The sequence below is a fragment of the Phocoena sinus genome, chromosome 5 (assembly GCF_008692025.1).
Source record: "Phocoena sinus isolate mPhoSin1 chromosome 5, mPhoSin1.pri, whole genome shotgun sequence".
In the NCBI taxonomy this organism is placed as follows: domain Eukaryota; kingdom Metazoa; phylum Chordata; class Mammalia; order Artiodactyla; family Phocoenidae; genus Phocoena; species Phocoena sinus.
Genome location: NC_045767.1, coordinates 105,665,415 through 105,809,593, shown reverse-complemented (window position 1 = coordinate 105,809,593; position 144,179 = coordinate 105,665,415). Strand labels below are relative to the sequence as shown.

Below are 144,179 nucleotides of genomic sequence, written 5' to 3'. Positions count from 1 at the left end.
TCAATCATGATGAAATTGTGAAAGTTGCAATACATTTAAATTTAAGATTTTAATTTTTTGTATAAATAAAATTGGAGAAATACTGTATACTTCCCATGGGGCCATCTGGTAACTTCACTAAGAAGAAGTAAATTGTTTCTAGTTGCTTTGAGCAAACCCATATGGTGCCAATTATTACTAACACCGGTCAGTGAGAGAGCTGACTTTCACTGCTATGTTCTGAGATTCAGTCTAATCATGTTATTGCTATTCTAATTCTGTGCAGAGACATTTTCTTTCTTGTGTTTTTATTTAATACTTTCCAGAAAGTACCTATAATCAATTGATATATTCTATTTTTCCATATAACTCACCAGTAATAATTTAGCCAAAACTAACAGGAAATTGACCTGGAAGTCTGATTTCTAATGAATACTGAAACCAAGCTCAGCACATTAAAGGAAGTAACTACGAAGGCACCCCATTGTGTTTAGGTATGCTGGGTCAAGCCAAAGCAGAGGATTTTTCTATTTTTATGAGCTTTTGTCAAATTTAAAGTATGTTACATTTTAAGACAAAAATTTTAAAGAATTTGTTAGTAGCAACGCTACTCTATAAATATTTATTTTTAAAATTATCCTCATGTAACTTAAAGAGGATTTTTTGAAGCAAATGGCCTAGACATGCCAATAGAAGTACCTATTCAATTTGCAAAAAAAAAAGTAATAAGTACCACAGGTATTTCTAGCTAATTATATATACACACTATAGTAAGTGTGTGTGTACATGCTGTATAACATACCAGTCCTATAATGACCGTTAATTGTGAGAGACTGCAGAGGTCATCTGGTTCATCACCGTACTTCACAACAGGCTGCCCTCTATCCCCCCGGAACGCGGTTAGCTCATGTGGTTTCTTACCTCTTGCTCATCCACCTTGTTTCTCTTTGCCGCAGTCACAGACATGACTAGCCCTTGACAGTGTCCACCATTTCCCAAGCACCTGCGCTTCCACAGGCTGACTCCTGTCACCCTGGCAGCGACTCTCTCACAAATTCCCCACCTCCTTCTCCTTTTCCCCCTTATTGAAACCAACCCTGACTTGATGTAGAATCTCCTCTCTTGCTTCCTATGTTCTCATGTTCATACTTCTTTCTTTTTTTTTATAAATTTATTTATTTTATTTATCTATTTTTGGCCGCGTCGGGTCTTCGTTGCTGCGCGTGGGCTTTCTCTAGTTGCGGGGAGTGGGGGGCTCCTCTTTGTTGCGGTATGTGGGCTTCTCATTGCGATGGCTTCTCTTGTTGCGGAGCACGGGCTCTAGGTGCGCGGGCTCAGAAGTGGTGGCTCTTGGGCTCAGTAGCTGTGGCTCCCGGGCTCTAGAGCGCAGGCTCAGTAGTTGTGGCACATGGGCTTAGTTGCCCCGTGGCATGTGGGATCTTCCAGTTCCAGGGCTCGAACCCGTGTCTCCTGCATTGGCAGGCGGATTCTTAACCACTGCACCACCAGGGAAGCCCCATACTTATTTCTTATTCTGACATTTTTCTGAGCTATTTCTCTATTTCTCTATTTCTGCCATTTTTCCCTCCTATCACATTTTTTTCAGTACATTCGCTTTTCCCCAAACCCTTTCCTGGGCAGTGAGCTTTCAGGGTGAGTGCTGGGTGCTGGCGAGCTTGCTTGTGTCACGTTGGGGGGCTGGGGGGGTTGGGTCGGGAGAGGCAGAGAAGTCTGAAGGGCTTGGTGAGCAGCGCTCACAGTGACAGGCACAGCTCTGGGGTGGAGGTGTGGGACCCGAGAGACCCCTCAGTTGGTCAGATTGCTTTCAGGTTAGCAATCTCCGGGGGAATAAAAGCCCACCTTCTCTGAGTATTTAAAGTACACACCCTTCCTAGTGAAGACCTTAAGAGACTTGAGCTCACATCAGTGTCACAGAATCGTCTAGGGGCTTGTTAAAACAGATTGCTGGCCCTGCCCATGCCCCACCCCCATCCTGATTCTGTAGGTCTGGGGCAAGGATTGGAACATGCAATTCTAATAGCTTCCAGGCTATGCAGGGGCTGCCTGCCCACAGACCACTGCTTGAGTAGCACTACTTTGCAATGCTTTCCATTTTTCTGATCTCTAACTTAAATAATTCTGGATGCACTTTACAGCAAATCACCTGTATCCTTCTTTCTGTGGAAATGATCAGCAGACAAACCCTGCTGGCTGACACTAACTCATTAGATTATTTTCTCACGGCTAAATAACATGAATTTCCTTGCTTTTTATAAAATCTGTTCTATAAATCTTTCTTCACTCTATTGCTCTCTTCATTCTTTCTACCAGTTATCTATATCATCCTCCAGTTGTAGAAATACAAACTGAATTTAATAATCTATACACTATTGAAACCAGCAGGACCCTGTGGGGCTCCTGGGCATGGGAGCCTTTCCGTGTGCCCCCATTCTTGTTTGTAGGGAATAGACTCCTCCATGACCTTACCTGAGCTTCAAAGGGCAGGTTCAAACAGTTGCTAATCAGGGAAGGGTAGGGATGTAGAAACAATAGAGGATCAGTCAAGAAACAATAGGGCAGCCTTGGGACAGGATCCTGGTTCTGCCTCAAGGCATACACATAACAGTATCTTTGAGCTCTTCTGCAGAATAAAACCCCCAACTAGTGGAAGATGTTAACTACTTGATGAAGCATTCTTCATTCCAGAGAGGAGGTCACAGTTTGATAACCTTGAGTCTCACAGAAACTCATCAGGAGACCACCTGAGGCCAGATTAAAGGAATGCAGGCCCTGCACACACCCTGATCCTTATCAGCAACCCCGCCCTTGAACCACTGCTATAAAACTCCTCACCAACCCCCCCCCCCAGGTGGGGACACACAGTTTTGAGGGCATTAGCCCACTGTGTCCCCCTTTGCCTGGCAAAACAGTAAAGCTGTTCTTTTCTACTTCACCCAAAACTCTGTCTCCAAAATACAATTTGGCACTGGTACACAGAGACCAAGTTTTCAGCATCATTGTTTAAATTGAAAAGAGACTTGTCTAATTCACACTTTAGTGTGTGATTAGCCTTTTTTGGGTTTCCATATATATTTATTAAATTAAAAAATATATATATACATTTAGCACCCACATATAATGTACTGTACAAAATGAACTAGGGACACACAAAAAATTAACATATGGACCCAGCATTCAAGTTACTTTGAAACTCTTTATGAATTTAAAACAAAAAAAAATTAAAGAGAAATAGAACTTTTGGAACTGGAGTGGTCCATTTAAACATTAAGCCTTGAGTAGCAATATGAAATTGAAACAGCAATCCAAGAGAAAATAATTGAGTCAATCATGCTGAACTGAAAAAGAATGACCCTGATAATAACTGTTCATTTGTGTATTTTTACCCATACAAATGTATTTTCTATCACTTGATACATGCCACCTTTTTGTAATCATTTGCTGTGTAAGTCCTATCTACTCTACTACCACTTAAGACCCTCTAAGGTGGAGTTGACCTCACATCTCTTGGGTGTGACCCAAGAGATGTCGCTAACACCCACAAACTTGGGTGTTAGCAAACCCAAGTTTGTGTGCCTGATGCATGGTGAGGCCAAACAAATGGAAACATTGGCGTTTGGAGCAGAGAAAGGTTTACTGTAGGGCCGAGCAAGGAGAATGGGTTGCTTGTGCTCCAAAACACTGAACTCCAAGGTGGTTTTCGGGGAGAAGATTTTAATAGGCAAACTTCGGGGTGAGGGCTGCAGGGTGTGTGACTTTCTTCTGATTGGTTGGTGTGAACACAGGGCAGTGCTCCCGGAATCTTGTGCTCAGCCTGAAGTCACCATCCTCCACCTGGGTGAGGGCCTTAGCCTCTGCTGAAGAACTGGAATATATTGTTATGTATATTCTTTGTGGAGGAACCAGGACCCTGCCCCAGGGCTGCACTGTTGTTTCTCAGCTGCTCCTCCTTTGTCTTTGCATCCCCTCCCTTCCCTGATTAGCAACTGTTTGAACCTGCCCTTTAGGATTCATGGAAGGTCAAGGAGGCTGAATGAAACCTATTTCCTACAAATGGGAAATGGGAACGTGGAAAGGATTGGTACCCAGAGGCCCCAGAGGGTCCTCCTCCATTTCAATAGTAGCAGCACTTCATACAGCATCAGTATGTGTTCCCAACTTACTACTGATTAGATAAGTGGAAGTGAATACACAAGACATAAGCTGGTTGACAAATAAAATGGTCTCTGAATCACAGTTTTTTTAAAGCTTAACAGGTAATTTTATATTGACCGTATTAAAGATCCTTGCAGGAAGTAGCATGTAAACCCCAGCACAATGTCCTGCATGTAGAAGGACCTCACAAACACATATTGACAGGTATTAATTATTTAGTGAAAGTCTATCTGATCTACTCAGGATTTTTTCAGTGCTTAGTAATTCACGTATTCCTCCTCACAACCTTCTTATGATACTGGGCGGGAAGTACAGTGATGAAACAATTTACCAAAGATCACAGTAGTTGAGCCAGGATTCAAACCCAGGCAGTCTAGTTCCCCAGTCTGTGCTCCTGACCCCTGTGCTCCAACCCCTTACCTCACCAGAGGAGTGCCCCCATAGTCTCCCTCTCTGCAGCCAGGTGACAGACATTCTCCTCTGCAGTATTTCTTTTTGCAGAGTTGGACATTGATGCTTCCAAGGTAACAGGATGTGCAATACATGTGGGTTTGAGGCTTTGCCTTGATCTAGCACTGATATGTTTAAAGTGATCCAAAATTTAATAATGTGGGTGTCATGAGCTTAGTTTGGTGCTAGTTTGAACAAGATTCTGGAATTTATGTTTTTCAAGTCTCTGGTAAAATATTTTTACAGTTTTAAAGTATTAAGGTTAGTACCTTGATTCTTAGTTATCTGCAGTATGATTATCTGTTTTTGCAGATAAATTGTTGATCTCATTCACAGTTTCCCTGTCTGTAACTAGGTGCACCTCTCTTGCATTAGTTGGACATTGATGCTTATAAAGCATGATGGTTTGTGTGGCACATGTGGATTTGGGGCTTTGCCCTGATCTAGCACTGATGTGCTTAAAATGATTCAGCTTTGTATAATATGAATCAATTTTGGCCAACATTTCAACCTTCTTTGAGCTCGTAAAGGACCTTATGTTATTCTCTTGTCACACACTGCCCTGGATTGTTATGGAAGACTAGTATATATCCTGCATAGAAATATTTGTCCAGTAAATCAAGAAATGAACGAAAAAAGGCTGGGGAGAATTCTGTATCACCTGAAATTCACTAGCAGACTTTTTTGAGAATATAATTTTAGTAATTATAGAAGTATGATTAATAACAGTTCTCATATAATTTTCAATCTCCTCATTAAGCCCACATTCCACCTGGTGTGTGTACATATATATTTTCCCCATGCTGTAAGTGCAATGAACACCGGGCAGAAGATACAATGTTACTTTGTCTTGTGGTCATTAATAAATCTTCCCTGGAACACTCTCGTGAACTGTCTCTTGAGATCTTCTGACTTCAGCATATACTTCATGGTACCTGGTTTAGTCCATGATCAAAAATTTCAGAGGAAAAATATTTCAGAGGAAAAATTTCAGAGGAAAAATAATTCATCCTGATACCAGCCTCACGATTAACACAAGATATGCTTTATGTGTAGACTTCTTTTTTTCTACCACCCACTTTTTGTCCTGGTAAACAGTTTTCAATTCTAAGGCTGATAGCAGTATGCTAGTGCTGGTGTTGAAACTGTAGTAAAGAAACTGGAAGGAATTTTGTATATGTTAAAATGCAAGTTTTACCATGGGCTAAGCCTTCTTCAAACTAATTGTCAATGAAACAGTGGGAAAAAATCAATTTAGGATTGATGGAAGCCCGTTGCTGATATGAAGGCCACCATTACCATCGCTGAGACTTGGGAAGACTAACGAATAACTGTAGGGCAGTAGCTGGAAGAAACTATCACTTGACTCTCATCAGGGCTTTAGGCAGAGGGATTGCTAAACACAGCACTGGACATTCATGTCCATAAGGACCATAGCATCCTTATCCTGTAAATGCCTCCTTGATTACAGCTGCCATTGTTGAGGGCATGCTCTGTACTCTTATTCATGATGCTTGAGTGTACTTAAAATGCAGTCTGACTCTAGAAGGACCTCTGCAGGATTAGATTGGAGGTATCAGGATAAACTCATGGTTTTTAATATATAAAGAGAAAGGAAATCGATGTAGAGTACAACATATGTGTGCATGTACCTATGTACGTGTGTGTGTATACATATATTGTGTATACATGTATGTGTATGTATATACAGCTATTTCCTTTTTCTGTGGGCCAAGAGGGTCTAGAAGCAGTGACACTCCAGTAGCAATGAACATACCAAGTGTCCAAATTTTTATTTCTAAATATTATTCTACCCAGAAGTAGAACAAGGGCTGTGAGAAATGGTGATTGTAGGACTGGGATGGGGAAGAAAAAGACGAGCTTGGAACATCTTGTGGTGGCAGAAAGTAGAGAAATGCTCAAAGAATGACAGAGACAAAGCAAAAGAAGACCTGGGCCATTATGAAGGAGCTCTCACAAGACAAACTTGCAATAATTTGACCATCAAAATAAATCAAATGTTTATGGATTGTAATCCATTGAATAAAATAAAAATACAATGAAGGTGAAAACAACATTAATATGTAGGGGAGAATGGAAAGCTTTTCCTTATGATAGAAATCTAACTCCTTACTGTAGAAAGAATGATGAAAATAGTAATATTACTATTCGACAATATTTTGGGTTCCTGGACCCAATTTCAACTTGGGAGGGTGTTCCCACACCACCACCAATTCTCTGGACAACTGAGTGTCCTACAGTTTGACTTAGTTCTGACACTATCCCCCCCACCCCTTCAGACTCCAGTCACAAGCCCAGATTTTCACCTGTGCTTCTGACCAACTGGCTATAAATCAAAGGTTCCCACAACACCCACACTGAGTTCAATTAATTTGTTAGTGCAGCTCACAGAACTCAGGAAACCCATTTACTCACTAGATTAATGATTTATTATAAAAGGATACAACTTGGGAACAGCAAGATACATAGGGGAAGGGTCACAGAGCTTCCCTGCCCTTTCCAGGTGTCCATTCTCCCCACATCTCCATGTGTTCACCAACCTGGAAGCTCTCTTTTTTTTTTTTTTTTTTTTTTTTCCTGGAAGCTCTCTTGAACCCTGTCCTTTTGAGTTTTTAAGGAGGCTTCATTACATAGGCATGTTGATTAAATCATTGGCCATTTAGCAGTTGATTCCATGTCCAACCAACCCCTCTCCAGTCCCTGAAGGTCAGGGAGAAGAGACTGAAAGTTTCAACTCTCTAATCATGTGGTTATTTCCTTTAGTGAACAACCCCCATCCTTAGGTGATCTAGGAACATTCCAAAAGTCACCTTATTAACATAACAAAAGACACCTTTATCCCTCTCAGCACTTCTTAAGAAATTCCAAGTGTATTAGAAGCTTTGTGCCCGAAATGGGGAGGAAGACCAAATATATATTTCTTACTGAAACAGAGCAGGATCCTGTGGGGCTCTCCCAGGTACAAATCCTTTTTGTGTCTTCTGTTTCTTGTTTGTAGGAAATAGGCTTCATTCAACCTCCTTGACCTACCCTGAGTTCCAAAGGGCAGATTCAAACAGTTGCTTATCAGGGAAGGGAGGGGATGCAGAAACAAAGGAGGAGAGTCAGGAAACAACAGTGCAGCCTTGGGGAAGGGTCCTGGTTCCTCCTCAAGGAATATACATAACAAAATCTTTGAGTTCTTCTGTAAGAACTAAGGCCCCCATCCAGATGGAGGATGGTAACTTCAGGCTGGGCACAAGATTCCTGAAGCACTGCCCTGTTACCACCAACCAATCAAAGAAAGTCTGCACACAGTGGAAGATAACAACTCTGACCCCTTCCCCAAATGATTCTCCCTTTAAAAACTTTCACGTTCAAGTAGAATATTTGGAGGTGGTGGACATGCGTCCACCTTCTCCCCAGCTTGCTTGCTGAATAAAGTAACATTTCCTTCCCAACCGACATTCATCTCTCAAGTGGCAAGCAGCCAAGCCCGAGTTGGATAACATTATAAATCATGATATCACAGGCAAACACCTTAGTGATAATTGATTCAGGCAAGAATCATCAGTGGATGCAAAAACTATGAAAGAAAGTTGGATATTATTACCAGGATATATACATAGTCTCAAACTATCCCCCTATAAGATACATGTTAATTATAAAAGGAAAATAATAACTTACAATGGATAAACCAGGCAGACATCCTTTAACCATTTGATCAAAGTTATCATCACTAATGTCAGTGCCTTGCAGCCTAAGACTGCCAGGAACACTCCTGTAATTGAACAAGCAGTGAGGGCAAATGCACGAGTGGGAAACCCTGGGGCCTCTCAGTAAGAGGGTGTGAATAAGGACTCAGGATGTGGGCTTGTTAAGTCAACCCTTGGGAGAAGGGTTAAGGAAGTGCCTGGGGATTTGAAGCTGTCAGGAAGTGGGGGTAATTCTGTCTCGGATATCTCATTAAATCTTATACAGGAGGAAGGAAGACTAGACTGAAACTAGAGCTATAATTGATAAAGAAATCACAGGTGCACATATCAGCTAGGATAGAGGGATGTTTGGCCATTTGTATAATGATGACAATATTCATTATTTTGTCTGTGTTCAGGCATGATAATGGAAGGGTCTTGTCACAATGTCACAGAGTGGCCTTGACTAATATTGACATTCCGGGAAATAGTTTATGTGCGATAGAGCACCAAGGCCCAGCTATGAGTGCCAGCCCAGCTCCTAGCAACACCAAGGCCTAGCTGGTGGCATCCTCAGATCCCAGATGTCAGGCACTTCTTTTTTCATTCTCACTAATAATGGGACAGATCAACATCACATGCATACTGATATGAGAAGGGAAACCTCATCGCTCTTGTGCATTCCTGTCATAAATGCAGAACCTGAATCTAATCATGAGGAAACATCAACTACAATTTGGTGGATATAGCAGGCCTGTATTCCTTAAAAATGTCAGTGTCGAGAAGGAAAGAGACTGAGGAGTTGTTCTAGATTAAAGAAGACAACCAAACATGAGTTGACTGCAATGTATGATTTGGAACTTTATTTCACTGTAACAGACATTACTGGGGCAATTGGCAAATTCTGAATAAATCTGTAGTTTAGATAATTGTAGCAATGTGAATTTTCTGATTTTGATAATTATACTGTGATATATAAGAGAATGTCTTTACTTTTAGGAAACACATTGAAGGATTTAGGGGTAAAGGAGCATCATACTTACAGCTTATTCTCAAACAATTCAGAAAAAAATAGTACATATTTGTTTATGAATGTGTGTGTGTATGTGTGTGTGTGCACAGAAAGAAAGAAAAAGAAAGGATAAAGCAAGATTTGGAAAATCTGGGTGAAAAATATAGGGAATTCATATTTTTGCAACTGTTCTAGAAGTTTGTAATTAGGTAAAAGTTAAAAGAAAAAAATGCCTTTCTCTTCCCATTTACCAAGTGCTTTTCTTTTTTGAATGAAAATATCCTGGGTGAATAGCCTCATTGTATTCTTGAGTAAAATATCTGTTTACATTCATATTGACATTTAAGTCTCCAACCTTAATTTTTCACGACTATCCAAAGGCTGACTTGTAGGGTTTCCTTGGGAGGTGGATAATTCCTTCAGCAGTTCTTGTATTTGGTAAAATTTGTTATAATTCATCTTTTCTTTTTTTAACTCCATAGATATGAATTGCCAGGAACATATGCATTAAACTTTGTTCTGAAAAATTGCCTTGGTGGTGGAGGCACTGCCTCACTGAGAATTGACTCACAGGTAAGCATCTAAACAATGAGCACTTTCTCTTTTGTGTATTTTCCCATGTGTTGTTGACACCAGCCTGTATCAACAACATTCTATGAAACATATACACTAATACGACAGAGCTCTCAGTTCAGAATGAGGAATAAAACAGGAGTGAAGTTTTTTTAGATAACTTCTTAGTGAAACCTAATTGTTTTCATTTTAGTGAGTGTCACTTTAGGGGATTTGAAGACCATATAACAGAGAAAAAACTTAGCATATCTCGACGTTTAATAAAATAGTTAATATGTGGCTTAATCTTAAAACTGAAGAGTATTTAGTATTCTATAGGTTAAGAAGAGCCATTATTTGAGGTAAAGAAAATTGTTATCTTATAACCATGGCACAGAATCAGCTGATGCCAGATACTCTGGCACTGGGTTCAAATATGCCTGGGTCATCCCAGGAAGGAACAAAAGGCCGTAACTTTAACTCAGTCCAGTGTATCACTTAGCCTTAAATTTTGCCTATTATTTTGAAATTTTGCTATGGATAGATCTTCTTACTTATTGACAACTGGTGGTGGCTGTGTAATTTTTAATAAATGTATTGTTACAATACCTTTTTAGTGGGCGTATCTCTTAGGTTCTCACATATGTGTGTGGGAGTGCCTTACCATTTGGACTCCACTGTCAACCTCACCTGGCCCCATGACCTCTCAGCAATGATCCAAGGTTTGGAAGAATTGTAAGGAAGAAAAACAAGCTTCAGTGATTCCCAAGGTGTGAGGACTCTCTGCCTCAGAATTACCAGGTGTGCTTGTTAGAATGAAGATTCCTAGCTCCACCCCAGACCCACTCACTTGGAAGCTCTTGATGTGGGGCTCAGGAACCTGCTTTGTAAATAGCTCCTAAAGTGATTCTGAGGCATCGAATATAGGAAAAATATTCTCAGTAGAACTGGCCTGAAACGAAATTTTAAAAATTGAATGATCTTTATCCTCCTCTGTATCTCTTTCATATTTCTTTCCACATCATGTACTTAATAAATATCTCAAATTAAAATACATAAGTCATAAAAATAATTTTACTCAATCCAAACTTTAAAAGGCCAGAACTACATAAATTATCCTCAGTTCAGCTTCTCTGTAGTTCTACTGTCATACTTTTTTCATTAGTGCTTCACCTAGAATTCATCTACCAAGTAATATATTTTATTTGTAACTGTGTTCCCTTAGTATGTGTTTTTAAAATTTCTTAATTGTCATTATATCAAATAAAATCTTATTTATCCAAATCATTTAAATAGAGGTCACTTTTAAAAAATGTGTGACATGAAAATTAGTAACTATAATAGAATCCTCTAAACATTCAGTACATTTCCGTTTGTTTTGTTCAACAGGACAAAGCACTTGGACAAATGGTACTGGACTTTCAGATAAAATGTGTTCCAGATTTAAAGTCATTAGTAGATGGATAAAGAGTTTTGGCATTGGGAAACTTATTGTTTCTTAGTACAAATGAAAAATTGAATCCAAGGTAAAAGGATGTAGAAAATACGCATTATAAGTAAACACCCACTTGAGTGGATTGAATACCAGCATTAATAATGTGGTCACTGGAAAGTAGAAGAGAGTAGGTGATTTTTAACACAGAACTATAAACAATAAAGATTTAACATATGAGACAGACAAGAAGACTGATAGATATATTCTCTAGGCATTTGATAAAGGTGTTCTTTTATTCTGTAAAGCATACACTTTAAAACCTTAATAAACTGTGATTTGTTTAATAATATATTCACTTTTAGCATATCTCTCTCTGATACCCAAATCCAAGCTCTGCTAATCTTGTGATTTGTTTAAAGAGTATCTTCCTCTTCCTTGTTGTTTAAACATCTTATTACCTATTCTAAATACTCTTCATTCATAAGTGTACAGATTAAGTTCAGGTTCAAAGAAGCAGTCTATCAATTACTTATACAATTTTAACACATTCGTAGTATCCTCACACTGATTTTGAGAAAATAGAAAATATTTGAATATTTTATCCTTCTCAGTAGGAAAGAGTTTGAAAGTTAATAGTATAGTGACCTAATACTTTGAACTCAAATTAAGTTCAAGGTTGGCCATAAAATTATTTTTGCATTTTAGTCCAGGGGACAAACCACTTTTAACTTAACTATAAATATTTTCTGTTTTGTAGTAAATAGTTTGGTGATAATTTTGAAGCGATTTGACATAATAAAAATGTGTGTAAGAATTTTAATGAATTATCCTGATGATTCTGATTTTCCTTAGTGTCCATCATGACTAGGATTCCCTCATCAGCACCCCACCACACCTCTAATTTAATACTAGAGATTGACATCACTAAGGAAGAGCTTAGTGTTACTTGACAAATTGGGAGAAAAAAGATCAAGTTCCTGGGAACATGCGTGTAAAATTTACTGTAAACAAATGCTCTGAATAGGAATGGAACTCAGAACTCTCTCATTTTTCATTAAGATCTGTGCCATAAGCAAATGGCCTGCTGTCACTGTGTCAGCTTATTATACACCCATCAACTGGCATGAGTTCCCTTGTTGCATCAAATCTTGAGGCATCTATGCAGACTTTGCCAGCGGGTTGGGTTTGGCAGTTTTCTTCTTCAGAGTCTACAGCACAAACTAGAGTGAGTGGGTGAAGGCAATGTCGTCTTTTTGCTTCCACTTCCAGATGTTTCCAAATCTCCGTTTCTTATCTTCTTCCTGCTCTCCTGACTCAGGGGAATAGCAGTCCTTACTCATCACCAGCTCTAAGTCTCCTCCTACCTGGAGCTTTGGTCCCATCGAGTCCCACTTTCTCTGGGACTGACTTCCATCAGCTATACATTTTTCCTCTCCCCTGATTTCCCTTCCTTTTATGTACGGATATCCTCATGTGTTCCCCCTTAAAACAGAAAGAAACAAACAACAAGAAACCTTCCATTTGATCCTTTTTTCCTTTTCTTCACTGCAGAATTTTTGGAAATAATCATCTCCGTTTTTTGCCTGGCCCTCCCCCTTGCCTAACCCTACTGTCTCCACCCGCAGCTGTCTGGCCCCCTTCCCAGCACTAGGGCCTTCCTTATTGCCTCATCCAAGGGCCCCTTGACCCCCCTTGCTAACTTGTCTGCCCTGGACACTTCTGAGCCTGCCCTCCTCCGTGCCTTTCTTCAGCCTCTCCTCCTGCTTCAGGCACCTTGGCGATGCCTCAGTGCCCCTTCCCTTTCTGCAGAGCTCTGTCCTGGCCGCCCCTCCCCCACGCCGAGTGCCTCCCCTGGCAGCTCCCCCTCCTCCAAAGACTTCACCTGCCACCTGCATGCTTCCGACTCCCATAGCTCTTTCTCTTGGCTAGACTCTTCTCCATAGATCTTGCTTCACAATTTATCTGCCTATGAACGTCCCCACTTGAAAAGCTGTAGACTCTGGAAACAACAGACCCCAAGCTGAACTCATTTTCTTCCTCCCACAAACCTATTCCTGCTTCTCCCTTCTTCCTCTCCGTGAAGGGTTTCACGCTTGTCTACTTGCTCCAGCAAGAAACTTCAGAGTCCCCCCGGGTCCCCGTATTCCTCTGAGCACTCTGGCCACCAGCACTACCTCATGGTCACCAAACCTTGTCAGTCTATCTCCACAAATACCTTTCAGCTTTTCCCCTGCCCCTCCATCTCCTTCCCCTTATTCTAGCTCTCTTCCCTGGACTGCTAATGGCCTTCTGATTCCAGCTTCTCTCCCTTCTCCCTCCAACCCAGACCTTCTCTTTCCCCTTTTTGAAAGCTTCTCACAGCTCCCTACTGCCTGCAGAATAAAGTCTGAGCTCCTGGCGTGGTCTAGGGGGCCTCCACAGCCCCCTCAAACCTCCGGGGTGGGGCTCTAGCCTCTGCTCTTAGAGAAGCATACACCTTATATTCTGGTTGAGCTGCATTATTGCTCTTGGTAAAACCTACCAAACATTTTTAAAACATCTTGCCTTTATTCATATTTCCTTAGCCTGCCTGGCCGTTTGGCATTAACTTACCTCTACTGTGTGTGCCTAACAAACTCCTCACGGTACAACTTCGGTGTTATCCCAGCTCCCACTTTCCCTGCCCCAGTTAGAATGAATTGCGCCTTCATCCATTTCCCAGAACCTGTAGTACATGCTTCCGTTTCAGCACATCACACTGAATTATGTAAGTTTATTTAGGCCTGCTTCCTCCTGGCCAGGTTCTATGTTCCATTAGGGAAGAGACTGCACCTCATTCACTGTTGTATTTCTGAGCCCACATAGAACCTGAGATGAAATATTCAACAAATCCTTATGGAGGTAGCTTAGAGATTAGAATTCTCCCATCCCCATTCACAGAATTTCTTACTACTGTATGGATCTTTGCCGCCTCTTGCAAATTTACATGAGAGCTATGGCTAATCCGCAGATTGCTAAATGTGTTCCAGAATGAAAACTATTATGTAGCCATCATTTCTTGAATAAGAACTAGGTATTGTTCTTAAATTAATAATATATGCATGTTCATTCTTTAATCCTTACAACAACCTTGTGAGGTAGGCATCATATTTACCATCATACTCATTTTTTTTTTTTTTTTTTTCATCATACTCATTTTAAAGAGCAGGTAACTGAGACCAGAGCAGTTAAGTAAATTACCCAAGGTCACAGAGCTAAGTAAAAGAGTCAGGATTTGAACTCAGGCAACTTGGCTACAGAGACATTCTTAACAACTGCCCCGTACCGTTTCTACCTGTAGTGTGCTGACTCAGCCTACCCCTTGGTTTTTACTTATTGGGGAGGAACAAATGTATGTGACTTCAGGAAATATACAGATACTATGACTCAGCACATTTCATCTAATCTATTTGGGAATATTTTACTTATATAAATAATTTTTTGATATATAATCTGTAATTTTAAAATAGTTAAATAAAATGTAAATTATGCTACTATTTTATTATCATTATGACTTGCTTTATAAATTTGACATTTGGCTAGCGGGAAAATACTAGAATGTACTACTTTTATTTTTCTCAAAGAAGTGTGGAAGTTTAGAATCAAAGGGACTTTTAAGGTCACTCAAAAAGATGACCCTTTACCCAAGGCAATACAATTCTTAAACACAGGAATAATTTTGAAATACTAGCCAATGGATTTAAGATTCTTAACTAATCCAAATATGAGTAATTTATAATTAAAATTTTAAATACAATGGTTAAGATAAAATTGTAAGTAGGAGTTTTTATTGAATGCCCACCACGAACTTGGAAGATTTATGACTACTGTTTTAATCAAGGATGATACATTTCTAGATAATATTGCTGAAATGAATTTTATTTATTTATTTATTTATTTAATTTATTTTTGCCTGTGTTGGGTCTTTGTTGCTGCACGCGGGCTTTCTCTAGTTGCGGCGAGCGGGGACTACTCTTTGTTGCAGTGCGTGGGTTTCTCACTGCAGTGGCTTCTCTCGTTGTGGAGCACAGGCTCTAGGCGCATGGGCTCAGTAGTTGTGGCACATGGGCTTTGTTGCTCTGCGGCATGTGGGATCTTCCCGGACCAGGGAACGAGATCACGTGTCCTCTGCATTGGCAGGCGGATTCTCAACCACTGCGCCACCAGGGAAGCCCCTGAAATGAGTTTTAAAAAGTCACATTTTTGGTCAAGTACATTTATTAAAATAGCTCCTTGGCAATACATCTTTTTTACAATATCAATAATCACTCTTTCTGTAGTTATTCTTCCTTAATTTGTAATTCTGAAAAAAGAATAAACCTCTGCTAGATATTCTACATTGGAGGCCTCACTTTATTTTTTTTTTAAAGGACAAAAATCAGAAATTGTTATTTGAAAAGCAAATGGTATAGCCATTTGCTATAAAAATGGTATAGCCATTTGCTATTAAAATGGTATAGCCATAAAAGACATATAAGAAAATCTGCTCCCTTTCAACAAAAGGAAACACAAATGCAGGAGGAACCATAGTCTGAGGAAACGGAGTTTAGATTTGTCATCTTATACTTGACTTGGTGGCGAGGTGTGCAGGACTGTCTAGAGCTATTGCTACACTGAATTCCAGAAAGTTCGGGAGAGTCATCATCGCCAGTCACCACTTCTGTACATGAGCGGACCAGAGCATGAAAAGTTTAACCAATATACTTAGAATCACAAAGTAAGTTGTGACAATATTCTTGGTGATATAGGACTGAGTGTAGGAAATCTAATACTGATGCTGAGGGTGTCTAAGTCTGGCTAAACCTCTGGGCCCAGCGCCAGGGTCGCTCTCCAGTGGCTTCCCTGTTGCTGAGTCGGGCCTGGCACTGGAGGTTCTTGCCTGGCTGGTTTGGTTACTTACTGTTCTATGGGAGGCAAGTCCCTAGAGGATGAGGCCAGTGATCTAAGGGCCCTGAGCCCACTTTTGTGCTAGCTGCGAGCCTGCATTCCCAGGTTCCAGAACACACTTAGGACCCTGATTTTCTGGATGCCATCTGTCCTCCAGTGGGAATAGTGCCCTAAGAGGATACCACGAAAAAATATCAGAACCATCCCTTCAGGAATTAAATAAGAGAGGTAAAAGAATGAAGATGGGAAGAGAGAAAGTGTGAGACACGTGTTAAAATGTGAAATAATTATGACCAGAGGACGCATATCCTGGTTTATTCTTTTTGAAAGTTAAACCAGTTGAACATTAAAATTACAGTGATTTCTGATTTAAACTCCTATGTGGATGAAAACAATGTCAAAGATTTTTAATTCATCTTTAAGGAAAAAAGTTACTGAATTTATTTTCCATATTAATTCTGTGTGATCCAATTTACATTCTTTACAGGTGAGGTCTGGGTGTAAATAAAATGAAAGTAACTTTATGTAATCCAACATAAAGGCAAGTCGTTTTAGAGGGTAACCAGGGTAAAAATAAGTGAACTTAATTCAAACACAAAGTTTTGTGCCTACCCTGGAGAGCACAGGCAGCCTGGTTCTTCATGAGAGAGCTGCCCACTTGGAGTTCTGCCAGTTAAGAAGTATGAGACAATTTAAAATCCAGTTTCCCTTTTTTATAACCGCTTGAGCTGTTTAGGTATGAATCAGCTTTAGCTGAACTACATTGGATTTTCTTTTAGCATGGGGTGGGTAAGAGTAAATGTAATTACAAAAATACCAGAACGGTACACTCACTTCCCTTCAAATTAACTTTAGAAATTAAAGACATTCATTTCAACAATCAGTGGTATACACTGCTACAAAATATTGATGAAACGGTGTGTTTACATTATTTAAAATTTCTGTACGATTGAACAGATGTTATCAAAAGAGTCATTGATTTCCAGCATGAACTGCTGCCAAACCCCTGCTCAGTCTCTTTTCTCCTCCTTGTGTAATTACTGCTTCACTGGAGTATGAGTGATTTCTTTCTTAATTTTTTTTTTTTTAATTCAGTTGAGGCGTTGCACTTTTTAAAGCAGTTATTGTGAACACTATTTAGATTTTCTAATTAGTAGACAGTGATTTATCTTCTTTTTCTGTTAATTACTCACTGTGAAAATTCACCAAGGACAACAGCTAAGACTCTCTGAAGGGCCTGAGTAATTTGATTTTCATAGGTCCAGGGACCATTCACACTGTACGGGTTTAGAGAGCATCTCATTCCAATCCAGCTCAGCACACTTCACAGATGAGGCCTCACGAGTCTCAGTGATCTCACAAACCATCGGATATGAGTAGCAAAAGCTAAGACTGATGTTACGAAAGTTCTGTATTCAGTTACCTGCCATTTGACCCTTAGGGTGTCTATGTATTTAGAAAGGATTTTTGAAATATAAATAATAACATGGCATTCATCACCGTTCCTGGTACTTAGCATTACTGGTAATCGCCAGTGTTATCCTGTTTGAAGCGTAACAGTACCTGATTTCTCTGTACAGTTCCTATATGAATACAGTGGTGTGGTAATTGTCTTTTGAATATGTAGCCAAAGGTTATTAATTGTCACATTTGCTTTTGTCAACAAACCTGGGTCCCCCAATATTCATATTTACTATTGCCTCATAATGGTAAATTAGAATCAAAAGGAAAAAAAGATGGATTTATAAGATAGTTGCTATCTGCTCCAAGTCATTAGGAAGTAACATTGCTTGCCATTTATTATTTGTATTTCAAAGTGAAATGTGCCCTACGTGTCATGGACATCTCAGATATTTTAGTCATTCTTTGGTATTATGTCCATTTCTAAAATGGACCTTTGGGGGTTTTTTGTATCCTGTGAGATGCACTTTCGAACAAATGGCGGGTTTTTATCTTTGTTTTTATGAATTATAGAGGACTTCCTTGGCAGTGAGCAGTGGAGAGAGCAGAGCTCCAAACACTTATGTGCCTACTTTCCGCTCACCCTCGTGGCTCTGTGCTGAGACATCGGAAGGGGTCTGTGAGGAAAAGCACGTCCTTTGTCTACTCTGCATTCTTGGATGACTATGCTGTCCAGGCAGAAAGGGAAAAGTAAGGCCTCTGCCTTACTCTGCTTCACTGGTGAATAACACAGATGATATTAGAGATGGGGTTTCACGGTGTGAACCTTCATACAATGCTGCAATATGTGTGGTTCTGCTTAATCCTCAAAACTGCCCTCCTAAATATCACTGCCATTTTAGAGCGATGAAATTGAGGCCTGTGGGTGGCAAACGACTTGTCAGAGTTCACGCGGGTGGAAAGGGTGGCACAGGCCTTAGGCTCGGGGTTTCTGCCCCCTTCCCCACACATTGCAGCCTCCCCCACCTGTGATTACTTCATAGTAAGCTGTGTTCGTCTACAGGGGCGTGATTCTCTACAACATCAACTGTCACTTACTTGTGCTTAGTGTTCTTAGTTTATGGTTTCCAAAACAACAACAAGAAAACAGCGAAATCCTGTCTGGGTGGAGCTGCTGCCTTTAATCTTTCTAAAGACTCTAGGCAGGATTGAGGCCCTCATAATAAGGTGCTAGCTAGCCAGGAAGGAAGCTGGGGAATCTTCCTCCCAGGAGGTAATGGAATTCTGCCAGAAAACACTCCAGGCAGCCCTGGGTTCTGAGGCTCTGTGAAAAGGTGTCTGCCCTTTTTCCTCTGCCTCCAGAGGGAAGTTCACAAAAGCTTTTATTCTCCCTGTCTCCTTAGAGTTAGCTAGTTAAGGCCTGTTTGTGTCCATGGGGCCAGAGCTAAGCGTATGTAAAGGAACTGAAAGTAGATGGGCAGCTGATTCAGAAGAATAACGTGTTAAGACCATCATTATTTATGTGTCCAATGACGTAATAATCTAAAAAAATCTAAGAAAAACAACAAAATAATCCTGAAGGATGATAATTCAAAAACAGGAGGTTTAGAAAGCCAGATTTATCAGGTTTAGGAGAAAGAAGTTCTAAGAGGTAAGAAGTCTGGGACACTGCACTTAGGTTCTGCTCTGACTCTGTGTCCTTGGGCAAGATACCCAACACCTACCCCGCTCCTATTTCTGTTTCTAAGGAGGGCATAGGACTACTGGCCACTCCAGCGCTGGGGCCTGCCTGGTGAGGGTATACTATTAACCAGCAGCGTAACCAGATCTTTCTCTATGGCAATAAAATAACTGACGTTAAAAATTGGAATCTAGCAATTATACTCCAATAAAGATGTTAAAAAGGGCTTCCCTGGTGGCACAGTGGTTGAGAGACCGCCTGCCGATGCAGGGGACACGGGTTCGTGCCCCGGTCCGGGAAGATCCCACATGCCGCGGAGCGGGTGGGCCCGTGAGCCATGGCCACTGAGCCTGTGTGTCCGGAGCCTGTGCTCCGCGATGGGAGAGGCCACAGCGGTGAGAGGCCCATGTACCGAAAAAAAAAAAAAAAAAAAAAAAAAATTGGAATCCGTGGCACTAGAGAAGCAGGGAAATGAAGTCCAAATTAAAAAGAAAAGCTGTGGAATCTAAGTTTAGGGTTGGGTTTTTCACTGAGTTTCCAGGACTGGGCACAGTGCCAGGCATATGGCAGGCACTCAGTAAATGAATGGATGACAGGTGGATGAAGTGATGGGAGGTAAGACCTTCCCCAGTGGTGGTGGACCTGGGAGCAAAGAACCTGTGGTTCAGTCCTGATCCACACTAACACGGTGACAGAGACTGAGCTATAACCTCAATTTCTTCCTGTGTAAAATGGAGAGGACACCTCATAGGGCTATGAGGACTAAGTGAGAAAATGCTTGTTAGTTCAGTGCCTAGCACATAGGAAGCACATGGTACTGTGATCCTATTCTCCACTCCAAAGACTTCTGAGGAAGAGGGTCTCCAGAGGTAAAAAGTCTTTAGGTAGGAAATCCCTTAGCCTATCTGGCTTCTGCAGGACTCCGCCACCCCTTGTCCCCGAAAACAGGAGCTCTATTTCCTGGGACCTTCAATGGGATCCATGGCAGGAAGGTGAAGCCTGAAAATTAGGTGGGCACTGTGAGCCCTGTTTCCAGTCTCCTCTGTGCAGAAACCCAGTGGAATCTTGGCCTTCACCACTGGGAGACATGGACCTGGGCCTGAGCAGATGCTGTGGCTGTCTTGCAAGTTTCCGTGGGATGGCAGGAAGGGGTGGTCGAGGAGAGAGTCCACAGTGCATTGATGTCCACGTGTTGACCAGGACGGCCACGGCTCTTTCACAATCCCCCAGCCAGACCCAGCAACCCAGTTGAGTGCATTTAAGGCATTTGCACATCGAAACTTGTTGAATGTCGTACAACTGAGGAACTAGGGGTCTCTCTACCAAGCCAGATTCTCCCCTCTATGAATAAATGACCCCTTCTGATTTAGGAAGGAGAAAGTTATGATGTTAGATTTCTCTTGGGCTTTTCCTTCTAATAGCAATTGTCTTCCCTTAGTTTGGGTCAAATTGATTCAGGCAGCAAAGTATTAGTGGGAATGTGAGCCTATTAGTGTATATACATATTTTTATGAAGAGTGCCTCTAGGGAGCCATCAAAAAGTGACCGCTCACAGACATACTTATATGCAACTCTGAGAACGTTGAGTAGTTGCAAGGGAAGTTTTCAACGATTGCTGAATAGGAGAGGGCAATCAGTTCAGCCAACAAGAGCTCTTCTGACGCTGCATTTTCCCAGTTGAAAAGTAGCCTAATCCTCACTAACCCCTCCCAGCTTAATACATCTGAGGAGACTTCAGAAATGGACAAATGAAGACCTTCCACTGTCTCCTTCGGGCTCCTCAAAGCTGAATTTCCCGCAGGCAAGCAAAGAGGGCAGCTTTAGGACAGTTTCAATGAGAAAAATTAATTTATTTAACAGCATAACATTCAGGCAAAATATTCTTCAAGAAAGAAACTATGGGCACTCCCCACCACCATTCATTTCCCAAGACAGCAGAATGCCTACATCTTGAGCAAGGTACTCGGATGCATGCCTCATATTAATCTCATCTCCTTTTTTCTTTAAGTGACTCCCAAAAATTAACCCCACCGGGAAAGAAAGAAAAATGCAAATCAGCTTGGTGCTGCCTGCCTCTCACAAAACGCCGTGGAGATGCGGCCATTGAGGAGGGTCTATAGGTGATTTCTCCTTAATATTTTTTTTGCTCTAAAAGAGTTCTCTGTGGAGCCTTGAGGCAGTTCTCCATGCTTTTGCCTCCCGCAAATTCGCCGGGTGCAGACGGTCGTAGCGTTATAAGCCGGGTTAGTGACCACTAGGGACGGAAATCGCTAATTACCAAGTCCCCTTTGATCTCCCCGGGCCGTTTGGCTCTTGACCCTGGAGGTCCCTGTATCCGTGCTTTCCCAGAACTGGACCAGACCAGCGCGTGCAGCGCCTAAGAGTCGGACGTCTCTTGGTGGAAGGTGAAGCCTGAAACTTTCGTCTGCAGTCCGACGTAACTGCAGTTACGGTGTACAGCAAGGTCTGGATCAGACTTCTAAAAATATCTAGAGACTGCCCAGAGCTCCCGTCCAGCCGCAGAGCTGGTGTGCTGGCCGGACGCTAAAAAGCGCCTGTGTGCCGAGGAGTTTGATTAGTTTAAACTACCCACTAATTGCACTTTTCTTTAAATTTTGGGGTAAGACTGGGGAAATGGATGTCTTAAAATTTCTTCATCCACTGCCTCTCCCGCCTTCCTCTTTCGATTCTTTTGTGGGAAATGGAGTTTTCTTCTCTTTGCCAGGACTATAATGTGACTCGAAATCGTTTGTGAAATGAACAAAAGTCACCAGCAAGCGGGACGACTGGCAGATAGGGGGCGGGAGCGAAGGCCGGGCTTCGGAGGATAATGGGGAGCCGACCTCCTCCCCGTCTGGTCTCCATGGTCCCCTTCATCTTCCAGGTAAGATGAATGTCTCTTCATCCATCACCCGCCGGGAGGCCCTTCCCCCGGGCGAGCGGAGAATCTGCTCGCTGAGGAGACCTATTAGCCCCACACAGGGAGGCTTTGTGGAACAATTCGAGGCTCTCCATTGCGGCCTTTGTCCGAGGAATTCAAGCATTTACTTAATGCGTTAGCACGGAACTCTGCGCTGGGTCTGGACACCGCGTGCCAAGCCTGGCGCGGACTCCGAGACCGCTGCTCCCTAGCCTGAGTGCTCCCCAGTACCGCCTCGCCGGTGAGCCTGGGGCCCGCTGCGGGGCAGGACCTCTTCCTTCCTTGGTCACCTCCGGGGGGCTGCGCTTTAAGAGAGCGGCAAAGTTTCGGTGGGTGAACCGAAGCTGGATCCACGTGACCCTGAAGCAGAAGAAATAAACTTGACATGAATTTGGCTTTCCAGAAGGACGTTGGGCGCTTCACCGTTTTACGTGCTGAGCGTTGGGAGCCGTACGCTCAACGGTCACTGGTGCCTCTGAGCGCGGAGGCGCCGCGGGTTCCGATCATCCGCGGGGTCGCTTCCCACCCGCGCGGTCGCTTCCTACCCGCGCGCCAGCTGAAAGCTAGGGGCATTCCTGGCATTTAAAGGGAAGGAGGGTGCGCGGTGTGCGGGGCCACGCCTCTACGGAGTTTAGGAAGGAGTCTGCAGGCTTTCGAGGCGCGCACAGTTCCCAGAGTATATGCAAATATTTTAGTAAGCCGCGGTCTCCGAGAACCCTTTAGAGGGAGGTGGTTCTGCTCAGAAATCTCGCCTGAGGGCACTTTCCACCGAAAACGACCCCAAGTGCCCAGAACACGCCCCAGTCTAGACAGGGGCAAGATCTTTTGTGCGGTCACGCCTCGGCCACTACTCTCCAAAAACGGCCGCTTAAAGGCGGTAAGTGCTAAGGTATCCAGCGCAAGAGGAAGCCTGCATGTGGAAGGGGTCGCAGGGCGGAACTTAGAAGCCCAGAGACGACCCGCCCCTTCCAAAGAGCCTGCGGTCCCGCGCTACGCCGCAGAGAGCGGCATTTGCCGCCGGCGCCCAATCAGCTCTCTTCCTGGGTCTGTGACGGCGTTCGGCCCCGCCCCCTCGAGGGCGATAAAAGGCCACAGAAAAGGCGCAGCTGAGTGCACCGCGCGCGGCCCTGCTTCCCGGCATCGCCTCCGGGTGCGCTTCCCGGTCTGGGGTTCGCGGGGCGGGTCCCGCTGATTCCGTGGCTAGCCGCCGCCAGCTCCTCACTCCTCAGTCGCCAGTGCGGTGCGGCCAAGCCGATCTCCTGGCTTCTCCCCCTCCCATTTTTCTCTCACTGCCTCCTGCGCAGACGGCGTGCTCCGTGGCACTGGGCTGCTGGCCTGCGGGTGAGCAGCGGCGCAGCGCCCCTGTCCGGCCAGCTCACCTTGCCCGGCCCGGCCGTGCCTGAGTGGCGACGGTCCCCCCAAGACACACTTTTCCCTGCAGGATGAAGAACCCAATGCTGGAGGCGGTGTCACTAGTGCTGGAGAAGCTGCTCCTTATCTCCAACTTCAAGCTCTTCAGTTCAGGCGCCCCGGGCGAAGACAAGGCAAGGAACACTTTCTATGAGATCAACTCTTTTCTCCGCGGCGACGTGCTGGAGGTGCCTCGGACCCACCTGACACACTATGGCATCTACCTGGGCGACAACCGTGTCGCCCATATGATGCCCGACATCCTGTTGGCCCTGACTGACGACAAGGAGCTCACGCAGAAGGTGGTCTCCAACAAGCGTCTCATCCTGGGCGTCATTGGCAGGGTGGCCAGCATCCGCGTGGACACAGTGGAGGACTTCGCCTACGGAGCCGACATCCTGGTCAATAACCTGGATAGGTCCCTCAAGAAGAAGGCGCTGCTCAACGAAGAGGTGGCGCGGAGGGCGGAGAAGCTGCTGGGCATGACTCCCTACAGCCTCCTGTGGAACAACTGCGAGCACTTCGTCACCTACTGCAGGTTCGGTACCGCGATCAGCCCCCAGGCCGACAAGGTACCACGTGTGACTCCCCGGTGGGCTCGGTGGGGACGCCCCCTCCCATCCCTAACCTTTCCTATCCCCTGCGAGCAGGGATTGAGTTCTAGACTTAGTAACGAACCCTCTGGTGTCCGTCAGGGAAGCCAAATAAATACATAAACGGCGATGTGCCTTGCAGGATATCTCGAAATGCACGGTGAAAGAGTGTGGCAATGCAGTACCGCTGCCAGCGATGCCAGAGAGCTGCCCAGTTATTGCTGCAGACGTCATCAGGGTGTCCATCCAGCGTAGTTGAAGTGACAATGGGCAGGTGACTGGGAGGGTCACAGAAAATCTGTCGCCGTGTGCTTGCAACTTTACCCAAGAATTGCAGTTGGAAGGAAGGTGTCTAGAGTTCATATTTAATCCGTAACACTGTATAGTACAAATTGTTGTGCCTTTAAAACAAGGAAGCATGCTGTTTTCCCCATCTATAAGCTGCAGAGAGCGAATTCCCTTTGCTTAAGATAAACTGCCAAGTTTTCCGTTAAGAAGACTTCCCTGGTAGATCCCTTACTCCTGTGGCTGAGCTTCAGAGAAGTCTTCCTTGGTATTCTGCATTCCTTCTATGTTGGCTTTAATTCCCATCTAGACTTCCCCATTGTTAAGCATCCTTTACACACTAGCCCCACAGGTGGGTTACATTGTTTCTGGGTTCCCCAGAGATCAAAACAATTGGCTTTCAAGAAGAGCCATTAAATGTTGGAAGGTAATTTTATGGGTACTATAAAAAGGGGGGAAAAACTGTTAGAATTTAAGATGATTAAATTAGCTACGAACGCAAAGGAAAAGCAATGGATTTTTATTGCCTTTTGAAACCTCTTAACTTGTAAAAATCAAATTTTAAGCAGAGGTATTGTTAGTGCGTACCCTTCACAATGAAAACCTGGGCAATCACATAATGAGCTTCAGATTATACTCTTCATGTTTAGATATTTGGGTACCAAAAGAATCTATGTCCATATAACCAATTTTTTTATTGCTCCACATCTTAATTTTTTGACCCATATGTGAAAATCTTTCTCTCCTGTCGCAGATCATGAACGTATAGTGCTTGTATACATCTGTGTATAAAACTCCTTACAGATTGTTTATAAAGCCACAACAGTCTCGATCTAGTGATTATTTTCTAAGCAAACTAAAAAGACAGTTAGAGCACTCTGCAGTGATTCAAGAATCACAGCTTCAGTCCATGCCTGTTTAGAAATGAACTTCACCACATTTACAAACACTGGCTCCAAAACTGTTCAAAAGGAAACACGTCAGATTTACTTAGGACCCAAGCAAATCATTTCTCTAAGGAAAAACAGTATTTCCCTCCCATAATTAGGAGTTACCCTTTCATGGAACACATATAGCACTGTATTATATATTTCTCCAAAAAAACAAAAAAACACAGTACAAGTGCTTTTTAAAGGTAGTAAAATGTTTAATCAGCATAAATAACTAGTTGGAGTAGTTTTTCCTCTTTGGCAACTGTAAGATTTTATGGACGTAGAGTAGTGCTTTAATTGCTGTTGCTGCATAGCGCCTCTTGTGAAACTTGAGTTTTTGTCTTCACTTTGAGTGGTCTAACAAACAATTTTACCACAGAGTAGATTTCCCGGGGGAAAAAAAAATCCCCATCCCAAATTTTCCAATTTTTAAGGACTGTTTTTGAACATGCCCTGAGAGAAGTAGGTCATTAGTACTGAAGGAGGACTGGTTTCTATTTTTTGGAAACATAAGGAATGACAATTCTGGGACTGATGGTTGAGTTGTCCATATATATAACTATTATCAGTATAACATGAGAGTTGCAAAGTTGTCTCTCACTTAAATTTGTTTTTATAAAAGCTCTCAAGAGCACTTTCCCTCAGGAAAACACTGCAACTAATGTGAAAGTGAACTGGAAGAGAATCTTTTTTTTTCTTTGTAGTGATGCTCTTTACAAGTTTAGAAATCATAAAATTAAACTATTTTATATTACTGTTAACAGTTTCAGTGTTTCATAAACTATAAAGCCCTTTAATTAGTAACTGTTACTATTCCTTATGCTTTTTTTTCTTTGCTGATATTGCTTTGCATTGCCAAAATGAATACACATACCCCTTTTAATTTCCGGGGATTCAGTGCTCAAAAGTTCCCCTGTAGGCTTCTTAACAACTAGAACCTAGAGGACATTTCCTACTGTGGAGCAACATCAGGGGTACTTCCTGGACTGATGGCCAAATGAACATGAACAGGACATTAGAAACAAGATGCTCCTTGTGCAAGTCTTCTTTTGGGGGAAAGAGAGTCCACAATGATTCTATGTTGGCCTTAATTAAAAAGTATTGGAAAAAGATAAAAGAAGCACGACTGTATCAAGACAACATTCTTATTTACCTAAATGTATATCTCCCCATTATTTGCCAAGCAGCTTTTCTCATTGTCCTGAAAACGTCATTCAGTTTGATCCTCATCATTTTAAGATTGTATATTTGTTACTCAATGTCTTGTTAGTTTAGTAAAAAGAGACAAATCATATGTTTGACATATAAAAAGAATGACATCTGGATAACCAACAGGAAATTTCATATTTGTTGAGATACTGTATAAAAGTACAGACAGAGACAGGCTTGAGTGAAGATAGTGTGTTAAAATATATTGGACTTGTGCATTCATTCCATGAAGAACTTGGAAACCCAGTTCTCCAGTACTAAATACGCCACTGTAGGAGACCCTAAAAGCATATACAATGACACGTCTAGAAAAGGAGCTTAAAACCAGTATGAGTAGGAAACTCTTAGCAAAATGGAGCAATTAATTGCTGAATTCTGCCCCGACACTGATGAAGTAGAGATAATTGTCAACAGATCTAGCAGTGATAACAATCGTTGTAATACCTTATATTTATACAGCATGCAGACGAATACAAAGTACTCTTGCGAAAAAATCTCATCTGATCCTCACAACAACCTCAGTATTCCCATGGAGAAGAGGGTAGTCTGGACATGTTAAATGATTAAAAGGTGATCCAGGACTCAGACATAGGCCATTACTTCTAAGAAAAATTAGTTTTCTAGGGAAAAAAAATTATACATCTTAGAAAAATGCATTCCTCGGGGCGTAAGGATCCTGTTTAATTTATCTTTATTTCTAGCAGTCAATTTTGTGTCACATAATTGATTATGAATTTAATATATTTTGGCGGGGAATGGGATATGACAACAAAATTAGACTTTCTATGCCTTTAGATTTTGAGACTTATCAGAATGTTTTCGTCAAAAGTATCACCAAATTTTAGAACGGTGAGTTGTAGGAATTGAATTCCCAATAATGATAGGCTAAATTCTATTTGCTTGAGATTAGAGATCGTTTGCTCACTTTACTTTAGAATATGTTATTGTTATTGAGAGGCAGTTTAATGTTGTCTTTAACCTTTAATCCTGAATAACTTTTATGTGGTTACATTCTCTGTAGTTTTCTATAAATGTTGTGTATGTACAAAGGCAACTGCCAGTATTAACCTAGTTGCCTAAAGTATCATTTCAGCTACTATGGGATGTAGAATCAAGAAACTGAACTATTAACATCTTAAATTCTTTCCAAGATCATGAGAAAAATTCTAATTCTTCTGGTAGATAGAAAATAGCTGGGAAAGTTGAGCTCTACTATTCGGTATATGTGATTCTTCCTAGGTTTAGCCACCTTTTCTAATATTCTTAAATTTTATTTTCCAGTTTTGTGAGAATGTGAAGATAATTATTCGTGATCAGAGAAGTGTTCTTGCTTCGGCAGTCTTGGGATTGGCATCTATAGTCTGTCTGGGTTTGGCATCATATACTACCCTTCCTGCAATTTTTATTCCATTCTGCTTATGGATGGCTGGCTAACTTCATACCCTTGTTTCAGTGTGTGTATTCTGTGTGTAGATATGTTTATATTTATAGAGCACAAATCAGTATAAGCATCGTTGAGAAAAATGTGACCTGTAATACTGCGTTCTGGATAAAAATGTGATTAAGAATCACACAAAGTGCTTACCGTGTAAGCCCAAGAACAAAGCCTTTCTGAATCTTCCCAGGCAGTTCCATTTCAAAGCACTGTGAATCTTGGAAACATGACAGCTTGTGCTAGAATTCTCCATTACAAGAAAATCAGCCCCTAAGATGATGGCCGCAGGAGATTATTTGTGGTTTGTTTTTTTTTTTTCCCTCCTGTAATCATTGTTCTTCTCTGTTAAACCTGAATTAGAAGATTGGAAAATTTACTGAATGAGACCACAAACTTTATTGTAAATTTATATTGTTTCATTGAAAAATTATATTAAACTAAAAAAAATTTCCCTTATTCAAAACATGTTTGATGATTGGCCAAAAAATAAAAATCACAATTTTTTCACGTATTATATATAATTTCCAATAGGTCAAGAATAACTTCATTACTTGAAACAATATTGACAAAGGTAAGGTTTAATGCTAAAGTAACTGACCAGAACTATAGAAATCTGTGTTTTCCTGCAGAAATAGCTACTAATGCTATAGTTTGATTTGATTTGGCTTTACTCAGTAGGAAACCTGGCATTCATTTTTTTTTCCTTTTATTTTTCACTGTAGTTACTGTAAACCACTCTGAGAGGAAAATGAACATAGGATTGAAATAATTCGGGTACTTGGAGTGCATATGTGCCAGTTAAATACACAGATATCCACATACACTCAGACTGATGAGAGACAAGTTAGTTCTTGATTGCTTTATTACCATACCAGTGTAGTTAGTATAGAGCATTGGTGGAAGTGAACGTAAAAGCATGTTCAATCCATTTTCTTATGCCCTTGCGTCTGTGGTGTAACTTGCATGTATGTCGTCATTGGATAGTTTAATTTTAAAGCACTTACTAATGCACTGTAGAATTTGTAAAAGCCCTGAGATTTGTTTCAGTTGTTCCATTTCATTGCTAAGTCAGTATAGTTTACATCCTTAAAAGAATGATGCTTCGGCAATATATAAAACCCAAACAAGTAGGAGCAAAGGAAATAACTATTAGAAATCATTTTTAAGTGTCTTAGTACCACCAGGCATGTAAGTTGATTACACAGAGGCTGTTTTAATATCAGAGTTGAGATGTAGCAGTGTTAAAGCAAGCATGCAAGTACTTTTACAAAATTACCAAATCCTAAAAAGTAAGCTACAAGCTAGACTTGCATTTCAAGTATTAAAATTGCTTTATAAACTGTCAAGAATTACAAAATAATGAGTCACATAATGAGAGGTGTGAGGAGGGTGGGGTTAGTCACTCAAATCAAAACAAATTTAAGAGCAGATTTTAGTATATCACCACTAATTTACCTAAAACAAATTCAGTTGGAGTTTAATAATAATTAAACTTTAATTATTTAAATGTTTTGAATAATTGAAGCATGAAATGACAAACACCACAGAATAAAGTGTTCTATGGGCCTATTCCAACCACTTAAAGTTATCTTAAGTGTGTATACATAAAAACAACCACTATGAGAACTCCATTGTATTAGTGGTTTTTTCACTTACTGTATATTACTCATGTAGCGATTGTTTAAATAAATTCATTTAAAAAATATGGTGTCCTCATAAATAATTAACATCTTCTGCAGACTTTGGTATTGCAGGTAGCAAAAACCACTGTGTGATGTTAAATCTCTGTTCAAAGATCATGATCCCTCATTAAAAGCCAAGGGAAGTACTTAAGGTTGGAATTAACATATTTAGTCTTGACTCATATCCTTAAAGCAAGATTCAGTTCATCATTCGTGCGCTCATTATGTGCCAGACACTGACCTATTACAATTTCATGGTCTAGAATTATTATTATTTGTTAACTACCTGTATTAGAGTATACACAGTGCTATGAGGGGTAGAAGAAATGAAATCTTCCTGAAGGGTCAGAGAAATCTGTGTGAAGGAGGAAGTGCCAGCATCAGGCAGAGAAATAGTAAGAGGGGGGTCTCCTCATACTGACGTGTTCCAGTACTTGTGGGAAGAGGGAACCACAAGTTCCCTCTTTTCTAACCATTTTAGAAAAGGAGAGTTTTCGTTCTGTTGTGCTCAGTTTGATTAGTTGCTTAACAAGGTAGAAAGAGAAGCATATATCCTTGATTGTGATTATGGAAGAAACCCTGAGCCATTAATGTCTCTAGTGAATTCCTCTGGGCTTCATTAGTTAAGATTCATCCTTATGGTCCTGCAAATTTCTATTCTAACTTGTGAAATGATAATCCAGTAGAATCTGATACAGCTTTTGGTGGCTTATTTTGTTCTTTGCCATACCTCGCTAAAGGCTGAACAGGACTAGCCAGGGCTAAAATGAAATAATGCAAGTATCAGGCGCTCTGCAGGTGTTGGGGATGAAAAGATGAATGAGACATTGACCTTCTCCTCAAAGCTGATGGTCTCACATACACAGAAGGATGTATTAAGACTTTCTGCAATAGAGCTGATTGAAGGCACAGAAAAAGAACGGGTTCGTTTTCACTGATAAGGTCAAAATTATAGGAACTGTACTGAGACTTGGAAAGTCGGAGTATTTTCCAAAAGGACAGATTTGGGGCAGGACATTCTACACACTGGGGACAGCATGAGCAAATGCACGAGAACTGCCCCCACCGTGCCTGGCACAGAAGAGTGAGGTACTTTCTAATTCAGGGACTGAAAGCCTGAAACGGCATGGGGCATTCAGGCAAGTGCAAGTGGTTCAGAGGCTAGAGCAGAGCAGGGCTGATGAGGAGAAATGCCGGGAGAGTGATCAGGTGGTGCAAGTCTTTCTTTTTTTTTTTGGTACGCGGGCCTCTCACTGTTGTGGCCTTTCGCGTTGCGGAGCACAGGCTCCGGACGCGCAGGCTCAGCGGCCATGGCTCACAGGCCCAGCTGCTCCGCGGCATGTGGGATCTTCCCGGACCGGGGCACGAACCCGTGTCCCCTGCATCGGCAGGCGGACTCAACCACTGCGCCACCAGGGAAGCCCAAGGTGCAAGTCTTGTGTAGACCAAGTTTGGACTTTATGAACGGGCAATGGAGACTTGGGGTTCAGAGAGGTAACTCCCAAAAGCATGTCAGAAGATGGGGCAAGACAACAAGGGGATCTTAGGAGACTAGTTATGGTCCTCAATCTCTCAAGTAATGGCCTGTAATTGTAAGGGCGGAGAGCAAACATGTCAAGGAAATGTCAGCTGACTTTAGCCAAATCCTTATATTTGACTCATGAGTAACTCCTGGTGGTGTGTCAGGGAGGAGTCATGCATCCTTCTTTCCTGCCAGAAAGTTGGTTCCTGAAAAATAAATGAATGTGGTGACCATGTGTAAATTGGATGTTCCAGATCTTTGTTCTGCTCTATGTTTCTTACCAAGAACGAGCAAATAAGTATAGATTTGTTTTTTTAAAAAATATATTTTTCAGAATATATATTTCATATTTTTCCATTTTATATTTCATACTATTACTTTCAAGTATCAAAAATGTTTTCTGGCAATATCAAAGTTATGCCAATGGCAAAAGTCTTTTGTTATAGATGAGAAGGCTATAAGAAATGATGACTGCTAATATTCTGTTTTATAGGATCTGTTTGGAGAGCTTTACCTAACTAGATCTGTCAGCTCAACTAGTTTTATATTTGGTATACATGCATGCTCAATAAAATCAATTTTACATACTGTCCCTTCTCATCTTTGAATTTGAAATACGTAAAAGTAGATAACAAAACACTTTTTTGAACATGGTACCCTGAAAGTTTTTGCCTCTCAAAGCTTCCCTTACTGAACATAGTTTTATATATTTGAAATTAAAATTTTTTGTGGATCTGCCTTCGGGTTGATATAATCTATGTTATCTACATCTTGAAGCCTACCTTGATTATGTAAAAAAGGGTTCGGTGTAATATTAAATAACAAATCCCTTCTCCATTCCACAAAATCAAGCAACAACAATCAGAGCCGTGGGCATGAACTCTATAACCAGATGTGTAATGCTACCGAGGCAGCCTGCAGCTTTACACTGGCCATGGGTGTGGTGCGGATGAGGCATCAACGGGAGCAAGTCCCAGGCCAGTCTTGAAATGCATTCACAGCATTGCAAGGACCACAGAAGTTACTGGGCTGAACCCTTAAACCTCTAACCAGATTTTAGAGGTGGAAAATGAGGCACAGAGGTTGAGATACTTTGTGATTATGCAAATAATTAGAGCCAGATCCCAACCTTGACTCCAGCTTTCTTTCCACTGTACCACATCAGTTCCCTGAGGCCTCCCATAAACTGGACAAGCTTTCCTCCAATGAATGTATTAATTTCTTGCAGACCTTCTGTGTACTCCAAGCAGAGCCACACAAGAATGAACTAGTTAGAATCTTAGTTCTGTAGCTGCTCAGTATAAGGAGAGAGAATGGCAAGTCAATAGATTTCAAAACGATAAGCTTGTAGAGGTGTCAGAAGAACAGAGAGATGAGACTGGTCAGTAAAGGAGAGGGATGATGGCAGAGAAGGCTTCACTGACACCTTAACTGAGCTGTAAAGAATACAAACATTTAACGTGAATGAGAACTCCTTTTCCAGGCCATTGCTGGCACCTGGAGCAGTAAATACAAAGGCACAGTCATGAGACCCCTCCTGCAGCTGAATTGCTGCTAGTCATTAAGAACAATCACCTGTGTTTATGTTGTTGCCTTGAGAAAAAGGTGCCCAGTAGGGTTACAAAGAACTCACTTCCTCTGCTCAGGCGATGCTGGAGACAGGAGGCAAGACCATGGGGGGCTTTACACTGTTAAAGTCCCGAGTACAGAGAAAATGTTTCCTAAACTTTCCAAGTGCCTCGGCTGAATCTAATAAGCGTGCAATTTTGTGAAACACATGATGAATGGGGGTGGAATCAGATTGTGAAGAAAAGAAACATTTTATGGACAGAGGTTTATTTTAAGGTAGATGGAGAAGCGGGAAGTACAGGAATCACCTCAAACAGGTGATGGTTCCCTTCTCCCCAGTCAGTTCATAGCTGCTCCCCTGTCCCAGCAGCGACCCTGGTGCCATCCTTTTCCTGACTCTAGATTCTGTCCCCGACATTTCTTCCCATTGAGCTTTTAACTGCTATCCCCATGGCTGCCTACCTGCTGCTACTAACACTCAGTGTGTCATTGCTTCTGATGCTTCATGACTTTCCTTAAATCCTTTACTGTTTCTTTCACTTCTGCTTCACTCTACCAGGTCTGTCTCTCGCTGAAAACTGCCAAAGGATCTAATTAGGCTGACTAGTCATGGTGCAGTATTGGTGCTTCCAATGAACAAAGTTCTTGAGCCAGGCTGCCTCATGGGCCACTGGACACTCTCATATCCTTTAGGTCAGATACCTTCAGATCAGGTGACATCCTTGGGCCAATCAGTTGTTGCCAAGTTGCACAACCATGGGCTCCAAATCATGGTGGAGCTACTCTAAGGAGCTACTTGTAACTGATTTTCCTTTGCAGATGGTTATCAGCCAGGTTAGAGGGAGAGTAGTACCTGATCATCACCTTCGAGAGCTCAGTCTGCAACAACGTAGAGGATGGATTGCATGAGGAAACGTAACTCAAAGGACATCCATTCTGTCACCAAGATGTAGGAGACAAATGATGAAGACTGGATGATGTAAGTCAGTGGCAGTGGGGATGGAGAGGAGAGAAAGGAATGATTCGAGGAGTGTAAAAGGGGGAGGGTGTTTCATATGGTGTCCAACCAAGAACACAAACTTTGCTAAGTATTGTCTGGCAAGATGTGCGTGTGTGTGTGTGTGTGTGATACCTTGGTTTCTCTCTTCCACTCAGCCTCCAGTCTCTTGTGAGGGCCTTACATTGGCCAACAAAGCCAGAAAGCAGCTGACAGGAGAGCCTGGGAGACAGCCTGCTATGAAAGTCAAGAAACATATCTGAGGGCTAACAGGAACAATTGGGCACCCATCAATATAACTGGTCATATTGTGCCATACTGGGTAATTTAGGGGAGTGGGCCTTGGAAGAAGTAGGAAGAGCCTGGTTTGGTATACACAAAGTTTGAGTAGCCTCAGGCCCCATGGGTGGAAATATAAACAACTGGAAATTGGAATCTCACGCTCAAGACAGAGAGGTATTGGGAATTATAACAGTGGTAAGTGTAGCCCAGGCTATGAATTAGACCATTTTGGGGCGTCTATGAAGAATTAAAATAAAATGTAATGATAGGAGACCAGAGTCACAAACAAGTAAGAGGGAGGAAGAAAGATCAAGAACATTTCCAGAAGGAGACTGAGGAATAATGGTACAAAGTTTAGAGCAGACCAGAAGAGACTGTGAGGAAGCCACGGAGGGGTGAGCTTTAGAAGGAAGTGTATGAATAGCATCGAGAGAGAAGAGAGAGAAGGGCTGAAGACGGTTCACATTGGACTTGACAAACAAGGAGACAGAGTGACCTTGTTTGGTAAGCATCCCACTAACGCTAGAGGCAGGGTGTTAGGAAGGTTAGGGGAGAAGGCGGATTGTAGGTCGGAATGTAAATGGGAAAGGAGCGTGGGCTTCTTTTTGTAGTAGTTTGGTGGGGAAAGGAAGGAAACAAAGACTCAGAGAACAGTATAATATCTGACATGTCTTTTTTCACTTCAGCCTTGCTTGGAATGAAACATACTATGAACTGCTTTACGCCTCATTTAAGAACATAAATCAGAAGTTAATTTTCATAATTCTTTTCTAAGAGACACCCTATTTGTAATATCATCAGAACAGTACTTTTCTTTCAGAACAGTGATTAGTGTCAGAGGGTCAGTCAAATCAATGAACGTTCCCATTTCTACTGGCTTCTTTGAAAAGAACACATATTCAGATAGAGATTCTAGCAGGGTCATCTAGAGATTATTATTCTAAGTGAAGTTAGACAGAGAAAGACAAATATTATATGATATCACTTATATGTGGAATCTTAAAAAAATGATACAAATGACCTTATTTACAAAACAGAAATAGACTCACACACAGAAAACAAACTTATGGTCACCAAAGGGGAAAGGTGGGAGAGGGATAAATTTTGAATTTGGGGTTAACAGATACACACTACTATATATAAAATAGAAAAACAACAAGGACCTACTGTATAGCATAGGGAACTATGTTCAATATCTTGTAATAACCTATGATGGAAAAGAATCTGAAAAGAATATATATTTACATATATATGTATAACTGGATCACTTTGTTGTATACCTGAAACTTTGTAAATCAACTATATTTCAGTAAAAAAATGAAAATAAAAATAAAAGAAATTCTAGGAGAGTCAGGAGAATGGGGAAGGAGTAGAAATATAAAACAGACTGCACAGGACTCTAGTCTTGGGCTCTTAATTCCAACAACCTGTTGAGGGAAGTCCACTGCCATTTCCTCCCTTTCACAGAATGATGGAGCAGAGATCAAGACATAATACAAGACTCAGATTCAACTGCTTCTGGAAACTTTTTGAGCAGCATAACCTCATAAGTTCTTCAGATTCTCTACAATTAAATCTCCACAAATATTCATGAAAAAAATCATAATGGAAGATTAAACAAATCCAAATGGCTAACATGTCCAACAAAAATTGTACAAAATAATGATTTCTTATCCCTTTGTCCTATGTTGACCCCAATACATGAAGAATTTTGAGACCGTTTTATCTGGCACTTGACTGAGTCACCTATTCTTTGAAGAAGAATGTGTTAGCATTCTTGAGAAAGTCTCCTTGTTTATACTGAGTCAAACAATGAGCTGAACTTCCAAGATTTATCAGATAAACAGCTTTTGTTGGCTAAGCCTGGCTGGGCCTGCAGCTGCCTCCGAGGATCTGCTCAGGCTGAAGAACCTAAGCTCCACATTAGTCCAGACACCTGATCTGACCACGTGTCTCACTGCTGGGTGGAAACCAAAGAGGTGGCAATTACTACATACTTGAGGGACATCAAGATTGATTTCCTCTCCAGCCTCCCTTAACACCTCGTCCAAACTCCCACCTCTCCACACAAATCTTTCTCCACTTCACCCTTAGCAAGTCACAGACAAATGGCTACCAGGGAATTCAACAACAGTAAATTCTTTTTGTTTTGTTTTGGATTTTTTTGTTTGTTTTTTTTTTAATTGAACTATAGTTGATTTACAATGTTGTGTTAATTTCTGCTGTATAGCAAAGTGATTCAGTTATACATATATATACATTCTTTTTTTAATATTCTTTTCCATTATGGTTTATTATAAGATATTGAATATAGTTCCCTGTGCTATACAGTAGGACCTTGTTGTTTATCCATCCTATATATAATAGCTTACATCTGCTAACCCCAACCTCCCACCCCATCCCTCCCCCAACCCCGTCCCCCTTGGCAACCACCAGTCTGTTCTCTACGTCAATGATTCTGTTTCTGTTTCATAGATAGGTTCATTTGTGTCAAATTTTAGATTGCATAGGTAAGTGATATCATACGGTATTTGTCTTTCTCTTTCTGACTTCACTTAGTGTGATAATCTCTAGTTGCATCCATGTTTCTGCAAATGGCATTATTTCAAACAATGGTAAATTCTTTTCATTTCATACTACACCTAATTTTTCCTGTATAAAAAAATTAATAAACAGAAACCTCAATTAAATAGAGTTGGGAGACCAGAAGGGGGAGCTCTCATGCCCTGTGAAGATAGGTGACCCCAATAGGAAGAAAGACTCCTCTTCTTTCCCGTGAAGGACTCAGCCACTGAAAAGCCATGGACCCTTGGTTTACTACAGTTCTCCCAACTTCCGTTCCCCTCTATAAAAGAGTCCTTCTCCACTTTTGTAGGGGACTTTCACATGGCTCACCATGGTTGCAGACCTCAAATTGCAATTCTGTGCTGATCCCAAATAAACCCATCTTTGCTGGAGAAATATCTGGGAGTCTATTTGTGTCAGGTCAACACCTGGATGAGGATTGAAAGTGACAATAAAGTGACAAAAACGTTTGTGACAATTATTTTAAAAACTATAAAGGAATTGAAGACATAAGACAAGAAGAGAGAAAATCTGAAAATGAAGAGAAGAAAGGAAGTGGGTTTAGAGCACCACAGCAATCTGTTTGAGGGCCAAGCTCCTCTGTAGGTGAACAGCTACACCTATGCTTCCCATTGCTGCCCCTGCAGGGACTGTTACATCTCCTTCTGTAGTTCAGTCAGATTTCTTTACTTTGCTAGTGCACATTCTCATGACCACTCTGGAACCAAGTGCTATCCCTTTGATCCCACAGTTATCTTCCCACCTAGATAGCAAGGCAGACTAGAAAAAAACTAGAAAAGGTCAACTTTTATCTGCTCCGCCACCCCCCGCCCCCCCCCACCCCCCGCCCTCACTGCCACTCCACCCTTGCTTGACTCTTTCCCTGGACAGGCTCAAGGAACTTTTACTGACGTGCTCCTAAGTTGGCACATTAGAATGTGCTCCTAAGCACACATTTTTTGCCTGGTATGAGGTAGACATGGTGGGGTCCAGGAGGTCTCTCCTAGCAACCCAGAATCTGTGAAAAAAATTAATAAACAGAAACCTAAATAAACAGAGTTGGGAGACCAGAAGGGGGAGCTCTCATACCCTGTGGTTACCAACCACATTTGGCAATTTTACCAACCACTCCACATTTGTACTTTCAGGGTTAGGATACTAAGTACTTCCTGAAGGCAGCCAACTCATTCCCGCAACAAATGATTCAGATTCTGCTTCATTCCTTCCATGTGGCTCACATGTATTGAGTGTCCATGATATCCTAGGCACTGAACTTGGCAGAGGGGCTTCAGAGGTGGAAGATAAAAGTTTCTACTCTGAAGGAGCTGGTATGTTGCAACCATAGTATTGGAACTATCTGAGTTGAAAGTGACTTTAGAAAATAAGACATTTTTGCATTTGTTATTTTATAAAGGGCTTTCACATACATTCACTCATTTAATAATTATTACCCTATAATGAAGAAACTGAGCCTATAAATACTTATATATAAATAAAATATTGAGTAGTTTTTAACCACCAAGGTGTTATTCTTGTTTAACTGTCAAGGAATCTGAGGCTAAGCAGGTTAAATGTTCAGGAGCCCATAGTCAGAAATGTAGTATCAGGACTCAAACTACAGTGTTTTTATTCTAAATTCTCTATTATTTCACAGTGCCCTCTTTGTGTGCAATCAAACCAATGAAGTCATCAATTTCTTTCCAAGATCATACTGCTACATCTAGCCGGTGGTCACTCGACATGAGGAGGGGTTTATTTCCTTTCCTAGTCCTTACCTGTGCTTTCTGGCCACAGAGATTGAACTTTAGTTCAATATGATGTAATAGTTCTTAAGATTTTAAATCCTCACCCAAGGAAGTGAAACGGAAAGGTAGATGGGCCGCTGCCCCTGGAATCTGAAAGTTTAGCTGACACAGTTGATGTCTGGTTTTAGTTTTGTTAAGGTATCCATGCAAATGGCACCCAGTTACACCAGATGCTATTCAAGCTCAGCCGTCCTCTGATGGAGGTATGAGCGGCACCAGGGAACACTCTATATTCCACAGTGAACTGTTTACAAAGCAGCCTCCTTTTGTGAAGCAATGCCAAGATGGTATTAAGACGAAACAAAAGCCCATCACAATAATAATAGGTGTGTCTGTCTACCATCTGCTTTTTTGGTACACACACAGATGCACAGCAGCTCCCTAAGCTGGGCATCTTGGTGTTTGGGACTTATCCTCTGGGTATGTGAGGAGTCACTTCTGGGCAATGAAATCAACAATCCAAATCACAGCCCTGGAACTTAACTGGGTGAACACTGCAGAGCTGAGGTGCAGGGGAGATGACAAGTGGACCATCCTGGCTCTCCACCAACAGGCAACCATGCAAATCCTCAAACAAAACTTGTAGGCCTATTGCAGGTGGTCGAATCACAAACAATAAGGGGCCTGGGTTACAGATCCAAGGATATTATTTACATGTGTGACATATGCAATATTTTTGATTCAGCAGAAATCCGTCTTGGCCATTTTCTGAGAACAGACAGGATTGATTATCCTCCTATATATAGTTCTAAACATTTTTCCTCTAGTCTCTATACCACTTGTGAAACAAGCCCTGGAATGCCTGTTGACAGGGACCACTGAGAAACCAAGACGGAGCTGATGGTGGGGTCTGAAGGGTAAGGCCCTACAGTGGAAATTAGCCTAGGAGATAGGACAGAAGGCAGAGGTGGGAGCAGGCGGGGCAAGGGGCTCAGGATGGCCCTGTCCAAAGGCCAGGGGGTTGGCCTGACAAGTCTCTGACAAGGACAGGCCTCCCAGCTTCATGTGGACCCAGGAATGCCTGTTAAGTGCCCGACAGAATTTTTGCAGCATTGTGAGGAAACAAAAACGAAGCTCACACCGGAGTGCCCCCTCCTGAGTGGGGGTGAACCACTGGATGCAGGCCCAGCAGCTCCCTTTATCTGTGACCCTAAAATGGGGGCTGGGGCCGAGCACAAAGGCTGAGACCCCCTGAAACACCTCACACTGCGGAGATTCTCACCACCAGAGGGCGGCCGAGGGTGGCTCCGTGCTGTCTCTCTCCATCCCCTGCCGGACAGTAGTGATGGTGACATTGTTCAGGCTGTGGTTTGTAAGCCACATGTGTAAACGTGGCACTTATCACTCTGCCTTGTTAATGTCCTTTTTAATCTTTTGCTTATCTCTACCATCGCATCTCATGGTTTAAAATTCTCATTCTTAGGACTTGGCTCTCGGTTTGTGATGCAAATGCTTTTTTCGGTCTTCCTAAATTTCTTCTGTTGCCCAGATAAATAACATCAAAAAAAGTTTTGGTATGCACCAATTTGTTTCCAGGGCGTGATCCCCCCAGGCCACCTGGCTGCCGGGGCACACCCCGCACCCCGCGTGATGTGCTGCCAGAAGTGCAAAGCAACCTGTTCTGTCTTGCAAGTTTTCCTCTTGCCCACCATTGTTGTTTTTTGGGTTTTTTTTTTTTTTGCGGTACGCGGCCTGTCATTGTTGTGGCCTCTCCTGTTTCGGAGCACAGGCTCCGGATGCGCAGGCTCAGTGGCCATGGCTCACGGGCCCAGCCGCTCCGCGGCATGTGGGATCTTCCCGGACCAGGGCACAAACCCGTGTCCCCTGCATCGGCAGGCGGACTCTCAACCACTGCGCCACCAGGGAAGCCCCATTGTTTGGTTTGTTTTGTTTTTGTTTTATTTATTTTTGGCTACGTCGCACGTGGACTTTCTCTAGTTGCAGCCAGCGAGGTCTACTCTTCGTCGCAGTGTGCGGGCTTCTCATGGCGGTGGCTTCTCTTGTTGCAGACCACGGGCTCTAGGTGCGTGGGCGTCAGTAGTTGTGGCTAGCAGGCTCAGTAGTTGTGGCTCACGGGCTCAGTAGTTGTGGCTCGCTGGCTTAGTTGCTCCATGGCATGTGGGATCTTCCCGGACCAGGGCTCAAACCTGTGTCCCCTGCACTGGCAAGTGGATTCTTAACCATTGTGCCACCAGGGAAGCCCCTACCATCTGATTTAATGGGAGACTGTTAAAATCATTTTATTCCTCGATTTAATAGGAATAAAATATATTTATATATATTGGAAATGTTACTCTTGTTTAATCCTCTAATTTTCTGTTGTTTCATAAACATTATCACATTGATTTGCTGTTGCTTATCATAATTTCACTTTTCCTCTACGAGTCTATTCAGTCTTCACTGGGGAGCCTTTGTGATAAAATGAACACGTCTAGCTTTGAGTCTTGCTCTGGACCAGCTGGAGACCCTGGCAAAGTCTCATGCTTAATCTTCTCAAGTATAAATGAGGGAACATATTACTTACTCTCAAGATTATCATGAAGGTTTTAAAGTATGTTGAGCCCCCCAGTGGGTTGGCACATAGATATGCTTAATAAATATTAACCAAGGGGCCGTATATTAGTATCACCTCTTGCATACTCTGAGCAGTATTTTTAGGAGGCTTACAGTTCCTTTGGGATCTACACATCAATACCTTCCGTTAACGTTTTAAAAGGGATTCTCCTGTCCTCCTGCTTCTGCACCACAACTTAGCTATCAGAAACAAGGCTGGTGCTTGGCCCTCCAGCTGACGCACGTTGTGGAGCATGGCCAGAGGAGGTCTGGGGCAGCCGCAGGGGGCGTTGATGCTGGTGGAGTGGAGGGCCCAAGGCCCAGTGGTCGTTTAGTCAGTCCACCCATTTGAATGATGTGCCCCAGCTGCTGACCTTTTGGAAATCCTAGTAGCAGCCACACTGGCCTGGCTCACAGCAACTGGGTGTGCTGGCTCTTTTAAAGCAAGGACTTTATGAAGAGAAAGGGCCACGGGCAGTGAAGAACTTTTCATGTAGAAGCTGGGTAACAGGAGGGTTTGTTTGGAAGCAGCCAGGGAAAGGAGGAGGGAGAGAAAATGGAAGTGTGGCCTTAACACAGACGCCAGGAGTAGGAACCAGAGCTTGTATTGTAAATGAACCTCCTTTTCCAAAATTGGAAACTAGGAAATAAAGTAACTGTACAGTTGTAATAGCAATCATATTGATAATAACTATGGGGTTTTACAGCATTCAAGATTCCAACTGAGGGGAAGAGCTAATTGTGATCAATTTGTGTGTGGGGAGGAGTGTGTTTGTGTGTGCGCGCACGTGCTCAGTGTTTATCCCAAATATTTGGGAATAATAATCCATATATGGATTAACAATAATATGACAATACCTAGCCAACTAAAGTATTTTATTAATACCCACACCTCATTTTCTAGCATTCTTAATAAATTTTCTTTTCAAGATATACATTTCATTAGCCTTGATTGCCTCCATCAAATGGACTGCTTATTAAACCTTAATACCAGCCAATTATAATTTTCTCTTATTCTGATTTCCTATAGTACTGTTCCTTAATGTGAACCTCCATGGGTCACCTGCATCAGAATCACCCGGGAAACTTGTCAAAGTGGCAGGTTCCTGGGCAACATTCCACATGCAGTGTAGCAGCGATTACTAGTTACAACACCATTGTCTCTTTCCTCTTTAGTAACATGATCCTTATTTAGTTGGGGTTAGCAATATACCTCTTAGAATACTACATTTCCTGGCCTTCTTTTCCACATGACAGTATTCTGACCAATGTAATGAAAGCAGAAGTGTTGTCTAGGAATTCCAGGAAGGCACCTTGCAAATTAAGCAGTGCATTTTTTCTTTTCCTATTTCTCTTCTGCCAGCCTGAAAGTGAACACAATGGCTAGAGTGCCAGCAGCCATTCTGGAACATGAGATGACTTTGTGGACAGAGCCCAGGTACCCAAGGTGGTGAAGAAGGAAGAAAGAACCTTGGGTCCCTGTGGTAACACCTTATCAGATTTGGGCTGGCTTTCTCTAGAGGAAATAAGCTGCTACTTCACTTAGGCCATTGAGAATGTTCTGTTCTATGCAGCTGACCTAATTCCACTTGCTAAATCTGCTGATTCAAAATCTCTTGAAAAGCTGCATTTTAAAAAAAATTTTAAGTCAGTTTTAATGAAATTCGATTCACAAACAGTACAATTCACCCATCTTTAGTGTGAAGCTTGGTGAGCTGTGACAAATATAAAGGATAATCACACCCCAATTGAGATAGAAAACCTTTCTATAACTTCAAAAATTAACTCCTTCAAAAAAAGAGTGGATATATGTATATGTATAACTGATTCACTTTGCTGTACAGCAGAAACTAACACAACATTATAAATCATCTACACTCCAATAGAAATTAATTAAAAAGAAAAATTTACTCCTGTTCCTTTACAGTCAATCCCTCACCCCCAGGCTCTGGCAGCTACTGATCTCTGTATTTACAGTTTTGCCTTTTTAGAATGTTTTATAAACTACCTGGCTTTTTTCACATACCAAAACACTTCTGAAATTAATCCTGTTATTCACTCCATTTTATTGCTCAGTTCATATTTCTTTAGATCAATATGTCCCAATTTGTATATTTCTTTATAAACTGGTAGATAGTTCGGTTGTTTCCAGTATGTGGCTATAATGAATGAAGCTGTTATAAACATTCATGTTCAAATCTCTGTGTGGGTATTTTTTACATTTCTGTTGGGTAAATATCTAAGATTATTCAAAGAGACTGTGCCATTGCACCCCATCAACAATGTAGAAGGATCCAGCTCTGCACACTCAAGCATTTGGTGTTGCCAATTTTTCTTGTTGTTGTTGCTTAATTTTAGCTCTCCTAGTAGCTGTATAGTAGTATCTCATGGGGATTTTAATGTGAATTTTTCTGATGAATACTGATGGAAAGCACCTTTCTTTTTTTTTTTTTTTTTTTGAAAGCACCTTTCTATGTGTTTGCTCTCCAAATCATTTCTTTTTGGTAATGCATCTGTTCAAATATTTTAATGAGTATGTTTAAGTTCTTTATGTATTATTGATACAGTCTCCCATCAGATATGTGTTTACAAACATTTTCTTTCCGGTCTGCAGTTTGTCTTTTTATTTTCTTTTCAGTGTCTTTCAAAGAGCAGGGAATTAAATTCAATTACCCAGTTTTTAGGGGTTCTGCTTTTTATATATGTTCTATAAAATCTTTGCCTAACCTAAGATCTCAAAAATTTTCTCCTATGTTTTCCTTTTTTAAATTTTTAATTTTATTTATTTTTTAATACAGCAGGTTATTATTAGTCATCAATTTTATACACATCAGTGTATACATGTCAATCCCAATCGCCCAATTCAGCACACCACCATCCCCAACCCCCCACAGCTTTCCCCCCTTGGTGTCTATATGTTTGTTCTCTACATCTGTGTCTCAACTTCTGCCCTGCAAACCAGTTCATCTGTACCATTTTTCTAGGTTCCACTTACATGCGTTAATATATGATATTTGTTTCTCTCTTTCTGACTTACTTCACTCTGTATGACAGTCTCTAGATCCATCCACGTCTCAACAAATGACCCAGTTTCGTTCCTTTTTATGGCTGAGTAATATTCTATTGTATATATGTACCAAAACTTCTTTATCCATTCGTCTGTCAATGGGCATCTAGGTTGTTTCCATGACCTGGCTATTTTAAATAGTGCTGCAATGAACACTGGGGTGTATGTGTCTTTTTGAATTATGGTTTTCTCTGGGTATATGCCCAGTAGTGGGATTGCTGGATCATATGGTAATTCTATTTTAAGCTTTTTAAGGAACCTCCATACTGTTCTCCATAGTGACTGTATCAGTTTACATTCCCACCAACAGTGCAAGAGGGTTCCCTTTTCTCCACACCCGCTCCAGCATTTGTTGTTTGTAGGTTTGCTGATGATGCCCATTCTAACTGGTGTGAGGTGATACCTCATTGTAGTTTTGATTTGCATTTCTCTAATAATTAGTAAGGTTGAGCAGCTTTTCATGTGCTTCTTGGCCATCTGTATGTCTTCTTTGGAGAAATGTCTATTTAGGTCTTCTGCCCATTTTTGGATTGGGCTGTTTGTTTCTTTAATATTGAGCTGCATGAGCTGTTTATATATTTTGGAGATTAATCCTTTGCCTGTTGATTCATTTGCAGATATTTTCTCCCATTCTGAGGGTTGTCTTTTCATCTTGTTTATGGTTTCCTTTGCTGTGCAAAAGCTGTGAAGTTTCATTAGGTTCCATTTGTTTATTTTTGTTTTTATTTCCATTACTCTAGGAGGTGGGTCAAAAAAGATCTTGCTGTGATTTATGTCAAAGAGTGTTCTTCCTATGTTTTCCTCTAAGAGTTTTATAGTGTTCAGTCTTACATTTAGGTCTCTAATCCATTTTGAGCTTGTTTTTGTGTATGGTGTTAGGGAGTGTTCCAATTTCATTCTTTTACATGTGGCTGTCCAGTTTTCCCAGTACCACTTATTGAAGAGGTTGTCTTTTCTCCATTATATATCCTTGCCTCCCTTGTCATAGATTAGTTGACCATAGGTGCGTGGGTTTATCTCTGGGCTTTCTATTTTGTTCCATTGTTCTATGTTTCTGTTTTTGTGCCAGTACCATATTGTCTTGATTACTGTAGCTTTATAGTATAGTCTGAAGTCAGGGAGTCTGATTCCTCCAGCTCCGTTTTTCTCCCTCAAGACTGCTTTGGCTATTCGGGGTCTTTTGTGTCTCCGTACAAATTTTAAGATTTTTTGTTCTAGTTCCATAAAAAATGCCATTGGTAATTTGATAGGGATTGCATTGAATCTGTAGATGGGAAAAGCTGCATTTTTAACAACTTTCTCAGATAATTCTTGAACACAATCAAATATGAGAACCACCATCATGGTTTTTAAGGTCCATAAGTAGTTTTACAATTATTTCTTAGAGCAACCAAAGACAAGGATGGTACACATTATACCTTTACTTGTATAGGACCATGAAAACAGTAGGGGGTGATCCATCAGAACCCACAGAATAAATAAATGTGTAAGAAAATCTTCTACTAATTTCTTCCCTTAACTACCTGAGAAAATGTTTCTTAACTATGGACAATTTTAAGAAACACTTGGAAGATAAATCTTTTTCTACTGCTCTGAACATCCTAAGTATAGCACTACCCATCAACACAGTGATCAGCGGCTTTGCAGTGACACTGTAATTTCTCAGTGTGGTGCTTGTTTTGCCTTTGGAATCCCGTCCAGAGTTTGCTACCAGGATAGTCTCAGTCCAGTAGTCCTACTCAGTCCTTCAGTGCTGCTAGCCTCATGAGGAGTAAATCCATTTCTAAACACAAAGCATCTAAATGGTCACTATATCGCTTCAGTTATCTATACCTATATTTGTGTGTGTGTCTGTATGTCTGTGTGTGTGTGTAGACAATCTCATCACACATATCATTTTATGAACAAAGTAAACGTCCAAGTTCCTGGTCATTTATATGTCCTCCAACATTATGGCAGTTAACAACTATGGTAATCATATTGTTGAAAATGGCAGTTCCATGAATGAAAAGTTATATTTTTCATTTAGAACTGTGGTGCTCAGAAGTCAAGGATGATGCATGTTAATGATCCACAGGGTTCTCACTAAGAAGTTTGGAAATAATCCACCTGTATATTTCAAGACATTGATTATCCAACGTTTCTAAAAAGGTATTAAAAGATCCAGCTCTTTACCTGTATTTCCATATTCCCTGTCTCCCATGGAGACTGTCAGCTTACCCAGGGTATTGTCTTTTCCTTTTTCTCTGTGAGTATTGGCATTTGTTACTGAGAACTTGTGCTAGAGATTCTGTAATTAGTATTATAAGGCAATGCTTGAAGAGAAAGTGATTGCTAAATTCTTATCTATAAACGTCAGCAACAGTGAAGTTAAAAAAGCAAAACAACCTAAGGTTTTTTTTTTTAATTTATTTAATTTATTTATTTTTGGTTGTGCTGGATCTTAGTTGCAGCCAGTGGGCTCCTTAGTTGTGGCACACGAACTCTTAGGTGTGGCATGCATGTGGGATCTAGTTCCCTAATCAGGGATGGAACCTGCATCCCCTGCATTGGGAGGCGAATGCTTAACCACTGTACTACCAGGGAAGTCCCAATCTAAGCTTTCTAAGTGTTCATTTTCTTCCCTGCAAAATGGATAAAAAAATAGTACTTTTGGGGGCTTCCCTGGTGGAGCAGTGGTTGAGAGTCCACCTGCCAATGCAGGGGACACGGGTTCGTGCCCCGGTCCGGGAAGATCCCACATGCCACGGAGCAGCTGGGCCTGTGAACCATGGCCGCTGAGCCTGCGCGTCCAGAACCTGTGCTCCACAACGGGAGAGGCCACAGCAGTGAGAGGCCTGCGTACCGCAAAAAAAAAAAAAAAAAAGTACTTTTTCATCAAGTTGCAGTGAAAAATAAATAACATAAGGCTTATTTATTTTAAGGCTTATTTATTTATTTAAAGTTCTGAGCATAGTGCCTAAACAAATGTTAGCTGTGATTGGTCTGTTCTCCTGTTAAATGTTTCAGCTTCATTGTGTTTCTGACTGGATGATAAAACATCTGTGAAACTTTATTTAATATATTATTTTAAATCTATTCTCTGAGGGTTTTTTGTGGCAATCTCCAAAATTGGAAAACCAACCCCTCTCCCACCCCCAAGGAAAAGGGAGGTGACTCTTGTCTGAATTTACAGAGGAGTCTGGCTCCTTGGATCTTTCCCAAGGAATTGACTCCTAGACTAGTCTCTCCCTTTCCATTCAAGTGCCTTCTGCTCAGTGAATGGTTCCTCAATGGTGGGAATGTTAATTTGCTATAAATTATTGGGGTAATGTGTTCCACATTACAAAACTATTGGATTGTGTTTTCCTCCTTCCTGTTATTATCGTTATTGGAAAGAGAGTGAATTATCATTGAAACTTTGAGCCAAGGCCACTGACCTAAATTCCATGGATTATCTATGTAGGAGACAATTTTGCTAGTACTTGATAAAAAAGCATAACATACAGAAAGTCTGGATGTGCTTAATTTTTATTCTTTTTGAAATGACTTTTTAAACTATAGATGTAATATGTGCTCATGTAGAAGATCTAGAGACTTCAAAATATATAATGAAATTTAAAATCACCAAAAATCCATATACCTGGAATTACACCCACTGTTGGGATTTTAGTGTATTTCCATTAGCCTTTCCTAACTCCCTAGCTAGACTGGGCAGAAGGTCAAGGTGTCTCTGCTGTACAGAGGAGCCTAGTAACTGCTAGATTTCCAAAGAATAGACTTGTGAGGTCCCGCTAGGGCTCTCCTCCCAGAGTCAGACCTTGCTTGGACCTTTCTTTCTCCATCTGATGACACAGTGATTGATGTTTGGGCAAGGACTTCACTAGAGGATGCATGTAAGAGATGCCAGCTGAAAACACGGTGAGAAAGGAGTACAGAGAGAAGCAGGACCATTCATGGTACACAAAGGACTCTGTGCAACCTCCCACTCACAGGGAGCTTCGTTCCTTCTCTAAATGTACTATATACACAACAGACCCAATTTATTGTTTCCCCGTGAATGCTAAGTGCCTGCTTCTCTCAGGATCCTTGTGAAGTGAGGACATCTGCAAGTAACAGAAGGGAAGCCCTGTTTTTATTCTCTTTTTTAATTTATAGGTGGGAGAAAGGCCCCCCACCCCCACTGCATCTAGAAACTTCAGGCCTGTCCTTCCCGCCTTGAACACCACCTTCTATCCTAGTGACTAATTTGTTTCTCTGGAGCCTAGGTTCCAGCCATAGATGGGACACATTAGCCACTGAAAACAATGTAGGTGCATGTATTCCTCCCTGAGAGAATAAGGGTTCCTGTCACACCCAAGTATGGCAACAGTCACTTTTTTTTTAGTCTTGACTTATCTACTTCATTTTAAAAAACTTTTATTGGAGTATAGTTGATTTACAATGTTGTGTTAGTTTCAGGTGTACAGCAGAGTGAATCAGTTATACATATACATATATCCACTCTTTTTTTTTTCTTTTTTGATTCTTTTCCCATATAGGCCACTACAGAGTATTGAGTAGAGTTCCCTGTACTATACAGCAGGTTCTTATTAGTTATCCATTTTACATATAACAGTGTGTACATGTCATTTCTATCCTGTTCCGTTGATCTATATTTCTGTTTTTGTGCCAGTACCATACTGTTTTGATTACTGTAGCTTTCTAGTATAGTCTGAAGTCAGGGAGCCTGATTCCTCCAGCTCCACTTTTCTTTCTCAAGATTGCTTTGGCTATTTGTGGTCTCTTGTGTTTCCATACAATTGTAAATTTTTTTATTCTATTTCTGTGAAAAATGCCATTGGTAAATGTCTCATTTCAGCATTCATCATCATGCTTGTTGTCATGCACTGAAACTTAAACTTATGGTCATCCTCACATGCATTATTGGACACTGAACATTAACCTTATTCCAGCAGGCAGCACCATGCTTAGTCTCACCTGCATGTTGCCTCACTCTAGCAGGCATCTTCTTGGGAGCTGTGTCACACTGAATCTTAACCTATGCCACCAGTAATATTTTAGATTGCTGACATACTCTAAGCCTTAACCTTATTCCAATGACCACATTAATGGTTGTTGTGTCACACTGAACTTTAAGTTTATTCTACCGTTTATCTTCTTGTTTGTATTGACTTAGTGAATCTTGACTTTATTCCAGCAGTCAAGTTCATGGTGTTGCCACTCACTGAACCTTACACTTATTCTGGTGGTCCCATTCATGCTTCTTATTGCAAACTGTATACATTAAATTTTTTTAAAATTCATTTTATTTAAACTAAAAAAAATACAAGTCCATCCATTTCTCTGACCTCTCACCTTCTACCTCTGGCAACCAACAATCTGTTCTGTGTATCTATAAACTTCATTTTTTTTTTTTTAGATTCCACAAATAAGAGAGATCATGTGGTATTCGTCTTTCTCTGTCTGACTTATTTCACTTAGCATAATACCCTCAAAGTCCATCCATGTTGTCACAAATAGCAAGATTTCATATGTTTTCTATGGCTGAATAATATTCCAGTGTGTGTGTGTGTGTGTGTGTGTGTATCACAATTTCTTTCTCTATTCATCCATCAATGGACACTTAGCTTGTTTCCATATCTTGGCCAATGTTGCAATGAACATGGGGGTGCACATATATTTTTGAATCAGTATTTTTGTTTTCTTTGGATAAATACCCAGAAGTGGAATTGCTGGATCATATGGTAGTTCTATTTTTAATTTTTTGAGGAGGCTCCATACTGTTTTCCATACTGGTTGCACCAAATTACATTCCCCTCAACAGTGCACTAGGGTTCCCTTTTCTCCACATCCTCACCAACACTTGTAATTTCTTGTCTTTTTGATAATAGCTATACTAACAAGTATGAGGTGATATCTCATTGTGTTTTTTTAATATTCCAGTTTATGGAGATATAATTGACATATAGTAATATGTAAGTTTAAGATATACAGCACAATGATTTGATTTACATATATCATGAAGTGATTATCAAAATAAATTTCATAAATCCTCTCATCTTGTGTAGGTACAAAACTAAAAAAATACAAAAATCTTTTTCTTGTGATGAGAACTCTTAGGATTTACTCTCTTAACAGTTTTCATATATAATAGACAGCATAGTTAATTATATTTAACATATTGTACATTATATCCCCAGTACTTAATTATCTTACAACTAGAAGTTTGTACCTTTTGACTGCCCTCATCCATTTCCCCCTCCACCAACCCTCACCCCCACCCATGCCTCTGGCAACCACAAGTCAGATCTCTTTCTCTGTGAGTTAGCTTGTTTGTTTTTGAAATATAATTGACCTACAACACTATGATAGTGCCTGTTACACAACATAGTGATTCAATATGTCTATACCTTACAGACTGATCTCCACAATAAATCTAGTTATGATGTCTAGTTACAATCTGTCACCATACAAAAACATTACAGAGTTATTGACTATATTCCCCACAATGTACATTTCACATACATGACTCATTTATTTTGCAAATGGAAGTTTGTACCTATTAATCTCCCACACCTATTTCGTATCTCCCCTTACTTTCCTACCCTCTGGCAAACACCTGTTTGTTCTGTGTGTCTATAACTTTGTTTCTATTACATTTGTTCATTTGTTTTGTTTTAGATTCGACATATAAGTGAAATCATATGACATTTGTCCTTCTCTGTCTGACTTATTTTACTTAGCATAATACTCTCTAGATCCATCATGTTGTCATAAATGGCAAGATTTCATTCTTTTTTTATGGCTGAGTAACATTCCATTTTACACACATACACACACACACACACACAATCTTTTTTATGCATTCATCTACTGATGGGCACTTAGGTTGCCTCCATATCTTGGCTATTGCAATGAACATAAGGGTGCATATATTTTTCCTAATTAGTGTTTTTTTTTCTTCTGATCTCTACCCAGGAGTAGTATTGTTGGATCATGTTCTATTTTGTAGTTCTATTTTTATTTTTTGAGAAATCTCCATACTGTTTTCTATAGTGGCTGTACCAATTTACATTCCCACCAACAGTGCACAAGGGTTCCCTTTTCTCCACATCCTTGTCAACAGTTGTTATTTGTTATCTTTTTGATAATAGCCATTCTGACAGGTGTGAGGTGGTATTACATGGTGGCATTGATATGTATTTCCCTGTTGATTAGTGATATTGAGCACCTTTTCATGTGCCTGCTAGCCACCAGTATGTCTTCCTTGGAAAATGTCTGTTCAGATCTTCTGCCCAATTTTAATTGGGTTGTTTAATTGATATTAAGTTATATGAGTTGCTGTATATTTTGAATATTAACCCGTTATCTGATATACAATTTGCAAATATCTTCTTCCATTCAGTAGGTGAATTTTTTGTTTTGTTGATAGTTTCCTTTGCTGTGCAAAAGCTTTTTAGTTTGATGTAGATCCATTTGTTTATTTTTGCTCTTGTATCCCTTGCCAGAGGAGACATATTCAAAAATATATTATGAAGATGGATGCTAAAGAGTGTACTGCCTATGTTTTCTTCTAGAAATTCTATGGTTTCAGATCTTACATTTAAGTTTTCAATGTACTTTGAATTTATTTTTGTGCATGGTATGAGAGAGTAGTCCAGTTTGATTCTTTTGCATTTAGCTGTGTAGTTTTCCCATCATCATTTGTTAAAGAGGCTGTCTTTTCCCCATTGTATAATCTTGCTTCCTTTGTCATAGATTAATTGCTATATATATATATATGAGTTCATTTCTAGGTTCTCTATTCTGTTCCATTGATCTGTGTGTCTGTTTTTGTGCCAGACGCATACTCTTTTGATTACTATAGCTTTGTAATGTAGTTTGAAATCAGAGAGTGTAATATCTCCAGCTTTGCTCTTTCTTCTCAAGATTGTTTTGGCTATTCAGAGTCTTTTGTGTTTCCATACAAATTTTAAAATTATTTGTTCTAGTTCTGTGAAGAATGCCATTTGTATCTGGATAGGGATTGGATCTAAAGGTTGCCTTGGCCATTTTAACAATATTAAGTCTTCTACTTCATGAACACAGTATGTCTTTCCATCTGTTTGTGTCATCTTCATTTTCTTTCATCAGTGTCTTATAGTTTTCTGAGTGTAGGTATTTTACCTCCTTAGTTAGATTTATTCGTAGTATTTTATTCTTTTTGATGTGGTGATAAATGGGATTGTTTTCTTAATTTCTCTTTCTGATAGTTTGTTGTTAGTGTATAAAATGCAATATATTTATGTATAGTACTTTTTATCCTGCAACTTTATTGAATTCCCTAAGGAGCTCTAGTAGTTTTTTGGTGGCATCTTGAGGATTTTCTAGGTATAGTATCATATCATCTGCAAACAGTGACAGTTTTATTTTTTTCTTCCCAATTTGGATTCTTTTTATTCCTTTTTCTTTTCTGATTTCTGTGGCTAGGACTTCCAATACTGTGTTAAATAAAAGCAGTGAGAGTGGGCATCCTTGTTTTGTTCCTGATCTTAGAAGAAATGCTTTCAGTTTTTTACCATTGAGTATGATGAGTACAATGTTAGCTGTGGGCTTATCATATATAGCCTTTAAAATGTTGAGGTATGTCCCCTCTATACTCACTTTGTTGACAGGTTTTTGTTGTTGTTTTTGTTAACAGGTTGTTTTTTTTTTTTCTTTTTGTGGTACGCGGGCCTCTCACTGTTGTGGCCTCTCCTGTTGCGGAGCACAGGCTCCGGACGCGCAGGCTCAGCAGCCATGGTTCACGGGCCCAGCCACTCCGCGGCATGTGGGATCTTCCTGGACCGGGGCACGAACCCATATCCCCTGCATCAGCAGGCGAACTCTCTCCCACTGAACCACCAGGGAAGCCCTGTTGACAGGTTTTTAAAAAAACCATAAATGGGTATTGAATTTTGTCAAAAGCTTTTTCTGATTCTATTGAGATGATTATATGATTTTTATTCTTCAATTTGTTACTATGGTGTATCACATTGATTGATTTGCAGATATTGAACCATCCTTGCATCCCTGGGATAAATCCCATTTAATCATGGTGTATGATCCTTTTCATGTATTGTTGAATTCGGTTTGCTAATATTTAGTTGTAGACTTTTGCATCTATATTAATCAGTGATACTGGCCTGTAATTTTCTTTGTTGTGGTATCTTTGTCTGGTTTTGGTATCAGGGTGAGTGTGGCCTCATAGAATGAGTTCAGAAGTGTTCTTTCCTCTGCAACTTTTTGGATACTTTGAGAAAGATACGTGTTAACTCTTCTCTAAATGTTTAGTAGGATTCACCCATAAGGCCATCTTGTCCTGCATTTCTGTTTACTGGGAGCTCTTTTTTTTTAATTACTAATGCAAATTCGTTACTGGTAACTGGTCTGTTTATATTTTCTATTTCTTCCTTGTTCAATCTTGGGAGATTGTACATTTCTAGGAATTTGTACATTTCTTCTAGGTAGAGCATTTTATTGGTGTATAATTGTTTGAAGTAATCTCTTATGATGTTTTGTATTTCTGTGGTGTCTATCGTAACTTTTCCTTTATCATTTCTGATTTTATTGATTTGGGCTTTCTCCCTATTTTTTTGATGAGTCTGGCTAAAGGTTTACCAATTTTGTTTATCTTTTCAAAGAACCAGCTTTTAGTTTCATTAATCTTTTCTATTGGTTTGTTATTTTAGTCTATATTTCATTTATTTATGTTCTGATCTTTATGATTTTTCTCTCTCTCTACTAACTTTGGGTTTTGTTTGTTCTTCTGTTTCTAGTTCCTTTGGTAGTAAGGTTATGTTTTTTGAGATATTTCTTGTTTACCTAGGTAGGCTTTTATTGCTACAACTTCCCTCTTAGGACTGCTTCTGCTGAATCCCATAGATTATAGATCATTGTGTTTTTGTTTCATTTGTCTCCAGGTAATATATTTTTTTTTATTTCTTCTTGATTTCTTCAGTGATCCATTGTTTTGTAGCATACTGTTTAACCTCCACATATTTGTGTTTTTTGCAGTTTTTTTTTTTTTCTTGTAGTCGATTTCTAGTCTCATAGTGTTTGGTCAGAAAAGATGCTTAGGCCCGGGGGAGGAAGATGGCAGAAGAGTAAGACGTGGAGATCACCTTCCTCCCCACAGATACACCAGAAATACATCTACATGTGGAACTGCTCCTGTACAACACCCACTAAACGCTGGCAGAAGACCTCAGACCTCCCAAAAGGCAAGAAGCTCCCCACGTACCTGGGTAGGGCAAAAGAAAAAAACAAAGCAGAGACAAAAGAATAGGGACAGGACCTGCACCAGTGGGAGGGAGCTGTGAAGGAGGAAAGGTTTCCATACACTAGGAAGCCCCTTCGCGGGCGGAGACTGCAGGTGGCGGAGGGGGGAAGCTTCAGAGCCGTGAAAGAAAGCGCAGCAACAGGGGTGCAGAAGGCAAAGCAGAGAGATTCCCGCACAGAGGATCCATGCCAACTGTCACTCACCAGCCCGAGAGGCTTGTCTGCTCACCCGCCGGGGCAGGTGGGGGCTGGGAGCTGAGGCTCGGGTTTCAGTTGGATTGCAGGGAGAGGACTGGTGTTGGCCGCGTGAACACAGCCTGAAGGGGTTAGTGCACCACGGCTAGCCGGGAGGGAGTCCGGGAAAAAGTCTGGACCTGCCGAAGAGACAAGAGACTTTTTCTTCCCTCTTTGTTTCCTGGTGCACGACGGGAGGGGATTAGGAGTGACACTTAAAGGAGCTCCAGAGACAGGCGTAAGCCACGGCTATCAGCGTGGAACCCAGAGACGGGCACGAGACGCTAAGGCTGCTGCTGCCACCACCAAGAAGCCTGTGTGCAAGCACAGGTCACTATCCACACCTCCCTTCCCGGGAGCCTGTGCAGCCTGCCAGTGCCAGAGTCCCATGATCCAGGGACAACTTCCCCGGGAGAACACACGGCACGCCTCAGACTGGTGCAACGTCATGCAGGCCTCTGGTGCCGCAGGCTCGCCCCGCATCTGTACCCCTCCCTCCCCCTGGCCTGAGTGAATCAGAGTCCCTGAATCAGCTGCTCCTTTAACCCCGTCCTGTCTGAGTGAAGAACAGATGCCCTCAGGCGACCTACACGCAGAGGTGGGGCCAAATCCAAACCTGAACCCCAGGAGCTGTGCGAACAAAGAGAAAGGGAAATCCCTCCCAGGAGCCTCAGGAGCAGTGGACTAAATCTCCACAATCAACTTGATGTACCCTGCATCTGTAGAATACCCGAATAGACACAGAATCATCACAAATTGAGGAGGTGGACTTTGAGAGCAAGGTATATTATTTTTTCCCCTTTTCCTCTTTTTGTGAGTGTGTATGTGTATGCTTCTGTGTGAGATTTTGTCTGTATAGCTTTGCTTCCACCATTTGTCCTAGGGTTTTGTCCATCCATTTTGTTTGTTTTTTACTTTAAAAAAAAAATTCTAATAATTATTTTTATTTTAATTATTTTATATTATTTTATCATACTTTATATTATTTTATTTTATCTTCTTTCTTTCTTCCTTTCTTTCTATTTTTTCTCCCTTTTATTCTGAGTTGTGTGGATGAAAGTTTCTTGGTGTTCCAGCCAGGAGTAAGTGCTGTGCCTCTGAGGTGGGAGAGCCAACTTCAGGACACTGGTCCACAAGAGACCTCCCAGCTCCATGTAATATCAAACAGCAAAAATCTCCCAGAGATCTCCATCTCAATTCCAAGACCCAGCTTCACTCAACGACCAGCAAGCTACAGTGCTGTGCACCCTATGCCAAACAACTAGTAAGAAAGGAACACAACACCACCCATTAACAGAGAGGCTGCCTAAAATCATAAGAAGGCCACAGACACCCCAAAACACACCACCAGATGTGGACCTGCCCACCAGAAAGACAAGATCCAGCCTCATCCACCAGAACACAGGCACTAGTCCCCTCTACCAGGAAGCCTACAGAGCCCACTGAACCAAACTTAGCCACTGGGGACAGGCACCAAATATAAAGGAAACTACGAACATGCAGCCTGAAAAAAGGAGACCCCAAACACAGTAAGATAAGCAAAATGAGAAGACAGAGAAACACACAGCAGATGAAGGAGCAAGGTAAAAACCCACCAGCCCTAACAAGTGAAGAGGAAATAGGCAGTCTACCTGGAAAAGAATTCAGAATAATGATAGTAAAGATGATCCAAAATCTTGGAAATAGAATAGAGAAAGTGCAACAAACATTTAACAGGAACCTAGAAGAACTAAAGAGGAAACAAGGAATGATGAACAATACAATAAATGAAATTAAAAATATTCTAGAAGGGATCAATAGCAGAATAACTGAGGCAGAAGAATGGATAAGTGACCTGGAAGATAAAATAGTGGAAACAACTACTGCAGAGCAGAATAAAGAAAAAAAAATGAAAAGAACTGAGGACAGTCTTAGAGACCTCTGGGACAACATTAAACACACCAACATTAGAATTATAGGGGTCCAAGAAGAAGAAGAGAAAAAGAAAGGGACTGAAAAAATATTTGAAGAGATTATAGTTGAAAACTTCCCTAATATGGGAAAGGGAATAGTTAATCAAGTCTAGGAAGCACAGAGAATCCCATACAGGATAAATCCAAGGAGAAACACACCAAGACACATATTAATCAAACCATCAAAAATTAGATACAAAGAAAACATATTAAAAGCAGCAAGGGAAAAACAACAAAGAACACACAAGGGAATCCCCATAAGGTTAACAGCTGATCTTTCAGCAGAGACTCTGCAAGCCAGAAGGGATTGGCAGGACATATTTAAAGTGATGAAGGGGAAAACCCTACAACCAATTACTCTTTCCAGTAAGGATCTCATTCAGATTTGATGGAGAAATTAAAACCTTTACAGACAAGCAAAAGCTAAAAGAATTTGGCACCACCAAACCAGCTTTACAACAAATGCTAAAGGAACTTCTCTAGGCAGGAAACAGCAGAGAAGTAAAAGACATACAAAAACAAACCCAAAACAATTAAGAAAATGGGAATAGGAACATACATATCGATAATTACCTTAAATGTAAATCGATTAAATGTTCCCACCAAACAACACAAACTGGACGAATGGATACAAAAACAAGACCCATTTATATGCTGTCTACAAGAGACCCACTTCAGACCTAGGGACACATACAGAGGGGATGGAAAAAGATATTCCACACAAATGGAAACCAAAATAAACCTGGAGTAGCAATTCTCATATCAGACAAAATAGACTTTAAAATAAAGACTATTACAAGAGACAAAGAAGGACACTACATAATGATCAAGGGATCTATCCAAGAAGAAGATATAACAATTGTAAATATTTATGCACCCAACATAGGAGCACCTCAATACATAAGGCAAATACTAACAGCCATAAAAGGGGAAATCAACAGTAACACAATCATAGAAGGGGACTTTAACACCCCACTTTCATCATTGGACAGATCATCGAAAATGCAAATCAATAAGGAAACACAAGCTTTAAATGATACGTTAAACAAGATGAACTTAATTGATATTTATAGGACATTCCATCCAAAAACAACAGAATACACATTATTCTGAAGTGCTCATGGAACATTCTCCAGGATAGATCATATCTTGGGTCACAAATCAAGCCTTGGTAAATTTAAGAAAATTGAAATTGTATCAAGTATCTTTTCCAACCACAATGCTATGAGACTAGATATCAATTACAGGAAAAGATCTGTAAAAAATACAAACAGATGGAGGCTAAACAATACACTACTTAATAACGAAGTGATCACTGAAGAAATAAAAAAAAATACCTAGAAACGCATGACAATGGAGACACGGTGACCCCAAACCTATGGGATGCAGCAAAAGCAGTTCTAAGAGGGAAGTTTACAGCAATACAATCCTAACTTAAGAGACAGGAAACATCTCAAATAAACAACCTAACCTTGCACCTAAAGCAATTAGAGAAAGAAGAACAACAACAACAAAAAAAAAAACAGCAAAGTTAGCAGAAGGAAAGAAATCATAAAGACAAGATCAGAAATAATTGAAAAAGAAATAAAGGAAATGATAGCAAAGATCAATAAAACTAAAAACTGGTTCTTTGAGAAGATAAACAAAATTGATAAACCATTAGCCAGACTCATCAAGAAAAAAAGGGAGAAGACTCAAATCAATAGAATTAGAAATGAAAGAGAAGTAACAACTGACACTGCAGAAATACAAAGGATCATGAGAGATTATGCAAGCAACTCTATGCCAATAAAATGGATAACCTGGAAGAAATGGACAAATTCTTAGAACTGCACAACCTGCAAAGACTGAATCAGGAATAAATAGAAAATACGAACAGGCCAATCACAAGCACTGAAATTGAAACTGTGATTAAAAATCTTCTAACAAACAAAAGCCCAGGACCAGATGGCTTCACAGAGAAATTCTATCAAACATTTAGCGAAGAGCTAACACATATCCTTCTCAAAGTCTTCCAAAATATATCAGAGGGAGCAACACTCCCAAGTTCATTCTATGAGGCCACCATCACCCTGATACCAAAACCAGACAAATATGTCACAAAGAAAGAAAACTAGAGGCCAATATGACTGATGAACATAGATGCAAATATCCTCAACAAAATACTAGCAAACAGAATCCAACAGCACATTAAAAGGATCATACACCATGATCAAGTGGGATTTATTCCAGGAATGCAAGGATCCTTCAGGATACACAAATCAATCAACGTGATACACCATATTAACAAATTGAAGGAGAAAACCATATGATCATCTCAATAGATGCAGAGAAAGCTTTCAACAAAATTCAACACACATTTATGATAAAAATCCTGCAGAAAGTAGGCATAGAGGGAACTTTCCTCAACATAATAAAGGCCATATATGACAAACCCACAGCCAACCTCATCCTCAATGGTGAAAAACTGAAACCATTTCCACTAAGATCAGGAACAAGTTTGCCTACTCTCACCACTATTATTTAACATAGTTTTGGAAGTTTTAGCCACAGCAATCAGAGAAGAAAAAGAAATAAAAGGAATCAAAATCAGAAAAGAAGAAGTAAAGCTCTCACTGTTTGCAGATGACATGATACTATACATAGAGAATCCTAAAGATGCTACCAGAGCTACTAGAGCTAAAAAACTACTAGAGCTAATCAATGAATTTGGTAAAGTAGCAGGATACAAAATTAATGCACAGAAATCTCTTTCATTCCTATACACTAATGATGAAAAATCTGAAAGTGAAATTAAGAAAACACTCCCATTTACCACTGCAACAAAAAGAATAAAATATCTAGGAATAAACCTACCTAAGGAGACAAAAGACCTATATGCAGAAAATTATAAGACACTGATGAAAGAAATTAAAGATGATACAAATAGATGGAGAGATATACCATGTTCTTGGATTGGAAGAATCAACAGTGTGTAAATGACTCTACTACCCAAAGCAATCTACAGATTCAATGCAATCCCTATCAAACTAGCACTAGCATTTTTCACAGAACTAGAACAAAAAATTCCACAATTTGTATGGAAACACAAAAGACCCCGAATAGCCAAAGCCATCTTGAGAACGAAAAAATGGAGCTGGAGGAATCAGGCTCCCTGGCTTCAGACTATTCTACAAAGCTACAGTAATGAAGACAGTATGGTACTGGCACAAAAACAGAAAGATAGATCAATGGAACAGGATACAAAGCCCAGAGATAAACCCATACACCTATAGCTAACTAAGCTATGACAAAGGAGGCAAGGATATACAATGGAGAAAAGACAGTCTCTTCAATAAGTTGTGAGGGGAAAACTGGACAGCTACATGTAAAAGAATGAAATTGGAACACTCCCTAACACCATACACAAAAATAAGCTCAAAATGGATTCATGACCTAAATGTACGTCCAGAGAGTTTCAAGCTCTTAGAAGTAAACATAGGCAGAACACTCTATGACATAAATCACAGCAGGATCCTTTTTAACCCATCTCCTAGAGAAACGGAAATAAAAACAAAAATAAACAAGTGGGACCTAATGAAACTTCAAAGCTTTTTCACAGAAAAGGAAACCATAAACAAGACCAAAAGACAACCCTCAGAATGGGAGAAAATATTTGCTAATGAAGCAACTGACAAAGGATTAATCTCCAAGATTTACAAGCAGCTCTTGCAGCTCAATAACAAAAAAACAAACAACCCAATCCTAAAATGGGCAGAAGATCTAAATATACATTTATCCAAAGAAGATATACAGATTGCCAAGAAACACATGAAAGAATGCTCAACATCATTAATAATTAGAGAAATGCAAATCAAAACTACAATGAGATATCATCTCACACTGGTCAGAATGGCCATCATCAAAAAATCTAGAAATAATAAATGCTGGAGAGAGTGTGGAGAAAAGGGATCCCTCTTGCACTGTTGGTGGGAATGTAAATTGATACAGCCACTATGGAGAACAGTATGGAGGTTCCTTATAAAACTGAAAATAGAACTACCATATGACCCAGCAATCCCAGTACTGGGCATACACCCTGAGAAAACCATAATTCAAAAAATGTCATGTACCAAAATGTTCGTTGCAGCTCCATTTACAATAGCCAGGACATGGAAGCAACCTAAGTGTCCATCAACAGATGAATGGATAAAGGAGATGTGGCACATATATACAATTGAATATTACTCAGCCTTAAAAAGGAACGAAATTGAGATATTTGTAGTGAGATGGATGGGCCTAGAGTCTGTCATACAGAGAGAAGTAAGTCAGAAAGAGAAAAACAAATACCGTATGCTAACACATATATATGGAATCTAAAAAAAAAGGTCATGAAGAACCTAGGGGTAAGATGGGAATAAAGACACAGACCTAGAGAATGGACTTGAGGATATGGGGAGGGGAAAGGGTAAGCTGGGACAAAGCGAGAGTGGCATGGACATATATTCACTACCAAACGTAAAGTAGATAGCTAGGGGGAAGCAGCCGCATAGCACAGGGAGATCAGCTCGGTGCTTTGTGACCACCTAGAGGGGTGGGATAGGGAGGGTGGGAGGGAGGGAGATGCAAGAGGGAAGAGATATGGGAACATATGTATATGTATAACTGATTTATTTTGTTATAAAGCAGAAAGTAACATATTATTGTAAAGCAATTATACTGCAATAAAGATGTTAAGAAAAAAAAAGAAAAGATGCTTGATATGATTTCAGTTTTTTAAAATTTATTGAGACTTGTTTTGTGGCCTAGCATGTGATATCTCCTGGAGAATGTTCCATATGCACTTGAAAAAATATGTATTCTACTGCTTTCAGATGGAATGTTCTATATTTATCTATTAAGTCTATCTGCTCAAATGTGTCATTTAAAGCCAGTGTTTCCTTACTGATTTTTGTATCTGGATGATCTGTCCATTGATATAAGTTGGCTGTTAAGGTCCCCTACTATTATTGTATTACTGTCAACTTCTTCCTTTAGTTCTCTTAATATTTACTTTATGTATTTAGATGCTCCTGTGTTGGGTGCATATATATTCTTCTTGGATTGATCCCTTGATCATTATATAATGTCCTTCTTTGTCTCTTGTTACAGACTTTGTTTTCAAGTCTATTTTGTCTGACATACAGCTTTCTTTTGATTTCCATTTGCATGAAATACCTTTTTCCATCCCCTCACTTTAAGTCCGTGTGTGTGTTTAGATCTGAAGTGAGTCTCTAAGCAGCACATATATGTGTCTTATTTTTGTATCCATTCAACTACTCTATTTCATTTGGTTGGAGCATTTTGACCATTTACATTTAAAGTAAATATTGATAGGTATGTACTTATTGCCATTTTGTTCACTGTTTTGGGGTTTTTTTGTAGTTTCTTTTTGTTCCTTTCTTCTTTCATTCTCTTCCCTTGAGGTTTAATGACTGTCTCTAGCATTGTTTACATTCCTTTATCTTTTTGTGTCTATATCAATTATAGATTTTTGGTTTGTGGATACCATGAGGTTTATATATAGCAATCTATATATATTGCTCTATATCTATAAATATAGCTATGACTATTTTAAGTTGCTGATCTTTTAATTTCAAATACATTTTAACCATTCTGCATTTTTACTCTCCTCTCCCCATGTTTACTGTTTTCACATCATATCTTACATCTTTTTTTGTGTGTATCTGCTTATTGTAGATATAGAAAATTTTACTACTTTTCTCTCTTAACCTTCCTACTTGCTTTGTGTGTGGCTTACTACCTTTACTGTATTTTGCCTTTACTAATGATTTTTTTCCTTTTTTAATTTTCATGTTTCAAATTATGCCTTTTCTTTTCCTTAGGGACGTGTCTTTAATCTTTCTTGTAAAGCTGATTTGGTGGTGCTGAACTCTTTCTGCTTTGACTTGTCTGTAGAACTTTTGTTCTCACTATCAAATCTGAATGAAATCCTTGCTGGATAGAGTATTCTTGGTTGTAAGTGTTTCTCTTTTACCACTTTAAATATATAATGCTACTCTCTCTCTCATGCAGATTTCTGCTGAAAAGTCAGCTGACAGCCTTCTGGAGTTCCCTTGTATATAACTTGTTGCTTTTCCCTTGCTGCTTTTAGTATTCTCTATTTTATTATTATTATTATCATTATTATTATTATTGCCATCTTAAGTACAATGTGTCTTGGTGTTATTCTCTTTGGGTTGATCCTGTTTGGAATTCTCTGTTCTTCCTGGACTTGGAGGTCTGTTTCCTTTCCCATGTTAGGGACGTTTTCAGCTATTATATACTCAAATATAGTCTCTGCCCTTTTCTCTCTCTTTTCTCCTTCTAGGACCACTATGATGAAAATGTTGGTATGCTTGATGTTGTCCCAAAGGTCTCTTAAACTGTCCTCACTTCTTTTTATTCTTTTTTCTTTTTCTGTTCAGCTTCAGTGATTTCCACTGCCCTGTCTTCCAGATCACTGACCTGTTTCTCTGTATCATTTAATATACTGTTGACTCCTTCTAGTGTATTTTCATTTCAGTTATTGTATTCTTCATCTCAGTTTGGTTCTTCTTTATATTTTTAAACTCTTTGTTAAAAACTTCTAACTTCTCACTCTATTCATCCAACCTTCTCCTGAGTTCTTTGAACATCTTTATGATCATTACCTTGAACTCCCTGTCAGGTATCAGGAGACTGCCTATCTCCACTTCATTTAGCTCTTCTTCTGGGATTTTATCTTGTACCTTTGTTTTGAGCATACTCCTCTGTCACCTCATTTTGCCTAAGTTGGTGTTTTTATTTCCATGTATCTGGTAGGTTGGTTAAGTTTCCCAGTCTTGGAGAAATGTACTTTTGTAGAAGACATCCTATGTATCCAGCAGTGTACTACCCTCTGGTCACCAGAGCTATATGCTCTAGTGTTTCCCTCTATGTTGGCTTCATGGGTCCTTCTGTTGTTGTGGGCTCACAGCTGTGGGAAGTCTGGAACGTGAGGCTGGCCCCTGGTCCAGTTGGTTGCCAGGTCCTATTTTATGTGGGGGCTGCTGGCCACTGGTTGGTGAGGCCAGGTCATGAAGTGGCTGGCTCTGTAGACCTGGGGTTTCTTGGGGCCAGTGAAGGCCCACTGGTGGGTGGAGTGAGCTTCTGGGGTAGGTGGTTGTGGGACTGGGGGTCCCAGATCTACTGTTGACCTCCTTGTGAGGGGGGCTGTATCCTGGGACAGCTGGCTTATAGGTCTAATGTGTCTTGGAGACAGTGTTGGCCTGCTGGTAAGCAGAGTCAGGACCCAGGGGTTCGTGTGGCTAGTGCTGGCTCACTGGTGGGTGGAGCCATGTCTTGGGGTCTCTGATTGCAGTACCCTGGGGATCCTGAAGCTGGTGTCAGTCCACTGGTAGATGAGTCCAGATCCCAGGGCTGCTGGCTGATGGATCCAGTGTGTCCCAGAGCTGATATTGGCCTGATATTGGGCAGGGCCAGGGCATGGGGGTCCTGGAACTGGTGCAGGCCTATTGGTTGACTGGCTGAGTCCTAACAAGGCAGGCTGTGAGGTTGCAGTGGTCCAAGGGCTTTTATCTGTCCACTGTTGGGTGGACCTGTGGCCCAGGGGATCCTGGGTCTGGTGCCCACCCACTGGTGGTTGAAGCCAGGTCCTGGCACTAGTGCTGGACCACTGGCAGGCAGAGCTGTGTCCTGGGATCTCTGGATATAGGACCCAGGGTTCCCAGAGCTTGTGTCAGTCCACTGGTTGGTGGATCCAAGGCCCAAGGGGTCCTAAGGCTAGTGCTGGTTTACTGATGAGTGGTGCCAGGTCCCAAAATCTCTGGTTGCTGTGCCCTGGCTGTTGGCCTGCTGGTGGGCAGAACAGGTTTCTGACACAGCTCACTGTTGGGTCTGGGTTTTCCCAAAGCTTGTTTTTGACCAGCTGGTGAGTGGGCCAGATCCTAAGGTGGCTGGTTGAGGGGCCTAAGGTGTCTTAGAACTGGTATTAGCTTGCTGGTGGGTGGGGCTGGGTCCCGGTGCTAGTAAGCTAGATAGAGGATTCCAAAATGGCACTTGCCAGTAGCATTGTCTATGTGGTAGAACAAGCTCTCCAAAATGGCTGTCACCAATGTCTGTGTCCCCAGGCTGAGCTCCAGTTGCCTCCTGCCTCTCCAGGAGGCTCTCCAAGATCAGCAGGTGGGTCTGACCTTCTTCTGTGGGTCCTGGAGCATGTGAGATTTTGTGTACACCCTTTAAGAGTGGAGTCTCTATTTCTCTCGGTCCTCTGGGTCTCCCAAAAGTAAGCCCTGCTGGCCTTCAAGGCCAAATGGTCTGGGGGTTTCTCTCCCCGATGGAGGACTTCTGGTCTGGGGAGCCCAACATGGGGCTCGAACCTCTCACTTCTTTGGGAGAACCTCTGAAACTGTAATTGCGGTAGCCCCCTGCCCCACCCAGGGGTACTATATCACAACACTGTCCCTTCTACCTGTCTCTCAGTTCCTTCTTTATATCTTTAGTTGTAGAAGAAGATATTTTCTGATAGATTTCAATCTTTTCATAGACAGTTGTTCTGTAAACAATTGTAAATTTGGTGTGCTCATAGAGGAAGTGGGCTCAGGGTCTTCCAACTCTGCCACCTTGACCACTCCCCACTCGTGGTTTTGATTTGCATTTCTCTGATGACTAATGACATTCAGCATCTTTTCATGTACCTGTTGGTCATCTGTATGTCTTCTTTGGAAAAATGTCTATTCAGATCATCTGCAAATTGGATTTTTTTCTCTTTGCTATTGAGTTTATGAGTTCTTCATATATTTTGGGTATTAGCCCCTTATCAGATATATGATTTGCAGATATTTTCTCCCATTCAATAGGTTGCCTTTTCATTTTGTTGATGGTTTCCTTCGCTGTGCAGATGTTTTTAGTTTGATATAGTCCCATTTGTGGGTTTTTTTTTTGCTTTTGTTGTTTTTGCTTTTGCTGCTTATGAATTTTTTAATAAAGGGGGAAAACAGAATCATTTCCCTCAAATTTAGTCATTTTCCACATCCTGCTTCTAACGTCTTCAAAATTAATAACAAAATGGCAACCTAATATTGCCTATGTTTGTCAGGTCAGTTTGTTGGGGCTAGGATCACAAGCCCAAATTCACGGCCAGACAACTATAGCTGCTGTGACCATTGCAATGAACATGAAGTTCCAAAGATTTTCTTTTTTAAATTTTTACAATTTTTTTAACATCTTTATTGAAGTATAATTGCTTTACACTGGTGTGTTAGATTCTGCTTTATAACAAAGTGAATCAGCTATACATATACATATATCCCCATATCTCCTCCCTCTTGCATCTCCCTATCCCACCCCTCTAGGTGGTCACAAAGCACCAAGCTGATCCCCCTGTGCTAAAAGTTCCAAAGACTTTCTTAACACAGAGGTAACCATAGACAGTTGCACACTCGTTATTACAAACCAGACTTTATCCCCAGTCTCCTATCTTGTGTTTAAAGTAGGTGGAAGCACGCCAGGCTGCCGACCACTATGGCAGCCCTCGGCGCCTCAGTTTCCCGCTCCGAGCCTGCGAGTCGGCTCTGGGGACGTCCGGAAGGCCCAGCCACAAGAGAAGCCTCGACGACTCGGCTCCTCAACTCCACTCCTGCATGGGCGATTCGTCTTGCTCCCAACCTCAGAGCCCACCTCCCCATTCTCTATGTGAAGGCCTTGGAGCCTTCCCCAACTACTCCAACCTATTTCCTCAAGGCAGCAAGACCCTGACCGCCTCACCGCGGGTCCTCGAACTCAACGAAGGCGAAGGGCGGTCCTCCGCGGCGGTTCTTCAGATCGATGTGGCGGATAGCACCGTATTTGTAGAACACGTCCTCAATGTCCTTGGTTCGGATGTCTGGAGAGCCAAGCCGTGACTTTGTCTTTCCGCCGCATCTCCTGCGAACTGGCCGTGGGCTGCTTACCTCAGGAGTCCCCAACCCCTGTGCTGAGGACCGATACTGTTCGTGACCAGGCCGCACAGCAGGAGATGAACGGCAGGCGAGTGAGCAAAGCTTCATCTGTCGCTTCCCACCGCTCCCCATTGCTCGCATTACCGCCTGAACCTTCCCACGCGACCCCCCATCCGCGGAAAAATTGTCTTCCACGAAACTGGTCCCTGGTGCCAAAAAGGTTGGGGACCGCTGCTTTAGCTCATCCCTCAATGACATATTTTTAAACAGAGCTTTCAATTTAAAGAGAGAAGACCCTGGGAATTTCCTGGAGGTCCAGTGGTTAGGACTTCTTCCTTCCACTGCAGGGAGCATGGGTTCCATCATTCCATCCCTGGTCAGGGAATCCCACATGCGCAGTGTGGCCAAAAGAAAAAAAAAGAGAAGACCCTGATAATTTTTCAGTGAGAAGCTGACCAAAAGGGACACTATTTCAACAGATTTATTCAGTTTCTAGCACTATCCTACTTGGTTAGCAGCAGAAGAGATGAGAGTTTTTAAAGAATTCCAGGCACATCATGTATTGGTTCTTACATTCAGTATTCATTTACTGAGCACATCATGTATTGGTTCTTACATGCAGTATCCATTTACTGAGCACATTTTCTATCTAATTTTATCCATCCATTTATGATTATTCAGATTCATCTTCAGTTGATTAATGTTAAGTCAGTAATAACTGAAGTGATTTAAACATAGGTACTTTTGATTTCAAGGCATTTTCTTTCCAGAAAAATAAGAAAACCATGAATTTGCTTTGATTTATTCTTGTCCAATTTAATGCAGTCATTTCTGATTCTGTTCAGTTCAGAAGAATACAGGGTAAAATTTAAGAGTGAATAGGACATTCTTGTTTCTCTCTTGGCCTAGTTTACCGTGTTTGAATGTAACCAAATTGTAGGTTCTGGGGTCTCTTGTAACCGAAAGTGGGGTTCGGCTGCTCGCTGCTCAGAAACCAATAAAGGCCAGGTTGGTGGAAAGGAATGTTCGCTTTATTTTGGATGCCAGTGACTGTGGGGGAGGGTAGATGCCTGTCCAAAAGGCCGACTCCCCCCACCCCTCCGCCCCCGACAATTGGGGCAAGAGCTTTTATAGACAGAGGGAGGGGGCTACATGCAGAAATAATACAGTCAGCTCTGACAGTCATCTTGACATTGGTCATCGGTGGTCTGACCAGTGTCATCTTGATTGTTTTAGGTACACTTAATCTTCAGTCCCAGGTGCGGTTTGCTCCCATTTCTTTGAGGCCAGTTTTCGGAATTGTGGAAGCTTATGTCACGGCTACAGCCTGGTCATCATGTAGTTAACTTCTTCCACCTGGTGGGGGCTTCAGTGTCTATAAGACAGCTCACAGGATGTGGCTCAGAATATTGTCTATAGCCCTTAAGGAGGAACTAAAGGTCCTTGACTATGCTTAATGACTAAACTATTATTATTTGGTCTCCTCTGTTTTCTTTGTTTCTGCATTTTCTCACTTCTGTGATTAAACTTATCCTTTGGCTAAAGTTTTTCCACAGACAAAAGGCAGGCTGGGACTTCCTTGGTGGTGCAGTGGTTGGGAGTCTGCCTGCTGGTGCGGGGGACACGGGTTTGGGCCCGGGTCCGGGAGGGTCCCACATGCCGCGGAGCAACTAAGTCCATGCGTGACAACTACTGAGCCTGTGCTCTAGAGCCCGTGACCCACAACTACTGAGCCCACGTGCCACAACTACTGAAGTCCGCGCGCCTATAGCCTGTGCTCTGCAGCGGGAGAAGCCACCGCAATGAGAAACCTTTGCACCACAATGAAGAGTAGCCCCGCTCGCCGCAAGTAGAGAAAGCCCGCGCACAGCAACGAAGACCCAACGCAGCCAATAAATAAATAAATAAATATATTTTTTTAAAAGGCAGACTAAGGACATGGGTGCGGGAGGGGCAAGGACCATAGGGTCCTGGTCTATTTCACTATGACAAGGTCAGGGTGTAGCAAGAAAAGTCTGGGTGGCTGTTTATCAAGGTCTCCTTGGGTGACATTAGCTTGGAAATCATTACATTTAAGGGTATGATCTTATACTATCAGTGTCCCAGAGTAGATTGGCATGTTTTAGTACACAAGAGTGAAAAACAAGAAAGCGAATAAACCAAACCATTTGTTCATTTGTTGGGGGGTGAAGCAGATTCATTTTTTTTTTTTTTTTTTTTTTGGCTGTACGTGGGCCTCTCACTGTTGTGGCCTCTCCCGCTGTGGAGCACAGGCTCCAGATGCACGGGCCCAGTGGCCATGGCTCATGGGCCCGGCCGCTCCGCGGCATGTGGGATCCTCCCGGACCGGGGCACGGGCCCGTGTCCCCTGCATCAGCAGGCAGACTCTCGACCACTGCGCCACCAGGGAAGCCCAGCAGATTCATTTTTGATAACCGTGATGTTCAAATTGTACACACCAAGAAAACTTTTCGTCAGGTCTGGAAAGCAAATCAGACAGTTTCTTAGTAAATAAGGAATCAAAACAAAATGAGGTGAATCGCTTTGAGAGATGTCTCATTCAGATCCTGGTGAAAGCTGATAAATGATCCCTGCCCCACAGCAGAGTGTACCTCTTCAAAGACAGGAAGATTCATACCCTCTGGACTTTGCATCTCTGTTCCCCGAATAGTGCTGGGTAAAGATTGGCAATTCTCTTTCTGTAGGCTAATCTTCATGCAAACTTTTCTCTGAACAGTGTACTATACAATTAATTAGATCTTTGCTGACCAGATTACAGCCACTTCGTTTTGCCTCCTGAGATTACCTCCTCATCTTAATTAGGGCTTTAGAGTGTTTCTAAACTCCTCAGTTACACAGTCACAGACAGTTTTATGGATTGCTCTCACAACTCATTAAGTATGGATTTTACCAGTTTAATTCTTAGAAGCTGCCTATTTCAATACTGTTGCTGTGTATGTAAAGTTACTTCCGCAAAAAGAAACTTTAAATGCTTTCGATTCAATCCAGTAAGTATAAACTAGCGTAAGCACTATACTGTACCCTGGAAATAATTACTTCGGGAAAAAAGGAAATTCAAAGAGTTAGTTACAGTAAGGGTTGAAATCACAAGACTCAGTTTTTCAGTGATTTTCCTAACACTTAAATCTACCTGTGGTGATGGTTACACAAATCTGTAAATATACCAAAAACCATTGAATTGTACAAGTAAAACAAGTGAATTGTATGGTATGTAAATTATAACTCAATAAAAAAATTTTTAAATGACTGGGGAAAAAAATATCTCCAAAATCAGCAAAATCACTCTCCAGTACCGTTCCTCTAAAGGTGTTATTAAGGCTTGGAGCTGTTCTAGAGTAATTTGCATTGAAATATGCCTTCCCTAATCTGGAAATTCTGTTTTCAGTATTTGTGTATCAATCCTTACTGTCATTTCTGGGGATAACTGTTAGCTTTACTAGGTGAAGAGACACAAAGATTAGGAGTACTTAATTCCGCCGTGAATAGCAGTTACTTCCAGAAAGAGTTCACTTGCATAGTTCTCTATTCCCTTGTTCCACCTGTTTAGTGATTAGTATTCTCTGAAAAAGGAAGAAATATTAATAGTATATCTTTTTATTTCATTTATATTTGTCTCATCTTCCCTAGTAAACTAGGTTGAGGACAGAGTTTTGCTGTAATTCCCTTTATTACGAGTACATTTTCTGTTAAAATGAATATTATTGACTAGTTCCTGATTGCTCTTTGAAAATAATGGGACTTTAGATGAGCAGAATGTTGTTTCTATGGAAACTGTATCGTGTTTCTGTCAGTGGATAGACACAATGGGTACAAGGATTGTTTTTCATTTCACAGTGTAATAATGATAGCCACTTTTCAAGCCCAAGTAAATCATCTAATAATATAGTCTTGGTAATCTTATTTTAGGACTGGCCTCCCTCATTCTTTGATTCTTCTTGTTTTGTTTTTGGCTAATTCTGCCCATCTTTACTGTCCCATTACGGATAACAATAACATGATTTTGCCAGAAAACAGCTCTCAAAATGATCTATTACAAAGGGGTATATTTCTTCCATGTCTCCCTCTTCCTATTAATATTATTACTCCGTCTCTCCCTCTTCTTGATTAATTTAAGTTCTTTCTCTTAAAAATTAAAACACCAAATCATATTGTATGTTTCTTAATTGGAGTAAATGGCTGTTTAAAGAATTATAATAAAAATATGGCAGATATCCTTTATTTGCTAACAATGTTATCTTTTTTGGCAATTTTATCTTATACTATGAGCCCTATATAAGTGTTAGCTATTAGTAGCAGTAGTAGTAATGGTATTATATGTTAATGCGGCTGTCAAGTATGTTAGAAATAATTTCAATAAAAATTTTTTTATTTGAAATAAATAAATAAATAAATAAAGTAGGTGAGCAGGTAAATCTCATACTCCTGTCATTCTAGCTGAAATCCTGGATTCCTGGACTAGTAGTCAGGCCAGAACTGGCAGCTCCATGCCTTTTATCACTTGGAACCCCACCATGTCAACTGCCTGGTCCTCCAGGATATCCCAGTTACATAACTGGGGAAAGAGAATTCAAAGAAAGAGTAACAGAAATGGCTACAGGAGCTCAGCTCCATTTATAAACCATTTACTTTAATCATTAAACTTCCTCAAAAGGGATGGAGCCATGAAGAAGGAAACCTTGGGATCTTCCTATAGGCTGGTATATACCATGAACAATAAATTACAAAATAAACTTATTTGATTAAATAAATTTGAAGGGTAATCTTCATTGACATAACAGAATCTGAGTATTTCTATTATATAGAGAACATTTATTTTCCTTTTTCTGTTTTTAATTGATGACTTAATTCAGGCCTTCTGATTCCTCATAAGATGGTTAACTTGTATTGGCTGCATGCACTTTCCCAGGACCAAACCCTGGAAATGTCATCATAGCAAAAGAGAGGATCTATAAAAATAAAAATGTGAGAAACCCTGGAAAGACAGAAACTGTTTTGGGAAAAAAAAAAAAAAAAACAGTAACCCAGATGCAGCATACTTGAAGTCTTGGGAAGAGTATGTTTGATATCATTTCATTTCCTCAAATGCTATTGGGTGGAAGAGTACCTTCTGCTTTGATACTGTGAGGCAGCAAAATGGCAGGACCACCAGGGCAGTGTGTGGGAGGGTCACACAAGGATGGTGCTGGTGGTGGTGAAGAGTAGATAACAGCAGGTCCTGGAGTTATCCCTTCTTCCTCCTTCACTCAGAGAGCACTGGGTGTGTATAACCAAAACATTAGGAGACTCTGGTCTATGCCCAGCTCTTAACTCCTTAAACTCACCAGGAAGGGTATAATACAGGGACTGGGCTCTCCCCTCCAACCCAAGTTCATATTACTAATGAAGACTGTGAATGTGACTGTGAGCTTACGGGGAACACTAGATAACTGAGGAGCCCAACAGCTACAAAACAACTAAACAAGATATAGTGGATAACGTTTGATCTTATTTCATTAAGAAATAGATTACAAATTTAAGATAAGCATAATACATGTTCTCTAAGAAAGAAGAAAGCTAGTGGTAACATGAAATAAGAACTAGTAGTTATAAAGGAAAATAAAGAAGAAAAAGCTGAGTATGAAATACATGATTTAAAATAAATAGCAGAATAGAAACAACCAATAAATTAACAAGGAGGTGAAAAAACAGGTCAAAGAACTCCACCAGCAACACCAGGAATAAATAAAGGGAAATCATGTGACAAGTGTGGCTCAAATCTTAGCTCCGCCACTTACCAGCTGAATGACTCTAAGCAAGTCACTTAACTTAAGCGACTTAACTCCCGGCAACCATTTTACCATCTGTAAAATGGATATATTAATAGTACCTACTCTATACATTTATAGTGAGGATTAAATGAGCTAATATATGCAAAGTGCACAGGAGAGTCTTTGGTACCTAGCCAATACTATATACAATAAGCTATTATCATCATTAAGATATAGGATATATAAAAGGACAATTTGTAGGAGATGTAGGAGAGAAGCACACATGTCATCATTCAACTAATAGGAGTCCTGGGAGAGAAAAACAATTGAGTGGAAAGAAGGTAATGTTTTGTTTTTTGTTTTTTTTTCAGTACGCGGACCTCTCACTGTTGTGGCCTCTCCCGTTGCGGAGCACAGGCTCCGGACACGCAGGCTCAGCGGCCATGGCTCACGGGCCCAGCCGCTCTGCGGCATGTGGGATCTTCCCGGACCGGGGCACGAACCCGTGTCCCCTGCATCGGCAGGCGGACTCTCAACCACTGCGCCACCAGGGAAGCCTGAAGGTAATGTTTGAAGAAAAGATTGCAAATATTCCAGAATGAAAGAAAGATGAAACATCTCTGATTGAAGGAGCTCACAGAGGGCTAAACAAAATGGATGAGAAAAAATCTATAGCTAGGCACATTATGATAAAGCTTAAGATCGGAGAGTGAGAGAAGTTATAAATGATTCCAGAAAGAAAAAATAGAAAACCTTCAAAAGAACAATATTTGATTGACCTCAGACTTCTCCACAATAACATTGGATGCAAGAAGATAATGAAGTAATGTTTCAAGGTGTTGGAGTAAAACAAGTAAAAGAATTGGAAAAGTAGAACTTTGTATCCAGCAAAACTATTATTTAAATATGATGGAGCAAGAACGATGGTGTCAGGCATTCAAGGCTCAGAGGGTTTGTATCCAAAAGCCAACTTTGAAAAGACTATTAGAGGGAATATTCTAAGAAAAATGTAAATACATTTAGGCAGTCACAATGAGATATATGGAAATAAGAGCTGAGTAAAGAACTTATTAAGTAATTTATACGAATAATATGCCTCTGTGTGTGTGTGTGTGTGTGTGTGTGATGTATGTGTGTGTGTATGGTGATGCGGAACTAAAATTCCATGTAACTGCAACCAAGAATGTGTGTGTAGTTTGGTTGCAGGAGCAGGTGAAAGAAAGAGGGAGCTGAGAGAGCTCTAAAGTCCTTGTCGTAGAGAGAAAATACAAATGTTGGTAAGTATAGGTCTTCGTAAGTTAGACATATAGAATATATAATTTTCACATCAGAAAAATAATCTATCATAGAGGTGGGAAAGGGAAAAAATAAAAGAACCCCATCTTTTAGCTTCTCCCATGGTGTTTAAATCCCTACTTCCTTTATTCTTAATTTTGTCCTACACAGGTTGAGTTAACAATTGGCCACACACTCATTTGGCTTATTCCATTGTCACTATTAGAGACAGATTATATACTAGCTATAAATTATATACCAATACATCTAAAACCTCATTAATTCATAAGTAATTTGCTAAAAAATTAACTTAATAAGTTATATTCTGTGACACGGCTGACAGAGATGGGTTGAGACTTAATTCCACAACAATTTAAGAAAATTAGGAGTGCACCAAGATTACAAGAGAGAATATTTAAATTACTCGAGACAACATTGTAAGGATCCCAAATATTTCCAAAGCAGCCATTTACTCACATCATTTACTTGCAAATATGCTCAGCTAAATCACTCATGTATTTATTCAATCTGTTCTCAATTCTTTCAGTCAGTATTTTGTCACTCAATTTTCTGTTTAGAATAAATATTATCAATTTGGACACATAAAACATTTGAATTTTTCTTAAATTAAGACAAAAGCTTTCCTCCTTTTGATCTGAAGGAGTGGGGTAAGTTTCTACTGTAAGGAGAAATCTAGTATTAAATCTTTACTAAGTGCAACACAACACTCGGGCCAACGTTACGTCAACCTTGGGTGGCAGTGTACACCCTCTAGGTAGGAAGCTGACCCATCCATGGGGATTCCAGTTTTCACAGTAAGCAGTATCGAAATTTGTTGTTGTTGTTGGGTTTTGGTTTTTGTTTTTTGTTTTTGGGGTACGCGGGCCTCTCACTGTTGTGGCCTCTCCCATTGCGGAGCACAGGCTCCAGATGCGCAGGCTCAGCGGCCATGGCTCACGGGCCCAGCCGCTCCGCGGCATGTGGGATCTTCCCGGACCGGGGCACGAACCCGTGTCGCCTGCATCAGCAGGCGGACTCTCAACCACTGTGCCACCAGGGAAGGCCGAAATTTTTTTAAAAAAAAACTTTACACTTACATATACCATGCGGGTGCGTTCAGACAAGATAACTGGTGCGTAACCAAGTAACACATTCCTGGTTAAAACTACAACACATGTTTCTTTGGCTTATTACTATTATCTATCTTTTTTTTTTTTTTTAATGGCAGAGAAGACTTGTTTTACTGAGTGGTTGGTCTTCACAACTGCTGAGGCCAAGGAGAGGAAGGGGGGAAGCTTTATTTCGTGGTCTCTGCCTCCTGGCCGGCCTCCAGGAGCTTGGCCTTGGCCGGGAGCAGCTCCCCAGGGTGCTGACGTGCTTCCCGTGTTCGCCCTGAGCTCTCGGCCCTGTCAGTCAGGAGCTCCCTGCGGGCGTTGTCCGTCTGCAGCTCTGATGTGTTCCGTGAGAATCCGCCCTCTCTGAGACACGCTCTCCTTTGCTTGCAGGTACCCGCTGTGATGCAGGCGGTGGTCGCTCGTCTTAGACCCGCGGTGTTCTCTGAGTAGTGGGCAAAGAGTTCTCATCCCCTTCGTCCAGGTTGCCTTCTTGGACATTCGAACGCCCTGTGCTTACCTGTACCCGTGTGCCTGCCCTTTTCTGGCATCCAGCCCGGGAAAGGACAGTCACAAGCTTGCGGCTTGTGATCGGCTCTGGATCTGCCAACGGGAGCCGGCAGTGGCTATTTCATTAGTCTTCTCAGAGTCCAGCCTGGCCTTCTCGACACAGCAGAGGACGCTGGAGGTGAGCCTCTTTTGAGGCCTGACATTCTCACGACTGCGGTCCAAGCGCCAAAGAAAAGTTAAGTTATCAGATTTTTTTTCTCTTAAAAAATGTATTATCTTTTTACAAAATAATTATATTACAAATTCACTGTTACAAAAACAATATCATCTGTAATCCTTTTGTTAATATTACATAGGAATATTTTACTTTTAATAAAAACAGGACTCTCCTTTTGCCATCAAAATCATAGTAAGGAGTGTTTCCCATGCCATGAATAATCTTCTGTAACAGAATTTTTAATGATTCCAAAGTACTCCACGGTATGGATGCTTTACAATTTATTTAATCAAGCCTGGAATGTTAAATATTTTTCTAGCTGTGCAACCTCTCTTTTCTGCATCTGTAAAATGAGGCCAGTACTCATGCCAGCTTTAAGGGTTGTTATGAGAATTAAATGAATTAACACATGCAAAGTCTTAGAACAGCACTGATTGATATTCCCTGTCTAAACTATGACCTCCATCAAGGCAAGGACCATGTCTGCCTTGTTCAATATGGTATCTCTAGGATCTAACATCAACTTGGCACAGAGGAGGTGTTCAATAAATAGGAATTGTAGTGTTGGTTTTAACAGTACTGCTGGTAGAATTAAACTCTCAAGAAATATTTGTTGAATAAAGTGATTAACATTCTTTTACTTATATATTGATAGATAACTATTTTAAAACAACTAACTATACTAGGACACTCTGTAATAAATTCCAGGGTAAGTAACATTCCAGAGTAGCAAACATTTTGTTTTTAAATGCTAAGACCCTTTTCGTTGCCAGCTGGAAATTCAGTGCAGTCTTAAATTCATTGGAGCAACATTTTCCAGGAAGTATTAGATGGGTGTTCCACAAGTAATTAATAGCTATTCTATGAATCTGTTGGGTGATTAAAGAAGTTTGTTAAACTTTGGGTTAAACAGAATTAAACAGTTATCTTTGCCACATCTCTGAACTTTTTTTTTTTTTTTTTTTTTTTGCGGTACGCAGGCCTCTCACTGTTGTGGCCTCTCCTGTTGCAGAGCACAGGCTCCAGACACGCAGGCTCAGCGGCCATGGCTCACAAGCCCAGCGGCTCCGCGGCATGTGGGATCTTCCTGGACTGGGGCACGAACCTGTGTCCCCTGCATCGGCAGGCGGACTCTCAACCACTACGCCACCAGGGAAGCCCATCTCTGAACTTTTATAAAGCTACTGTGCACTGAGAATTTCTGAAAGGGATGTAGTATGTGGTGTTTCTCAAATTAATCTTATCACATAACCTTTTTTCTTGGAGCATTTTCTGGTTTAAGTATTGTACTGAACACAGTTTGGGAATTCAAGGATAATGTTTCTGAGATATAGATCTTTCCATTTTATAAACAAGAACGCATATGGGGAGTAGGCTGGAGAGAGGAAAGGGATGAATGTGAAGTGGATGCTATGCTAGACACTTTACATGGAATGTCTGTGGTCATCACTGATGTTGCTTAGTAAACATGCAGGTGCCCACATTTTGGGTGCCGGTAGCATGATACCTCCTAGACCCCTTTGTTGGTGACAACCTCCTAGACACTTTTGTTGGTGTCACCATGTGACCAGTCCCAGCTAACGAACTGTGATTGGAAAGAACATGTGGCAATTTGGAACTTAGCATGCAATTGCCCATGTGAGATAACCCAGAGCTCTCCTGTCCCTCTGCCATGGCCACCTACAATGTGACAGGTGGCAGTGCTCCATCAGTCTGTGCTCCTGAGTAAAGGGAGGAGGAATGGCTGCATGGGAGCAGACCCACAGCTACTGTAGCTCAAGAGAAAAATAAACCTTTGTAATTTTAAGCTGAGATTTGTGGGACTGTTTATTATTGCACCCTAACCTGGTCTGCCCTGACTGATACAGTATCTTATTTAATCTAGACAACCAACATACAAGACAGACAATATTGTAAGCGTAAGTGATGTGAAAGTGGAGACTTTGGGAGCCTAAGTAATTTGTGTCTAAAGTTACACTGCCAGTATTTGAACTGTCTTATTCCAAAGCCCATTTCATTTCCATCTTATCACTCTGCCTCAAAAAATGTGTTGAAATACAACTCTTAGATTTACTAAAGTACTTAGAAATAAGTAGGAGCTAGACAATTTTTATTGAACAATGTTGCTTATGCCCTTGAATTATTCTTTCACTGGGGTTAGTGAAAGGATGGAGTCCTGTGCAACGGTCCCCAACCTTTTTGGCACCAGAGACTGGTTTTGTGGAAGACAGTTTTTCCATGGATGTGGGGGGTGGGTGGGAAGGTTCAGGCGGTAATGCAGGCGATGGGGGGGATGCAAGCAATGTTTTAGGTGGTAAGGCGAGCGATAAGGAATGATGGGCAGCGACAGATGAAGCTTTCCTTGCTCGCCCGCCACTCACCTCCTGCTGTGTGGCCCGGCTCCTAACAGGCCTCAGACCAGTACTGGCTGGAGACCCCTGCTGTACTGTGCCAACTAAGTACATTTCTAGAGGCTAAAGTGAAGGCTGGATGTAAAATTTCCTCTGGGGGCAGCAGAAATTTGATTCACCATAATTTCAAATCAAGGGATAAATCAACAGAGCAGCATAAATTGTCCAAAAGCTAATTTTGGAGTAATTTTCATCAGTTTCAAAATATGTTAGTTATAAGTTATCTAACCTTGGCATTATGAAAGCTATTCCATGCATATTTCGAAAATAAGTATTCTACTTTTTCTATAGAAGCTGGAAGATGGGGATGATATCTTTTTATGTATCAGCAATTTTGAAAATCACATAAATTACACTTTTCTTTCATTAAGTCACTTCAATCATTAAACTTTGAGAGGAAAATAAGCTGCTCTAATTTTTAATCTCTTATTCATTGATTGGACAAATAATTTTTGAGGGCACTGTGCTAGGCACTGAAGGTAGAGCAATGAATAAAGCAGACCAAAATCTCTGCAGTCTTGGATGCCATATTTTAGTAGGGGAAACAGATAATAACAAGATAATAAAATACAGTGTTAGATGGTGAGAAGCACTATGGAGAAAAATAAAGCAGAGATAGATATAGTTTGTATGTATGATATGGAAGAAGAACGTAATTCACACAATATGGCCTTGGAAGGTCTTACTGAGAAAGTGAAATTTCAAAAAAGCCCTAAAGAAGATAAAATAGCCATCTACCTGGCTTTGTGGAGGGTGCACATTCCAGGATTATGGAATAGCCAGAATAAGGGCTGTGATGCAGAATTTTGCCTGGTATGGTCAAGAAGGCTGAAAGTCACTGTAGCTGGAGTAAAGGGAAGATTTTTTTAGTCTGGTTCATCATGAATACTGACCCTGGCAACTAGCACTGTACCTAGCACATAGTAGGCACTCCGTAAATGTGTGTTGAATAAATAAATCAACCAATGGGCAAAGGGTGTAAATGGGATTAGCACTGGTGGCCAGAGAGATTCTAATTTTATCATATGTGTGCATGTATATACACTTTTTTTTAATAAAAAAGGATTAAAGTAAATATGATCAGATCTTAATTAACCCAGTAGTCAATTCTGGGTTGTGAGAAAGTATAATGTAAGAGAAAGTACTCTTTAAATGTCTATTCAAAATTTCTAAAATTATAATAAACAACAAACAAACCATGGCAAACAATTCAAGAGATAATACCAAAAAATCACAAATCCCAAAGTGTCCAGTACAGGGCTTAGTGTTTTCACTTGCTATGTCATGTTATTCTACACACCTGTGAGAAACTTGGTATTATGTCCATTTTACAACTGTGAAAACTAAAGCTCAGAGAGGTTATATGAGTTATATGAGTTGACCAAGCCTATGTACAACTGGGAAAGAGAAGAGCTGAAATTTTCATATAGGTTTTTATAATTCCAGTGCTTTTTTTTGAACACCATTCTGCATATAAAATATATGAAAATATCTTATATGCAGACATAAAAATATATCTATCTGTGTATAAAAATAGGCTTTCTACAAGTATAGACTATAAGATATACTTAACCATTTGTCACATCTAGTAAAAATAAGTAGTAAGAAAAACAAATGTATAAAATTTTAATAAGATTTCCTGCTATTAATATTTGTTCATAAAGCAGTCATTCTGATTTTGCATCCTGTAGTCATTCTACTGACAACTCCCCTTCTTTCCTCTTACACCTCCAACTAATTGACATAGACACTACTCACCCACTTCCTAGAACTTAAACACATATTTCAGACTTACTCTATTTCCTAGTTATTCATAGAACTGAAGCCCTGTCTCTGGGTTACAGGGGGCTACTGGACTTAACCAGAGAAGTGGTTCTAATTCAGTCTGGTTAGCCTGCCCCATATTCACAGGACAGAATGAAAATCAGAATTACAGATTGTAGTTGTTTCAATTACAGATTGTATTTCTTTCAAGTTTCCATTTAAATACATTATTCCTACAGAAAAAGATTCCAGTGGTGCTAAGACACAGGTTGAGATGGAAATGTATCTCATTTATTAAGAATGAGAATTGGAATGGAATGACTAAAAGCTGGCAAAACATAAAAGGTCAGTGATTTCAGGGATGCCTTAGAGATTGTACATATAAGCGGATCAATGCAAATTAGAACAGATATAATAATTGCCTAGAAAGATCTGATGCTTTAATTTAAAATGCAAACCATTTCCTTAATTTCATTTTCTGATATTTCTTTGTTAGTGTATAGAAATGCAACATATTTCTGTGTATTAATCTTGTATCCTGCAACTTTAGCGAATTCATTAATGACCTCTAGTAGTTTTCTGGTAGTGTCTGTAGGATTTTCTATGTATACTATCATGTCATCTGCAAACAGTGACAGTTTTACTTCTTCCTTCTCAATTTGGACACCATTTATTTCTTTTTCTTCTCTGATTGCTGTAGCTAGGACTTCCAAAACTATGTTGAATGAAAGTGGCAAGAGTGGGCATCCTTGTCTTGTTCCTGATCTTAGAGAAAATGCTTTCAACTTTTCACCATTGAGAGTGATGTTAGCTGTGGGTTTGCCATATATGGGCTTTATTTTGCTGAGGTATGTCCCCTCTCTGCCCACTTTCTAGAGAGTTTTTTTTTTTTAATCATAAATTGATGTCAAATTTTATCAGAACCTTTTTCTGCATCTATTGAGATAATCATATGAGTTTTATTCTTCAATTTGTTAATGTAGTGTATCACATTGATTGATTTGCAGATACTGAAAAATGCTTGCATTCCTTGGATAAATCCCACTTGATTGTGGTGTGTGATCTTTTTAATGTATTGCTGAATTTGGTTTGTGAGTATTTTGTTGAGGATTTTTGTATCTATGTTCATCAATGATATTGGGCTGCAATTTTTCTTTATTGTGATATCTGGTTTTGGTATCAGGGTGATGGTGGCCTCATAGAATGAGTTTGGAAGTGTTCCATCCTCTGCAATTTTTTGGAATAGTTACAGAATGTTAGGTGTTAACTTTTCTCTAAATGTTTGGTAGAATTCACCTGTGAAGCCATCTGATCCTGGACTTTTATTTTGGCGAGTTTTTTTTTTTTTTTTACTGATTCAATTTTGTTACTGGTAATTGGTCTGTTCATATTTTCTATTTCTTCCTGGCTCAGTCTTGGGAAATTGTACCTTTCTAAGAATTTGTTCCTTTCTAAGAATTTGTTCATTTCTTCTAGGTTGTCCATTTTATTGGCATATACTTGCTTGTAGTAGTCTCTTATGATCCTTTCTATTTCAGTGGTGTCTGTTGTAACTTCCTTTTTCATTTCTGATTTTATTGATTTGGGCCCTCTCCCTGTTTTTTTGATGAGTCTGGCTAAAGGTTTATCAATTTTCTTTATCTTTTCAAAGAACCAGCTTCTAGTTTCATTGATCTTTTCTATGATTTTTTTAGTCTCTATTTTATTTCTTCTCTGATCTTTATGATTTCTTTCCTTGTACTAACTTTGGGTTTTGTTTGTTCTTCTTTTTCTAGTTACTTTTGTAAGGCTAGGTTGTTTATTTGAGATTTTTCTTGTTTCCTGATGAGCTTGAATCACTATAAACTTCCCTCTTATAACTGCTTTTGCTGCATCCCATAGGTTTTGGATTGTTGCGTTTTCATTTTCATTTGTCTCTAGGTATTTTTTGATTTCTCATTTGATTTCTTCAGTGATCCATTGGTTGTTTAGTAGCATATTGTTTAGCCTCCATGTGTTGGTGTTTTTTGCAGTTTTTGTCTTTTTGATTTGTAGCCTTATAGCACTGTGGTTGGAAAAGACACTTGATATGATTTCAATTTTCTTTAACTTACTGAGGCTTGCTTTGTGGCCCAGCATGTGATCTATCCTGCAGAATATTCCATGAGCACTTGAAAAGAATGTGTATTCTGCTGCTTTTGGAAGGAATGCTCTTTAGCTATCAATTAAGTCCATATGGTCTAATGTGTTTTTTTTTGAATTTTATTTTTATTTTATACAGCAGGTTCTTATTAGTTACCTATTTTATACATATTAGTGTATATATGTCAATTTCAATCTCCCAATTCACCCCACCACCAACCTCCCTCCACCCACTTTCCTCCCTTGGTGTCCATATGTTTGTTCTCTACATCTGTATCTCTATTCCTGCCTTGCAAACTGATTCATTTATACCACTTGTCTAGGTTCCACATATATGTGTTGATATATGATATTTGTTTTTCTCTTTCTGACTTATTTCACTCTGTATAACAGTCTCAAGGTCCATCCACATATCTGAAAATGACCCAATTTTGTTCCCTTTTAAGGCTGAGTAATATTCCATTGTATATATGTGCCACATCTTCTTTATCCATTTGTCTGTCAGTGGGCATTTAGGTTGCTTCCATGACCTGGTGATTGTAAACAGTGCTGCAATGAACATTGGGGTGCATGTGTCTTTTTGAATTATGGCTTTCTCTGGGTATATGCCCAGTAGTGGGATTGCTGGGTCATGTGGTAATTCCATTTTTAGTTTTTTAAGGAACCTCCATACTGTTCTCCATAGTGGCTTCATCAATTTACATTCCCACTAACAGTGCAAGAGTATTCCCTTTTCTCCACACCCTCACCAGCATTTGTTGTTTGTAGACTTTCTGATGATGCTCATTCTAACTGGTGTGAGGTGATACCTCATTGTAGTTTTGGTTTGCATTTCTCTAATAATTAATGATGTTGAGCAGCTTTTCATACGTTGGTTGGCCATCTGTATGTCTTCTTTGAAAAAATGTCTATACAAGTTTTCTGTCCATATTTTGATTGTTTTTTTTTAATATTGAGCTGCATGAGCTGTTTATATATTTTGGAGATTAATCCTTTGTCTGTTGATTCGTTTACAAATATTTTCTCCCATTCTGAGGGTTGTCTTTTCATCTTGTTTATATTTCCCTTTGCTGTGCAAAAGCTTTGAAGTTTCATTAGGTCCCATTTGTTTATTTTTGTTTTTATTTTCATTACTCTAGGAGGTGGGTCAAAAAAAATCTTGCCGTGATTTATGTCAAAGAGTGCTCTTCCTATGTTTTCCTATAAGAGTTTTATAGTGTCCGGTTTTACATTTAGATCTTTAATCCATTTTGAGTTTATTTTTGTGTATGGTGTTAGGGAGTGTCCTAATTCCATTCTTTTACATGTAGCTGTCTAGTTTTCCCAGCATCACTTACTGAAGAGACTGTCTTTACTCCATTGTATATCCTTGCCCCCTTTGTCATAGATTAGTTGACGATAGTTGCATGGGTTTATCTCTGGGTTTTCTATCCAGTTCCATTGATCTATATTTCTGGTACCATATTGTCTTGATTACTGTAGCTTTGTAGTATAGTCTGAAGTCAGAGACTGTGATTCCTTGAGCTCCATTTTTTCCCCTCAAGATTGCTTTGGCTATTTGGGGGTCTTTTTTGTCTCCATACAAAATTTAAGATTTTTTGTTCTAGTTCTGTAAAAGATGCCATTGGTAATTTGATAGGGATTGCATTGAATCTGTAGATTGCTTTGGGTAATATAGTCATTTTTACAATATTGATTCTTCCAATCCAAGAACATGGTATATCTCTCCACCTGTTGGTATCATCTTTAATTTCTTTCATCAGTGTCTTATAGTTTTCTGCATACAGATCTTTCTCTCCCTAGGTAGGTTTATTCCTAGGTATTTTATTCTTATTGCTGTAGTGGTGAATGGGATTGTTTCCTTAATTTCTCTTTCTTATTTTTCATTGTTAGTGTATAGGAATGCAAGAGATCTCTGTGCATTAATTTTGTATCCTGCAACTTTACCAAATTAATTGATTAGCACTAGTAGTTTTCCGGTGGCATCTTTAGGATTCTCTATGTATAGTACCATGTCATCTGCAAACAAACATGACAGTTTTACTTCTTCTTTTCCAATTTGAATTCTTTTTATTTCTTTCTCTTCTCTAATTGCCGTGGCTAGGACTTCCAAAATTATGTTGAATCACAGTGGCAAGAGTGGACATCCTTGTCTTGTTCCTGATCTTAGAGGAAATGCTTTCAGTGTTTCACCATTGAGAATGATGCTTGCTATGGGTTTGTTGTATATGGCCTTTATAATGTTGAGGTAGGTTCCCTCTATGCCCACTTTCTGGAGAGTTTTTATCATAAATGGGTGTTGAATTTAGTCAAAATATTTTCCTGCATCTATTGAAATGATTATATGGTTTTTATTCTTCAATTTGTTAATGTGGTGTATCATATTGATTGATTTGTGTATATTGAAGAATCCTTGCATCCCTGGGAAAAATCCTACTTAATCATGTTGTATGATCCTTTTAATGTGCTGTTAGATTCTGTTTGCTAGTATTTTGTTGAGGATTTTTGCATCTATATTCATCAGTGATATTGGTCTGTAATTTTCTTTTTCTGTAGTATCTTTGTCTGGTTTTGGTATCAGGGTGATGTTGGCCTCGTTAATGAGTTTGGGAGTGTCCCTTTCCCTGCAATTTTTTGGGAGAGTTTGAGAAGGATGGGTGTTAGCTCTGCTCTAAATGTTTGATAGAATTCACCTGTGAAGTCATCTGGTCCTGGACTTTTGTTTGTTGGAAGATTTTTAATCACAGTTTCAATTTCATTACTTGTGATCGGTCTGTTCATATTTTCTATTTCTTCGTGGTTCAGTCTTGGAAGATTTCACCTTTCTAAGAATTTGTCCATTTCTTCCAGGTTGTCCATTTTATTGGCATAGAGTTTTTTGTAGTAGTCTCTTAGGATGCTTTGTATTTCTGCCGTGTCAGTTTTTACTTCTCCTTTTTCATTTCTAATTCTGTTGATTTGTGTCTTCTCCCTTTTATTCTTGATGAGTCTGGCTAATGGTTTATCAATTTTGTTTATCTTCTCAAAGAACCAGCTTTTAGTTTTATTGATCTTTGCTACTGTTTTCTTTGTTTCTATTTCATTTATTTCTGCTCTGATCTCTATGATTTCTTTCCTTCTGCTAACTTTGAGTTTTGTTTGTTCTTCTTTCTCTAGTTCCTTTAGGTGTAAGGTTAGATTGTTTATTTGAGATTTTTCTTGTTTATTGAGGTAGGCTTGTATTGCTATAAACTTCCCACTTAGAACTGTTTTTGCTGCATACCATAGGTTTTGGATCATCATGTTTTCATTGTAATTTGTCTTTAGGTGTTTTTTGATTTCCTCTTTGATTTCTTCAGTGATCTCTTGGTTATTCAGTAACATATTGTTTAGCCTCCATGTGTTCATGTTTTTTATGTCTTCTTCTCTGTAATTTATTTCTAATCTCATAGTGTTGTGGTCAAAAAGGATGCTTGATATGATTTCAGTTTTCTTAAATTTACCAAGGTTTGATTTGTGACCCAAGATGTGATCTATACCGGAGACTGTTTTGTGTGCACTTGAGAAGAAAGTGTAATCTGCGGTTTTTGGATGGAATGTCTTATAAATATCAATTAAATCTATCTGGTCTATTGTCATTTAAAACTTGTGTTTCCTTACTAATTTTCTGTCTGGATGATCTGTCCATTGATATAATGAGGTGTTAAAGCCCCTACTATTTTTGTGTTACTGTCAATTTCTCCTTTTATGTCTGTTCAAAGTTGCCTTATATATTGAGGTGCTCCTGTGTTGGGTGCATATATATTTACAATTGTTATATCTTCTTGTATTGATCCCTTGATTATTATGTAGTGTCCTGCTTTGTCTTTTATAACAGTTTTTATTTTAAAGTCTTTTTTGTCTGATATAAGTATTGCCACTCCAGCTTTCTTTTGATTTCCATTTGTTTGGAATGGGAATCCCCTCACTTTCAGTCTGTATGGAAACAATTCCATTTGCCATCGTATCAAAAAGAATAAGATACATAGGAATAAACCTACCTGAGGAGGCAAAAGACCTGTAATTCAAAAACTACAAGATGCTAATGAAAGAAATTGAGGATGACACAAACAGATGTAAAGAAATATCACGTTCTTGGATTGGAAGAATCAATATTGTTAAAATGACTATACTATCCAAGGCAATCTACATATTCAGTGCAATCCCTATCCAATTACCAATGGCATTTTTCACAGAACTAGAACAAAAAATTTTAAAATTCATATGGAAACACAAAAAACCCGAATAGCCAAAATAATCTTGGGAAAGAAAAACAGTGCTGGCGGTATCACACTCCCTGATTTCAGACTATACTACAATGCTATAGTAATCAAAACAGTATGGGTCTGGCACAAAAGCAGACACATACATCAATGGAATAGGGTAGAAAGCCCGGAAATAAACTTGCACACTTATGGCAATTAATCTACAATAAAGGAAGTAAGAATATACAATGGAGGAAAGGCAGTCTCTTCAATAAGTGGTGCTGGAAAACTAGACAGCTACATGTAAAAGAATAAAATTAGAACACTTTCTAACACCATACACAAAAATAAACTCAAAATGGATTAAAGACCTAAATGGAAGGCCAGACACTATAAAACTGTTAGAAGAAAACATAGACAGAACACTCTTTGACATAAATCACAGCAAGATCTTTTTTGACCCATGTCCTAGAGTAGTGAGAATAAAAACAAAAATAAACAAATGGGACCGAATTAAACTTAAAAGCTTTTGCACAGCAAAGGAAACCATAAACAGGACAAAAAGACAACCCTCAGAATGGGAGAAAATATTTGCAAATGAAGCAATTGACAAAGGATTAACCTGCAAAATTTACAAGCAGCTCATGAAGGTCAATATTAAAGAAACAAACAACCCAATCAAAAAATGCGCAGAATATCTAAATAGACATCTCTCCAAAGAAGACATACAGATGGCTAATAAACATAGGAAAAGCTGCTCAACATCACTAATTACTAGAGAAATGCAAATCAAACCACAGTGGGGTATTACCTCACCAGTCAGAATGGTCATCATCAAAAAATCTACAAGCAATAAATGCTGGAGAGGGTGTGGAGAAAAGGAAACCTTCTTGCACTGTTGGTGGGAATATAAATTGATACAGCCACTATGGAGAACAATATGGAGGTTCCTTAAGAAACTAAAAATAGAAGTACCATGGGACCCAGCAATCCCCCTACGGGGCATATAGCCAGAGAAAATCATAATTCAGAAAGACACATGCACCGCAATATTCATTGCAGCACTATTTACAGCAGCCAGCACATGGAAACAACCTAAATGTCCATAAACAGAGGAATGGATAAGGAAGATGTGGTACATATATACAATGGAATATTAGTCAGACATAAAAAGGAACAAAATTGGGTCATTTGTAGAGACATGATCGATCTAGAGACTGTCATACAGAGTGAAGTTAGTCTGAAAGAGAAAAACAAATATCATATTTTAACGCATATATGTGGAATCTGAAAAAATTGGTATAGATGATCTTATTTACAAAGCAGAAAAAGAGGTCCAGATGCAGAGTACAAAGGTATGGATATCAAGGGTGAAGGAGGGGTAGGATGAATTGGGAGACTGGGATTGACATATATACACTACTGATACTATGTATAAAATAGATTAACTAGTGAGAACCTACTGTATAGCACAGGGTACTCTACTCAATGCTCTGTGGTGACCTAAATGGGAAGGAAATGCAAGAAAGAGAGGTACATATATATATAGCTGATTTACTTTGCTGTACTGTAGAAACTAATACAACATTGTAAAGCAACTATACTCTAATAAAAATTAAAAATAAAATAAAATTACCAGAAAGCTAAAAAAATAAAATAAAAAATAAATAAAAAGAAATAATAAAGAAACCTCCCCAAACCCCAAATAAACAAAAAAAAAAAGTGCAGACTGCATTGTGGATTACAATGGCATTCTATTTTCCCCTTAGAATTCCATGGGCCCTGTATTCCCTGCATATGAGAAAATGCAAAATGTTCTTGGCACAAAGAAAGAGTCTCCTTCTGCTTCCTCTGATGTGACAAGTGACAGAGTTTGATAGTCAGAGCTATAGTCATCTCGGGAGGGCACCACCTATGGGGTGCAATAAAAGAAAAGTCATACCTGAGGTACTGCTTTGCTTCAGAAATCCTTCATGGCCAGGTGTACTAATGTCTCTGAGCCAAGCTGGCCTCAGCCAAAGTAATTTTCTTCATTGAATATATTTATCATGGCACTTTTAAAAAGTGCCATCATAAATATATAGAAGTTAAAGTCAAATTTAAAAGTTTCTGTGAGAGCTAGTACATAAGATTGGAAGTCAGCGGTGAGGAGTTGGGGATCCAGTATTGCCGCTGACTGGCTCTGTGATGTGGGGCTGGTACTGCAGCCCCCCAGATGACTCTTAAGGTGTCAGTCAGCTCTGGTTCCATTGTACCTTGTTATCCAAGGAAGCACGCAACTACACCAGTGAGATAACACAGGAAAGAGTTCATCATGCTCTCTCCCCAACCAAGTGTTTACGTTTCTAATCTTCACTATCAGAAAATTATTTTTTACATGTGTCAGTTTTCTCATGTTATGAGTTAGGTCAGAGGGGGAAAATATTTTTTTTCTGCATCACCTAACACTTTCTAATATTGTAGTTGATTAAAAAATTAATTGGATGACTGGATTTTTTTAACTGAAAATGGGAAACCAAGGGCCAGATGATCAGCATAGCTCTACCATTATTGACAGATGATGTTACTGAAAGATGAGTTACTAGCATTCCATATTCTGAGGTTTACTGCAGTTTTTTTCTGTACTAGGAAGGTTACATCAAATTAATTTGGTGGTTCTAGCATAATGGTTCTCCATTCTTTTTTTAAATTATTTTAATTTTTAAAATTGAGGTATAATTGATATAACACTATGTTAATTTCAAGTGTACAACATAATGACTCAATATTTGTATATAATGCAACATGATCACCACAATAAGTCTAGTTAACATCTACCAATATATATAGTTACACCTTTTTCCTTGTGATGAGCACTTTTAAGATCTGCTCTTAGCAACTTTCAAATATGCAATACAGTATTATTGACTATAGTCATCATGCTGTACATTACATATTACATCCACATGACTTATTTATTCTATATCTGGAAGTTTGTACCTTTTGATCTCCTTCACCCTTTTGCCCTCCCCTCACTTCCTGCCTCTGGGAACCACTAATCTGTTCTCTGTACCTGCAAGCTTCTTTTTTTCTTTTCTTTTCTTTTTTCTTTTCTTCTTTCTTCCATTTCCCCTTCCTTCCTTCCTTCCACATAGTTACTAGCATTGCATATTCTGAGGTTTATTGCAGTTTTTAAAAGTGAGATCATACAATATTTGTCTTTCTCTGTGTGACTTATTCACTTAGCATAATGCCTTCAGGTTCCAACCATGTTGTCACAAATGGCAAGATTTTATTCTTTCTTATGGTTGAGTAATATTCCATTATATATATATATATATATATATATATATATATGAGCCACATATTCTTTATCCATTCACCCATTGATGAACAATTAGGTTGTTTATGTGTCTCCAGGCCTTAGTTATGGGTTTACTCCCTGTGTAGACCATTAACCTATGTACGAAGATCCCAAAGATTTACTGCCTTGGAAAGCTAGGTTGCTAATCATGGGAGGTACACTGAATGGATGTAAAGATGGCTTGGTGTAACCTATCACCAAAACTGGAAAAAGCACTATTCTACTTTATAATCATCTTGGAACTAGCATTCACATCCCAGAGTCATGAAAAATTCAAGTTAATCTGTCAGGCAGAAAGCAACAAATCAGGGTGAGAAAGTAAAGGGCAGTGAATTGAATTAAACATATTTAATGTAAGTATGGAAAAAGCTCCTATACTTCTGAAAGGGTTTTGAGATATCATTTAGATTTGAGAGTCACCAAATTAAAGGAGGTTCTCTAGCTCCCAAGCTATATTCATTAGTTCTATAAACATGCAAGTAGTTGCCATGTTTTTGGTGGATCTGTGCCATCACGGCCAGATATGGATGAAGGAAGCTCCATCACATGGAAAACAAAGCAGACTGCTACACAAGGCTCTTTTATATAAAACTGTTCACTTTTTACTCCTTTTATTAGGACCAAGCTGGATTTTAAACATTTATAAGGACTTCTCATTGCTTTTATTTCCCTTTTGGGGTTTTGTATTTTATAGAAGGTATGTGAAGATAACTTAATCCAAAAAGCTTGCATTTAATATGGGGAAGAACACATTTACATGGTATCCAGATCCTTTATCCTATATTTTGCGTACTCCTCCAGTTTTTTATTGGTAACTTTTTCTTTCCATGTTCCACAGTATTATTTATCTTTCTGGCATTTACAGAGCTCCCCTTCTATTTTCTCCCTCACTAATAAGTATCTTTCAACTTTTGGCTTCTTTTCAGTCAAAATCACCTCTACATAGCTTATCTTCTTTCTTCCATTCATTTGGATCACATTCCCCATAAACTTGCAAATAAACTTCTAATAAACCCTAATTTGGGATCTATTCCTGAAAAATAATTCAAGTTGGTATAAGTGTTTTAGATTCTCTTTTCTAGGAACCTTGAGAAATAAAGTTAAACATCATTCCTTCAATTTTACATGTAAAGAATATAGTTTTAATGGCATTTGAGAAATATACCTATTTATAGGCTATGACTAATAAAAGATTTAGAAGGAATCTGACCAAAACGACATATAATATAAGCAGCAGAGGGGTCTTTAAGTAACACTGTCTTATCTAAAGCAAGTTCTTTGGTCTGACTCTAATGCCTATTGAGGAACTTTTCTTTATTTGGTTTCCTTTACACTTGGAGTAGAAGAAAAAGGAAAAAAGAAAACTGGAAATGTAAAACAACCCTTCAGTCTGCTTCCAAGAACATCTTGTGCAGCTCACAAGATAACATCTCCACCTAGTGTCATTTTAAGGATCCTACAGCAACTCCCTAAAAATTGATTAAACTTTTCAGACTAATATGTCTAACACAATTTTAATTAGTTTAACCTCAAACGTGTGTTATTTAGAATTAATTAATTGGAATTGGGGAGGCATCAGCATGAAAATTAAGAATGTAAGGAGTCTTTCTTCAGAGAAATAAAAAGAGCAGCCACAAATAGTAATCAATATGATAGAACAATTATCCTTGTAGTTCCTGAAGTGGAGAAATGACATTTTTTTTTTTTTTTAAAAAAAGCTAAGTAGGTGTATCCCATCAGTCTAGGTTTTCTGGTTGCTGTACTTTGAATGCATGCAGGCTATATAAATGAGATTGGTATTCATTGACTGAAAGGCAGAGAGTTTAGGGAAGAGTATTTGTTGAGCTTCTAGTATGCACTGGGTATTATGCCACTTGTTTCTGGACACACTTTGAGACAGTATAACATAGTGGTTTTGTCTGCAGGTTTCAGAGACAAACTAGGGCTACTTATTTGCTATATGACCTTGAGTAAACTACTTAAGCTCTGTGTGTCCCAGTTTCCCCAACTGAAACGTGGGGCTACAGGGGGCTAGCATGTTTGCCAAAGTTACTGGGAAAAATAAATGAACTAATACGTGAAAATCCCTTAAAGTTGTTTCTGGCACATAGTAAGTGCTCACTATTAACATCATCATTTAAACCTCATGAACCCCATTTTAAACTAGGGCTCAGAGAAGTTATTTCTCCAGGGTGTCATAATCACAAAATGGTAACATAGGGATTTGAGCCCAGATCTGTATGACTTCAAAGTTCTTGCTCATTCCTTACTGTTGGCGTATGTTAAAAATATATATATATATACGCACACACGACTTGTTAACTAAGCAAATTTAAGACATTCATTAGTGCCTCGAATATACGGAGACAACAAATTGAAATCACAAATTAGTGTAGAAGAAAGCAACACGAGGTTGGGAATTAGGGGGGCCTGTGTTTACTGTGTTAACTCAGTGGATTATTCTGGGCATCAAGTTCCTCCTTTGTTAAAGGAGAAGCTACATGATCTAGGTTCTTTCCAGTTCTAATACTCCATGAATCTATGGAATTGGTTCCTAAAGTCATCTTTTTCTTTCGTTGTCTGCCATATAAACCCAAGCTCTATTTTTAAAGGAGGCAAAATTCAGGGTTATGCGTGCAGAATGTGACACAACCGTATCCATGAAAGCTGGTTTTACACGAGTACAACCTGGTTCTTCAGCTCCGCCACCGCCAAATCACTCTCCCAACTGATTATAGCTGTACAGTCCGACCTATTACTACTAAGCCTCCGATTCAGCCCAACCTTTTGCGCACTGAAACCACTCAATCTTTACAAGTCTAGTCTATTGCAAATTCTTCTTTTAGGCTTATATCTCCCCACCCCCACCCCCAAGTCCTTATTTAAAGAGGTCCATAGTTAGTATATATGACTGTCTTGGGTCAGACTAGCAGTTTAAGACTTGAAAACGCTGAGAAAAAGAACCTTTACAATGCATCCACATTCCCCCCCAAGTAAGAGAAGTAAAGAAGTTCAAATTACAGCCCCTGTTTTTAAACGCCTCAACAAAACACGCTGCACCCTTTTTTGGTATCAGTCTCTGCCCAACTGCGCAGACAACTGGCTCTTCTCGCTCCAATTGGCTAAAGCGTCTGTCACTCCAAAAGTTTTTTTCTCCCCTTCCAAGAGCCACCTTCAGATTTAAACCTTGGTCCCGCCCACTCCCCCGCCCCCCTCCCCGGAGCTGGTCACTGATTGGTCGAGGCGTCATTCCGCGTGGGCTGCCAAGGCCACCGAGCGCTGCGCCAGCTGGGAGACCAGGCTAGGCGCGAGGACGCCGCGAGCTCCTCCACGTGGGCTCCCCTCCCCCCTGCGGCGACCACCGCGCCGACCGACTGGCCCCGAAACGGTGGCGGCGGTTTGTGGTCGTTGGTCCCAGGGATTTAGGACGAACATTTGAAGACCCGAGGGGTGAGGAAGGGATGGGGGCCGCAGGGACACTGGAGACCCTGCCTCCTGGCTGCAGAAAGCCCTGTCCGACTCCCTGCCCCGGCAATTGAGCAGCGGGGACCCAAGCCCGGCGGGAGGCGGTGTTTGCGAGTTGCCCCAGCCCCGTCGAGCAGCGGAAGGGCGGGTGCCCTCGGCGTGGCTTCCCGCCCCAGGGGCATCTTTTGAGCAGACTGGGCCCGCCGTCGCTGCTTGTGCCGCGTGGCCTCGCAGGCAGTCCGCCCCCAGCCCCGCGGTCCTGTTGGGGCCCCTCTGCGGCTCCTTCCGTCCGCGGCGCCCTGCCCTCTCTCCGCCTTATTTCCGCTCTCCCCCGCCGCCTTCCGGCCGCTTCCCATCCGCTTCCCTCCATGTTCTTCTCCTAACACTTTTCTTCTGTCGATCGCCGCAGGTCCAGGCCGCTCGCCTGACCTCCCGGCCGTGCAGCCGTTGTCGCACCCGCGCGTCCCTTCTGGAGGCTTTGGGACGACGCCCTGGGCGTCCCACTGCTGGGTGAGATTTGGCAATTACGTCGTTCTTTTCATCGAGTTGTAACGGGGATGAGCCTCGAACTTTCTTCTCAGCCTTGGACTCTCTTCTGTTCCTCCCCAAGGGCTCTCTAGTGTGTCGGGTGTTGACAGTGGCGGGCTGCGGGTGGAGAGGGTGATAGTGACCCCTCTCCCCCGCGACAGGCGGCGTGCAGCCATGGACTACTACACGCGTGAATACCCGCACAGTATCATCTTTGTTTCCTAACGCCACATGGTTTTAATTACTAATTAAATAAAAATATTTTTGGGGGGTACCGGAAAGACCGCTGAACCTGGAGTCAGGAGACGTGAGGTTACATCCCTGCATTGGTTTGAATTCTGAGATCCTTGTGAAGCTGCTTGGTTTATTTGGGCACCGTTGCTTCATATGTGAATTTAGTTTAGCTAATGTTGACGTTTCTTTCAGCTGTCTTTTTACATTCTTGATGAATACTCTATAGCCTTTATCGTATATGGTGATTCTAATATAGGCCAATATCATGGAACATCAGCAGGTGCTTTTAAAGACTTGCCTTCTTTTACACATCTGTACCACTTTGTGTTTGATGCCATAGAACCAGGAAGCAGGATATGTTGCATGTATAAGTAGACTAACATATAAATAACATTCGCGTGTTGATAGAATTTTGCTTATTTAAATAATTAGAAGGTATTTTACTTTCACGAATCACTGCAGTGTATAGTTGAGGAGTTCGACAAACTTCCATTTAGAGCTTTCCAGAATTAAAGTTCATCATGGGCTCTCATGATATATTCCTTTCCAGAGTACACATTAAAAATATTCTATTTTAAGAATAGCTTGATTGCAATTACGTGCCATTATAGACATAAAGATTAGTATTAGTGCTGCAGTTATTAAATACTAGCAGTGCCATAATTAGCACTGCTTCAATTGCTAATTTTCACTTAAGAAGATGGAGTATTCAACTTGAACATAATTACCTAAGATTATAATACATATCAACACTTGAAATATAAAGTGAAATGTAAAGTGTATCTTTTATTGAAAAATAAGATGTAGCATTACTAGATATATAATGAGGTAAAAATTATTAGTAACAAGAATATGCCCAATTTGTGGACAGAAATTAAGCCTTATATTTTTAAGGGTTTCATTAGGAAACTTAGACATGCTAGTTTAAGGAGGGTTTGGTGTAAAATCTGTCCAGATTTGCATATTAATGCTGGTTGTTGTTTCTCATTTTATTACCTGAGAGTTGGTGAAGCAAGAAAATGAGGGAAGAAAATATGATCTCTGTGTTCAAATTGTAACAGATTTCAGGTGACAGATTATAGAAAACCTTATGTAAGCAATAGTAATGCATAATTTTGTAGTAGTGTACAAGAATTTTGGTCCTATTGTGGATAGCTTTATCCGAAGTTCAAAGAGCATATTACACTTTTGTATTCAAAGCATTATTTTAAAAATTTATTTTTAGTTACAATTATTTTTTAAAGTAGTTCAATTTTTAAGTCTTTTCTGAATTTAAACCTGCCCTCCACAGTACTCCTAGAGGTTGTGAGACACCTAGTACTAAAACTTTTTATACTTTATGTATTTAACTTCTAGGAATAAAAATGTGCTCTCATTCTTTCATAAAAGTAATGGAATTGAACTGATCCATTTATACCCTTTTAATGTTAGACTTACACATCCATACATTTTTGACTAATCCTTCTCATTTTTCCAACCATGTTCCTGTAGTGCAGTCTGTCACTAAAATGAGTTGTTGCTAAAAGAACCTCCATTGACCTGCTAACCATGTACCACACTCAGTAACAACTGAACAAATGAGGAACTTAATGCCATGTAATTTAAAGGATGCCTTAAAGATCTAATGTGCTTTCTATAAATGTATTTTGATATTTTTAAAATTAATACTTTTTCACTATTTCATTCAGTTTTTAAAAATCCAAATAAAATTTATAAAATGTTCATTTTCACAACTTCATAAATTTTTACAGTAGTTCAGAAGATGAAGTTTCCATTTAAGTAGTTTGAACACAACTGACAAGTTCCTTTAGATGAATGATTAATTTTCATTTATATTTTGCTAAAATTGTGCTTGTTATTTTTTCATTAATATATTTTCTATTTTGAAAGGGAGTAGGAATTTGAAATTTTATATTTTTGTTAACTTATTAAGATGTTTAATATTAATGAAGATATAGTTAGCATTTCAAGCTAAAGGCTTGATTCAAATTGCTGCTTGAATATCTATCCTGTGATTGGCTATACTATCTCGGACTTCTGCTTTACAGCTTAGTGGATTTTTTGTTTTTCTTTTTCTTCTACTTTTGAAACTGAGATGGAGAGGAATCTTTGAAAGTCCAAAGTTTAGGAAAAAATATTTATCTGTGAAAGCTAGAGTTTATAGAGTACAACAACTTTTAATCTACCCTTCCTACTTTTTTTTTTTTTTTTTTTTTTTTTTTGCATAAACCATGTATGCCATTCTCATGCTCAGGACCCTCCTTCCTTTACTCAGATTCCTTGGGTCAGCAGGGTAGGAAGAAAGTTTGTAAAACACTTAGGGCTGTGAATACACAGCTGAAAGTGGCAGAGGACTAACTGAGCCTTAGAGGCTTCAGTTGGTATGTCAGCTTTGTCATAATGTATTGGACTGCTATGCTTCCTTGGAATTTTGGTAATTCTCAGATTGATTCTGGAACATTTTGGAATGAATATAAAGATATTGTATGTCTGTTTTAGATTTGATTTATAATTCTCTAGTTGAGGTTCCTGAATTCTGGCTCTTTTAGAAATGTATTTTGGTTAAATTAAGTATGGTCTTCATGTTAGATATTTTTAAACTTTCTTAATTGTGACTTAGATATGTGTATATGTTACTTGTGTTTTGGAGACTTTAAGAACATACTTCTTTTTAAAGAGAGGGTAGGATTGGTGACTTTCCAGTGTATCTTATACTTCCGTAATTTCAAGTTTTTATATTTTGATTGAGATTTCTTGAAGTGTACTGAATATAACATACGTTTCTAGTATTTCTTTAGTGAAAAGAGTCTTTAATGTGGAGTCTGGCCTATTGGGGGCTTTAGATAATGTCTTCAAAAATATAACTTCAGTGACATGGATAAACCCAAAATATATGTCTATAAAATAATTGGAGAGGTGGGGTGAGTTGCAGAAATCAGCCATTTAGAGCAGGCTACGCATTACAGTAAAAAAAAAAAAAAAAAAAAAGTCCAAGACTTCTTTGGATAAAATGGAAGCAGAAGCTGTATTTATCTATTATGTTTATAGGCAGTAAATTTCACGTGTAAGGTAGCATATTAAACTAGAGTCTTTTTTTTCTCATCCTTTTTCCTGCAGCCTGTTTTAAAAATAGAAATGTTACACTTTGCTTTTCTCTACATTGTATCAATGTGATGTCTTTAGTGTATTGGGCCAGTATGATGTCCTGTGGGATGTTTATTTCATTAAGTTTCCTCTAGACTAAATGATAGAAGAGAGCCAGAGTTTATAAATCTCTGAGGGCTTGAGCCTCAGGTCTTTTCAGTTACTAGTTTTGTGACCTTAAGCAAATTTCGTTACCTTACTTACTCTTGATTTTCCAATGTATAAAATTGGAGGTGGTTTAGGGTCCACTTGCAATTATAATATTTTTCTTACTGTAAAGTCTTCAGTGATGGTATAATGGCAAAACCTAGAATAAAAACCATCTTAAACAGAGAAAGGTAGTTATATCATTGAAAATGCTTTTGATTTTAAAGGAATGATAGTAGAAAAAAATTGTGTTTAAAGACAAAAGGTTGGTTAATCTTTCTCTCATTAATGATTTTGATTGTCAAAGAGTAGCATCTCTTTTATAAGAATCTATTAATAATACATTGATTTATTTATTGGGATTTGATGTCACATTAATAAAATATATTCCTGAAGTATAGTATAAGGTACACAGTTAGCTAAATATACAGACTTAAGACTTTTCCCTTGGTAAGACTTCTTTCCTACTTCTGGCATTTAGTAAATATATGAGGCCAGTAAATTAAAAGAATCTGAAAATTATATAAAGAGAAAGGAGACGTTACTAGCCATGATGAAATGAACATGGAAGGAGGAATTACGAATTACGGAAAAGCTGAACAGCTTTTTACCTTTTATGGAGATGGGCCTTTACAATGTAGCTTTAGTATTTAAAACAAAAGTTCTTTAGGATATCACATATACCTGTTTTTCAAGTGTAAATACATTTTTAAAATGAATTATCAGTACCCAAATAATATTGATGGGTGGATATTCTGTTTTATTACAAGGATGACAGAATGTTGACTATTTAAGCCATTGTTGAATTCTGTTACTATTCACTGGTTAGACTAGGGCAGATTTAAGTTTTTTTTTTTAAATTATATTTGGAAAGATAGCTCTTAATTAAGCTTGCACATATGTAAAAGTTGTGTCTTGGAAGAGGGGGATAAGTTAGGTCATTTCATGTATGGAGCACCAGTTGGATTAGAGAGGAGGGTGGGAAGAACTGGTTGGTTAAACCTAAGAAGATGAAATTCAGTATGACTCTAAAATCTAGTTACTTGATATAGGCTAGGACAGATTTGGATCTTTTGGTTTTTGTTTGTTTTTTTGACAGTTTGCTTAATTTGAACTGTGAGTGTCATGCAGCTGTGTAAAACATGTAATATTTCTCTGTACTGGTGGACTTTTCAGTCTTGGCCATCATGCTTTTAAAGGTAAAAGAGGATAGTGAGGGAACATGAAACTATACAAGAAGCAGTTAATACACCCATTTTCCAAATGGCTCTATAGAAAGCTAATAGAGTTACTAAGGAAAATTAGGGTATTATATTGAAATGTTTGGAAAACACTGAGTTAAACAAAGCCGAAAGGTTTGTTTAACTAAAACTTTTTGTGGGCTTAAATATACTGGTTTTCCTTGTGAGGCTCTTAAGAGGAAGGTATAGTGATTCTCAGGTGTTTTTAGGCATTGAACACAATTTTGAGGCCTGTTAATAGCTCCTGGAATAATCATTTTAGGGACATCAACTTAGAAGATGTTGGGTTAAGGAAGCTGATAATGTTTAACCTGGAGAAGAGAAGAATGGTTTTTCAAATGCAGTTATATGAAAGAGACATGTTCAGTTTGGCCAGAAGAATAAAGTCAGAACCTATAGGTGAAAGTTACAAGGAAAGAGATTATGATCCATTAAAAGGAAGAACTTTCTTAAAGAGTTAGCCAAACTTACGTTGCTCTAGTGGATAGTGAGTTTGTTGTAAGAATTAAAGAATAAGATGGATGACTGCTCTGCAGCAGTATTATAAAGAAGATGTAAACATCAGGTGGGTGGTTGAATTAGATGATTTTTAAGGTCTCTGTTAAGTTTGAAATTATTTTATTAGGGGTTTTCCAAAAAGTTTTTGTTGATGGATTTTTTTTCCCTCTAAGTTTGTACAGTGTTGTGGTTTTTTTTTTTTTAATTGTGTTGTAGTTTTTCAAAGAAGGCATGAGTAATTGATTAGTTATTTTAACCTTTTTTTTTAAACTATTCTGAAAAAAGTCTGGATTCAGGTACTGGTATTGCAGTTTATAAGTTATATGATCTCCGGCAAATTATATCACTCTTTGGAGATCTCAGATTATTAAATAACTAAAACGAGGGTAATATAAAGTAGGGGTTTAGGAGTCCAGTATTTAGGCAGACGGGTCTCTGATTTGCATATCTACCCTACAAGTGCTATGACTTTTGTCTCTCTTAGTCTTAGTTTATTTATTTTTAAAATGGAAAAGAAAACTTACCTCACAGGGTAAGTACTAAATGAGATAATGTGTATAAAGTGCCTGTCGTCATGCAGAGTATATAATGTGGTAAATAAATGAATGCAGAAATAAGCATAAAATGGAATTTCAGAAATTAGTAAAGGTAAAAGTGTAAAGTGATTTGTCAAAGGTCTGTTGACTGAGAAGTAGAACCCAGGTCCATTACTTTTAGTTAAACCACAATGTCTCTCTCTCCCTGTCTCATTCATTGAGCATTAAATATATGCCAGGGAATGTACATTGTGTTAGAGATCTGGAAATAAAAGACTAGACCCTTCTAAAACTCTGTCGGGGGTTGGAGAGGAGGAGTGGTAGGGGTTGACAGCCCAGCACTCTGAGATGGTAGCAGTACAAAGGAATACAGTACCTAATTTAGCGTTGAGAAGGGAGGGTCGACAAGGGTTTTTTGGGACAATATTAAGAGTGAGAAAGGCAAAGAAAGTGAGGAAGGACTGTGGGAGCAGCCTATGCAAAGGCTGGTATATGAGAACATGGCATATTTGTGAAATTGCAACTAGATAAGTGTTGTTGTTGACATATAGTAAGAAATGAAGTTGGAGAGGGGTAGGTGGGCCAGGTTAGGAAAGGACCTTTATGACTTTTCTAAAAAAGAGTTTAGATTTTATCTTTACGGAAGAGTGGGAAATCCCTGAAAGGGCTTTCTGCTTTTAATAAAAGTAGCATACTCTTGATATTCACAGAAAAGTGACAAATTAAGGTCCCTTAACTCCTCATTCCTACTTACCAATGATAACTACTGTTAAAGTTCCTTGTAAATTTTTCCAAAATTGTATGCCTTAATTTTTGTATTCACAAGCATCTGTGAGTGTATACATATATAACTTTAAACAAAACACACAGTTGATATATAGTAAAATGTATTGTTCTCCAACTTACTCTCATGTGGTATTTCTTGAATATTTTTCCATATCAGCACACACAAATCTATGACATTCTTTAATAACTACATAACATTCCATTGTGTAGTTATACCATAATTTTTAAATCATTCCTCTATTGGTAGACAACTAGATAGTTTTTAGATTTTTTATTTTGCATACAATGTTTCGGTGAACATGCTTGTGCATATATCTTTATATACTTGTGCAACTATACCTGTAGGTTAATTTCTTAGTAATTGAATTACTGAGTATATGTACATTTTAGATTTTTTTTTTTTTTTTTTTTTTTGCGGTACGCGGGCCTCTCACTGTTGTGGCCTCTCCCGTTGCGGAGCACAGGCTCCAGACGCGCAGGCTCAGCGGCCATGGCTCACGCTCTGTGGCATGTGGGATCTTCCCGGACTGGGGCTCGAACCAGTGTCCCCTGCATCGGCAGGCAGACTCTCAACCACTGCGCCACCAGGGAAGCCCTAGATTTTAATAAATATTAACAAATTTTCCTCAAAAAAATCATTCCAATTTAATGCACACCTGCCCAAAGTGTATGAAGTTATATTAAGGATTTTTCTGAATTTTCTGTTAGATTCTTCATCCAACAAATAATTACTGAGTACCTATTGTATACCAAGCACTGTGGGTAACAGGGAAAGTGTTCAAGGCAGGTGGGATCTCTGCTCTTATGCAGCCCAGAGTTTAAACCACAGAAAGTCTGCAGGTATTTTGTTTGGTCTCTACAGTTTTTATTATTGTTTTTTTAATTGAATTAATTTCCAGTTTTTTTTTAAACCCTGCAGCATTTTGTTTTCAAGGAACTATGAATCTCTTGTAGAGATAATGCTCTCTGAAATGCAGGTTTAAAACATAGAAGGCACCTAACTGGATGATGATGATGATATTGCTCTTTCCTGGATTGTAAGTCCTTTTAGGGCAGGGTCTATGCGTGAACTCTCTTTGTACTAAATTTTGGAAGGAACGTTAAAAGCCACATGGTCCAGCAATGCACCCTTTGTTTGAATTTCTCCAGCATGTCCAACCTGTATTTGAATACTTCAGCTTGTTGGGAAGATACCTTCTGTTCAGCACTTTCCAACTTTGTGCAGTTCTCTCTGCTTAGTAGAACAATACAATAGCCAGGTGTTCCTTTTAAAATGAAAGATCATATTACCCTTGTGCTCAAAATCTCCAGTGGCTCCTCTTACCCTTGTGCTCAAAATCTCCAGTGGCTCCTCATTTACTCAGAATAAACCGTGAAGTCCTTCGGCACCTGACTTACAAGGTCTGTGTGATGTGGCAGCTTGTTACCTCGCTGACTTCATCTCCCACTGTTCTCCTCTTGGCTTTACCATACTGGTCCCCTTGCTGTACCTTATATGTGCCATGCATACTTCTACTCTTGGGCCTCTGTCCTCATTTTTCCATTTGTGTTGAATGTTCTTCCCAAATAACTGCAATGGCTAGGTTCCTCAGTGTTACAGGGAGGCCTATGCTGCTTATCTGTTTAAAATTACACCCTGTCTTCTGCAAACCTCTTCCCCACCCATGTGCCCTATCTCTGTTCTTTTTCCCCCTACTGTTATCTTTTAACATATATTATTTACATATTACTTGTATTATCATGTGTTTTCCTTACTGGAGTATAAGCTATACAAGGGAGGAATTTTGGTCTTTTACTTACTGATGTATCCCAGACATAAGGAGTAGTGCCTGGCACACAGTTGGTCCTTAATAAACATTTCTTGAGTAAATGAATGAATTAGAGTTTGCAATCCCTGGTCAGCAGTTTGTTTTTTTATTGTTCTATTAATTTATTATACAACAGTATTATTTTATTAGAAATTACTATTAATTATATATTCTATTAATTAGATAGTAAATACATTTATAGTGCTTATATGCAAAATACTATTTTAAGCACTTAGTGCTTAATCCTGACAATAACTCAGTGAAGTAGAAACTGTTACTATCTACCTTTTAGAGACAAACTGAGGCCAAACTTGCCCAAAGTCATAGCTAGTAAAGGGAGGAACCAGGGTTCACATTTAAGCAGTCGTTTGGGTACCTGAATTTGTTCTCAATTATGACACCATGCTGCTCTTATTTGAAGGAAATTAGCCTTTATTATGTTGTGTTGCAGATCATTTTTCCCTGTTTGTAATTTTCCATCTTAGTTTTGTGGTATTTTTTGCCTTCAAAATAGTTAATACTTAAGTAGTAAAAATAATCTAGTAATATTTTTCTTTGAGGCTTTTTGTTTAATTTTTAGCAGGGCCTTCTTGACTATAAGATTTTAAAAATAAATTTACCCATTTTTTCCCTTAGTTCTGATTTGTAAGAGAAGCTTAAAGTAGTCATATACATATTTTATATCATCTTGACAGCATTGTGGAGATTTTGTTTGTAAGAGACAAGGCTAAAACCTGGAACAATGGTTAGGAACCTAGCATAGTTGGCCCTCCGTATCCGCGGTTCCACAGCTGCAGAGTCAACCAATCTTTGATTGAAAACATTTGAAAAAAGAAATTCCAGAAAGTTTCCCCAAACTTGAATTTGCCAGGAATGCTGGCAACTATTTATATATCATTTGCATTGCATTTACAACTGTTCATATACGATTTACATTTTATTAGGTGTTCTAGTAATCTAGAGATGATTTAAAGTATGTGGGAAGAGGTGCATAGGTTATAGGCAACTACTATGCTATTTTATGAGACTTGAGCGTACGTGGGTTTTGGTATCTGTGGGAATCCCCTATGGATACTGGGTAATGAGGAAGGACTATGCTAATTCAAGTAAGAAATAATTGAGAACAGGCTGTGGGGATAGACAGGAAAAGATTGATTTCAAGAAATATTTAGGTGGACACAAAGCACCAAGCTGATCTCCCTGTGCTATGCATCTGCTTCCCACTAGCTAGCTATTTTACATTTGGTAGTGTGTATATGCTTGTAATCTCTATGGCAGTTGCCTCTCGATGAGAACCAATTCTTTCTGGTTTCTTTCTTACCAAATGCATTTCATTTTTGAAAAGTAGAAATTAATTACGTGCTCCATGAGCTGAAGGAAGGGAGGTCAATTTATTTCGAAATGGTAGAATTTACATGGAAAAATTCAGCCAAAAGAAGTAAGAAATAGGTATTGTAGGGTTACATTCAAGGTCTACAGTTGGTTCTACACAGTGTTCATTTCTTTATTTTTACAGCATTCTTTTTTTTTCAGATTTTAAAAATTTTATGTTACACATAATAGAGTTATTTCAAAGTTATTGAGAACTGTTAGATGTGGTGATAAAAAATAAAAATTCTTTCCTTCAAAAGAAAAGAAAAAAAATATTTAGAAGGGAAAATATGCAGGTCTTTGTGACTGATAGCTGTGAGTCAAAGGAAGGACTTCAGGGTTTAGTCCCAAGTTTCTGGTTGTGACAGTTTGGAGAAGGAGTAATACATACTCCTTGTGGTGCCATTTATTGGTTGGATGGATGAATTGATGGAAGTCAGGTAAAACAGGAAGGAACACATTTGGAAGATAAAATGACATTCAGTTCTGGATCTGTTGAATTCAGGATGCCAAATGAAAATCTCATTCTCAGTGCTCGTTAGGCAAACTCAGTAGGCAGTTTGATAAATGACTTTAATAGTGGTTTAATAAAGTAGTAGTTTATTAAGTTACTTTAATAGTAGTTTAATAAAGAACACTGGGCTGCTAAATTTAAGGCAGTGAGGTAGATGGCAGGTAGAAGCTGTATGGGTGCATGAGCTACTCTCCTGCCGTGTTCAGAATTACATCATTGGATGCAATAGGATTGCTTGGAAAGAAATTTAAAGACTGTAAAAAGATTGGGTGTGATGTGTATGATATGGATGTGTTTGTAGCTGTATTCCTCATCACTCAGAAAAACTCAGATATTTTAAAACAAGGAAGGACTTTTGGAGGTCACCTAATTTTAGCTCTATCAGTTTATAATTTCTGAATACTTTGTTACTACTTCTGCTTGCTTTTTTCTCCTCTCCCTTTCAGTTACTTCTGTTTTCCCACTTTTGTTTTTGTTGTTGCCTTTCTCTTTTTCACTTTTGACTTCCTTTCTTTGTAGCTTAGGCCTTAAAAAGGTACTGCTTAATTGATCAGAGACATTAAAAGAGTTTTCCAGCTTCCACTGTAGGGAAGAACTCTGGGGGCAGGGCTACAGTGATAACCAAATGTAGCAGCCACAACTATCCTTGGTTTTTTGCTACTCAAAGAAATGCTTCATAGATTCCTCCTGGCGCTCCATGTCATAAACACTGCTTTTAAACTTTGCTTTAGGAACTGCAACCATGAATGAAGAAAATACAGATGGAACAAATGGATGCAGTAAAGTCCGAACTGGTACTCAGAATGAAGCAGCATTACTTGCTTTGATGGAAAAGACTGGATACAACATGGTTCAAGAAAATGGGCAAAGGAAGTTTGGTGGTCCACCTCCAGGTGTGAATTTGTTTATGTTCAAAAAATTGAATCTTTAATGTAGTCATTTACATCAGGTATATCTCCACAAGTATCCCAAACAATAGCTCTTTCCTTGTAACCGCTTTAAGATGTCAGCAATCATTTTATACTGTTGGGAGGGAAAAGAGGTAGCTTATATGGTTATGCATGTCTTTCCCTTACATTTTTTAACTCTCCTCTTGGTTTAAGAAGCAGTTGAGAAAGAAGTCAGGATTAGGTCAGTCGGGAAAGGGTACTCTAGCTATGAAAGGGGAGATCATTTGGGGAGGAATTTGAGAGTAGTGAGTAGAGGAGTGCTGTTTATACTAGATGCAAACAGGTTATTGGATATAATGTTTTGCCTTTCTACCAGTAGCCAGTACAATTTCCTTGCTCAAACCCTCCAATTAACTTTCTGTCAGACTTAAAAGAAAATCTTGGCCTCTGACTGCATTGATGGCTACCATTTTACTCCTCCCTCAAGTATGCATTTCCTATACAGACCTGCATGCTCTGGTTGTTCTAATATAACTAATATAAAAAGCACTTGCTTTTCTTTTTTCTGATATATCCTCAAGGCTCATTCCCTCATTTCATTCGGGCTTTATTTTTCTCCATAGCACTTATTACTCATTGTCTCCTTTCTCTATTGAATATAAGCTTCATGAGGGAAGGGGGCTTCTAGTTTGTTCACTCTTGTATCCCCAACACCTGTAATAGTGCATAGCATATAGAAGGCTCACAGTAAATTTGTGGCATGAATTACTGAATAGTGAACATAAATATCTTATTAGAATTTATTTGTCTGTTTATTTTTGTCTTTCAGGTTGGGAAGGTCCACCTCCACCTAGAGGCTGTGAAGTTTTTGTAGGAAAAATACCTCGTGATATGTATGAAGATGAATTAGTTCCTGTATTTGAAAGAGCTGGGAAGATATATGAATTTCGACTTATGATGGAATTTAGTGGTGAAAATCGAGGTTATGCTTTTGTGATGTATACTACAAAAGAAGAAGCCCAGTTAGCCATCAGAATTCTTAATAATTATGAGATTCGACCAGGGAAGTTTATTGGTGTGTGTGTAAGCTTGGATAATTGCAGATTATTTATTGGAGCTATTCCAAAGGAAAAGAAAAAGGAAGAAATCTTGGATGAAATGAAGAAAGTTACAGAAGGAGTTGTAGATGTCATTGTTTACCCAAGCGCAACTGATAAGACCAAAAATCGCGGTTTTGCATTTGTTGAATATGAATCTCACAGAGCTGCTGCTATGGCTAGGAGAAAACTAATTCCAGGTAAACTTACCCTTTTTCAAAGGTTATTTTTCTGTGTTAACCTTACTATACATATGGACAGACGACAGTACCTCATAGATCAATTTATGAAAATACGTAGTGCCCTTAAAGAGGAATGGAGATTGTTTAAGGAAGTAAAATAAATCAAGTGATTCCAAAAGACATGAAGCTGATCTTATGAGTCATTATTTATAATAATTTACTGATTTACTAAATGTATACATTTTAATTTAGCTGTTCATTGTTGTTTGATAAAAATACAAAGGACAGTACCTAATTCTTCTAATAAAGGTCCATCTTTGAAGTGTTTTTGTTCTTTTGACTCTTAAAATTAATTTCACCATAAGTTCTGGCTAGGTTTGCCTTAGTAAAAACTATTTTGTGAGTAGGAAACTAATGCTGACCAAATGTATCGACATGTATTTGAGTTTCTGCTTCTTTGGAGAAACAGTTTTACTTAATTTTGACTTTTGTTTTAATTGTCTTCAAATTAATTTATTCTTTTTTTACAGGAACCTTCCAACTGTGGGGCCATACCATTCAGGTAGATTGGGCTGACCCAGAGAAGGAGGTTGATGAGGAAACCATGCAGAGAGTTAAAGTTCTCTATGTACGAAATTTAATGATCTCAACTGCAGAGGAAACAATTAAAGTAGAATTCAGTAAATTCAAACCTGGTGCAGTTGAACGAGTAAAGAAACTTAGAGATTATGCTTTTGTTCACTTTTTCAACCGAGAAGATGCAGTGGCTGCTATGTCTGTTATGAATGGAAAATGCATTGATGGAGCACGTATTGAGGTAACACTGGCAAAACCTGTAATTAAAGAAAACACTGGAAGACAGCATCTTAATGGTCAGATTAGCCCCAATTCGGAAAACCTGATTGTGTTTGCTAACAAAGAAGAGAGCTACCCCAAAACTCTAGGCAAGCCACCAACTCTTGCAGCTCGTCTCAATGGCCAGCATAGCCCAGGCCCCCCTGAAATTGAAAGATGCTCTTACCCACTTTTTCCTGGAACAAAGCTTACTCCAATTAGTATGTATTCTTTAAAATCCAGTCATTTCAATTCTGCAGTAATGCATTTGGATTATTACTGCAACAAAAATAATTGGGCACCACCAGAATATTATTTATATTCAACAACAAGTCAAGATGGGAAAGTACTCTTGATATATAAAATCGTTATTCCTGCTATTGCAAATGGATCCCAGAGTTACTTCATGCCAGACAAACTCTGTACTACTCTGGAAGATGCAAAGGAACTGGCAGCCCAGTTTACATTACTTCATTTGGGTAAGTTTAAAAATACTTTAAACAATATTGTAGAATATGAAATTAGGAAGTATAGATTATAAATTCATTTCTTTTGAACTCAACATTAGTGGTAAGTATTTAGCATAAATATTACCTCAATTTTTTGAATTCATGGTAAATTTTGTTGAGACTTTTCTTTTGTATAAACTTCCTATATTTAGCTATTTAAACATTACTTACTTGGGGGGATCATTTAGTTTTGATTTACTTTAGAGTTCATGATCCTGTTTCACCAATTTACTGTTTTTGTAATGACTAATCCTCATTTGAAATGATTTCTATATAAGTTACAAGATTTGTTACTTAAACCAATTTATAAGAGTGTTACTGCATCTTTGGTGAAGTCTACACAATAATCTTTTTTTGAGGGCAGGGATAGGGAGTTGGTAAAATCAGAGGCATTTCAGATGGGTCATGTGTAGATACAACCTTATGCTCACCAATCTGGAAATCTGTCATTATTACTCATGAAAGACAAAAAGCATCATTAAGAGATGTTTATGACCATTCTCTTTAATTTCATGCTTTAAAAAAAGTAGGTTTCTCTAAAGCATTTGAGGGATAATTAAGACAAGCTTTGGGCCATATGCTAACTAAATATTTGGCATTGTGAAGGAGGAGATGTAATATCACTCTGGTATTTTCCTACTGCCTGTTACTGTGTTAACCTCTACCCTCCCCCCTCCCCCTACACCAGTTTGTCTCATTTTTTAATGCAGCTGTAGATTTTAGTTGGTTATTACTTCATGCTCAAAATAATATTTATTAGAAGAATATTGGCTTATTGAAAAGTCCAATAGAAAGAAAAGGTCTCCTACTAAGGATTATAATTGTTCTTGATTATAATTGTCAAAGCCATAGCTTAAATTGATATATAGTTGCAGAATCATGCTACTGAAGCTTATATCTATTTAAAATTGATATTCTCAAATTTGGTAAGAAAAGGAAATTGAAAAGGAAAAACATTGTCAAAAAGGAGAGTAATTTTTATACACTGTATAGACTTGCTTATCCATCATGGCCACTCCCATGGTATTATGATGAATATTTTTAGGAGATTCTGATTAGGAGGTGGAGTCAGAATTTTAGACCTGAAGGGAGGGTTCCCTACAAGAAACTTTTCAGCAGTATCCTCAATTATTAGTTCGGAATTTGGGAACTTTACAATCATCTAAGTTAATAAAGTCTTAGGTATGATTTCTATTAATTTACAAAATAGAAATACTTCCATTTTTCTTTTAATAAAGACAACTGAGTTAAAGATAAAATTAGGTGGATAGCAAATGATTAACGTTAGAGTTCTTAGAGCAAATTGGATTAAATTATTCTTTTGGAGTGGAATATTAGGCATTCAGTTGCTGAGCAAGATACTTGCGTCTGTTGTAACATGGTAATGCTGAAACATTTTATTTCTATATCCATTCATTTCCCTTACAAAGTTAACTTAAATTTCAAGATTCTTAAAACTGTTTTTAGTTTGTCAGATTTTCTATTTAAACATGGTTTACCCATCTGCTTTTTTTTTTTTTGGCGGTACGCGGGCCTCTCACTGTTGTGGCCTCTCCCGCTGCGGAGCAGAGGCTCCGGACACGCAGGCTCAGCGGCCATGGCTCACGGGCCCAGCCGCTCCGCGGCATGTGGGATCCTCCCAGACCGGGGCACGAACCCATGTCCCCTGCATCGGCAGGCGGACTCTCAACCACTGCGCCACCAGGGAAGCCCCTACCCATCTGCTTTTAATTCGATTTTTAAGATGTTTTTTACTTGAGTCATAGGGCCATAGTTAACTTCCTATTCACCTGTAGTTCCCAAAGAAAACCCCTGTTCAGTTATAGCATTTCCAACTTGATTATGTTCATTAGGGATACAGTTAGCTTCAAGAATTGAAATTCTTAGAGGGCACAGACAGTTTGCTTTAGTCATTCTATTTCATATTTTATAAACTTTATATCAAAATTGCTTATAATAAAAAAATTGACAATTTGTGTTTTATATATTTTTTCAGTTTTAGTTCATCATCAGAGGCAAAAGCTAAGATCCAAATATAAGCCAAAAATTTCAATTAAATACTAGGGCTTGTAAACACAAGGCTCGAGGCCTTGTCTACAGACAGTACCACAAAAATCCTTATTGTGATTGACTAGAAATATGAGTGAAGCTTGAGTTAAGAGGCAACTAAGCAGGAAAAGAGAGAATTCAAGGAAGTGGAAGAATCGGAGATCAGGGATCTAGGAATCTTTGATAAGAAAGCAAATAATCAGATCTTAAGAGGTCATTAAAGTAGGGGCAGGAGCTATAGACAGCCAGGAAGTTACATATTGCCACAGGGCAGGTTAAGAACAGATTGAATATTGTTGGCAGTGTTCGGGCTTACCTTTTTCTTCTGTTAATATTGGATCCTCTGGGCTTTAAAGAGCTGATGCCTTTTTATGTGCAGTTTCCTTTAGATAAAGGTTGTAGGGTTTTGCTGGATGGCTCAGGGTTGAGATCATTTGGTGGTAGTGATGTGTTTTTAGAGGGGAAGGGATACTCTGTTACTGATATATCCTGCATGTTTCAAGCATTGGATTGTTTTGAGATCTTGAGAGGTTGCTACTGGTTCCTAGAGTCCCTTAAATGCACTTCCATTAGATCATCCTTTGCCTCTGTTTTCTTGAAGAATTTGAATCTAATTTTCTAGATAGTGAATTTAACTGCTATTTTAAGATGTTTTCTTTGGGTGTAGTATTTTTTTTTTTTAATTTGCTTTGACACTCTTCTGTTACCCTTTCAGTTTTGATGCTATTTTGAGCATTACTATCAAATCTTACCTTAATGATCTTTTGCTATTATATGTGATATAAACAGTCATTTACATTTTTATTTCAGAGGTCTTTAAGAATGTGCTTTTACTATCCACATTGTTTTGGCATTACCACGCCCATTTTTCAAGTCTGAAAAATAAAAGAGAAAAAAATTAGACTTTATTTAGTTAAATGACGATCATTGGTGTTGAGGAAAATAGAAGTTTTTTCCAGGTGAGAGCAGGCATCTATATAAGTACTAAAGCCACAGTACTTCTGGTGACCATTTAGTGCTCTTACCTAGAATCCCAAATGTTCTCATTGCATAGTACCTTAAAATAAATTTTTAAAATATTTTGGGTTTTTTTTTGGTTCCATTTATAGCGAGCTTTATTTTAAGCAAAATATTTTAAGAAAAGCTGAAAACTAGGGTTAATGCCAAAATTAACCCCCCCCACACACCTTTTTTTACTTCAAAGATAGAGACTGTCTCCATCTCCAAAATGTCAGAGAATAACCTCCCTAACCTCACTGGGAACTAAGCACCCAACCAGTAGGGTAAGAAATTATCTATCGCCTGGTTATATTAGGAAGCTGTAATAAATAGGATACTTACTGGGTTTAATGGGTAGAGTACAGACTTGGGGGCTAGGTGATAGGTTCTATACTAAATATTTGATGTATGGAAACATCTTAGGTCATTCAGTATCACATCTTTTTAAATAAGCATTTTCTATCTCATAATTTTGTATCTGTTTAATAATGGATCAGACTATCAGTGTGAATAATCCTGCTTTTGCTAAAACTTTGCCTCTGTTTCGAATCTGGGCCTTCTAATATTGCCACTGCTTTCCCCTGGAGGATTCTTCACCATCTAGGAGATCAAAATCAAGGAGATAAAGGAAAGTCTTAGTTTTGAAGAAGAAAGTCTTGGAAAATATTTAGTGGAAGGAGTCAGGTAGCCTCAGTGTGTGTTCATAATTCATTTTATTGAATAATTTATTAACAAATAACTGTAGGCAAGGCATTTCTTGTCTCATTTCTGTGTTTGTGTAATCCTGATGCAAGTGGTAGTTTTTTACTTGAATGACCAGCTAAAACTTTTAAAACAGAGGTGAAGAACCTCTGTCACAAACGAGCTTGTGCCATTGATTTAATTTCATCTGACTTTTGTACTGTTGTTTTGGCCATGACTGATAAAATTTAATGAAAGCACAAATCTGTTTTGAATGCCTCTCATGTGTTAATTGTACTTTCCTAAGTGATCTGGAGCTAAAGATAAATAAAACATTGTTTTGGCTCCTAAGGAGTCACAGTCTGCTGACGAAGGCAGAGACACAAACTCTAAGCATAGGTTATTTGGGGAGTACAGAGGAAGGGGACGCCTCCCACCTGATCTTGGTTGTAAATCTTGAGGAGAGTTTATGGGCAGAAAGGGGCACAATATGAGCAAACACCTATTAGAAAAACAGCGTGATGGTAACTTAATGGCACACATTTCTGTATAGCATTTTCTTTGTTGATTTCAGTGAGATTTTAAGAATTAGAAATTGAGAAGATGTGGACTTTTAGTTAACTGAAATTTTATCAGTCCTGCTTTTTGAGACTTTGAAGATTTTTTTTTTTTTTTTTAGTACAACTGTGTTGACTGTGCTTGCTTCTTCTCTAAGTAATTTTTTTCTTAGATGAATCCATTCTGATTTGTGTGGACCATTTTATATGTGAATATTCATCTTTTTCATATCTTCTGTACTTTCTTCAGTATTCATTTTGTGTCTGACTTGCATATTGCTTCTCATATTTTGACTTAGTAATAACAAACATCATCAGAAACTTTAATTTTTTTCTCATCATTGAGTGCTAAAATATTTAATATATATATTCTAAGCATGATAGCCATTGTGTTTGCTATCTCTTTAATATCATTTAAAGATTAGGGGATTAGGTTTTGATTTCTGTTATCACTTATAAGTTGGTTGAAAGTTATTGAAATAGAAGACACAGCAGGATGAAGGTATACTATTCTGAGAAGCTTTAATCTGAAAAATAACTGGTGCTTTTTTCTTATGAGCTATCATTATTTACAGATTGATGGGCAGAAATGAAAAAATAAAATTTTGATTTAAAAAATTTGCCAATAAATTGCTTTGAAACAAAGAGAAACCTTCTCTAGTTTTTTTTAAATTTAAGAAATAATTTTAGAAGACACTTAAGCTAAGTATAATATAATGGTTATATTATAGTGAAATTTTATTATAAATAATTAGAAGAAAAATAATACTTTTAGAAAGTTATTCTTTTCTTTCCAGTTTTAATTATAGATCTAACTTTTATACTATTTCACACTTACATTTTAAAGAACAAAAATAATTTGCTGAATTTGCTTTAAAATTCACCTAGTTATGTAGGATGAGCACCAGCATTTTATACACTGATTTGTTTTCATATGACCAAGTGGTGAGATGAAAATTCCATTAACTCAACTATGTTTCTTTGACCCTCTGAGAGGGCCCAGTGTTCATGAAAATGTGTTTCTATTCCTCTTGAAACTTACAGTTTTTTTTCCTGAAAGATCATCATCTGGTATTACTCATAATTCTTGTCTTACTAACACTTGTATTAACAGACAATTGTTACGGAGTTGCTGCTGTGAGAGGAGAAGCTTAACAGAGTAATGAGTAGTCAAGTAAAAGTAAAAGAAGCTGTAGTCTCAGCTGCCAACAAATTGTAACCTTGAAATGGGCAATGAATCATTTACTCTGTGGACCTCAGTGCCTTCATCTCTAAAGTATCAGGGTTTTACTTGGTGACCTCTAAGGACATTTTTATCCCCCAAATTATGGTTTTGTTTAAAATATGACAAAAATTATATGAAGTACCAAAAATAATACTTGAGTTTTTTGTGTGTGTGTACTGAGATAGATATTTGAATTAAAAATAGTTTAAAATCAAGAGCTACTTTTGTAGGAATTAACTCTTCTCAGTTTAATATTCCTTTCTTCATATATAATAATTCAAAGCTTATATTTGTCCACTTCATAGCAGAACAACTAGATAAAAAAAATGAGTCAGTTACCTGTTTCATTTTCATGATGACAAGTAATTACTTTTTATTTCTTTCCCTGGATTTGTCAATTATAATCAAAACCAAGATATTATAAACAACCTAATTACTTAAGAGTTTGGTAATTAGTTTTCTTTTTGTAACAGAAAATCTAGGAAAATAATGATGTATATTAAAACATATCATGTGACCAGTATTTGTTCCATAGTTATGTTATTAACTGATGAATGTGATCATGTGATTTCATTTACTTTATACATTTATTTAGTCATGCTTGATCCTCTGTCCTACAGTTTCTTAGTATCTTTGGTTAATACGTTCCTAAAATATTTGTTCTAATACACTAGCTTTAATAGTAGCTACAGCTGTTTAATTTATAAATGTAATGTATGATATTTTTATTTAATATTTTAAAAAATCATGGTTTGTAAACTTTTGCCTATTGTATCAAAGGCCCCACAATAAATTTTGCATGTGCATTCTTAGATGTCAGCAGCAATTCATAATTTTGCCACATGATGTCCCCTAAAATATTTTTCAGTGTGGCTTTAAAAGGAATTTCAATGTTGTATTGATTTTTCTCTCCTCTAAGGCTTACTTATTTTGGAGGGGTTTAGAATAGTGAAAATCTATGTAGAAGTTGCACTATCATGCCTTTATTTCTGTTTCCTGTTTAATATTTAGTAGACAGTAATTGCTTGTGCTATAGAATGAATGGACTAGTGAATGGAGATGGAAAATGTTTTGGAAAAACGGTTTTACTGTGATGAATTTATTCAGGTGATCATCTGTGCTTTTAACCATTTTAAGATTATTCAATGTGAGTTGCTTCCAGGCCTTTTGGTTAAGATTAAATTAATCTTAACTATTGTTAATCTTAAGTATGGTTAAGTATCTACTTTTATTAGTAAATTCAGATATATTATCTATCCTAGAGCAATTCATCCTCTATCCTAGAAGGATACATCCTCTATCTAAGATCTGATAGTGCGTTACCTCTAAGAGAAGTGCACGTCCCTCTGGAGATTCAAAACAAAAGCAAACAAAATTTAAAAAAAAACTCTAAATAGAATCTCTAAATTGCCAAAATGTTAATAACAACTTGGATATTCTTGCCCTTAAATTTGTAATATTTGGTTAAAGATCTATTAGTTACATGTGGGCCATTCCTTACAGCAAGTGACATTTGAGCTGTAAAAATGGCCTGTATATTGATTTTTATATATATATAATAATTAACATTTTAAGAAAATGGTTTATTTGGCTAGCTGTATACCTTCCTGCATTGCTTTTACTAAATATAATCTTACATACCACCCTGATAATGATTTCTACTATAAATGTATTTATAATTTTATGTTAAAAAGCATATAGGAATGCAGTCATTAGAAAACATGTCTGTTGTAATTGTATTGCCTGAAAATTTGATGAGTATATTCTGAACTCCCTCATTTCTTACATGTTTAAACAGTATAGCTTGATTTTTATACACAGATTAATCAAGAATAAACGTGAATAAACATTGTAAACTAGGATGTACAACTCCAGCTTCTTTTATACAGTAGTTATGTTGACCTTCACTTTTTCCTTTGCATATTTGATTTCCTTTCATTATATTTTCTAAGGATGTTATTTCTAGAGATATTTCACGCTTTTTTTTGTAATCCTGTTTTATAGGTGGATTGTTGTAAGACTACAAGCCCATGAAATTAATTTTTTTCTTGTTACCTTTGTTTCAACATACATGTTCCAGTCTTGCTTGTTTACTGGCCAGATTAGGGGGTAAACAGATTTACAGCAGATGTGCCATATGTGTCTGTGGCTTTTTTTTCTTCTGCTGCTATGTCATTTTTGGTCCAAAGGTGACCAAATATGTAGTTATAGATTTGTGAAAGTACAATTTCCCCCCACTATCCAAGTTAGAGCATTCCTGTGAAACGTTTTGTAGGCTGAAATGGCAATAAAGCGAAGAAGCAGTTACCTTAGGACACATCTTGCTAACAGATGGACAAAGTAAATCAAGGTAAAGCACAAATGCTCACAGACACAGTTCAAAGCTATGATGGCTTGATGCTGAGGCGCTGATGTAATTGTGGGGGAAGGATCTTGGCCATGCCAGTCTGGATGTTCAGGCTGCATGCTGCCTTTATAACGAAATTGCTACAAAACAAACCCTGAACGCTAGTTTTGCGTTTTGCCTTTTTTCATAGAAGGGAAAATCCTCTTTGGATTTCTTTAAGTTAGCAAAAACAGATACTAATGTATGGTGTAAAGTGAACTTTTGAAAAGTGAGGGATACCTGTATTGGATAATTTGGGGTACAGAATTTAAAAGGTTCCAAGTGAGCCATTATGATTCTTTGAAAAACAGGTTTAAAATTGTATTCTGCACTATAAAGTTATAATTTTTACCAAAAGCAAAATAATTCAAACAGAGAAATGTTTACTCATTTAAATGTCTCACTTGTGTGTATTAGGTGTCTACATATATTTCTTTGAGAGATCACAAATCAAGTTTCCTTGAGGGATTCCTAGGTGTAAAATTTAGATATATCAAGTGTAGGAATAATGAAGATATCAAATCATTGGAAAGTTAATTTCTTTTCTCTTAAGAACTAGAGGGAAAGAGGAGATACTGAGCAAAAATAGGATTACTTACCCTGTGAAAGCACTTTTTTGGCTTCTGAGGGGGATTTACAAATATGATGAGATAGCTGTGTTTGTTTTTCCTTCTTTATTTCTTTAAGTCTATGATTTACTGACTTAAGATTTTTAAGTGCTTGTATTGAAATGCGTCTAGGATATCTGTGACTCTCTAGGATATCTGCTCTTTTTTACAATCATCTATTTCTCATTTATGCACCAGTGTCTTTTTTAAACCTCACTTTTCCTGATTTTAAAAAATATTTGCACTTTATTTACTTGCTTATTTATTTATTGTGGTTTATGCCACAAGCAGGGAGTGGCAGGTTACTGAACATGACTTGGGAAGGAGGATGAACAGCCTTTTTCCATCAATCGTCTTAGGCTTTGGCAAGTAGACTGATGTCAGCCAGTCTTTGATTTAAATTGGTAAATAAGGCAAATTTCATTGCCTTGAGATTTTATCTGAATTTTTAGGCAGTAATGATTATTTTCAGTTCTTTTAGTCTGATGTTCTATTTTTAAAGTTTTTATATGAGAAAATTTTCTATAGTCAACTAGCAAATATTTATGTTTACATATGAGGTATGAATAAATTGAAACTAAATAATTCAAATGTTGCCTCATTTATTTAATTATATTTATCCTGGGATGCTCTTTAAATATGTAGTTCATTAATTCAGGGAATTTACATACATTCTAAAGCCCTATTATAAAATCCAGGTTAGGAGAAAGATTGAAAGATGTTCAACTTCCCCTCAGCTCAGTTTCTTTTTGGGGAGAGATAGCATTGTCTCATATTGATGGGGCAGGCTGACCTAAGCAGAATATTAATCTTACCTTTCTCTTTTTTTTTTTTTACTTGTGATGGGCTATCCACTGTAGTCCCTGCTTCACTCCCCGAAAGATATGAGGTGGCTTATTAAAAATAAATAAAATACGAAAAGATTCAAATCTTACATTGAAGGAATTGAGGCAATGGGAAATTATGAGTAGGAAAATAAAGCCAAGCAAAACTAAACAATATATTGTTTAGGGATGAAGGAATATATGACAGAACTATAAAGGAAAGCAAGAGAATGGTTAACACTTAAAAATTAGGATCATGATTACTTTAAGGACTAAAAGGAGAAGTTGGAAAGGATATAAGAGAGACTTCTAAGGTATTGATAATCTTCTGTTTCTACACCTGAGTGGTGAGTGCATATTTTTATTTTTAAAATTATGTTGACTGTACATCTATATTTTATACATTCCTCTGTTTGTATAACATACTTTTATAATTAAAAAAATAAGGTGACAAAGAATGAAAGTCAGCCAACCAACCAATAGTAAAAACCTGAATCATTTTGTCAAAACCACAATGAGTCATTCTACTCTAGAGACTGTCAGATTAACATACATACCCTGGAAACAATATGGGTTTGAATTGTGCTGGTCTACTTATATGTGGAGTTTTTTGAGTAGTAAATGCTACAGTACTACGAGATCCAAGGTTGGTTGAATCTGCAGATGCGGCGGGCTGACTATAAGTTATATGCGAACTTTCAACTGCTCAGAGGCTCAGCACCCAATCTCTGCATTGTTCAAGGGTCAACTGTAACTCAAGGCAAAATTGGAAAGTTATGTAGTATTCAGACCAAATAATTTTATTCTGCTCAGCCTATATCTGGAATGTTTTGTTTGCTTTTGGGCACCAGCATTTAATTAAACATTGGCAACTAAGGAAGACTTAGAAACTCTGTAATAAGAAGTTGGGACAGTGAACAACTGAAGTATGTAGATCTGTTTAGTCTGTAAATATTAATGCAGTATTTATGGGGGAATATGATTGCTGTCTTCAACAGCTTGAAGAGCTGTCACATAGAAGAGAGACTTCAATATGAAGCTCCAGGGGTTGGAATTAAGTCTAATAGAGGAAATTTTCAAGGAGGTAGATTATGATTGAATATAATGCAGAACCATGTAAGCTTTTAAACTACTAAAAGCTCTGTACAAAAGGAAAAAAAACTTTACTTTTTTTAACATTTATTTTAAAATTTAAATTTTTTATTGAACTATAGTTGACTTACAATATTAGTTTCAGGTGTACAGCATAGTAATCTGATATTTTTATAGATTATACTCCATGCTAAACTGTTACAAAATGCTACTATATTCCCTGTACTATACATTACACTTTTCTAAACTTATTTGTTTTACACCTAGTAGTTTGCGCCTCTTAAACCTGTTTACATTGTTAAGTAAATGTATGGAGGCAAAGCAAGATTCTTTACTAGACTATTTTAACTCAGAATTATCTACTTTAACACCACGTGGAGTGTATTAGCCTTGCTATTTTGATGTCCTCTGAAAAATTTGCCCTTTTTCACACTTCAATTTAAGAAAGTTTATTTTTAGAATCTTTATTCTTATCATATGTTTTTGTTGTTATTGTTTTGTTTTTATTCAGTTTTTGTTATTATTCAGTCCTGTAGGCTTAATTATTTTCATTTTCAGTTTATTAGCTGGCTGATGGTTAATCCTTGTTAATATATATGTTCATGCAACAAATATGTATTGAACACTGTGCTTTATATGAAGTCCTGAGGATCACTGTAGTGAATCAGACACAGTTGCTGCCTTCATAGAGTTTACATTGTATTGAAGGAGACAGTTATTCAGTTACAGTTCTGATAAAACACTCTAAAGAAGTATGGGGTGTTATGAGAAAATATAATTGCATGACCTGACCTAATCTGAGATGAGAGGGTCAGGAAATAGTACATTGCATTTTAGAAAGAATTACAGCAAAAGGAAGTTCAGTACTTTAAATTTAGTATAGCATACAGGCCACATTGAATAAAAGAGCATGGCATTCAGAGCCAGATTTCCTGGATTCACATCCCAGCTTCATTACCTACTTGGAAAAGTTACTTTAACCTGTCAATACTTCAGTTTCCTCATCTGAATGTTAACAGTATTTATCTCATAGGGTAATTATATATATTAAATGAGTTAAAATTGTAAAGGGCCTACAGCAGTACCTTTTATATTCAAATATGCTATATAAGTATCGAAGAATAATACTCAGAAAACAAATCCAAGACAACAGATTTTTCCAGTTATTTATAATAATGAATTTTATTAGTAATAATAATAGTTAAGATTCTTTGAGCACTTAACTGTATGTTAGGTACTGTGCTTAATGCCTTTACATGATACTGCATTATTCTGTCAATTCTTTGAGGTACTATAGATATTATTTTAATGTCTTCACTTTCTTTTTTCTAACAAATGAAGAAACCAAGGCTTCAGTAGATTGAATAATTTGCCCAGGATCCCCCAGTTGGCTAAGAGGCTGTGCTCTTAACTGCTATTCTTTGTTAACTTCACATGATCCCAGTGAAAAACTGACCTTGTCTAATGTTAAACTTTTGATAACAGGCTGTGAACTCATGGAATATTATTGGCAAGTTATTCTTCTAAAACTTAAAATATAGTGTAATGGGCTTTTGTGTCATACTTTATCTCCTTTTCAGAGACAATTTTATCTCCACTAGTCCAACAAACCCATATACCAGACCACTCCATGTAGTGTGGACCTAGGACATCTGTCTGAATCCTGGAAGAATCATTCTGAGCTATAAAGATTTTGTGAACATAGCTTGTTTACATTGTAGCTTTGAGATTTTTAAATTTAGGATAAGCATTGCCAGCTGATGGTATATGTGTCAAGGTGGCAGAAGATATGTGTTTTTTCCCCTCCATTAGATGCTAGACAGAATTTCAAATAGGCAAAGTTTGTCTACGTCTATTTCATGGTCTCTTGTTGCTTGGTATTCTCATTTTGCTTTTTGATTATACTCCAAACGTCTCATTTTGTAATTCAGCAACATAATTTATCGCTCCAGTTAGGTCTGATTATTCTTTTTCATCATTATTTCCTTGCTCAGGAACCTACAGTGGCTTGCCATTGTAATGTAATAAAGTCCTCTGAACTCCACATTCTCCTGTTCAGGATGCTCTGTTGTTTGGCCCCATCTTACCTAACCATAGATAATACCTCTTGCTTTGATTATCTGAACTTGCCATGCTCATTGGTGTTTCCAAACTTTTCCTAGTGCTGCTTACTCTGCTTGGAATATTATTCTACTTTTATCTACTTTATCTGTTATACAAAGCTTTTCTTGGACATTGTAACTGAGAATGATTTGTTCTTTATAATATTACTCAACAGTTTAGTAATTTTTATATTACTGTTTATTTACTATTATAAAGTTTTGATCCATTAGGATTATAAAGCCAGGGGACTTTGTACATATATTTTTTTAAATTGTTGTTATTATGTCCTTCATTTATTATAGGTCAGTACTATCTCCTCCTTTAATACTCAGCACGTGGTGCTTTTCAAATAATTGAAAGTGATCTACATTCTGTAAGATTAAAAGATAAAATTCCGAGGAAAGATAAAGTTTGGCTGTGCTTTGAGCAGAAAGAAGAAAGGATTAAAAAAGAAATATCTGAGATATAGAGTTGGTAGGTGCAGACACACAGTCAGATTATGAATGGTGCTTAACAGGATGATATATATTTATATTTCACTGAAGTAGAAATGAACAGTAAATAATTTTTAGAAGGCTGATAAAGTGTTTTAAAATAGTGAAACCTTTGAAATATAGACTGAGTCGTGGGTTATTTTATATTGAATATATAGATATGTATTGTGTGTGTCTGTATGTATATATATGAATGAAATTTGGATATTGGAAGAACAGGAGAGTATGGTTGTAGTAGTTGATTTTAAATTATCTGAGAAAAACTTCATGTTTTTATCTCTGTCAACAAAATGTAGTGTAGAATATAATGGATTGTATTACGTACAATATTATTATTATTTTAATGAACATTATGATAGCTTCTGTAATCTACAGTTCTATTTAGTGCCATTTGTTAGGACTTCACAAGTGGAAAATAATTGGCAATAGCTTATTGTGTATTATTTCTAAACTTAGTTTATATTAGCATTGCATTTCTTCATTCTTCTACACAGGTATAGACCTAGGTGATGGAGTTGTTTCAGTTTAGTTTCCTAAAGGCAGGAAAAGCCCTGAAAATTCAGGATGCTAATATAGCAGTCTTATTTGGGATATACTGGAATCCTGTGCATTTAGTCATTTTCTATTTTCAGAAGAAGAAATAGCAGTATGATACATCCGAGAGTCTGAAAAACAGCTTTTCATCTTCATACCATTTACTATAAAATGTATATGGAAATCTTCTTCAAACTGAAACCAGTAAAATCTTCAAAGATACAGAATATACTTGTAACATTTAGTTTTAAGTGACTTTTAAAACTTTTCATCACATCTTTACAGAACAAGTCATAGTTCTACAGTGTCATGTCTTTATGAGTATAATGAAAATTAGAATCCTAATTAGTGGAAATTATACATAGTTTATCATTCTTTTGGCTCTTATTCCTACATAGCAGAAGAGTAAAATAACATATCCAATGATTTCAGTTTTCAGAAAACAAGATCCTGTCTCTGACCTTTGAAGTTTAATGTATCCTATTCTTATTCTTGACTTTCAATATACCTTTTCTTTTCCTGGCCTCTTTCTGTATCTTGATTACTGAATAATCTCATTCAAAATAATTTATCGGAATATATGTCTTTTTTTAAAGGAACAACACTAATAAATGGCAGATTAAACTGGACTGTAGCACCAGTAGTAACCTTGTGTTTGATATTAAACTGAGGTTCTGCTGATAGGTTTTCACCATCTCTTCTGTATATTTATTAACAGAAATGTAATTGTCCTATATCAGTAATTGAAATCCCAGCATTTTTTTCCTGTTGAACTTGATTTCATTCAACTTAAAGATTAACAGAAAACTAATTCTTAAAACTCCAGGTCCAGGTGGTAGTCTGTGAAGGCATTTTGGAAGGAAGACTTGTTCCATATTTAATAGTAATTCCATTTAGCATCTCTACTGAAAATCAATCACCATTACAGTTTTTTAAAGTTACTTTGAATCATTTTTCTTTTATATCTTATTCTGTATTGATAGTAACTTTATTAAGTGGTTTAATTTTTTATAATTATAAATGATCAACTTCTCATGTGTATGTTCTTTTTTTTTATTTTATTTTATTTTTTTTAAACATCTTTATTGGGGTATAATTGCTTTACAATGGTGTGTTAGTTTCTGCTTTATAACAAAGTGAATCAGCTATACATATACATCTGTTCCCATATGTCTTCCCTCTTGCGTCTATGTGTATGTTCTAATTCCTCTTTTTTTATAACTTATTACATTACATACAAACAGAAGAGTGCACAATTCATAACTGAAAGCTTTGTGAATTGCCACAGAGGGACCACATCAGTGTAACCACTAGGTGAAGACATAAAATATCAATCAATACCCTAGAGGCCTCCTTTGTACCCCCACTCAGATACTACTCTCTCTGTTCCCAAGGAAACCAGTCTTCTGACTACTTCTGTTGTTGAAATTTGTACAAAATTTTGTAAACTTTTGTCTGGCTTATTTTGACATTATGTTTATGAGATTGGCCCATGTTGTTACATGTAGCAGTACTGTTCATTCACTCTCATCAATGTAAGGATTCAATCGAAATCATAGAATTTATTTGCTGTTTCTGTTGTTAGAAATTTGAGTGCTTTCAGTTTGGGCTGTTTGAGATAATGATGCTGTGAAGATTCTTGTACATGGTGTTCTTGCATGTATTTCTGTTGAATACATAGGAGTGAAAGTGGTAGGTCATGGTTTTAAAACTTGAGTAGATAATGCCAAACAGTTTTCCAAAGTGATTATACCAATTTACACTTTATTAGCAGCACATGGGTTTCAGTTGTTCCATACATAACCCTGTCAATACCTTGGGTATTATCAGTCTTTTAATATTGAATATTCTGGTTAGTATATATTGCTGTCTCGTTGAGATTATAACTTCTATATCACTATTTAGTAATATTAGTGAGCATCTTTTAATAGGGTTTTAGGGCATTAAGATATCCTCTTGATGAAGTGTCTCTTGATTTAAGTCTCTTGTCCCTTTATTGTATTGGGTCATCTGTTTTTTTTCTTTATTACTTAAGATACAAGCCCTTTGTTGGAGATATACTTTAACAGATACCTTCTTCCACTTGTGGCTTACCTTTTACTCTCTTCATGATACTCTTTGAAAAAAACAGAAGTTCTTAATTTTAGTGTGGTTCAATTTATCAGTCTTTAAAGTTAGTGCTGTTTGTACCCTGCTTAAGAAATCTTTGCTTACCTTGAAGTGATAAAATAGTCTCCTGTATTATCTTCTGGAAACTTTTTTTTTATCTTTCAAATTTAGTGAGGTTGTGAAGTATGTATTGTATGTATGTGTGTATACACACATACACATACTTATATACACAAACATATATATATAAGTCTTACTATACATTCTGTATTCTCTTCCACTGATTGATTTTATTACAGTGTGTTAATTGTGAAAATCTTAATATTTGGTAGAGAATATCTTCCCAACTTTTTTCTCCATAATTATCTTGACTCATCACAGCCCTTATATTTCCACATGAATTTTAGAATCAGATTGTAAATTTTTACTGAAAAAATCCTACTGGGAATTTGATTGGAATTGAATTGAACCTGTGGCTCAATTTGTGAAGAAATGACATTTTCATAGTATTGGGCCTCCTGATCCATGAAAATTATAGATCTGTCCATTTATTTAGACTTCCTTTAATTTCTCTAAACATAAATATTTGTTTAAATATCTCCTACATTTTTTATTAGATTTGTTCCTAGGTATTTAATGTTTTGCAATGCCATTGTAAAAGGTGCCTTTTCTATTTATGACTGTTCCTGTTTATATCAATACAATTTATTTTTTATGTATTGAATAAAACATTTGAGTATAATGGTTTGTTTTGGCTCTACATTATTTAAAATGTTTCTGTATACACAGTCATGTCAATTGCAAATAATGAGAAATTTTGTCTTCCTTTCTATCCTTATACTTTTCTTTTTTCTCTTGCCTTATTGCACTGGCTAGAACCACTTGTCCAGTCTTGAATACAAATAATGATAGAAGGCATCCTTGTATACTTTCAATATTTCTCCATTAAGGTATGATGTTTGCTGTGGTTTTTATTATAGAAGCCCTTTATCACAGTAAGAATAGTCCCTTCAAGTCCCTTCCTAGTTTGTTAAGAGGTTTTATCACAAATGGGTGATGAATTTTTTCTGTATCTATTTAGATAATTATATCATTTTGTCTATTATTCTTTTAATGTGGTGAATTGCATTGATTGATGTTTGAATGTGACATCAGTCTTGCATTTCTGAAATAAACCCAGTTTGGTCATGGTACATTATCCTTTTTATGTATTGATGAATTTGATTTTTGATACTTTCTTTAGGATTTTGTATCTATGTTCATTCATAAGATTGACCCATACTTTTCCTCATAAAAACATTAGGAAGTTTTTTCTCTTTTACCATTCTGTGGGAGAGTTTGTTTAAGATTGGTGTTATTTTTTGGATATGTGGAATATCATTTAAGAAGCCATCTTAGTTTAGAGTTTTCAGCCTTTCTTTTATTACATTGTATGCATTTCCAGGCTACAAATTGACCTCTTAAGTGTGGTTATAGTTGCATCACATATGTTTAGATGTACTTTATTTTTATCATCATCTTTTTGAAAATATTTTGATTTCTTTTCACGAGTATAAATTTCTAAACATAGGACGATTTTTGTACTTATATTGTTTTTATTTTACTATGATTGGAAAGTATATTATGTATCATTTCAGTCCTTTGTCTTTTGTTTTTTAATGACCAATTAAAGTAAATATTTCATGCCTGCTTAAAAAGAATGTGTTTTCAGTTGTTAATTGCTGTGTATTAGTTTGCTAGGGTTGCTGTGACAAAGTACCACAATCTGGATGGCTTCAGCAACAGAAATTTATTGTCCCACAGTTCTGGAGGCTAGAAATCAGAAATCAAGGTGTTGTTGGGGCCGTGTTCCCTCTGAAGCTGGTAGGGGAGAATTTCCTTGCCACTTTTAGCTTCCAGTGTTTGCCAGTAGTCCTTTAGTTCATTGGCTTATAGATGCATTACTCCAATCTCTGCCTGTGTTGGATATGGTTATCTTCTCCCTGTGTGTCCCTGTGTCTTTATGTGGCATTCTCCTCTCTGTGTTTCTCTATTCCTATAAGGTTATCAATCATAGTAGATTAAGGGTCCACCCTACTCCAGTATGACCTCATCTTAACTAATTACATTTGCAGTTACCCAATTTCCAAATAAGGTCACATTCTGAGGTACTAGGGGTTAGGACTTCAATATATCTTTTTTGGGCACACAGTTCAACTTGTAATATAAATTAGGCCAAGTTTACTAATTATATATAAATTTCTTTATCTTTCATGTTTTTTTGGCCTGCTTATTCTATTACTATGAGAGGGTCATGAAAATCACCTACTATGACTACGAATTTATCTTTTCCTCCTTTTGGTTCTGTCAGTTTTTGCTTTTTATATTTTGAGGTTGTGTATTAGGTGCATAGAAATCTAGAATTGTTATAATTTTCTGGTGAAGTGTACCTTTTATTATTATACTGTGTCATTCTGTCTCTATCATGCATTCCTGCCTTAAAGAATACTTTTTCTGATATTAACATAGACTTACAAGCTTTCTTTTGATTAGGGTTGCATGTGTATTTTTTTCTATATTTTAACTTTTACTTTCCCTGAATCTTAGTCTTAAGATGAGCCCAATATATGGTTAGGTTTTGTTGTTGTTGCTGAAGTTTGTTTTTGTTGAAAGTCTGTGTTTTGAGTTTGCTCAGCTTGAACTGAATATACTTATTGAAATGCTTAGAATTAAGTCTGTTGTCTTGCCATTTGCTTTCTATTCCTTGTTCTGTGTCCCTATTCTATTTCCCTTTTCTCCTTTCTTGCCTTCTTTTGATGAATTATTTGCCCTTTTCTCTTTTCTTCTTTTAGCTGTATTAGTCATAGAGTCTTTATTATCCTTTTAGTTATTACCCTGTAGACTCCAACATGTATTCTTAACTCACTGAAATCTAATATTAATTAGTGCTTTTATTCCATTCCAGACAGTGCAAGGACCTTAGTACACTCTTAACTTTTTAAATTTTCTCTTCCAGTTTTGTGTAGTGTCTTGATATTTCTATATGTCTTTAACTTTTATGTTTTAACTCCCCACATACCTAATTATAATAGTGTTTAGTTAATATAGATTAGTATTCATTTACCATTTATATATCATTTCCTTTGCTCTTTATTTCCTCCTATGTGTCAACTATGATTATTTCTTTATTCTGCTCAAAGAACATTCATTTGTGTTTTCTTTGGTATGAATATACCTATGACAGGTTACCTCAGTTTTGTTTGCCTGAATATGTCTTTAATTCACCTGCCTTTTGAAAGGGTATTTTTACTAGATCAGCAGTTACTTTCCTTTAATTCTTTGAGGCTATTAATTCCACTCACTGTCTTCTGGCTTCCGTTGTTTCTGTTGAGAAGTCAGCTATAATTTGCTTATTACTCCTTTATTGTAAACCTCCCCACCCCCCCAGCTACTTATAACATTTTCTCTTGTGATTTTCACAAGTGTTACTGTGATAGACTTACGTGTAGCTTTCTTACTTGGCACTTTCACCACTTCTAAAATCTGTGGATCAGTGTTTTTCACTTGTTTTAGAAAGTTCTAAGTGATTCTGCTTTCATATATTGCTTTTGTCCCATTTTGTCTATCCTTTCTATATGGCACTCCAGTTATACATTTCTTAGACCATTTTACTGTATCCCATTTATCTACTATGTTCTTTCTGTTCTTTTCCATTCTTTTGTATGTTTAGTTTGCATATTTTCTTCAGACCTATCTTTTGGTTCATGAATTCTTTTTTTCATCTGTGTCTAACATGATAAAACCATTATTTGAATTTATTTCTCAGTTCTAAAATTTCATTTGACTTTTTTTATGATTTACACTTTCCCTCCAAAATTTTCAGGTTTGTCTTTTATTTCCTTGAGTATATTAGTCATAATTATTTTAATATCTAGTTCTGAAAACTTTATCTACATTTCCTGTAGATCTTTTACTGTTGCCTTTTGTTTCTTGTGCTTTTAGGTCGCATTGTATCTCTTTATTTGATTGGTTCTTTTCAATTGAATTCCAGATATTGTATATGAAAAAATGTGGAGATAATTTGAAAGCGAACATGCTGTTAACTTTATTCAGAGAGGATTTATTTTTGCTTCAGAAAGGTGACCAAAGGACTGGCAATCCCAGATTGTCTTAATCCAGGCAGGGATTGAGAAGATTTGAATTTAATCATCATTAAAGTTGGTCTACTTCTGGTTCAGTTTTATTCACGGTTCCAGACTTGCCTCATCAGTAGCTCCTCAGTTCCAGTTTTTGTCCTCTTATCCTCAGAAATTTGTCTGTCTCTTGCCATCTTCCCTTGCCTTTCAGATTCTTTAGAATTGGCCAACCCTCCTAGGCAAAACACACCTCCAGAAGACGTGCACACCTCTTTGGGTTTCTTGTCTAAGATCACAGTCCCACAATTCTTCAGTCTTGGCCATTCTCAGTGCTTTCATCTAGGTAGTTTTGCTTTTAATAATTGTCTAGGTGTTATAGTTCTCACTGGGGGGGGGGTTGATTAAATTACCTATTTCATTATGTAAAACTCAGAAAATACGGTGACTTTTTTCTGCTGAGTTATCTTCAAGATGGGTATTTAAAAATCTGTAGTTTTATGTGGATCATCAAACATTTTTCATTTGTTCATACTCTAATGCAGTTTCTTAGCATAGCTTTGGATATACATTCCTATGAAGAGAGATCCACCAAAATGGATGGATGTCCAGAGTTGTACTATATATGGCTAAACTAGGCTTCTAAAGTTTAGCTGTTAATAACCCAGATATTTTTTATGGTTTGTATTATTTTGATCATTTATTTCTTTTTAAGATGGAAAGAAAGGATATTGATATTTTTCAAATTCACTTAGATTCTTTGGCTTTCTGCTTATCAAAAATTGGGCAATCTCAGTTGTTTTTAAAATCCTTTTCTTATTTTATTGGTAGAGTAGTACTTCTTGGAGAAACCAACTAATAAGGACTTAATTTGTATAGAAAGATATGTTTTTTCTGTTAATGTATTCACTCATAATTTTCATTCCAAAATCAAAATACTGTTCTCTTTGTTCATCTTTGCAGAACTTCAGAAATAACTATCACTTTTTTCTTTTCCTCTAAATTTATTTTCATATTTACTGATCAAATAGTTTTTACCTAAAGTTATCAAGGGTTCCATGCACTTCCAAGATAAGGGATAACATCAGTCTAAAGACTCAATTCTTTTCTGTCTTCACTGCTTACAGACAGGGAACACAGTCTCTTCAGCCTGGACTTATGTAGAAGAATTCGGAGAAAATAAACAGGTAAGAAAAAGTCTCTTAGGAATATTAAGTGATATATTTAGTTTCCAGAAAGCCAGTTATAAATTATTCTTCTTACGGTTTTAAGAAGAAATAGTTAAAGTTGTTCAATGAAACCTTGTGAAAGTTTTTAATTATTATAGTTTTGTTAATTATAGATGCATTAAGCAAAGTTTTAAAGAGTTAAACTGACTTCTATATTTCAGGTCTACTGAAAACTTTTAACATACTAGTGTGTACATTGTGAACCACCAGGATGGCAAAGAGTATTAAGGTGGATGTAGTTGCAATGAGTGTATTATAAAGTAGATTACCCAGAATTTCTCAAACTTATTTGAAAATAGAACTCTAGTTTTTTCAAACTTACTAAACCAAAATTATTATTGATACAATTTAGAATAAAAGTTATGTTTATTAGGATTCACTGTTTAGTTTTTCCAACATGGTACTGAGAAGGATAAGTTTTAGTAGAAAGCTAAAGGTAGTTTATAATAAGTTTGAGTAAAGATTATTACTATCCAAACTCCTTTTTACATGTAGAGGCAAAAAGAATGTTGTAGTTCCCTGGGTAGTAATCCGTATGTTCTTGAGTAGGTTACAATCCTAGTTTGCTATAGCTTGGATCATAATTTTCCCTCTCATAGGCTGCTCTTTTATTCCTCTCTTTCCAAAATGGTATAGAAACTATACCATTTGATGTTAATTCAAATCTCTTAATACAAAGGTAGCAAACTGGAAGCTCTTGATATGGTTTGTTTGGTCTCTTCAGTTTTTTGAAAGGAAAGCAGCTGTGTTTCATTTCAGTACAAATAGCTGGACAGCATTTGTTTTATATTTGTTTCTTTTTGAGTTCTTCTTTTGTTTGTTACATCTTGGACTCTGAAGGCATTTGAGTTTGTAATTGCTGTGTTTAATGTATTTTAAGAATTTTTCTGATTTGTTTTTAATGTTTTCCTATTATATAGTATCCCTATTAAGAGTTCTTCCCAAACTGATTTGCCAAGTTGTTGAGTGAAGTAACTGTTTCTATGGTCAAGTTTGGGAAGAACCATGTACTATATATACTCCCCTTGGAAATCATAATGCATGTTAGCATCCTGAATAATTGCAGTAGCAATTTGTTTAGCTGTTAAACCCATCTTTCTTAAAATTTTCCCAATTATTTTTGGCCTAAGGGATTCTTGTTTTGACAAGGTACTTGAATTGTGTGGGATATAGTTTGAGACACATTTAAACTAACCTAGAGAAACACTTGGGATTTCTTTATAACTTTTTTGAGGTATAATTGAAATACAATAAAATGCACATATTTAAAGTGTACACTTTGGTCAGTTTTGCTTTATGTATAAGTCTGTGAAATGACACCAAAATCAAGAAAATAAACATTTCTTTCACCTCTACTATAATCCATTCCTCCTACTCTCTTTTCTAGGCAACCACTGAACTGATTGCTGTCACTATAGTGACATTAGTTTGCATTTTCTAGGATTTCAAACCCTTGTTTTTAAAGTTTAAATTACAATCTTTAGAGATAATTTAGAATGAAATGGCTGTAATTTCTTAAAAATAAAAGTACTGATACCTGACAAAGTATATGTTTATGATTGTTATACAATATCGAAGTTTCAGAGTAAGAATTTAAAATCCAAATCACTCTTTCAAAATTATATGGGAAAATACGTTGTAAATTAAAAAAATAATTTAGTTGAAAACAGAAATAGATGATTTTTCCCCCAAAATTGAATCTGAAAAATATAATCATCTAGTAAAATCAGAGAACTAATTAACTAGAACCTTATAAGGAAACAGTTACAGACAATAATTTTCTTATCCAGCCACCTGTTGCTAAGATTATCATACTCAAACCCTCCTATAAATCATCTTAAAACAGAAATAGTGGCCTGAGTTACCCTGTGGGCCTAGTCTTAGAAAAAATGTTGGTCATTGCCCATCTACTTTTTGCCCTTTGCTGTCAGTCACCTGATAGGAAAAATTAAGTAGACAATAAAAATACTTTTTAAAAATTGAAGTAGGGAAAGTAAATGAAGTAAAAATGCCAGTAAATTTGATAATACTAGTGTATTCCAGCCAAAAGTATCACTTAAAAATTTATAGTTAATGATTTTTAAATATTTCATAGGTTATAAGTTGCTTAATAATTACCAATACTGAAAATTCTTTCCTCTGCCTTATAGTTAGCTCTTAGTCTTCAGTACTAGGAGAAAGTACAAAATAATAAATGTTAATAATATTCTAATACAGATGATTTTTGTAAATCTCTGTGTTTGAACCCAGCTGTATTTTATATTCTGGGTATGTATAATAAATACTGTTACCAAAAACTTGTTTTGCAGATGAAATTCGGTGGTTCAGTAAAAGAAAGTTATTGAGTTATAGTTATGACTCTTGGAATGTTAGAAATTGAAATAATAAAATGGTAAAATGAAATTTTTTCAAAAATTTTTATAAAGATCTCATAGAAATCTAAAGAAATACTTAAAATGTGTATTAAGGTGGGAAATGTATTTCATAGGTCAAAATATCAGGTGCTTCACCCTTATACATTGCTGTTGGAAGTGTTAAAATGGTACAGCTGCCTTGGAAAATACTTGGCAATACCTCAGAAAGTTAAAAGTAGAGTTTACCATATGACCCAGCAATTCCATTCCTAGTTATTTACTCACGAGAATTGAAGACATATGTCCACACAAAATCTTGTGCATATTATTCCTTAGCGGCATTATTCCTAATGGCCAAAAGGTGGAAGCAACCTGGATGTCCATTGACTAATGAATGGATAAACAAAATGCAGTATCTCCATACAGTGGTTATAAAAAGGAATGAAGTTCTGATACATACTACATGGATGAACCTTGAAAATATTATGCTAAGAAGCCAGTTAAAAAAGACCACATAAATTATATGATTCCATTTATATGAAAAATCCAGAGTAGGCAAATCTATAGAAACAGAAAAATTAGTGGTTGCTGGGTCTGGTGGAGAGGGAATGGGGGGCGACTGCTAGTAAGTACAGAGTTTCTGTTGAGGGTGATGAAAATTTCGGGAAAGTGGAGTTTGGTTGCACAACTTTGTGAATATACTAAAAACCACTGAATTGTACACTTTAAAAAGGTGCATCAAAAAGAGATGGGGTGGGTGTGAAGGTAGAACTCAGAGCTAACAAGGAAAAGAAAAATAACAATTATGAAGAATTTACTTTCTAATGGAAAATTAGTTTAAAGAATATCTGGTCAGAAACAAACTAAAAGAAAAAGATTAGTATGAGAAGACGCTTTCAACTGAACTCACTTTAAGGTGTCTATTAAGGGTTTCCCCCTCTTCATATGAAACAAAAGCAGCTAGAGAATCTGTGATGTTCGGTCAAGAGGTGTAAGAGAATTAGAAACAAAAAAGGGACACACGAGAAGAGAGTAAATCAGTATATACCTATTGCTTAGTTTTCACTGAGGAACATATTGGTGGTATTCATCTCTTGTGCTGGACAGAGAAAGGTAGGAGACCAAATTATAATCACTGCAGAGGCGGGACTGGCAAGCAGGTGATGAATGTGCTGCCAGGCTCTGCTCTTGTGCCCATGTCAGATGTGGCGCTACAGTTACTACTCACTTTCTTGCTCATTCCAGACACAGCTTCAGAATCCCTTGGAATCCAGGGTCCTTTTAGTGATTACTGCTTGATTAGAATTGGCACTTAAGGTTAAGCCTATTTACTGGTCTTAATATAGGTCAAAGTTATTCTGTAAAAATGTATCCATTCAGCATATAAATATGAAATTTTAGAGGATTTGATCAAAATGTTATCTCTCATAATCATATTAAAGCGTTAAAAGGGCCTTTTCTTCAAATGAAGTGTTACATAAAAGTTTAGCATATAAAGCAAGGGAATGCAGAGCTGTGTGAATTTAAGTGGGAAGTGTGGGCGTGGGCAGGCTCAAGCAGAAGCCAGGTAGCTTAGAGCACCCTCTACTTTATTTCTCTCCCCCTACGCACAACAACCTTTTGAAACGCTTTCTCTCAACCCAGTTTTGAGAAGATTGCCAGAGTAAAATGCTTGATCAAGTGGAAATACTTTCCTAGGAACTGGGAAGCCTAATTTTTAATTTGTTTTTTTCTCCATTTAACTGTGGGAATATGGAACAGTCACTTAATCAACCATCTTTTGTCTGTAAAATGCTTCAGTGAAAGAGGTGGTTTGAATTAGAGACTTCCGAGGACTCAACCTATTGCTATTTAATATTTTGATTTAGAGAATCTAATTAGTCAGAAATTTTATTGATATCAGTGGTAAAAAGGCAAAACCAATAAGAATGATCAAAAGGCTTGAACAGATACTTTACTAAAGAAGATGTTCACGTGGTCACTGAACACGTTATTAGTCATAAGGGAAATCCAGATTAAAGCCAGAATGAGATACCATTCATATCACTGGAATAGCGATGATTAAAAACACTGGCAATAACAAATGTTGGTGAGGGTTTGGAGCAATTGGACCTCTCATATTTTATTGACGTGAGTGTAAAAATGATCACAATGCACTGTTCGGCAGTATCTATCTCTAACCTACCACCCAGCAATTCTACTCTTAGTTATTTACCCCAAAGAAATGAAAATATATATCCACAAAAGGACTTGTATAAGAATGTGCATAACAGCTTTATCCATAATAGTCAAAATTTAGAAGCAACCCAGATCTTTATCAGCAGGTGAGTGTGAGTGGATAAAGAAATTGTAGTATATTCATTCAATGGAATACTACTGAACAATAAAAAGGAAGCTACTGCTACATACAATATGAATGAATCTTAGAAATTATGTTGAGAGAAGACATAAAAAAATACTTTAAGAATACATTTTATATGAAGTCCAAGAACAGTCAAAACTAAGCTATAGTGATAGAAATCAGAAAGTGGTTGCCTCCAAAGAGCTCTTGACTGGAATGGATGATGGGAACTTCTAGATTGATGGACATGTTTTATATCTTGTTTTGGGTGTTGGTTATATAGCTTTATACAGTTATCAGAACTCATTGAAATGAACACATAGGATGTATGCATTTTATTGTATGTAAATTGTACCTCAATTTAGAAAGTGTTAATTAAGACAGTTGAATAATTCTCAGTGTAAAAACTTAAATTCTGAAATTGGCTCTGTATCATTCCCTTAAGAAGAGGGGGGAAGGGGAGTAATATCCCAGTCTGAGGCAGAAACAGTGGGATTGAAGAGCTAAGGATGTTCATTGGGAAGAAAAAGCAGGGGTGGGCAAGTAAGTATATGTTAGGAATTTTAATTCATTTGTTAATTTGTGAATCAGTGATGTTTTCTGATTTTTATTGTCTGTGATATATAAGTTGTATGTTAGGGGAAAACATGGTTCATCTAGGTTTATCTCACAGTTACTGTCTCAAGTTTGACATGTATTATATTTTCTAATCACCCAGATGTTTTCCCAAATATATTTAGATTCTTAACTTGTAAAAAAAAATTTTTGAAATGCTTATAAAACATCTGAAGCTTTTCGTTTCCTAATCTTTGTAGTATTAGGGGGAAATTTTTTTCTTAATTTATCCTCTGTGAATAAAGTCATCAAAGTGAACTTTTAATTTTATACTTTTAGTCTCCTTAAAAATGTGAGAATAAAACAGTCCATTAGGGTATTTGGAAATTGAAGGTTTACATCAGGGGAATATCAGAAATACAAATTTTCTGACCTGATAAGCACTCTGCTAGTAGCCAGTTGTCCGTCTATCTTCTTTGTGAAATCTCCTGAAGATCTCTTTTTTATCCACATTTCATGAGTAGGCTGCATTAGATCTTGAATGAATATAAACCCAAAGTGAAAGTGATTTCTCTGAAAACTACATTTCCCCACATACAGAAGTATAAATATTTAAAGATCTGTTCTTCTAAATCATGTTGTCTGTACCACACTGTTAAAATTTGAAAGAGCTAGTTATATATACATGCTTAATAAGGAATTTATTGTATTTGTGTGATAACGTTTAGAAGAAGAGAATCAGAACTTTTTTTTTTAGCAATTATTTGAATTATCAGGAACACTAAGGTTTTTGTTTATACTCAATGCCATAACGCTTCAGGCAAAGTGGATCCTTGAAGAGAAGAAAAAAAGTTCTCTAATACCTAGAGTTATCCTACTTTTGGATATTAGAAAAGCAAATGGTGTCAAAGTCATTCCTTATCCAGTTTCAAAATACTGAAAATATTTTGAACTGTATGCCTTGAATGTATTTATGTTTTCTTGGAACAAACTGCTTTTATTGATCTTATGGTACCATTAATAAAAAGGTTATAAAATTATTCTAATTAGAGTTTTACAGTGCTAGAAATTAAACCTATATTTAACTGATTTTTATTTTTTCTTAACTAGGTCCTTTCTGATGTTGCTTGAGCTTATTCTCCTGCAGTTGATCTCATTCCTGTTGGCTTAATATTAAGTCCCATGACAATACTAAGTTAATATTCATTTTTAGGCCTCATTTATGGCACCAGGAAAATATAGAAAAAACTTTACCTGTGCATTAGATGATCTAATTTCTTCTGTTCTTAGAAACACCATACCTTTTGTAAATAATCACTTCATAGTCATTTTCACACCCTTGGCTTACTCTACACCAAAGAACATAGTTGAGTTTTTGGAAAGTACAGGATTTGCAAATTTGGTCTTTAGTACTCACAGACGTCTATAAACATTATAACTAATGAAGCAGGAAATTATTCATACATAAGATGAATGTTTATTGTGGAATAGTAGTATTTCAAGTGTTGGTTTCTAAAGAAATAATTTGGTTTAATTTTGGGATTTTTCTGTACTGTAAGTTGATAATGGTTTCTTGAAGTTTATTTTATAAACATGATTCATTTTACTGTTTTATGGTACCAGTAGGATTCTAATGTTAAATTGGTTTGTGGGGTTATATAAATGTTTACATTAGTATTTAAATAATGAAATATTAGACAGTTTTTGCAGTCCAGGGGTAAATGTGTCTGCTGGTTTGATACCTAATACAATTTCAAAAAAGAAGCAAATATGAATTCACTGTTTTATATCTTTTCTTCTTGGATGATCCCTTAGTGTCAGTACCAAATTTAAAAGGAGTTTCCTTGTGGATAGAGCAAGAGAAATCAGAGGTTCTCTTTTTCGGTGATCATAAAGACACAAAACAATTAATAGATATCCAAGAATGCATTCTAGTAAGATCTCTGAAGCACTGTGTCAGTGAAAGTTTACGTAATACTGACTGATGAAACTATCAGGATTTGCAATGCAGTGAATGCTGAAACAGTCTTTACCAGCAATATAAGATTATCAGGATTTTGAATGTTAGAACATTATGTTAAACTGTGATTATAGTTTTAATGCTTTGTCTCTTTGAATTAAATTTGTAACCATAAAGATGTGAAGCATAATTGTTATGTATTTATTTACAGACTACAATTTCCGTCGCAGCTCAATAAATAGTCTTTCCCCTGTTAGTGCTACCCTCTCTTCTTGGCCTCCCAGCCTGCTTCCTTACACTTCAAGGCCTTATTCTTATCCAAGCTATCCCTTGTCACCAACAGTATCACTTGCTAATGGCAGCCATGTTGGACAGCGGCTATATATCTCCAATCAGGCCTCATTCTTCTGAAGAAAATATTATAAATAGGAGTATGAAAGTTTCCTTGTAAAACATGCAAATTAAAATACTGTTTTATTTTAGAATCGGGTTTGTACATTTGGTTTTAAAATGATAATTATATATTTATTTCAACATAGTAAATATCAGTCACAATTCAGAATAACCTACCATTGTAAAACTTTTAAAAATGCTAAGTTTAAAAAGTTACTTAGTGATTTCTCTTGATAAAGTTATAACAAACTGCTGTTCTTTTTAAACTTTTGGGATTTTAAATAACTTCTGATTCCTGAGTGGTCAGTAGAACCTAGAAGTTTACATTAAATTTTTTCATTGTAACTTTGCTAAATAGAGTTTCTCAAGTATTAAAGCACTTGCAGACAGTGGTTACACTAGATTTGATTACCAAGGATCACTATCTGTATTAGCGATTAGAACAATTATATAAACAGAAGCATCTAACTATTATGTAGAAAGAAATGAAGGGCAAAAAGATTAAGATGCAGATTTTATGCAGTACTAAAGAAAAAGCAATCTACCATTGTGGTCCTTGAAAATAACTATAAATATTTTAGTTAATTGTTTGTTGTAGAAATACATTATAATTTTGCTGTTAATGTATTTAAGGTTTTTATAGTTATGCTCCATTTGTGTTTTTGATATTCACTGTATAGTTCTTTGAGTAATAAGTGTTATGGTCTTTAATGTTGAAATCATGTGTTAATTTTTGTACTTGAATTCAAATTCTTTGACATTAAATATACGATGCTTCTAATATGCACGTGTTTCACTTTTGTTTATTGGTATGCACAAAAAAATTAGCTCTCACAACCGCTTTGACCTTCTGAGAACAATTTCCCCTACTTGGTATACATAGGCTCAGTGTCTTCATTGGGACCAAAGCAAAGGATACTGCAGAAAGAAAATTAATAGTTTTGTGAAACGTAACAAAAGTCCTTTTCAGGGGCCAATAGAAATACTTTTTTCATGAACCCAGTGACATTTCCTCCATTTTTTATGAATAATTAATGAATCCAGGTTATTTGGACTGTTTAATAGTTTAGCAGTATACATCTGTAATCAGTTTCTAATGATGGTTTGCATAATTTATAGAGACAAAAATCTTTCCTCTTAGAATACCAGACATTAACTTTGTTGATCAACTCATTGTATGGGGTATATGGTTTTCATTAATAGAATATGAAATAGTTGCATATATTTCTTCTACTAAAGTTTTTCCTAGCAGAAGTTATCGGAGAGTAAATTAGTTTCTTTTTTCATCCTCTAAAGAAAGTTCATTCCATCTAACTATATGTAATACTTTCCAGGTTACTGCCTTAGATCTTCTAATTTAAATGAGCATAGACATTATACTTAACTAGCATTAATTTTTTTCTGACATCTGATTTTACAGTTTTAACTCCCGTGACTCACAGGTTCATATCACTCCTTCAGCAAACATAACGAGTATTTATTTCGTTAGCTACTGTGGAAATACCCTTGGGATGCAGAGGTGACTCAGATTGCAAGCCAGAAGATAAACAGACAATTTAGTTTTTCATAGAAACATTTGGAATGGACCAAATAATAATTACAAGTTCACACATAACTTTTTCACTTAAAATATTACACAGTTGACCCTTGAACAATATGCGTTTGAACTGCACAGGTCCACTTATACGTGGATTATTTTTTCAATAAATACGTACTGCAGTAGTACACCATCCATGGTTGGTTGAATCAGCCAGTATGGAACCATGGGTGCTGGAGGGTGGGCACCCCTAATGCCTGCATTCTTCAAGGGTCAGTTGTATATCACAAACAATTCAGAGAGCTTACTGACCACATAGTGTATTTCGAGGTCCATGGTTATATGGTGGGAAACGTATAAGCTTTGGCATTAGGTTTGATTACCACTTCTGCCAAGTAACAGGTCTTTGAACTTGTACACATTTTTTAATCTCTCTGAGCCATACTTTCAAATCTGTATAATCATGATATAGATAAACCTTATAATGTTAAAGGTAAAACACTTGCTAAGTAGAAGGCACTCAAATGGTAGACTATTATTTAGGTATAATTATATGAAGAATATAGTAGTCATTTGTACTGGTTTTTCATTCCTTCTGCCTCCTTCAACCAGAAATATATAAATCAGTGCATTCATATCAAGCACTGTCTCTTTCTGTGATGTTATGGTTGAGCAGTTTTGTTCATACTGCATATGAAATTTCGTTTGACTTGTGAACATTAGCTACTAATTATTTGCTGCATTAATTCTTGTAGCACAGGCTCTATAATAAGCTATCGACCACAAGCCATTATTGGTAAGTTTCTTAGCTATATCATGCAGCTCATTGGGCAGGGAAACACTTCTAAAGACAGTCCTTTATCAAATTCTTTGTACAATTTTGTGCCAGGGGTTGTGGCTGAGATGTTCTACTAAGTAGCCATGATCCCTTGGCTTGCATAAAATCCCTTGTAAGCAGAAAGGTTATGCAGAAAGTTTAACCTTACCTCTCTTCTCTAGTTTTTCTTTTACAATATTGGAGTGGGAGAGTTTTCCCTAACTATGACCCAAAATCTAGAGCCATAATAGAAAAATTTGGTAAGTCCAATTTAAAAAGGAAAGCCTGTGTGGCAAGGAAGTGCCGTGGGTTGTGTCAAAAGACAAATGATGAACAATAATGGAGAATTGTTTCACAAAGGGCTAATCTCTAGTAATAAGAAGATCATCTACTCAAGAGGAAAATGGACAAAATGTATGAAGGCAGATGACGGATGGCCCTTAAATGTTTGAAAAGGTGCTTTATCTCATAAGAAAAATGCAAACTAAAAATTCAGATTTGCAGAAATTCAAAAGGTTGTTAAACCTTTGGAGGCATTGAAGGAAATGAGCATTCTCATACATTGCTGGTGGAATTATAAACTGGTGTAGAGAACAATTTGGCAGCTATCATCCAAAATTACAAATACTTAAATCTTTTGATCCAGCAATCCTACTTCTGGGATATACTTGCATATGTGTACAAAATGGTATGTGTGAAACACTATTCATTGAAATAGTTTGTAACCCAAATACCCATCATTAGGGGACTGATTAAATAAAATAATAAATTTATTGATGCACAATAAAAGGTTTTACAAAAGAATAAGAATACTCTTTATTCCTAATACAGAACGAGAGATGTGAAAAAGAGCAAGGTTCCGAAATATGTGTGTAAGATCCTATGATGTATTTTGGGTAAAGAGGGAGAAAACATTTGTATGTGCTTATATTTGCGCACCAAACTGTGGAAGGATTACAAAAAACTAAATGATTATGAGGAAAACATACGAGATCACACTTTAAAAGTTTCCTTTACTTCAGACACAATTCCATGATAAATCAGTCTATCTATTTATCTATCTATTCATCTATATTTTATCTAAATTTCTTTTAGGTAAAAAGACATATAACTGTTCTCTGAAACAAAATGAAGATCTTTAGTGAACCACACCCAAACAAAAGCACATTAGGAAAAAGTACACTGATGTATTTACTGAGTGACCAGAAGTTAATGGGTTTTGAGTAGGGATCTAGGGCAAAATAAACACATGTGGTAAAGGCAGCAATGCAATCAGCTATTCACTTCACCAATTTTGACTCAGTGGGTTCAACATACTTCAAATGTGTCACTAATTATTATGTGTGTGTGAAGCATGTATAATCTCTGATAGTAAAAACAATGAAGACCTCTAGGATTTGAAACAAAGTTGTGTTATCTTAGGCAAATAATTCTCCTTCTGAAAAACAGGTCTTGGCTTGTGATTTGGCGTAATAGAGACTGACCCGCATGAATTGGGTGTTACTTTATCACCACGTACAAGTCCAGCAGCACCACCATCAAGTGGAAATGGCATATCACAGTCTAAAGAACTTTGTGCTATACTGCCGTCCTTTGCTCTTTTGTATTATGGGGGATTCCTGAAGTCAGTTGGCTAAGGGGGAAAATTTTGGAAATAATGGAACTCACCAAAACCCAAATCTCTTTATACATCCTCTGTAAACTATACAGGACAACAAAAAGCAAATAAAACCCACACATGATCCACACCTTTCGCACAACTAGAGAACACTACAGTTTGCAAACTACCCGTAAGTAAAAATAAGTATGGATAACAAATTCCAGAAGTGTTTTATATTATTATTGAGATGTGTTTCACATATAACACTATATTAGTTTCAGGTATATAACATAATGATTCAATATTTGTATATATAAATAAATCTTAACATCCATCACCACACATACTTACAAGTTTGTCTTGTAATGAGAACTTTTAAGATCTATTCTTTTAGCAATTTTCAATGTACAATACAGTATTATTAACTATAGTCACCATGCTGTACATTACATCTCATGACTTATTTTTTCCTTTTTTAAATTTTTTGTTTTTTACATCTTTAAAGGAGTATAATTGCTTTACAGTGTTGTGTTTCTGCTGTACAACAAAGTGAGTCAGCTATATGTATACATATATCCGTGTATCCCCTCCCTCTTGAGACTCCTTCCCACTCTCCCTACCGCTCTAGGTCATCACAAAGCTTTGAGCTGATCCCCCTGTGCTATGCAGCAGCTTCCCACTAGCCATCCATTTTACATTTGGTAGTGTATATATGTCAATGCTCCTCTCTCACTTCGTCTCAGCTTCCCCTTCCCCACGTGTGTCTTCAAGTCCGTTCTCTACGTCTGCGTCTTTATTCCTGTCCTGCCACTAGGTTCATCAGTACCATTGTTTTTAGATTCCACGTATGTGTGTTAGCATATGGTATTTGTTTTTCTTTTTCTGACTTACTTCACTCTGTATGACAGACTCTAGGTCCATCCACCTCACTACATATAACTCAATTTTGTTCCTTTTTATGGCTGAATAATATTCCATTGTATATCTGTGGCACATCTTCTTTACCCATTCATCTGTCGATGGGCATTTAAGTTGCTTCCATGTCCTGGCGATTGTAAATAGTGCTGCAGTGAACATTGTGGTACATGTATCTTTTTGAATTATGGTTTTCTCAGGGTTTATGCCCAGCAGTGGCATTGCTGGGTCGTATGGTAGTTCTATTTTTAGTCTTTTACGGAACCTCCATATTGTTCTCCATAGTGGCTGTATCAATTTACATTCCCACCAACAGTGCAGGAGCGTTCCATTTTCTGCACACCCTCTTCAGCATTTATTGTTTCTATATTAATTGATGATAACCATTCTGACTGGTGTGAGGTGATACCTCATTGTGGTATGATTTGCATTTCTCTAATGATTAGTGATGTTGAGCATCTTTTCATGTGTTGGTTGGAAAACTGTATGTCTTCTTTGGAGAAATGTCTATTGAGGTCTTCTGCCCATTTTTGGATTGGGTTGTTTGTTTTTTTGATATTGAGCTGAATGAACTGCTTGTAAATTTTGGAGATTAATACTATGTCAGTTGCTTCATTTGCAGATATTTTATACCATTCTGAGGGTTGTCTTTTGGTCTTGTTTATGGTTTCCTTTGCTGTGCAAAAGCTTTGAAGTTTCATTAGGTCCCATCTGTTTATTTTTCTTTTTATTTCCATTTCTCGAGGAGGTGGGTCAAAAAAGGATCTTGCTGTGATATATGTAATAGAGTGTTCTGCCTGTGTTTTCCTCTAAGAGTTTGATAGTGTCTGGCCTTACATTTAGGTCTTTAATCCATTTTGAGTTTATTTTTGTGTATGGTGTTAGGGAGTGTTCCAATTTCATTCTTTTAAATGTAGCTGTCCAGTTTTCCCAGAACCACATATTGAAGAAGCTGTCTTTTCTCCACTGTATATTCTTGCCTCCTTTATCAAAGATAAGGTGACGATATGTGTGTGGGTTTATCTCTGCGCTTTCTATCCTGTTCCATTGATCTATATTTCTGTATTCATGCCAGTACCATACTGTCTTGATTACTGTAAATTTGTAGTACAGTCTGAAGTCATGGAGCCTGATTCCTCCAGCTCCATTTTTCTTTCACAAGATTGCTTTGGCTATTTGGGGTCATTTGTGTTTCCATACAAAGTGTGGATTTTTTGTTCTAGTTCTGTGAAAAATGCCAATGGTAGTTTGAGAGGGATTGCGTTAAATCTGTAGATTGCTTTGGGTAGTAGAGTCATTTTCACAATGTTTTTTCTTCCAATCTAAGATCATGGTATATCTCTCCATCTACTTGTATCATCTTTAATTTCTTTCATAAGTGTCTTAATTTTCTGCATACAGGTCTTTTGTCTCCTTAGGTAGGTTTATTCCTAGATATTTTATTCTTTTTGTTGCAGTGGTAAATGGGAGTGTTTTCTTAATTTCACTTTCAGATGTTTCATCATTAGTGTATAGGAATGCAATAGGTATCTGTGCATTAATTTTGTATCCCGCTACTTTACCAATTCCATTGATTAGCTCTAGTAGTTTTCTGGTAGCATCTTTAGGATTCTCTATGTATAGTATCATGTCATCTGCAAACAGCGACAGCTTTGCTTCCTCGTTTCTGATTTGGATTCCTTTTGTTTTTCTTCTCTGGTTGCTGTGGCTAAAACTTCCACAGCTATGTTGAATAATAGTGGTGAGAGTGGGCAACCTGGTCTTTTTCCTGATCTTAGTGGGAATGGTTTCAGTTTTTCACCATTGAGGATGATGTTGACTGTGGGTTTGTCATATATGGCCTTTATTATGTTGAGCAAAGTTCCCTCTATGCCTACTTTCTGGAGGGTTTTTATCATAACTGGGTGTTGAATTTTGTCAAAAGCTTTCTCTGCATCTATTGAGATGATCATATGGTTTTTTTCCTGCAGTTTGTTAGCATGGTGTATCACATTGATTGATTGGCATATATTGAAGATTCCTTGCATTCCTGGGGTAAACCCCACTTGATCATAGTGTATGATCCTTTTAATGTGCTGTTGGATTCTGTTTGCTAGTATTTTGTTTAGGATTTTTGCATCTGTGTTCATTGGTGATACTGGCCTGTAGTTTTCTTATTTTGGTGACATTTTTGTCTGGTTTTGGTATCAGGGTGATGGTGACCTCATAGAATGAGTTTGGGAATGTTCCTGCCTCTGCTATATTTTGGAAGAGTTTGAGAAGGAAAGGTGTTAGCTCTTCTCTAAATGTTTGATAGAATTCACTTGTGAAGCTATCTGGCTCTGGGCTTTTGTCTGTTGGAAGGTTTTTAATCACAGTTTCAATGTTAGGGCTTCTGATTGGTCTTGCACATTTTCTATTTCTTCCTGGTTCAGTCTTGGAAGGTTGTGCTTTCCTAAGAATTTGTCCATTTCTTCCAGGTTGTCCTTTTTATTGGCATATAGTTGCTTGTAGTAGTGTCTCATGATTCTTTTATTTCTGTGGTGTCAGTTTCTTCTCCTTTTTCATTTCTAATTCTATTGGTTTGAGTCTTCTCCCCATTTTTGCTGATGAGTCTGGCTAATGGTTGTCAATTTTATCTTCTCAAAGAACCAGATTTTATTTTTACTGGTCTTTGCTATTGTTTTCTTCACTTCTTTTTTCATTTGTTTCTAATCTGATCTTTATGGTTTCTTTCCTTCTGCTAACTTTGGGTTTTTGTTCTTGTTGTTGTTCCTCTTCTTCTTTCTCTAATTGCTTTAGGTGTCAGGTTAGGTTGGTTATTGGAGATTTTTCTTGTTTCTTAAGGTAGGATTGTATTGCTATAAACTTCCCTCTTAGAAGTGCTTTTGCTGCATCCCATAGGTTTTGGGTCGTTGTGTTTTCATTGTCATTCGTTTCTAGGTATTTTTTTACTTCCTCTTGGATTTATTCAGTGATCTTTTGGTTGTTTAGTGGTGTATTGTTTAGCCTCCATGTGTTTGTATTTTTTACAGTTTTTTTTTCCTGTAATTGATATGTAGTCTCAGAGAGTTGTCGTCGGAAAAGATGCTTGATGCTAGTTCAATTTTTAAAAATTTACTGAGGCTTGATTTGTGACCGAAGAAAAGATCTATCCTGGAGAATGTTCTGTGTGCACTTGAGAAGAAAGTGTATTCTGTTGTTTTTGGATGGAATGTCTATAAATATCAATTAAGTCCATCTGGTCTAATGTGTCATTTAAAGCTTGTGTTTCCTTGTTTATTTTCTGGCTGGATGATCTGTCCATTGGTGTAAATGGGGTGTTAAAGTCCCCTACTATTATTGTGTTGCTGTCAATTTCCCCTTTTATGTCTGTTAGCATCTGCCTTATGTATTAACCTGCTCCTATGTTGGGTGCATAGATATTTACAATTGTTACATCTTGGATTTATCCCTTGATCATTATGTAGTGTCCTTTCTTGTCTCTTGTAATAGTCTTTATTTTAAAGTCTATTTTGTTTGATATGAGTATTGCTACTCCATCTTTCTTTTGATTTCCATTTGCATGGAATATCTTTTTCCATCCCCTCACTTTCAGTCTGTATGTGTCCCTATGTCCCTATGTCTGAAGTGGGTCTCTTGTAGACATCATATATACTGGTCTTGTTTTTGCATCCATTCAGC

At 37.9% G+C, this 144,179-nt stretch overlaps 2 protein-coding genes across 3 annotated transcripts; both read left to right on the top strand.

Annotated features, from left to right (window-relative positions):
* Positions 1-23,518: 23,518 nt before the first annotated feature.
* Positions 23,519-28,066, top strand: LRAT (lecithin retinol acyltransferase). Of its 2 annotated transcripts, none has more exons than XM_032633594.1 (2): positions 23,519-24,185; positions 27,914-28,066. In XM_032633594.1, exons 1-2 carry the CDS (start codon positions 23,646-23,648, stop codon positions 28,064-28,066), a joined length of 693 nt encoding a protein of 230 aa, XP_032489485.1. In that variant the 5' UTR covers positions 23,519-23,645. The 2 variants fall into 2 exon arrangements, with proteins under 2 accessions (XP_032489485.1, XP_032489486.1); XM_032633595.1 differs by lacking the exon at positions 27,914-28,066 and adding an exon at positions 24,349-24,549.
* A 64,482-nt stretch (positions 28,067-92,548) lies between these two features.
* On the top strand, positions 92,549-136,427 carry RBM46 (RNA binding motif protein 46). The gene is made up of 5 exons (XM_032632984.1): positions 92,549-92,708; positions 104,262-104,423; positions 105,250-105,717; positions 106,230-107,012; positions 135,466-136,427. The coding sequence occupies exons 2-5, from the start codon at positions 104,273-104,275 to the stop codon at positions 135,663-135,665; spliced, it is 1,602 nt and encodes a 533-aa protein (XP_032488875.1). The 5' UTR covers positions 92,549-92,708; positions 104,262-104,272; the 3' UTR covers positions 135,666-136,427.
* The last annotated feature ends 7,752 nt before the right edge of the window (positions 136,428-144,179 follow it).

Bases quoted from the DNA above. Each gene is read 5' to 3' on its own strand.
- LRAT (XM_032633594.1), top strand. From the start codon at position 23,646: ATGAAGAACCCAATGCTGGAGGCGGTGTCACTAGTGCTGGAGAAGCTG. The intron at 24,186-27,913 runs GTACCACGTGTG...TTTATTTTCCAG, and splicing joins TCAGCCCCCAGGCCGACAAG to TTTTGTGAGAATGTGAAGAT.
- RBM46 (XM_032632984.1), top strand. From the start codon at position 104,273: ATGAATGAAGAAAATACAGATGGAACAAATGGATGCAGTAAAGTCCGA. The intron at 104,424-105,249 runs GTGTGAATTTGT...TTTGTCTTTCAG, and splicing joins GTTTGGTGGTCCACCTCCAG to GTTGGGAAGGTCCACCTCCA. The intron at 107,013-135,465 runs GTAAGTTTAAAA...ATTTATTTACAG, and splicing joins GTTTACATTACTTCATTTGG to ACTACAATTTCCGTCGCAGC.